Source organism: Furipterus horrens, unplaced genomic scaffold (genome assembly GCF_987537825.1).
Source record: "Furipterus horrens unplaced genomic scaffold, mFurHor1.1.pri manual_scaffold_3, whole genome shotgun sequence".
Lineage (NCBI taxonomy): Eukaryota > Metazoa > Chordata > Mammalia > Chiroptera > Furipteridae > Furipterus > Furipterus horrens.
In genome coordinates, this window is record NW_028327173.1 from 151,050,521 (window position 1) to 151,156,807 (window position 106,287).

General features: G+C 50.6%; 5 protein-coding genes, 1 long non-coding RNA gene and 3 other non-coding genes across 21 annotated transcripts; 4 read left to right on the plus strand and 5 right to left on the minus strand.

Annotated features, from left to right (window-relative positions):
• Positions 1 to 2,434: 2,434 nt before the first annotated feature.
• Positions 2,435 to 21,940, minus strand: DUOX2 (dual oxidase 2). The gene is made up of 34 exons (XM_090270548.1): positions 21,891 to 21,940; positions 21,180 to 21,262; positions 20,802 to 20,891; positions 20,421 to 20,585; positions 19,724 to 19,911; positions 19,339 to 19,540; positions 19,037 to 19,203; positions 18,606 to 18,666; positions 18,406 to 18,502; positions 17,893 to 17,983; positions 17,508 to 17,610; positions 16,799 to 16,962; positions 16,013 to 16,188; positions 15,679 to 15,797; positions 15,190 to 15,327; positions 14,868 to 14,981; positions 14,484 to 14,686; positions 14,015 to 14,200; positions 12,747 to 12,972; positions 12,574 to 12,667; positions 10,738 to 10,925; positions 10,113 to 10,182; positions 9,603 to 9,686; positions 8,899 to 9,077; positions 8,577 to 8,807; positions 8,293 to 8,392; positions 7,568 to 7,617; positions 7,157 to 7,284; positions 6,751 to 6,904; positions 5,413 to 5,642; positions 5,022 to 5,180; positions 4,520 to 4,675; positions 4,299 to 4,427; positions 2,435 to 4,003 (listed from the first exon to the last, which is right to left on the minus strand). Exons 1-34 carry the CDS (start codon positions 21,917 to 21,919, stop codon positions 3,881 to 3,883), a joined length of 4,677 nt encoding a protein of 1,558 aa, XP_090126674.1. The 5' UTR covers positions 21,920 to 21,940; the 3' UTR covers positions 2,435 to 3,880.
• A 403-nt stretch (positions 21,941 to 22,343) lies between these two features.
• Positions 22,344 to 25,832, plus strand: DUOXA2 (dual oxidase maturation factor 2). Its single transcript, XM_090270546.1, has 6 exons — positions 22,344 to 22,560; positions 23,595 to 23,652; positions 23,939 to 24,073; positions 24,314 to 24,527; positions 24,872 to 25,086; positions 25,440 to 25,832. Exons 1-6 carry the CDS (start codon positions 22,414 to 22,416, stop codon positions 25,631 to 25,633), a joined length of 963 nt encoding a protein of 320 aa, XP_090126672.1. The 5' UTR covers positions 22,344 to 22,413; the 3' UTR covers positions 25,634 to 25,832.
• A 794-nt stretch (positions 25,833 to 26,626) lies between these two features.
• DUOXA1 (dual oxidase maturation factor 1) lies at positions 26,627 to 42,945 on the minus strand. 11 transcript variants are annotated; one of them, XM_090270538.1, is made up of 10 exons: positions 42,887 to 42,945; positions 37,685 to 37,736; positions 35,902 to 36,086; positions 35,489 to 35,795; positions 29,854 to 30,031; positions 29,509 to 29,566; positions 28,706 to 28,840; positions 28,252 to 28,465; positions 27,792 to 28,009; positions 26,627 to 27,116 (listed from the first exon to the last, which is right to left on the minus strand). In XM_090270538.1, the coding sequence occupies exons 5-10, from the start codon at positions 29,998 to 30,000 to the stop codon at positions 26,860 to 26,862; spliced, it is 1,029 nt and encodes a 342-aa protein (XP_090126664.1). In that variant the 5' UTR covers positions 30,001 to 30,031; positions 35,489 to 35,795; positions 35,902 to 36,086; positions 37,685 to 37,736; positions 42,887 to 42,945; the 3' UTR covers positions 26,627 to 26,859. The 11 variants fall into 11 exon arrangements, with proteins under 11 accessions (XP_090126664.1, XP_090126667.1, XP_090126665.1 ...); XM_090270541.1 differs by lacking the exons at positions 37,685 to 37,736; positions 42,887 to 42,945 and adding an exon at positions 36,297 to 36,362 and having other exon boundaries at positions 35,489 to 35,565; positions 35,743 to 35,795; XM_090270539.1 differs by lacking the exons at positions 37,685 to 37,736; positions 42,887 to 42,945 and adding an exon at positions 36,297 to 36,362 and having other exon boundaries at positions 35,489 to 35,604; positions 35,743 to 35,795.
• DUOX1 (dual oxidase 1) lies at positions 36,427 to 68,942 on the plus strand. Its single transcript, XM_090270547.1, has 34 exons — positions 36,427 to 36,545; positions 38,375 to 38,465; positions 41,350 to 41,433; positions 41,629 to 41,793; positions 42,535 to 42,722; positions 42,906 to 43,107; positions 43,243 to 43,409; positions 43,780 to 43,840; positions 43,944 to 44,040; positions 44,965 to 45,055; positions 46,101 to 46,203; positions 46,439 to 46,611; positions 47,728 to 47,903; positions 48,112 to 48,230; positions 48,823 to 48,960; positions 49,851 to 49,964; positions 50,721 to 50,920; positions 51,547 to 51,732; positions 53,818 to 54,043; positions 54,315 to 54,408; positions 54,686 to 54,861; positions 56,666 to 56,735; positions 57,130 to 57,255; positions 57,784 to 57,962; positions 58,213 to 58,443; positions 58,978 to 59,077; positions 59,322 to 59,371; positions 60,719 to 60,846; positions 64,763 to 64,916; positions 65,313 to 65,542; positions 65,793 to 65,951; positions 67,121 to 67,276; positions 67,383 to 67,511; positions 68,170 to 68,942. The coding sequence occupies exons 2-34, from the start codon at positions 38,408 to 38,410 to the stop codon at positions 68,290 to 68,292; spliced, it is 4,653 nt and encodes a 1,550-aa protein (XP_090126673.1). The 5' UTR covers positions 36,427 to 36,545; positions 38,375 to 38,407; the 3' UTR covers positions 68,293 to 68,942.
• A 1,404-nt stretch (positions 68,943 to 70,346) lies between these two features.
• Positions 70,347 to 88,835, minus strand: SHF (Src homology 2 domain containing F). 2 transcript variants are annotated; one of them, XM_090270549.1, is made up of 7 exons: positions 88,300 to 88,835; positions 80,275 to 80,416; positions 77,902 to 78,108; positions 76,297 to 76,437; positions 74,935 to 75,106; positions 74,670 to 74,789; positions 70,347 to 71,233 (listed from the first exon to the last, which is right to left on the minus strand). In XM_090270549.1, the coding sequence occupies exons 1-7, from the start codon at positions 88,795 to 88,797 to the stop codon at positions 71,047 to 71,049; spliced, it is 1,467 nt and encodes a 488-aa protein (XP_090126675.1). In that variant the 5' UTR covers positions 88,798 to 88,835; the 3' UTR covers positions 70,347 to 71,046. The 2 variants fall into 2 exon arrangements, with proteins under 2 accessions (XP_090126675.1, XP_090126677.1); XM_090270551.1 differs by lacking the exon at positions 76,297 to 76,437.
• On the plus strand, positions 75,667 to 77,840 carry LOC150016411 (uncharacterized). 2 transcript variants are annotated; one of them, XR_016509795.1, is made up of 4 exons: positions 75,667 to 76,072; positions 76,210 to 76,410; positions 76,745 to 76,823; positions 77,265 to 77,840. It is a non-coding gene; the product is annotated as an uncharacterized LOC150016411 (long non-coding RNA). The 2 variants fall into 2 exon arrangements; XR_016509794.1 differs by having other exon boundaries at positions 75,668 to 76,410.
• A 5,221-nt stretch (positions 88,836 to 94,056) lies between the features above and the next one.
• TRNAH-GUG (transfer RNA histidin (anticodon GUG)) lies at positions 94,057 to 94,128 on the minus strand. The gene has a single exon. It is a non-coding gene; the product is annotated as a tRNA-His (tRNA).
• Positions 94,129 to 95,565: 1,437 nt separating this feature from the next.
• TRNAH-GUG (transfer RNA histidin (anticodon GUG)) lies at positions 95,566 to 95,637 on the minus strand. The gene has a single exon. It is a non-coding gene; the product is annotated as a tRNA-His (tRNA).
• Positions 95,638 to 96,308: 671 nt separating this feature from the next.
• TRNAH-GUG (transfer RNA histidin (anticodon GUG)) lies at positions 96,309 to 96,380 on the plus strand. Its single transcript has one exon. It is a non-coding gene; the product is annotated as a tRNA-His (tRNA).
• The last annotated feature ends 9,907 nt before the right edge of the window (positions 96,381 to 106,287 follow it).

Here is a 106,287-nt window from a genome sequence, read left to right on the forward strand (position 1 = left end):
TGTCTATTCAAGGTCACTCAGCTGGGACTCAAATCAAATTTGAGGCAATAGCCCTTACTTTTAACTACTATGCTAGACTGGCTCGTTCCACTCAAAAATTCTTAGCAAGTGGGTGGGAAGATTGCGACACCCTGTCAACTTTCTCCTCATGTGGGGCAGAAGCTGGATCTGAAAAGTTGGAAAAAGGGGGAAAAATCTAACTGTCATTTCACTCTTATTGGCCCTGGCTGGTTTAGCTCAGTGGATTGAGCGTCGGCCTGCGAGCTAAGTGTCGCTGGTTCGATCTTCCAGTCAGGGTACATCAGAGAAGGAAAACTCTGACTCCAAAAAACCTCCGCTGCCTTGCGGCATACCTCTTCAGGGGAAAGGCTAAGGGAGTAAACCCTGACAGAAAATCCGGAGCCGGAGTCCCTAAGGCGGTTTGACGTTGTAGTCAACACCGGCAACTCCTGCGGCGCACCTGAAGCCAAGCTGTATTGACTCCGTCTTTCCCTTGGACCCTTCAGCTGCGAAGAGAGGGGGGGTCTGCTGCATGGGCAACAGCAGACCCTCCATATCACCCTGCCCAGGCTCTGTAGCTTCAGCGTCATCGCAAGATGTCGATTCAACACGGGAGGAGACAGATACGATGTCACTCCCGAGTCGGACTGCACAGCCATTCTCGGCGGTGCAGATAGACTCTTAAGAAGCTACACCATCGTCTCTCGAGACGGACGGCTGCCGACAACATTTCAGTCTTATAGAGCTCAGCCTCAGCACCTCCCTGTCCTTGTCCATATCCTTCCCACCCACCCACTGAAGAAATCCTTCTATCCAATCTCATTCTCATCTTCTCCATCCCCAATCCCCTCACCATCCAATCCCATCTAGTTCTTTTTCCATCTCTGATCCATTTGCATCCTCTTCCCTATCCTTGTGAGGCAGGGCTTGGGTTGGGCTTTGTCCCTGGGCTTGTGACCTGAGATAGTTTGCTTTCTTTTACACGGTCAATATTAAAAATTTCCATGAATTTCCTGAGCCATTCTTCTTCAGTCCTCTTTTGCTGAGATATTTTGTTGTCTCCCTTGCTTATATATTTTCCAGAGTCGAACTAACCTTTCCTCTACACCCACCTGTGCAGTCAGTGACCTCATTTTCTCTACCCAAAAGTACATCAGCTGATGGCTGCCTGATCCTGTCTTCCAATCCACTTCCCAGGAAGAGTTTTTCACAAAGGCCCGAGAAGAGTGGGGCCAGTTGAGGGTCCTGGCAAATGCTCAGGCTAAAGACACTTTTACTTTCTCTGTATGTCCTTGACTTTTATCCAGGCAATGTGTGGGAATCTGGGCAAGGTTAGACAGACCAGCCTGATAGCATGAATAAATGTCTCCATCTTGAACCTTGTTAGGGTGTGGAGTCAGGACTGAGGCCAAGTAGGCCAAGTGCCACCTCAGGCTACCCAAGATCACAATGGCATCTCCCTCTATCAAACTGGACATGCACTTGGCATTGTCTAGCATCTGGGCAAGAGTGATCATGGAGTCTTCAAGAAACTCACTCAAACCCTAGCAGGACAGGGAAGGTAAGATTGAGTAGAGAGTGTTATAGATAATCATGAAAGCCATGTTAATAATATACTCTAGCCTAGCAAGGAGAGATGACTTAGGATGGGACAGAAAAATATTTTGAGTGGTCTTTAGAAAGAATAAGGAAGGCATTAATAGGCTAGATTTTGACCTTTTGCTTTTTTCTCTTCTGATGCTTTTAATTCCCACTCTTATGTTTTAAGTTCACCAAACATGAGTCTGTGAAACCATGGGCCCTCACTCAACCCAATAAAAACAACCCCAGGCTCTTCTCTCTCTACCCATGACCTCACTGTGTGGCCCCATGTGTCATGTAACTTCTAGGACCTGCTAAGTACTGAACACTGTCTCTTTCAAAGTTTCCTGATGGTTATTGTTGAGGGCATCTTACAATCACAACTGGAACCCCAAGGCCTGGTCCAGCCACTATACTGGTTATCATTAGGCTGTGATCAACACACAATACCTACATTTTCCCATCTGTATAATTTCCTGGGCAAGTCTCATTATCTGACTTCCTAACACCCACACAGACAATTTAATAGATGAGAAAACAGGCTCAGAGAAGGGAAGGGGTTTCTCTTTGTAGCTACGTAAGGGTAAAATTGGCAATAGAATCCAGGTCTCTTAGCTCCTGATCCAGCACCCTTCCAGTTCTGTCAGAGATTCCTTCAATATAAAGGGCTGGGAGCCATAGGCATGTGGCCTGTCAGAAGAGGTAGGGTAGGACCAATGAGGGGAGGGTCCTGGGACAGATATGTAGAGGTAGACTGAAATTCCCTGCCACAAAGTCCTATTGGCTGGAGAACTCCATGACTCAGCAATTCACTCCTAGATATAGTCTGTCCAGAAGGTATCCAGCCATATAATATGAAAAATAGAGTCATTTATTGAAAGAGATACAAGATACAAGAAACATTGTACATAGAACAATGACGCCTCAGTCCCCTTCAAAGTAGGAACCTTGGGACTTCACATTGTTTTCACAATCACCATCAGCTGCCCCATCATATTTTCCTGAATCTCATCAATGGTCTGAAATTTCCCCCCTTTCAAAGGTGATTTTAGTTTTGGGAAAAGCCAGAAGTTACAGGGTGCCAAATCTGGGCTTTAGTGGGACTGAGTCACCTGAGTGATTTGATGTTTTGCAAAAAAACTGCACGAGATGTGATGCATGAATGGGCATGTTGTCGTGATGAAGCTGCCAATCACCAGTTGCCCGTAGCGGTGGCCTTCTGAATCATCCAAATAGTTTTCGCAGAGAAATGTTCAAGGTTAATGCAAAATTTGATAAAGATTTGTTGGTCTACTTGCTCAGTCATTTTGAATGTGACAGCCACACAGTACACTCAACTGTGTCTACCACCCTGACTGACTAGTACAGTGAAGTCATCATTCTTCATGCATGCGCATTCCAGTCCACTCCCCTTTGCTGCAGCTTACATCAATGTCACGCAAACCATTCTTGTTATGTTAACAATGGTTAGACTTTTTCCAGACACACCTCATAGACCCAAGAGAAATGAGTGCATCATTTCTACCAAAAGAGAGGTACAAGAATGTACATAGCAGATTTATTCCTAATTTTAAAAAAACTAAAACAATCCAAATGCCCATCAGCAGAAGAATGGGTAAACAAACTGTGATACATCTCTAGAACGGAATACAACTCAGTAATAAAAATGAACAAGCTACTGATACACACAACAGCATGGATGAATCACAAAGGCATTATGTTGTGTGAAAGAAGCCAGACTCAAAAGAGTACATTCAGTATAAGCAAAACTAATCTGGAGAAATCACAGCAGTGGTTGCTCCCTAGGGGTTGGGGGTGACTGACTGGAAGGGGTACAAGGGAGGCTTCTGGGATGATGTAAATGTAGTGGTAACACATATACATGGTAACTTGAAGATTTATACATTTTGCTGTATGCAAATTATAGCTAAATAAAAAAAAAAAATTAACATTCAGGTTTTTAGGAAAGACCCAGTTGAAGAAGGAAAAGGAAGGGTCCTAAAAAGCCAGAACTGGAGGCGACATCCCAGGTTGACTCCTGTGTAAGCTGGCCAACTGATTTTGTAAGGTGACTCTCTGATTTGCCTGGGAGTGAGGAGTTTCCTAGGGTAAAGACTTTTGGTGCTAAAACTGGGAGAGTCCTGAGTAAACCAAGACAGCTGGTCACCCAACTGCTGTGGACATATAGAGTAATGAGAAAAATGCTCTTCCAGCTCTCCAGTTGAGGCGTGGATTCTGACAAAGAAACTGCCGGCAGGGCTGGTCCACAGAGGGGAAGCAGGCACCAGGGAGGGCAGGCTCAGAAGTTCTCGTAGTGGTGCATGAAGTGGGCTTGGTCCTGTCTGTTGATGAACTGACAGGCCTTCTCTACATTCTTTGTCATTCCTGGAGGGCCACAGCTGAATACCCCTATCTTTCGTACCTGTCAAGTGTGTGGGGAGAGAGAGTGGTTGCAGACAGCACAGGCCTGCCAGCTTGAGAGGCTCCTTTCCCAGGAGGAAGTTGCTTCTCAAGCCTGGCTGGTATGACCAGAGCATCAACCCCAGGCCCCGAGGGGGAGACTTGAGCTGGGGGCGGGAAGGTGGGTAGGGGTTGAAGCCTTTCTTCAATATTTGACTTTATCCTGGGGCCAGGATGAGGGGTTCTCCACTCTATAGAGAGAGAGCCACAAGGTGCTTGAAGGCCAGAGTCCTAGGATGGGTGTAGGTGGGACTAACCTTTGGATGAACCTCCTGCAGGGAGTTGAAAAAGAGCTCAAAAGGGGGGCGACCAAAGTGGGTGACAGAGCGTAGGCCCGTGAACAGACTCCGGTTCAGCACCTTCTGGAAGTGCCGCTCACAGATGTACTGGTGGAGGAACGAATGGAGGAGGAAGTCAGAGCCAGGCAGAGCCAGGGTCGGCTCTTAGCCCAGATGGAGACCCACCCATGCTGACGTACCAGCATGGTGGTCCTGAGGTCGAACTTCTCAGCCAGCTGGGTGATGTAGATATGCACGGACACCAGGTCCTGGCAGTCATTCTCCTCCACCTCCCGGATGATGTCAGCCAGCCACTCGAACTGCCGCTGGGTCCGCGTCACCCAGATGAAATAGATCTGGGACACATGGCTGGAGCTTAGGACTCAGCTCAAAGTTCCTCCACTCCAGATGCCTTCGCCTGAGAGTCTTGGAAGTCCCAGATCACCCACAGACACTGAACCTCTGTCAGGACCCACTAGCTTGATCCAAGGCTTCTAACCAACAGATCCAGGCAGAGACTCTTCTGGCTATACTTCCTGCCCTCCCTCAAAACCTTTGGCATCTGGAAAACTGGGTACACATGGCCCTGGCAGACCTAGGGCTTATAAGCCAGGAGCTTTTTCTAATGCTACTCTGTCGTGATGCATGGACAATTAGTCCATCTATTCCCATTCCTTTGAAGAATGGGAGAGAGACACTCACCTTTTTACAGAGCATTTGACTGCCCAAGGATGACTTGAAGACCAGGTCTTTGAGGATAGAGGCAAAGGGTGTGACCCCAATGCCTCCTCCCACCAGCACTGACACTTCAAACTTATGCCACTCCTGGTGGCCTTCTCCAAATGGTCCATCAAGGTACAGCTGCCAACAGAACAGGGGATGAGATGAGCCTGGCCCTGCCCCAGTTCTGAGGCTAGAAATGGTGCAGGGGGAAAGGAGAAGCAGGATACATGTATATCCTCGCCTCTTCTGAGGCACCCAGCTCTCTCCCTGCCTGGCCTGGGTTGTCTGGTACTTCTGATCTCAGGATGGGGGAAGGTGGGGAAATGTCTGCCAATGCCAGAGCCCAGAAGTGTTTCCCAGTGATGGGCACCTTGGGGTATACGGCACAGCCGTCTGGCGAGGGTGAGTAGATCTCCCTGAGGCGAGTGGTCCAGGGCCCCACTGCCCGGATGTGCAGGCTGAGCGTGTCCTCATGGGGAGCCGAAGTCAGAGTGAAGGGGTGGTACTCGGTGGTCCCCAGAGCCAAGCAGGCGATCCGCACCCACTGTCCTGACTTGTACTCAAAGCCTTGGGGCCGCTGGAACTGCAGGTGGGTCACTCCTGGGGGTACATCATGGGCAGAGAAGGCCAGGGCTCAGAAGGCTTGCTTCTGGTACCTGAGGACTGAGGCACAGGGAACAGTTCCATCACCTGAACAAGTGGGGCTCCTGGGGCTGGGAATTGCAGAACCCCCTCTGTTATTTCCTGGGTAACCTGAGAGCTGGGTTTCCCTGCTCCTCTGTTCCAGTCCCTCTTCTCCTCTCCACTCTCTCTTCCCACAAAGGGTCCAGGTCTAATACCACTGTCCTGAATACAAGCCTACTGGGTCAGGGACCTACAGTTCCCCATGGACCATTCATTTTACCAAGCCTCCAATGTTATACCCATATTGGCACACCTCCTGCACTATCATTTATGTTTTTCTTTAAATTGACTTACTTTTTCATTTTGATTTACCTTGACAAAAAAGTTTAGGTCCCTACGGTAAGTGGAAAACCAGTATCATATACTCTAAATAGAAGGCACTGTGTTTTATTAAATTTTTGCTGGATATTCTTTGTGGCCTGACCACAGCTGAGCCTCAGCAAACTTGTTCTCTCTTTGCTGAAAAAGGAGATCCATAAGTATTAGAGACCGCAAAAGGCATAATAACACCATACTGACACTTTGTTCTCGAGTAATCTTGATTGAAGTAAAATAGAAATGAGATTAATTTTCTTTATGTGAGTCCTAAAGGTTGGATGGTCCCTGGACCCCTAAAGTCATCTCCACCACCCTCTACAGTGATGGGAATCACCACTTTAGCCAACACCGACTCTCAATAACAGACTCTTGCTGTGAGGCCATTTGCCTGTCTCTGAAAGGGCGCTGTTCTGCAAAAAGGGGTGGAAGAGGGTATATGGTTCCTGCCCTGAACCCAGGGCACACATGTGGGAGTCCTTCTGGTCCTTAAACCCCTCAGTCTGCACTTTCAGCTGCCTCTTCTCATAGTCACTTCTCATTGTTTGCAAGTCCCCCTGGGGCTGCATTCGCATCACAAAAGCTGTAGGGGGGCCAGAGAGGCTATCAGGAGCCAAGATGGGGGCCAGGAGGCCTGGGAAGCTGTCTCCCCACATCCCCTAAGTCTACTTCCAATGCTCCCCACCCAGGGTCAGTCCAGGCCTAATACCTGAAGGCAGCAGCTCCGCCTTCACCACGCTGATATCCACTTTCTTCCGGCTCAGGCTCACCAGCTTGTCCCCCCCATAGATTAGTGCCGGGACCAGGAAGTAGATGTGGAAACGGGGAAGCTGAATTAGGCCGAAGCTGCCGTGAATGATGAGCTAGAGACATGGCCAGTTAGTATAGCTCAGGCCCAGCCAGGCCTCCTTCCTGCCCGCCCCTTGCCCAGACACTTTCTGCTTGGGCTCTGGGACTGGGCTAGATGGACAGGGATGGCATCGGCTTCAGAGACTGGAGTCTCAGAGCTCAAGGTCTCAGTCTGAGAACTTGGATCCAATTCAGCCTTTTGTCCCTGCCATCATGAGTGCTCTTCCCTTCCCTATGGCTGGGCCCTGCCCAAAGAAGTCTCTCACCAGAATGTAGAGCAGGATGTAGAGATGGTGGGTCAGCCAGAAGCCCCGGAAGCTGTGGCGCCGGAAGTGGTGGGAGGCGAAGACATACATGATGGCCAGGACCAGGAGCAGAAGCACCCCTGTTACCCCTGAGGGTATGGAACGCAGGGACAGAGAAGAGTCTCAGGACCTCATCCTGGGCTGAGAAGACAATAGACATTCCCCCCATTCTGCCCTCCTTTCCTGACCTCCCTCATCCCTCTCTGGCCTCCAGGACAGCTTGCCTGAAGGGGCTGCAGCTGGCGCTTGTCCTAGAGGCTAGAAAGGGAACCTGTGACCATTATACACAAGTGTATGTTCATGGAAAGATGAAGACAAAAGCAGAAGTCTTCAGAGAGAACCCCCAACTCCTCACACAGCCCCACTTCCTACCTGGGACTGTCTGGAAGAACCACCAGTAGAATTGCTTGGGAAAGTGGGACCTGTGGGGGAAAGGCACATGGAGCCTCTGGATGGGGCAGAAGCTCCTCCATCACTGTCACAACGTGATGCTGTTCCTGCTGGCCCTGACAGCTGAGATCACTGGGCCTCCACCCAGATGGCCACCCATCCTTCCAAGGAACAGGGACCTAGTCTCCCACAGTTACAGCCTCTGCTCTATCAGCAATTTCTCCTACTGTGTTGTTCTGATCTTTGTGGCTGATCTTTGCCTCCTTCAGTGCTTGATTCATGTTCTATAAACTTCGTGAGGGCAGGGGTATGTGTTTTGCTCAGTTGCCTATCTCTAGGCTCAAACAATGACAGGCACATAGTAAAAACCCAGTAAGTGTTTGCTGAGTGATTCCATGTATCTTGGTATCCCTAGACTCTGGCTCCTGGGTAGACACATAAAAGATTTGCCCAGTGAGTGGATGATAGACTGAGATGTTTGTCTATGTGGGAAAGAGTCTCCAACTTCATCTCCCAAACTCCCTTCCTGGCCAACCACAGCCAGCTTCCTTCCTGAGGGCAAGAAATTCATGTCTCAGCTTCCCCAAGGAGGTTGGCATCTTACCCTTGCTTAGTGAAGGAGTGAGGTGTCCAGGACCATCTATTTCTTTTCTAGTATACCCTTAGGGCTGCCCAGGTGTCCCTAGGGGACCCTCCCCAGAACTCACCCCTCATTCACAAAGACATTGGGGAAGATGCAGGTCAGCAGGCTGAGGGGGCTGAGTGAGAAGATGTAGATATTGACTGCATGGCCAGCACTGTGCAGAACTGAAAGAGACAGACCGTTAGACATCCCATCCAGGGCTGACTCTACATGCAACCCCAAGGGAGGGAGAGAGGAGGAACAGGGCGGAGGGTTGGAAGTAAAAATAGCTCCAGTTGCCTCACTATTTCCCCCATAGTTAGTCCCAGGGGGCTGCAGCAAAGAGAAGATTGCCTGGGAGCCACATACTGGCCAGGACAACAGCAGCCATGGCAATCCAGCGATGGAAGTCCACGGCGGCGTCGAAGGGCACGTAGCGATTGAGGAACGTCTCTCGCAGGAAGGTGATGAGGTTGCGGCACATGGTGAGCAGGATGTAAGAGAACATGAAGGAGATGCTGGCGGCTGTGCCCCTCGACAGGATGACGCCAACAAAGGTGGTCTCTGCAATGCCCGAGGGTGGCGAGGCGAAGGCGTAGTCTGGGGACAGAGTGAGACTCCTAAGGAGTGGGAACAGCAACCAGAGGGCTTCCCTTCACCCTTCTCACTGCCCGAAACCGGGAACTCATACAGTAGGCACGCTCTGCAAACAGGCCGACACAGATGGCTGAGAAGACTGTAATGCACATGATGTGCCGCAGGTAATTCTCCACGAAGCGCTTGTACTGCTGCAGCTTCTGGGCCAGGAGGCCCCGCTGCATCTTCTCCTGCAACGCCTCCGTGTACAGCCTTGGCGGGGGCACCGACACCCTGCAGCAGTGGGAGGCAGGGTGGCCGTACAGTCAATGCACCCTGGCTTCCCCTAAACACCACCCTGTGAAGGAGACCTGGTGACTTTGTGGGGGTCAGGATGGGCCACAACAGAGAGACAGAAAAGCATTTGGGGGGCAGACTTCAATCCCCCAAACCTTTACCTCTCATCTTTATTTGTTCCATCCACCCTCTCTCCTGTCTCCCCACTACTCTACTTTCTCTTCCTCCTGTCTGTTCTGTCCTTCCCTCTTTCTGCTCCCTGCACAGGCCTCACTGCTGTGCCCAAAGCAGGCAGGAGCCAGGAGACCCCTTCCTGCCATCTTGGTGTTGCATTTGAGTGCCAGACTCTAGCCCAAAGATTAGGATGTTGATCATTTGACTGTATAGCCTGCTGATCAGGTTATATACAAATGGTATGAGACTCAGAATGGTCCCTTGTGTGTCAAGGTGGTGTGGGCAGGGCCCAGAGACCCTGAGATCACTCTCTGTGTCTCCTGGGCCCAGGGTCTAGGAAACACTCACTTTTTGCCAAACCTCTTCTTTAGCTCAGGGCCTCCCAGCTCTGGGGCTTCTAAGGCAGGAAACCCCACTTTCTGGGGGCAAGAGCTGAGAAAAAGTAAACAAGTCTCATTCTCCCTGTCTTTGTAGCCAGGAGAAGAACTGCCAGTTCAGAGCTTTGGGTAGGGTGGGATAGGGTAGGGGTGAATCCTTGGACCCATTCCTGCTCCCACAACCAGCCCATAAAACTGGTCAGAGAGTAGCAGACAGGAGGCAAGGTGGAATAAATAAATATGATCTAGTCATCTGTTTTATAGGATGGCTCTGTCTTGCAGTAGCAGGGAGAGAGCCAGGCTCCTGAGCAGCATGAGGTGTGGGAGGCAGCAGGAATTTGTGCTAGGACTGGCCGTGCACTAGGAGATACTTTCAGAGGTTAGTGTCTGACCCCAGGGTCAGATTCAGCCAGCCTTACTTCTTCATTTCTCTGCAGGGGGCTTGGCCAAAGGGACTTCCCGGTGCCCCATTCCTTCTCACCATTCCCCACGAGTCCGAGTGATGAATGAAACTCGAGAGCTGATGTTTGATTTAAGGATGTCTCCTACACCTGGAGAGGAGAATAAGAGGCTGGGCAGGCTTTCCCATGAGGGGTGGAGCTGGATGGGAGACTGTCCCTTCACCACCACCCACTACCCTCTGGGAAGGCTACCATGGCACTTGCCAGCGACTTGGCCATGTTCTCATCTCCTGCTCCAGCTTCGTGCCCCTCACTCCCCACACTGAGTACCCACTGCACACAGGGCAGCCACTGCTAGACAATGTGACAGTTCTGTGCAATTAGATAAAGGAATCCCCTCCAGGTACATGCCTGGGCCCTGTAGGTCCTTTGTGTAAAGAAAGTAATGCCTTTTCCTTTGGCCAGATACACCCGGACCAATGCACGTGACTTGGTCAGCAGCATGAGGACTAGATTTCATCTCACCCTTGAACCCACAGTGGGCATCACTGTGCAGGGCACAAATTGCACAGCTCACACATGCCAGGCTCTGGCTAAGCACCAAACGCTAAGAGAGAAATGAGACCTGGGTCTTATACACCAGGAACTCTCATTCTGAGGACACATCTTTCCTTGATTCTGACCATTCCTTACATACTCACACACCTCCACCTGCACCTCTGACACAGAGTTGCGTGCGGCGGAGCTCACTGTCATGGTCCCGCAGCATGAAGTGGAAGTCCTCCCACGTCAGTTCCTCCTTGTTCTGGAAGCCCGATTCCTGGAACATGGACTCCACCACCTCAGCCAGCTGGGCCTTGGACAGGCAGTTGTTGGAGATCTCGATGAAGGACCTGGGCCACAACCAGAGACAGAGCAACTTGTCACCTGGCCAGGTCAGGCTCAGGCAGGTGCAGGGTGAGGTGGGCCCTAGATGATCTAATTTTGTTACCAGTGACACAGAAAACAGCATTTAGAAGGTGTTCATCTAGCCTGAATCTAACACTAAGCTGGGTGGGGTGGCCACAGACTCAACAGGCAGAGAAAACTGAAAGTGACCTTGATCAAATAAAGACAGCAGTCTTCAAATGGGGGAGGGAGGCATCTATACCTGGGATAAATGTCCACTTAGTGTGGGGACGGGTCAAAGTATGTCATGACCTTCTTGCACGGCAGGCTCTCTGCCCACTCTCCTGTGTTGAAGCCTCCCACCCCATCACTGAGCTCCCCTTTTCTCACTCCAGTGAGGGCACAGACAGCTGGGGGAGGGAGTGTAGCTGCAATGGCTGCTGCTCCCTTGTGCCAAAGCCCCAGGGCACAGGCAGAAGTGTTTCTACACTCAATCCGACAGTGCCCATAGTGGCAGCAGTGGGGCCATCATCTTTTCTGAGGCTGTGCTTTGGGAGGACAAAGTAACCATGGAAGTTTGTGTGAGTCCAGAAGGAAAAGACCTTATCCCACATGACACAGCAAGTACTGCCATCACATTAAACACACACATCATCATCATCATCCCACTGAGACTGAGCAAGAGCCACAAACTGAGTAGAGGATGAGAAGATGGAAGCTCACCCCTTGAGGCCAGGGACCCCCTTGTACATTTCCTAGGCCTGCCCCAGCCTGGGCCTGCAATGGCACACCCAGGGAGGCACGGTCTGCAACCAGCTAGCTTCACCCTAGCCGTCCAAAAAGCCCATGTCCAGTTGTGGCATCTGGACTGTAAGAGGAATGTGGCAGTTAAGGGGACTGCAGAAGTAGTGGAAAGGCTGAAGGCTGAAAGGAGCAGAGAAGTTAAAAGGATCTGGGTTGTTGCATGTATCCTGTTCATTCACTTGTTCATTTATTCCATCTTATTCAGTTAACTATATTGAATGCCTGTTATGTGCCAGTAACAGCACAGATGAGGTGCATCAGCAGGGAACAATGAGAGATGTGAACCCTGTCCTTACGGAGCTGAAGCATTATCTTCAAGAATAAGGAGTCTCAAAACTGATTTTTATCAAGACACTATGACCTGCAATGGCTTAAGAAGCAGTAAGAGAGAAGGGTTGGAAAACAGAGGCACTTTCTGTGTTTCTCCTCTTGCCTGTCATGGTGATTAATATTGGAAGAGAGACCAAGGTCATCTGTCCCCCATCCATCCATTATTTCACCATGTAAAGCAGTGTTAGGCATGCTGTGGACCTCACAAAGATCCAAAGGCATCCAAAAGGGGTGGGTGGACTTTTCCTAGTGGTCATACTGGTGTTGGTTGTGGTTTTGTTGTTGCTGTTTCCACCAGGGAGGGCGAACTTCCTCGCTGGTGTTGAGAGTGCAGGTATAGGCCCTCCTGAAGGCAGGGGTCTAGCCAGGTAAACTTTGGACACTGGCTGCTCTGAGAGTCTAGGACACACTGAGGGCCAGCTCTCAGTGCAGACTGCCTCCTTGCCTGCCCTCCTCTAACCTGACTTGTTTTCCTGTTTTATATTAGGAAGTGTCAGCACTGAAAGGGTCAGCCCATACCGCATCATGGTGAAGAACTCCTCCTTGGAGAGAAAGCCATTTCCATCAAGGTCATACATGGTGAACATCAACCGGGACTTGTCCTCTGGGGAGCCTGGGAAGAGAAAGGGGGATGAAGGTCACCTCTCTGCTGAAAGAACCCTGGCTCCTGGGGTGGCCCAACATCCTCCTACCTTTCATGAAGACCACCAGGATGTCCAGGAACTCCCGAAAGGACAGGTAGCCATTGCCATCTTTATCGGCCAAAGAGAACATGGACTCCACAAACATGTCCTGGGGCTTGAGGCCCAGGGACTCGGCAAACTCATTCCTGCTCAGCTCACATGTGAGAGCCTCCCGCACCTTCTGTGACGAGTCCAGGGGCAGGGCCCCTGCGTCTGCCTGGTCGATGTCCAGCACCTGTACTCAAGAAGCAGCCGAGGGAAGGAGAGAAAGAAATGAGGCCTGGCAGTGACCCTCACATCCCTCCAAAGTCCATCTCAGAAAAGGTAAACCCTGGTGTCTACCACTAGTCCTCAGATATACTTCTAACTTGGGCCTCTGCTCTCCTGTAGAGGGGATGAATCCAATTTCTAGCATTTGGCTCATTTTTCTCTTTGGACCCAAGATCCAGGAACTCTATACTGTAGAAATAGTGCTGGGTCTGTAGGGAGCAGAGGTTGGGAGCAGGGAGGGGCAAAGTTTGGGAATGCAAAGTGAGAGAGCCTATACTGGAGACAGAAGATGGGTGGACAGGCAGGAAGAAGCTAGGGATTTGTTCTCTTGCCAATTGAGACAGGCTGCCATCTGACTGATTTGGTCTCTGCACATTGTACAAAGACCTGAAGTCATAAACATGTAACAACCATTTGTTAAATGCCTACAATTTATAGTTGACCAATTTTACCATAGGCTCATTGATACAAACTCGAGTTCAGTTCCTATTTTATCTCATTGCTGTTATAGCACAATGACATTCTTAGAGGACCTGCTGTACCAATCATTTGGGCTAAACACGACATAGAAGAGTGTTTTTCCAACTTTGGAGTGTATCAGAAGCCCCTGGTGGGCTTATGGACCCCAATCCCAGAGTTCTTGAATTACTAGGTCTAGAGTGGGGCACAGATGGGGCAGGACTGCTGAGGACTTGCATTTTTTTAGGGGGGTTGCATTTTTAACAAATTCCCAGGTGAGACTAATGCTGTTGGTCTAGGCGCCACACTTTGAGACTCACTGATGCAGACTGTCTCACTGAATCCTCACAACAACTCAAGGAATGGATCCTATTTCAATACACTGGTTTGTAGATGAGGAAACTAACACACAGAGCAGAGAAAATGTGATTTGCCTAAGGTCACACAGATAGTGAGTGGCAAAGCTAGGGATTCAACCAAGGCTATCAGGACAAGGTTCCCTCCAACAACAGGGTTGGTCCCATCTCCAAAAGGCACAGCCTTAGCACCTGGGCAAAAAGGTGTCTGAAGAAGACCTCCAGGATACGGCCCCGCTGCTGCTTGGTCACAGCCTTCCTGAACAGCTCATTCTCACCCATCTCAGCCATGTTGAGGCCCAGAGCCCAGCGAACGCAAAAGTCTTGCAGATGCTGCACAAACGTGCTTCGTTCCTCCTCGGAGTTAAACAGCAGCACCTGGGTGGAAGGAAGGCTAAACCAACGCCCAGAGCTCCAGCTGCTGGTTCAGTCTATCCTCAAAGGACCTTAGGCTGGGGGAAGAAGAAAAAAGCTCCCCCCATCTGTCCAGGCTGGGGACAGATGATTGGCGCAAGAGGGTCAGGAGGAGTGTCAGGATGAGTCTGGGGACCTCTGAAAGGAGTGCCTCTCCCAGCATCAGCCTTCACAGGTGAGCTCTGTAGCTAAGAAGAGGGTAACCTGAGAGGACTCGCTGTGAGGGTAAAGGCAGGATGGGCTGTACCAGGTCATACTCCTTGGGGATCTTGAGCAGCAGGGTGCGGCGTCCGCGGTTGCTGGACAGAATGAGGTTGACCTGCTGTGGGGGCCGCAGCTGAACAGTGCGCAGCACAGAGAGACGCCTATCCAGAACCTGCAGACGCCTGTCTGGGAGCAGCTGAATGGTGATGGGGTAGCTCCTCTCCTTAGGGCCTGGCCACTCCATTGCTGTGAAGGAGACGGTTGGGCAGAACAGTTCAGCACAGGTCCCCAGGCCCCTGCCTTCAGGCCAATTCCACTCTCCCAGTCCAAGCAGCCATCCCAAAACCTGGCTTTCTCCCCACATCTGTAACCTGGTTCTTTCTCCCTGATCTGTCCCCACCTCCTCAACTCCTCAGCTCCATCTCACCTGCTACTCCATCTTTGGCTGCCTCCTTCTTCACACTCTCTTTGCCTTTCTTTTGTAACTTCTTGAGTTCTTGACTCCGGGAATGGGCCACCACACCAGAGATAAGCAGACTCACTGCAGGGGATCAGAAAGAGCCAGTGGGTAGAAGAGACCCTAGCCTGAAGCTTCACTGAGGCTTGGCTCTTACTCCTCCCTTCCCAAGGCTGGCTGTGCCTGGCTTCAACTGCACTAAGGAACAACCCTGCAAGCCAGCAGGTAATGAAGGGCAGGGATAGTCTGTGGAAAGGGCGGAGGCAGTAGATGAGAGATGGGGGGAGCCCACCTAGTGGAAGACAGCAGAGAGCCACAATGGTGATACCAAAACCAGGACCACTGCCCTTGAAGTAGTCAGTCATGGTCATGGGCACACAGGGTGGCAAGCCGTCAGTTGTGAGCTGCTGGGGCTGAGGGCAGGGTGCACCTGAGAGAGAGGGCACAAAAATAATCTCAAAGCCTGAGTATCCCAGTCCTTGTGCAGGCAACCTTCCCTCTCTCCTATAAAGAACCAGGTACCCTTCTTTCTCCCTGGAACTTGTTCCCCTCAAAAGGTCCCCTTCCATATCCCATTTCTCAGCACCCACCACAGCTTGATCACAGGGTGCAGTCTGCAAACCAGTCCAGTTCCTACAGGGGGAGACCGCCTAATGTAGACCTCCCGGGCTGGCACAGAGGGAGCTGCCTGGTGCCTGGTTCACTGGACAGCCCCTTGTGACCCCCCAAGCCTTGGTCCTTCCTCTGGCAGCCATCTCTTTTTTTCTCCCAGGCCACCCACCTTCATGCCAGAAAAAGACATTGGGCTGCAGGGCACTGGGTTTCACACTGGTGACAGCCACCAGCACATCTCGCAGAGTGGTGTTTCTGATGTCTGCAATTTCCTCCTTGGAGAACAACCTAAGTTGGAGGAAGCCAAGAATTGTTGGGTTGGGAAAGAGTTGCAGGTGTCCAGCAACCTCAGTCTCAGGGACCCAGATGAGGAAGGAGACCCAGAGGGGCTGAGGTGGGGGTGGGGCCAGCTTGGAATCAAGAGCCCATTAGGGCTGTTTATAGGTGGAGGGTCTGAGCCCAGGCAGAGGTGGAGTCTGAAGGGAAGCCCAAGCACAGCTTACCCATTCCTGGTGTTCTCAAACCAGTAACGGTCACCATCCCGCAGCCGCACAAACTGGTCAAGGACAATGGTGCTAAAGAGGGGTCCAGGGTCCCCATAGCTCTCCAGAAGCCCTCCAGGGAGCAGCTCCAGCAGGGACAGGTCCTGGTTGTACAGGGCAGCCGTGGCTTCCAGCACCTGGGGCACCCAGCAGGTGAGGAGTATGTGTACATGTGTGTGTACATGTGTGTGAGCATGTGGCTGTATGTTAGGAACGGCAGCTACTGATGCCCCAACCCACAAACACATGACCCCATCAGCTACTTGGCTAGCTACTCAGGCCTGTGGAAGTCTCTTCTTCCTAGACAGCCCCCTCAATGTGTGACAAATATTGTGGGAAGACCAGTGTGTTCCTATTCATGGTGAAACCACTGTCAGAGGCCTAAGGACCACATCTTGTAACCATTGCTACTCAGACTGCCTGGCCCCAATAATTAGCAGCTTCAGAGTCACCCAACTCATGGGGAGAAACCCTTCAGGAATAAGGCAATGGCACCCACCCCTGTGCCACCCTGCAGGAATAGTACAATGTAATGGTGAGGAACATGCTCTGGAATCAGGTGGCTGAATTTAAATCCTGCCTCTATAGCTGACTTAACAATTATGTCATTGGTAAAATGGGGATAATGTTAGTATCTATCCTGCAACATTTTTGATGTAGATTAAATGAGCTACATGTATAAAGGACTTGGGACAGTAGGGCCACAGGAAAGCTTTAACTGCTATTATTATCATTACTTTTCCTGACCTGAGGGTCCACGTTGGGGTTGAGATAACTCCAATTCTTTGGGGTCTCTAACCCCAAGGCCAGCAGAGCTTGGCTATAACTGGGCAACCCCATATCCCGGCCATGTTGGATGCTGCTGGCCACGTAGTCTGTGCGGGAGAACTTGCCAGGGCCAGGCCAGTAATCTAAGGAAGGAAGAAGACCAGACTATAGGCTGTTGCTTCTTTGCCCAATAGCCTTGAATTGGGCTGTTGGCACTAACTATTCCTCCTCCCCAAACCCCAGTACTTTTCTACATGTGACCTATATCCATATCAACTTTGCCTTGGTGTGGGGTCAATGTCACCATGTGTGATCATGGGCAATTTTTCTGGCAAGACTCTTCCCCTAAGGCTCAAGACTGTTTTAGTTACCTAGCAGAAAATTCTCTGGCCTTTCCCTCCTTAACTGCAAGACAGGGCTAGATGAAAACCTTTAGAGACCCCAGCGCCAAAGAGATTGTGGGTCCACCCCTCCCCTCCATACTCATAGGTAATTTAGAATGAAAACAACACTAGACTGTAAGTTGAAGGAACTTTTTCAAAGCGTATTTTCTTCTAATGGCTATTTGCAGTGTATGTATCTGTGTTCCTGCATTGTAGGTACCCTAGGTCTGCCTTTTGATTAACTCAGAAGAATCTCCAGGCTTCCCAGCCTCTGGGCCCCCATCCCTTCTGGCTCCAGAGCTCACCCCTCAGGTCTTCAACCACTATACTGTCCTCCAGCTCTGAAATCTGGGAGGCCATTCCCAGCAGCAACTGATTCACTGCCTGGACACTGTTCAGGTTGGGATTCTGGAAGTAAACAACACACTCAATCAAGGCAAGCTTTCAGGTCTCTTCCCAAAGCCCAGTACCTCTCACCTGGGACCAGTGCAGTACCTCAGGACAAAAGTCCCTTGGCCAGTCTCAGACTCTCTTGAGCTGTTGTCCCCAGATAATGTTCTGTTAACTCTACCCTTCATCTCCCACCACCTGCTAGCAGCAACAATCAAGAACTGGAATTGTTGCTTTTCTCAGTCTGTGCAATAAGACTGACTTTGACCCACCTTCTCCTGACCCTGAACCCAAACTGACCTGACGAATCCAGTAGCTGTTGCAGAGTCTGACAGCTGGGGAGCTGCCAAAACTCTTGTTCAGGATCCTCTGGAAATGACAGCTGGTATTTCTGAAATGAAGGATCAAGAATGTGGTCAGGGATGAGTGACATGAGAGACTCAGAGGGGGTTGGCCAGGACTGAGAAACAGCCCTTAAACTTCCTTGAACAAAGCAGGGATTTGACAATGTGTGTGGATTAAAGGTAGAGGCTGTTCTTTATCCACGCAAGGTGGAAAGGGAACGAAGGAAAAGGGTGACCTAGCTGCTGGAAAAATCCTGCCCTCAGCAACTGAAGTTGAGCCATTAGGAAGAGCTGGGGAGATTCTCCATTAAGACTGACCCTCCCGTCTCAAGGTCCTGTTTCAGGATCCCAAATTCTGCTTCCCCATGACACTGTGGAGGTGTATAAAAGTCTCCAGGACCCCAGGGCCTCTGACTTGCCACCTCTGCCAGTGCTGTGCTTTGTCTCCCACCATGAGCCCCTCCCTCACCTCATGTAGACGCCAGGGGGCACCATGGTGGAGAAGAACTGTTCCGAGGCCACCAGGAACTCGGGAGAGATGCTGGGGTCCAGGAAAGGGCGGTACCCTGCTCCAGCGAGTAATTGGAGAAATAAGCTCCTTACCAACCTGTCTTGTTTCCTAACCACGACCTCCCCTCAGCCCAGGCGAACCACCCTCCATGCCCTCACCTGTGTATTCTGGGGGTGTTTTCTGCAGGAAGCTGGGCAGCCACTCATACAGAGCAATGTTCTGAGGGTCAGGAAAGAGGACAGGGAAGGCGAGTACTGAGCCCAAGGAAGGCTTAGGTGGGAAAGGGTGACCAGGCAGGGGCAGTCTTGAGAAAGGCAACTCAAATAGGAGAGAGGCTGAGGCCCTCCCCTCAAGTAACAGGGGCTTGGGGTGGGGGTGGGGTGCACAGCTCATTTTCTTGTAGAAGTGCCACTTTGCCTCCTTGTCATTTCAGGGTCTGTTCCTGGACATTAGCTCTCTGGGAAGGGGTGGACTCCCAGCAAAGGGTGTTTCTGGGTGGGGATGTCCAAGGGTGGAGGGCCCTGCAGGGGAGCAGAGTGTCCCGTAGACCAGGATATGGGGTTGGGGTGGGGAGGGCAGGGCCACTGACCTGGTAAGTGGCGATGACCCTCTTGCGCGCGTGCTGGAACAGCTCCTCGTCGTCCCAGTGCGGGTGCTCGCCGGCCAGCCTCTGTGCCATCAGATTGTGGTAGCGGAACCAGAGCAGGCCCAGCGCCTGCAGGAAGGGCTCACGGTTCCCTCGCTCCGCCCCGAAGGCTGCATCCGAGGTGGGGACGCAGGGGTGGCGATGAGGGCAGGTGTGAGCCAGGGGAGCGCCACCTCGCAGACCCCCAGCCCGTCCTCCGACCAGCCCCGGCCGCGCCCGTGCCCCTACCGGGCCCGTGGCCTCACCGTACAGCCCCTGGGGCCCGCGCTGTCCGGTGGCGGGGTCGGGCGCCGTCCACATGAGCAGGGGCTCCTGCGCTTCCCGGGGGAAGGCGGGGTCGGGGCCCGACGCCAGCTGTCCGCCGGAGAAGCTCCGCAGGGCGTCGCTCCAGGAGTGCGAGGAGCCATAGATGGCGCTGCCGTCCAGCCAGCCCGTCACCTCGTTGACCTGCGAAGGCACCGAGCAGGTGAGCGGGGTTGGGTAGTCGAGGCAGGTAAGGAAGGGCCAGGGCCAGGCGGGTGTCCGTGGGTGGAGAATGCGAGCCTCTCCCCACCGGACGCTGCCAGACCGGAGCCCAGAGCCCCACCTGCCTCGGATCCAGCTCCTGCCCTGCCGCCTGCCTAGACTCACCAGGTCCCGAGGGTTGCTGGGGCTCTGTCCGGTGTTGGGGTCCCAGCGGCTCCTCTGGAACGGCAGCACCACGTCCCCGCGCCGGTCCGGGTCGAACACGGGGTCACCGGGCGGGATGTGGATGTTGAGGAACTCGGCGGGGCAGCCTGGTCTCTCCACACTCACCAGATCCGAGAGCACGTGGTAGCCTGGGGACGAGGGGTGCAAACTGGCGAGAATGGCCATTTCACAGGCCAAGTTTCTCAGGAGCAGAAAGACAGGTGTTCGAGTGCTGGCTCCCAGGCCAGCTCTGAGGCTTTTTTTCTAATTTGCAAAATTGTTATGATAATCAATATAATTAATATAAGGGCTCCTCCAAGTTCGTCCCCATCTCGTAACAGATCCTTGCACTTCCCATTCCTTTTCAGGGAGGGTAGAAGATGATCACATTGGGAGCAGAGCGGGGACAGGGGACTCAGTTCCTAAGAGCTGTAATAGCGTCTATTGGCACTCCTGGGTTTGGAGTAAGGGGGTAAAGAGGAAAATTAATGGGAGAACTATCCCTAAATCGACATGCCAGGTCACTCTGAGATGAAGCAATGCTCGGCATGCTGCTTGGTGGGTGGAGGAATTGGTTAGGAGTCTCAGGTGGGTTTCCTGTAGACTTGCAGAAGGGCTTCAGAGGGTATACCCCAGCGTTTTTCCACTTTTCCCTCACCAAAGAAGACCCCCAGCACGGTGCGGTTGCGGCGGGATGCCAGCCCAGCTGTGCCCCGCGTGGCGGCGTCGCTGAGTCGGCGCGGGTTGGGCAGCAGAGGCTCTCCCAGAGCTTGATACACGCCATCCGCGTAATTGGCGGGTACGAGGCGTTGCAGTCGACAGCCTGCAGGAAGTAGGCAGGGAGATGAGCTATGTTAGAGCACTCGATCCCTGAAAAGCCCACGAACCTTGCTCTACTCCCCCCTCGCTCCTCCACCCCCCAGTGACGATACCCCCCTTTCCCCAGAGTCTCCTGGACCCAAGAATGCATAGGAGTTCACTGCGCAGGCAGCCAAGAGGCTGGCGGTGCGCTCTCTCCTGTTTCTGTCCCTGGACGCACCTGCGGCGCCGCGATCGTGGTGCCTCAAGTTGTTGAACCAGCCGTCATAGCGCTGCACTTCCCAGGGCAGTGAGAGTGCGCCCTGGCCACCTGTGAGTCAGAAAGTGGTCCCCTCAGTGCTTGCTTCCCTGAGACGCCCAGGGTACCCGATGGCCTCAGCCTATGCTTCTCCCGCTCGTCGAGTGTCCCCAAACCGATCCAAGTGGCTATACCTAAGAGGCATGGAGGCTGCGCTGTGAAGTTTCCCATCCCGCTGAGCCACGCAGCGATCTGACCTGATCTTCCAGCCTTAGGGAGCCGCTTAACTGCAATTCTCCCTTCCCTCATCCCCATCCGGTACCCAGTGACTTCCGGAAGCTAGAAATGCCAGATACTTACCCGCTGGATCCAGGAAACCAATTATTAGAGCCCCCAGGAGCACCAGTGCCTCTGATCCTGCACGGAGCATGCTGAGACTGCAGCTTGGGGGATAAAAGGTGGTATGTGAGGGACAAAAAGCTGGCGTCCCCAAAACCTACAGCTGGCACAGAGGGAGGAGGCATCAGCTGTTTTTACTTCTGTTTTGTTTTCTGTTTTTAGAAGCATTACCAAAAACCCTACGCCCTCATGCTACTCTTCTCCAGGCATGCGGCAGCCCTATAGGCACTGACCACAGTCCCCACTCTCCACCCTGTCAAGGACCTAACCCCGAATACAGAAACGTACAGGGCACAAGTCTTTTGGGACATGTCGGTCATGGGCAGGACTTTACCTCCAGCCTCCTGGGCCCGCCCAAAGCCTTGAATCCCCCTCCCAACTCCCCAGGAACTGCTTCTAGAAAAAGCAGAAATGGAAAAGTGGCTAGTAAACTGAGGGCTGAGACATGCAGCCCCTCATACTCCGCAATGAATGTCTATTCATGGACATGAGGAATAGGAAGACCAAGCCCCCAACCCCTGGTACAACCTCTGGTGTAGGGTCCCAATCGGGATCATAAGTCTTATTTCCTCTTGGAATCTTTGCTTTTTTGCTCTGCTTTCTGCCTCCACCACCCGGTTCCCACCCCTACCCACCAGCACCTAGACCCTGAGCCCCTGGCTGTACTCTTACCCTACTGTCTGGTTCCTGTGAGGCCCCATTGCATGGGTGTCCACTCTGGCCAGACAGGGCTAGGTGTGAGCATCTGGACTTTGGGCTCTCCCTCCAGCTGAATAGGCAGTGCTCTTCTCATTTGCATATCGACCGCCGCCTCTCATTTGCATGATCTCTTTCCACACTGACCAGGCTGCCAGGCAGTGACATCGCTGGGTACTCTGCCCACGCTGCTATAAAAGGGGTCTGGGTCCCGCTCGACTTCCAAAAGCAGAGCGAACCTGCAGAGCCGAAAAGGTACCTGCCCACAGTGAGAAATAATTTCACCTCCCCGCCTGACTCCTCCTAGACGAACCCAGAGAGCTTGAGGGTAGCCAGCGGCTGCTTTTCTTTAGGGGTGAGCTGAGGGGCTCAGACTTGGCCAGCCCTTTGGGTCGTGCCCTAGCTCTCTGCCGGTGGGGTGGCGGTAAAGAGAAGTGGGACCTGGGCTCCGAAGCCACTTGCCTGCCAGTCGAAGGGCATCGCTCTGCTGTGCTACAGCATGACTCTCTGGAATGGCGAGCTGAATTTCTATCCCCAGTCGCGACATGCCGCCGGCTTCAGCGCCCCTCTGCTCATTGTCATTGTGGTGTTTTTGGCCTTGGCTGCCAGCTTCTTGCTCATCTTTCCCGGGATTCGTGGCCACTCGGTAAGGGGGAGCTAGAACCTCGAGTCTGGGGATGGAGGGCACCATGGATGGACAGCGTGTCCCTGAAGGATCCAGAACAGTCAGATGAGCGTAGGTGGAGCAGACCCAGAAGTCTAGCACAGCAAGCATCCTCCTAAGGACAAGGAGAGGTCTGATTCAAGACACCTTAGAGACTGACCCAGCTAGAATCATTAGGAGGCTGCCTCAGAGAATAGATAACTGGTCCAGTAATCCTGGGGCTGATTCTAGTTTTCATGTCCAGCTGGGACTCCTGCCTCTCCCCAGGATGGCAGCACCACTCCCATCCAGTTCTCTAGGTAATGATCTTTGGGCAAAAAGGACAGAAACTAGCAGCTCAGACTGCTGTGTTTCTCCTGTGTGCTGGGTTGAGATGCATGTATATGGGTGCCCCCATACTAAAACCTCAGATGCTTCAGCATAGGATTCAAAGTTGTAGCAAACTGAGTATTTTCCCTTAGATTCTGCCATCTCTCAGAACCTAAGTTGCCTGTTTTCAAGTCTAGAAGGACCGCTCCTCCCAGAATCTTGGATTCCTGGGAAGCTGAAGCACCTAGAGAGGCTTTCTTCCCTCCTCCTCTACTTGGCCACCAAACCAGGGCCTCTATCTCTTGGGGGAGGTGACCCCCTGCCTGCTTAGCACTTCTGTACTCACTGAGCCTTACCAGAGCAGTGACCTGAGCAGAAGGTGGAACATAGCTGGGGGGAGTGAAGGTTGTGGGAGAGCACCAGGCAGAGAGAGATAGCCCAGTTGCAGGGGGCACTGGAAAATGGGGTTGGAGAGGTACAAGCTCATGGCCAGAAAACATCAGAAATGCCAGCAGCTCCGAGGGACTTGCACAAAAAGCAAGCCCGACTTCAGCCTTAAAATGCCAGGAATGTAACTGGGAAAAGGGTGTGGGTCAAGAGAGGGCAGTTGCAGGAGCACTAAATATCCAGGTGGTGTGGGGTGAAGGGAGATCTTGGGGACTCTGGTTGAGCTGTACCCAGGCCTGACCTGGTGTCTGTTCCTGCAGCGCTGGTTCTGGTTGGTGAGAGTTCTCCTCAGTCTGTTCATAGGCGCAGAAATCGTGGGTGAGTGTATGGTGCATCAGATGGGGAGGATTCCTGGGTTGAGGAAGGAGGCTGGCAGAGGGCACCTGGGAAAGTGGAGAACTGGGGTTGGTTTCCATCTCCCCCTCTCCATTCTCCAGCTGTTTCTAGTGCCCTCTCTCCTGTCCTTACCATATACATACCACATTGGACCCCTAAGCCTCCGCCTCCATTTCTCTTCAGTGTCCCACCTTCCATCAGCACTCTCACAATTCTCTCTCTCCAATCCTTTCCCTACCTCCCCCCACCATGTGCCTCTTCCCCACAGCTGTGCACTTCAGTGCAGAATGGTCAGTCAGCAGAGTGAGCACCAACACATCCTACAAGGCCTTCAGTGCAGCTCGCGTCCGAGCCCACATCGGTCTGCACGTGGGCCTAGAGGGAATTAATATTACACTCACAGGTAAGGGGACTGAGCAAAGTGAAGTTCTGGGATAGGCAGGTTCTAGGGTGGGGGGCGTGTGGCAGGGGCAGCTGCAGGAACTCAGATTTCACAGGTTCAAACAACTTGTGGTTTTAGTGAATTTGTATTTTCCCCAACCATTGCCAAACCCATTTCTCTCGAGTCTTCACTACTACCTGATCTACTTAGTAACCTGGTCGCGGGCTCTACGCAGCCTGATGACTCGCCGCCCCTCCGCAGGGATCCCCGTGCAGCAGCTGAACGAGACCATCGATTACAATGAGCGATTCAGTTGGCGCCTGGGTGAGAACTATGCGGAAGAGTACACGGCGGCGCTGGAGAAGGGACTGCCGGATCCAGTTCTCTACTTGGCAGAGAAGTTCGCTCCGAGCAGTCCTTGCGGGCTCTACCGCCAGTACCGCCTAGCCGGACACTACGCTTCAGCCACTCTATGGTGAGTGCTGCAGGGAAAGCACTGTGTGTGTGTGTGTGTGTGTGTGTGTCTGTGTCTGTGTGTGTGTACTGAAAAGATGTAAGCTGCTGTTACAGCCCAATACACTCGGGAGAGTGTGACCACCCGCCCTGGGGGTCAGAAGGTCATGAGGTCCACACAGACCCTCGTTATCAGAGAGACTCGACAATGGCTGGAAACCGGCTACACCCTTTGGCGGTTGCTTCTGCACTCCGCTACCCTAACCCGGGCGCTTGTTCTGGGGTGGGGACTTTGAGGAGGCGAGGCTGTGGGAGCCTGGGTGGGCCGGGAGAAGCTGGCTCACAGTGGGGCTGGTCTCCCTGCAGGGTGGCGTTCTGCCTCTGGCTCCTCTCCAACGCGCTGCTCTCCATGCCAGTCCCGCTTTATGGAGGTCTGGCACTCCTGGCCACCGGCGCATTCTCGCTCTTCTCGGTCTTGGCCTTCGCCTCCATCTCCAGTGCACCGCTCTGCCCGCTCCGCTTCGGCTCCTCCGCGCTCACCAGTCACTATGGTGCCGCCTTTTGGGTCACGCTGGCTATAGGTGAGGACCCAGTGGTGGGCCCGGGAGGCTAGGGATAGGGATGGGACCTATACGGGTGCGGCTTTCCAGTTTACAAAGTGAGTTCACCGATAGTACTAATTTGCCCCTCTGGATAATTTGTGGCAGCAGGCACTGTTATGCCTTTCTTACAGAAGGGTTGGTATCTTGACCAGTTAGCACGTGAACCCTTGTATCTTGTAATCCATATACTAAAGGTCTTTCTTCTGCCTGTGTGTGTGTGTGTGGGGGGTGTAACATGAGGGGGAAGGGGGACTCCAATATCTGCAGGGGGCAGGCTGTTTTCTGTTCGGGAGCCCTGACTGCCCCCTTTCCTTGTGTCCCCGCTGCCACAGGTGTCCTGTGCCTCCTCCTCGGAGCTGCGGTGGTTAGTCTCCACTATACTCGTCCCAGCGCTCTTCGAACCTTCTTGGACCAAAGCGTCAAGAACTGCGGTAACCAGACGAGAAGGGGCTTGCCTCTCAACTTCAGCAACCCAGTACACAAGCATTTCGGGGCCTCGGACTTAACGATGAGTACTAACCTGTAAAGGGATCTCAACCTTGGACTCCTCCTCCGCCTCGGTTCCCTGCAGTCCGGGAGCAGTGCCCGCCCGACCTGAACCAGGAGAGCTCAGGGAGGGGCGCTGCGCTGTGGGAGCCCAGGGAAAGGTGGGCGGCCTCAGACGTGTGCCGTTCACCCTGGAGTCTCCCACAGTGAGCTGTAAATAAATTTTTTTCCTTTTTTTTAAAAAACTTTTTCTTCCGTTAATTTCCGTGGCTTCCCCAGGATCTTGGGGGATACGTGCTCTTTGGAGACTTTGCTGGTCTGGAGGTAGCCATACAACATTCTCTTTCTCTGCCATGGCATGAAACCGGATTCCCTGGAGAATCCAAAATAACCCTGGAAAAGTTCTGGGAGAGGTGCGCCCTCTAGTGATCCCAGAGGGGAACTGAGCGGAGCCAGCAGCTTCCTGAGCCGCCCCAGGTGGATTGGACGGTAGGGCACAGTGACCAGGCAGCTGACCCCTCCCTCTGACCCACCCACTGGGATCCCCCTCTGCTGGCCCGTCTCAGTGAGTTAGGATGCAATGGCATTTTGGAGTTTATTCACTATGGAATGGTGTCTGAGGCCCACAGTAGATGTCAGCAGTCATAAAAATGTAAATCCTGGGATTTTTTTTTTTAAGGTCCTTTGGCAAGTCCTGCAATTTTATTTGGCAAATTTGAGAACTGAAGCTCAAAGAGAATGGGCACAGTTCATTCATATTAGACCTTGGGTAAGAAGTTTGGTTTCTTCTTCCTTGGAGTGCTGTCTTTCATTGTACCAAGAGGTCACACAAGCTGAGAAAGTAAAGGAAGAACAAAAGGGTCCCAGGGAAAAAGGAAAACAAGAGGTGTACAGGATAAGGGGGATCACAGAATTACACTGTAACTCCCCCACCCACCCACCCACCCACACGTCATTATGTGGGTGAAGCTGGGTTTCAATGAATGGCAATCAAAGAGGCAAAGCATCAAAGAAAGGCAAGGTTACTTGTGGAAACATTTGGTCTTGCCATGTGACAAGGTTTATGGGCAGCCCCAGCATCTGTACAGCACCTTAGGTCTTGTTTTGTTTAACATGGATAGGGAGTCTCCTTTTTCTACTGCACCTACAGACCAGGGCTGGAGGGCTGAAACAACCCATCCTGTGGGCAGTTCTGGTGGTTTTATGGGACTCAAAGGAGATCTGGAGCCAGACCGGAAATCTGGGTAGCCACCAGGGAGAGGAACATCATAGGGCACGATCAGGCACTCTGGGGTGCTCCTCCTTACAGCATGCCTTGGAGGAAGCCTCTGACAGAGGAATGTCCTGGGGCTCAGGACTCTCAGCTGTGGACCGATAACGAGTGCTCAGGAGTCCCCCTTCCTCAGGTTTCCAGTCCAGCCCAGGGTTCTCCCCCACACTCTGATTGAAGAAAGCCTTCAGTCTGTGGGGCCGCATCCTGTGGGCTACCACCATGGCCAGGCCCAGCAGCACACAAAGCAGTCCTGGAAATTAGGCAGTAGGTGTCTTGCTTAGTGATGGTGACACCCTCCTAAGGACATTTGCTCCCAAGAGCATCAGAACAGATTTGGTGTCCCTGCTTCAAGGCAATGGACTCAGAGAGGTGGTTGTGTGTTTTGGGCTCTAAGCCCAATGCTCTTTCAATTTTATCTCAGGGGAAAGAGAGAGAGGGAGAATCTAAAAACAGTAAAACCCTTGGGGAAGAGCAGGGCACAAAGGAGGAGGCACGGGAAAGGGCATGAGGGACAGACGCAGTGGGCCAGGAGAGGACATTAAAACTACAGGACACTTTAATGCTAGGAAAGGCAGGGACAGAGAAGGGTTCTAGCAATGAAGGACACAAAGAAGAGTGTTCAGGGGAAGTGGGAGGGGAACATGAGTTGGAAGATTTGGGATAGAGTTGGGTGAAGAGAGAGTTAGCAGATGAGGAGCATGACAAAGAAAGAGAGAAGACACAGGGGAGGAGGCATATACCTGGAGAGAGGGGAGGTGGAACTGTGGAGAGAAAACCCAGAGATGAGGAATATAAGAGACATGGGACTTTAAAGAGGGGAAAGGCATCTTGGCCCCGAGACCCTCAAGCCCACCAACATGATGGTCCCTGACCCTCCCTCCCTGGCCCTGAGCTCTCCAGTGCTGTCTTCAGGACTGGGCCTCACCTGTGGTCAGTGTGATCCAGAAGGCAGGCCCATGGTAAATATGCAGCATAGCAGTGCCCAGGCGCAGAGGACAGGGTGGGGTGAGTGACGTGGCCGTGGAGAAGAAGAGGAGTCCCAACAGCTGGAAGATGCCTGTAGCCAGCAGCATGTGCCCCCCGTAGACCAGCACAGGCATGGACAGCATCACGTTGGCCAGCAGCCAGCAGAGGAATGCCACCCTAGAGAGCCAGGACCCAGTGAAGGCTGGCCCAGGCACCTCTACCTGGAGGGCCCCAGGTGTAGGTTCAGGGACCCAAGGACATCCCAAAGATGTGAGGTAGGGATTTCTGCCTCTTCCCAACCAAGTATTGTGGTGACTGGTGCCAGTCTGTTCCACCGGGATCCCCACATGAGTGGAGGAGAGATGGCTAGAACTCCAGTTCCAGGGTCTGGGCTAACAGGGCCTCCATCCCATCCTCACCATAGAATGGCTGAGGTGTAGTGTCCTGCCAGGCGGTACTGGCCATGCAGGCCACATGGGCTGGTCGGGGTGAACTTCTCAGCCAGGTAGAGCACAGGGTCTGGCAGCCCCTTCTGCAGCGCTCTTGCATACTCCTCAGCATAGTTCTTGCCTAGGTGCCAGGTAAACTCCTCATTGTAATTGATGGTCTCATTCAGCTGCTGCACTGGGGTCCCTGGGAAATGGGGCAGCTGTGCTCAGTAGGGACCCAAAGGCATTTACCTGGGTAAGAGGCTCACCACAATGGGTAGAGGGACAGGAGCTGGTCTCAGTGGAGAGAAGGCAGCTTCCAAGGCCTGGAAATTCCCCCTCCTACCATCCCTCTATCCCATTACTCTTTAGATCATACCAAACTAGATCCCAAAGTCACAGAGCAGAGTTTTCCTCCTTGTCATCAGTAAGAGCACTTCCTCACCTGTGAGCGTGATATTGACTCCTCTCAGCCCAACCTGGAGCCCAACATCAGCGCTGATCCACTGGGAACTGAAAGCCTTGTATGACGAGCTGGTGCTGACCTGGCCCATAGACCACTCAGTACTGAAATTCACAGCTGGGTTGGGGAGTTGGACACACGGGAACTCAGGGAGTTCTGGGCATTGCTGGGTTAGTCAGAGGGAAAGCTAAAAGGGGACCATGTCTGTTTTCTCATAATTGTATATCCATTAACTAGCCTAGGCTCTGGATTATGGTTGGTTTGCCAAAAATGTGTGGAATGAATCAATGATTTCCCTCTGTCATACTCCTCTTACTCCTCCCCTTCCTTCCTCTTCCCATTTAGGGAGAGCTACTCATGAAGCCGGGGGAGGAAATCATTGAAGTAATAACGTGCTGGGCAAGCACAGTGTCAACTTAGAGACTTTCCATCTCTCCTATTTGCCTAATTCTCAAAGCAAAGCAAGCAGCCCCACCCCTTTCCTCCCTCCAGTCTCCAAAGGCCCTCTCCCCACAAACATTCATTTTGATCCACTTGCCTCTGAATAAAAATGTGAGGAAAGTTGGAGAGATGCATCCAGGAGGGTTTCCCAGGGCCCACACCCCTCTGGGCAAGGGTAAAAGTGAAGGGATAGGCTACAATGAAGGAGGTATGTGGGCAGCGTCTGAAAGCCCACGCTGAAGCAGAGGCTACTGTGGTGAAACAAGGAAAGGCCAGATGGGATGCTGAGAGGGCCAGATGGGATTGGAGGCACTGCCCAAGACTATACTGTGCTTCACACTCACCCAGGATCACAGCCCCGATGAATAAGCTGGTCACCACCCGCAGCAGCCAGAACAGCCTCTGAGCCATAACAGGGTGGGTGGGTTTAGGAAGGAGCACCTTCCTTCCAAGTCCACCCTTCCTATTTCCAGACTTGGGGTCATTCGGTCAATTGAGATCAGAGTGCTTGGCACATAATAGGTGCTCAGTAATCATCCGCTGAACCAATAAGTGGGGGAGATCTCTGCTAGGGGTTGAGTGTTGCTTTCTCAGGACAGCAGTCTCTTTACTGAGTCTGGCTGTAGTGAGAGAATCTGGCCCCCTCACTTCAAGGGGCTGGGGTCTCCAGGGCTAGGTTTGTTTCTTACCATTTTGCCCCGAATGCCGGGCAGGATGATGATGAAAGTGACAAGTGCAGTCAGAAAGATGGTGATGATGATGGCCAAGGTGGTGTCCATTGGGAAGGTTGGCTTGTGGCCAGCATAGAATGGGAATGTATATCCAAAAGCAGCCATGTTGGTGGGGTTGTACAGGGGAGGTGAGTGCTGTACAATAACAACAGACATTTATTGAGTGCCCTCCATTCCAGGCACTGTTCTTGGTGCTGAGAATAAACCCGATCAGGTCCTTCTTCTCTGGAGCTCACCAGATTCCACGTTCCTGCCAATACACTGCACCTCAACCATCCATCTTCCTGAGCTTTGGCTATGAGAGAATGAGGGTCTTGGCAATCAGTCTCTGTTGCCCCATGTTCCCTTCCTAACCTCCAGGACCCCTAAATCAGTGCCACCGCTACTCTTGAGGCTTGTCTGCTTCCTTTGGGACTGTCTTAAGAAATATAATTCTTTTTTTTTTTTTTAATCTCCCTCAGGCCTCCAGTACAAGCAGACAGAACATAAAAAGAGCTATATTTAACATCAAGTGAAAGCATAAGGATAAAAGATAGTACGGATTACAGGAAGATTGACTTTCCTCCTCAGTCCCCAAAGGAACAAAGGCCAGACAGCTCTGCTAAGTATATAGCAACATATTTCCAGACCTTGCACTGCCCGCACTGGTGTGTCCAACCTTCTCAAGCACCTGGCTCCTGCTCTGGCAACTCCAGAACAACTGAGCTGAATTAAGTTCACCTCAATAAGCACTGAAGGAGCACCTGCCCTCCACCAGGCACAGCTCTGGGGCCAGAAGTACTTTTACCGCACGCACACATCATCGACCCACCTTGACTTAAATTCCCAGGCCTTATTCCAGCACAAACACTGGCTCAGCGATTCTCTGCCTGTCCCCTGATCTCAGAGCTAGATTGATTCTAGTTTGTCCATTTGCAGATGGGATACTGGGAAATGGTACCAAAACTTGTGCTTTGTTAAATCCAGACAGAATGGATTAAAAAACATGCTATTATTTTATGTACAAGAGAGAGGAAGGAAGGAAGGAAGGAAGGAAGGAAGGAAGGAAGGAAGGAAGGAGAAAGAAAGAAAACTACACATTTAACCATGACAGCCATTCTTGGTAAGATACATCTCAATTTCAGAGACATCAAAATGTGACCAAAAAATGCATCTTACAATCAATGATCCCAGCTCTGCTCATTTCCCTGAGTGTGATCTATACCGGGCCTGGGTTTGCCTAGGAGGTTCCATAATTTATAGTCTGACCAGGTAGTGTCTTGTTCAGTGATATAGTGAAAGAATAATCTTCAGAGTTAAGTAGCTCTGTGTTTGATTTCTGCCTCTGCTTCTTGTAGAGAGTTTTGTTTAAAAATGGGGATGATAATAATGTTTATCTCATAGGGTCATTGTGAGTATAAAGTGAGACTGTGACTGTAAACTGCTAAGAATAGTGCCTGGAACAGAATAATATCAATAAATGGAAGCTACCAGGTTGGGAAGGAAGGGGCATTTTATTACTCCATTGATCTCCAATCCTTCTTGAAGAGAACTGGGCTGAAATCAGTTCTGGGTCTGGTTCCAGTTCTTCATCAACTAATTTAACATTGGGAAGGCAAATGACATGAAACTTGGTTCTTGGTTTCCTTATCTGCAATTGGATATGATGATCTTCAGGTGTCTTCTGGTTCTAAATACTGTGATTCTCCTAACAAAACATTTAGCCCCCAGCTGTTCCCCCTTCGAGGCTGATCATCTCCTTGTGCTCTCCCTGAGGTATCACGATATCAGGCAGAGAGACAGAGAGGCAGTTTTAACTTTTAATCCTGTCTTTTGGGGAAGTCACATAGCCTCTACATCATGGTTTTAACATAAACTTTTGCTTTTTGCTTAACCTGTCAACTCTCCCATCCCAGAGAAATGAGCATCTCTTTTCCATCCGAGCTCTGTCACCAGTCCTGCCTGCCTTCCCCACCACCTTTCTCACCAGTTATCCCCCTTGCTCCCTGCGACTTTGCAGCTTCTCTTCCTCTGCTGGCTCCTTCTCTCAAGGATGTGCTTCAATGCCTCCCATCTGAAGAACACAAAGAAAAAGGACTCTCGTCCTTGACCTTCTGGGTCCCCTCTAGCTACCATCTTATCCCATTCTCGCCCTTTTACAGCCAGGTATTTTGGAAGCATAGTCTCTGTTGGTTCATTTCCACTGCCTTCTCTCCTGCACTCATCACAGTCTGGCTTCTCCCCAGCCCAAATTTCTCCTTTAGGTCCTCAAGTACTAAATCTAAAGAGGAGTTTCTACTTTCATCTTTGTTGACCTCTCCATAGTATTTGACTCTGTGGGCCATTCCTTCTTTCTTCAAACATTTCCTCCTTGGACCTTTATGACATCCTTTGCTAGTTCTTTCTCCCTCTTAAATGTTTATGCTCTCCAGGATTCTGTCTTCACGCTCTTATTTTAGCACTCTTCCTGATTCTCTGGGCAAGCTCATTCATTCCCATAGCATATGTTGCTCAAATTTATGTCTCTAGGTTGATCTCCTGTCTGGGCTCCAAACACAAAAGGGTCGATTACCACCCCTTGGGCTTTTCACTTGGATGTTCCATGGATGCTTCAAGTTTAACAGGTCCCAAACTGAATTCATAGTCTCTTTTCTGCTTTTAATTTTTTTTTTTTTGTTTGTTTCTTTGGTGGCATCACCATCCTATCAATCAAATATGCCAGGGACTTGGAACATCTTCTGAAATATTTCTTAAAACCATCCATGCATTTCATTTCCTTCCCTACTGCCTCTGCCCTAATTCAGTCTTATTCTGATTTGCTTGGTGTCAGGACAATTTTTCTAACAAGGAAATATAATTTATTATTATTTTTTTTTGCTCTGGGTAAAATCTAATCTTTTCACAATCACATAGAAAGTCCTTTGTGATCTGGCCCCACTTACCCTTCCATCTCCACCTTTCAGTCAGCCTAATCTCTAGCCACATTGAACTACTGGCCTCTCCGTGAATCTGATGTGCTCTTTCAAGCCTTCAAGCTATACGGCATTTCCTCTGCCTAGAATGCTTTTACCTTCTTGGCATAGTCTCAGTTTGTGTTAACTCCTCTGTGAGATTTCCTCTGATGTCATCCGTCTACGTGGATGTTCCCACTTCTAATGTTCTGATTGCATTTTGAACATATCTCCATGATCCCAATAATAACATTATAGTCTAATTGTTTGAACACCTCTCTCCTCATTAGCTTCGAATCTCCTTAAGGGCAGGGACTTTGTCTTTCCATCTTTGCATCTCCATCACGTAGGTATACTAATCAGCCTGGGGATCCGAATGAGTATGTGAATGGGTTCCTCTCTCTGCAGGTAGCATCTTCTATTTGGAACACAAGAGGGAGCTATGCTCCCTCATTGCCTTATACTATCCTCTCATTCAACATTAACTTGAGTTATCACCAATACAAGGCTAAGGACTGGGAAGAAAGGGATAAGGCTACAATGAGGGAGGCATGTGGGCATGGTTAATTTTTAATGTTTTCACAAAATTTTCAGAAAGTCTCTTCAAATAGTTGGATTCTCCAAAGCATGAATGCTCATGTTTAATTGAATTTGAAACATACATTTTAACTCCAGCTGAAAATGAGTAAGAATTTGTGGGTTCGATTATTTTGTAAAATATGTGATAGTGATATTTATTTTAAACCATATGTTTATTTGTCTAAGAATTTTCAATTTATGACACCTAGACTGAAGCCATTACAATTTTGATAGAATGCTATATATATTTTAAAAGGATATGAAATGTAGACTATCTTGGTTAGTAAGATAGAAAGATAAAGCAAGTTTGCTAATAGTAAGAATAGTTGTTACATTCTGGACCTTTAAAAAACAAATTTTGCAATATAAACAAATAATAATGATGAAATATATTTTGATCAGGGTCACATAGTAGCATTATTCCTGCATATATTTGAAAGGGAGTTTATAACATATTTTACAAGAATGGCTCATTTCTATTAGCACAGTGCTTCAAAGAAACACTAACAAAAGGCTTTCTGTATCTTAAGTTCAGAAGAACAATACTAACTTATTTCCAATTCTCCAAAATATTTATTAAAGATAACTAAAACAAAAGGACAGTTGGTGAATAAAATTTGCCTTGATTAATTTCTTCTTGTTCAATTTAATGAATTGGGTCTTCCTTAATCTACATTGCCTGGTTTAAAATTAATTTTTCATGACCCTGATCTTAATTTGATTTTAATTATTAAGCCAACAGGCCTCCTGTATGAAGAGATGGGACTAAAATGAAAAGTTCCCACATCCAGCAATCCTCCTTTTCCTATGAAGCTTAGTTTCCCAAAGGAACATCTTCCTCCCTAGTTTGCCAAGGAGAGTCTGACAGTAGAATTTCTTCTTATCTGATAAAAATCTCATGCCAGTCTTCACTTGACCCACTTCTCCCTGAGCTCACCACCGTGACTGGTGTATATACACAATGTATATTTATATTAATAAGCACAAGATACTATCAGACATACACCTGCAAGTTCTTAGAAACAGAAATACAGGCACCAGAAAGGAGTTCTTAGTAACATAGACATCTAGATACAGAAACCCTGCATCAGAGGCCCCTGTGACAAAACTGGGGGAGGCCAATCCTCACTCATACTTTGCGGTCCTCCTTTATCACCTGACCTGCAGAGATGAGGAACACCTTTTCCCTTTCTGAAGTCCCTTAAAATACTGAAGCTTTTCTCATACTCAGTTGTATTCCAGACACAGTTATCCAATCCCACCTACCAGAGGATGAAGTGGGTTCCTGTGTATGTATGAGGGGTGGGCAAGAAATAGCTCCAATCGTTAAGAAAATTTATCCTAGTACAAGCTACAGTCTTTAGCATCTAAAGTTCTTATGCTCTTTCTTACTGCTCTGTGGCCTCTCTTATAGCTTGACAGGAATTTCTTCCTGAAGTCTCCTGCCCACCTCTCCTATCTCTGGAACCTACAGAGTAAGGACTATTAATCCTCTCTACAAAGGGAAGGCGGGTCACGTGCCTGGAGTTGCCAAGAGCTCTGATTGGTGATATACAGTTACTAGAATGTGATTGGTTTATTTCTCTGGTTGGAGTTGATTCCATTAAAAGTTTACAGACCTGGCTGTCTAAGGAGACTGCCAGAAACTGCTGTCCCAACCTCTCCTCCTCAAGAACATGTGTGGGCATGCGTATGTGTATTGTTGCACTAAAGGAAAAATTAAGTGGAGAATCAGAACAAGATCTGAAAAGTAAGCTGAGGCAAAAATCCCCAGTAAGGTCTAATGTAGGTAAGGATCCCAGGGGTGTTGAATCATGCAAACCAAAGGATGAGACTCCAGATAAGGATTCGATGTCCGTAAGCCTTGTGGCATTTATGACATTATGAGGTTTTTCTGGCCTCCTCTTAGTTTCTTACCAAACTTTCTCTCTGAAGATTTGTTTTGATCAGGGTGGACAGAAGTGCGCTCCTAGGCGCCTGGACGAGGGCGGCACTTCAAGGTCCCCTCCAAACCCACCCGGACTCCATCGACCCCTACAGCCACATTCCCACCACTCACAGGGGACCAGGGTTCCCTACCTTTGTTTGCTTCTTCTTAACAATCCGTGAGTGGCAACTCGAGCAGCTGGCCTCCTCTTTGTGGAACCTCACACGCGACGCTCTCGGGGGTGGAATCAGAGAAGCACACGGTCAGGACGTTCTGTCTGTCACCAGAGCGCGCACCCTTTCAATCGGCGGGGCCCCCTTCCATCCCCCACTCTTCTTATCCACTTAAGGACCAGGCTATGACCAGAGAAACAGGGTCGGGGATGCTTCCCCACTTCCCACTCTAAGTTACCCTCAACCTTCTCAGACCGCACTCCAGGCTCCCCGGCGCTGTCCCACACCAGCCTGGCACAGAAAAGGGATGGGTGCCAGCGCTCTCTGCAGCCATTCCTCCGACTCCTCCTTCTCCCCCACCCCCATGCCCAGCACCCCAGGCGGCTCCAGCGCAAACCTAGCGATGCAGTCCAGGGTCGGGGCGGGGCACGGTCGCGGTGAGACCTTCGAGATCTCACTGTGAGCGCTACTGGGCGCGGGGCAGCGGGAGATGCGGTTAGCACAGACTCCAGCAGGGTCTGAAGATGGGTGCCTTCCTTGGACGCCTGGCCAGGTCTTCGGGCGTTGATGGATCCTGTTGGTCTTAGAGCCCAGAACCAACGGTGTGGAGAGAATTTGGGGAACGCCTCTCTGTCCCTCTGAACCCTCTCTGTCTTCCTCCCTCTCCCAGCCCCAGCAGACCCGTAGAAGTGGACTTGTCCTGTTCGCCATCCACATGGCAGAACTAGCCGAGCCCTAGTCACGGACAGGACATTCCCTCTATCTGAGTCCTGGGAGCACGTGGTGTCTCACCTTTCGAGTCCCGGTCCCCTTTGGAGCACTTCACCCGGTCCCCGGAGTTCCGGTTTCTATCCCGCCCCACTCTGCCCCGCCCTGCCGAAGAACTGGGGCGCGCCATCTCTTCTTCACCCCCCAGCCCCGCCCGACTCGACTCGGCACAGAGCTGGAGAGGGAACCGGACTAGAGCGGGCGTCGGGGCCCAACTTGGAGCCACGCGAGAGTCAAGCTGCAGTCCCTGCTCAGGGGACACCGCAGGCGCAGGTCAGATCCCAGAGGGCTTCTCCTGGCCGGCGGATCTGGGCGCTCGGGCGGGGGTCAGGGTCCGGGGAGCTCCAGCGGCAAGACTGCGGCAGAGCGCGCCCCAGCTCCACCACATTTCTGAAGGAAGGGGACTTCAACCTGACCCTCCTGCACCTCTGTTCTTTGCCTGAGGCTACAGTGGGCCCTGTTAGGGCCTATCCTCCACCCTACCAAGGTTTCAGGAGACTGGATAGTTTGGTTTGGGGGGTTGGGTGGCCTGGTGGGCTTGAGCTTAGGCGAATCTCTCTGGAGCCTGGCACCAGCGCATGATGCCAGGGAGGGAATTTGGGGCTTTCCTCTTCAGTTCTCCCTTGGAACTTCCAGGGCTTTGACTCATCTTTTCCCCACCACTCTAGGACCACATGGCTGGCAAAGTTGCCATGTGGATCAAGAATGAGGCAGGCCTGTATTCTCTCTTTGGTTCTGCCACTGCTTGGGGCTTTACTGCCCTTTCCTGAGGTTTACTGCCTTCCTTTCAAGGTTGTTGAGAAGTTACTGAGCCAATGTCGCAGTGTAAGTCATGTGGCTGCCCACTCACAAGGAGTGGTTATTAAGCATGTCCATCTTATCCTTCAGGTTGTCCCCACAGCCTGACCTGAAGGCTCACTGCATGCTTTTATGGGTTGAATGGTACATTGGTGTCTGGCACCAAAAATCCAGAAGTCAGAGTAGTAGGGGGGAAGGGGCAGGACATCCTAGATCAGGCAAGGACCACTGTGCCCATGTAAGCATGCCCAGCCTTATGGCTTCAACCATCCAGAGCCCTACTCTCCACAAACTATCAAAGGCTGGCATCTGAACAGTCTCTGGGATGGAGTGGGTAGAACAGTAAGCTTTTGAGTTATGACAGGGCCTATGTTTTTTCATTTGTTTAACAGGAGATGGAAAGTGGGAATGAGGTCACCCTCTGGATTCCCTCCTGTGAGATTAGACAACCTGTCCAGGAGCCTTGAGGATTTGGCTAAAGATGAGGTTTTGCATGAGTTCTCCCTTCCTTCACTATATAGTTCCCCAGGCCCAATCCACCTCCAATCTCCACTTTGCCTTTAGGAGGTCTTCACTGGCCTTGAGCACTACCTATGCCACTCAAAAGTTCCTACCTGAGTCCCCTGCTGCCTCTGTTTCCCTGTTGTCCCTCGGTGACTTATTGGCCTAGGAAATGAGAGCAGGAAGTTGGTATTACACACAGGAAACCTTCTGAGTGGACTCAAAGGAGTCAAGCTCTAGCCCACCCTCTCTATATCACTCTTACATAACACCTGCCATTTTTCAATCTCACATTTGACTCTGGCAACCATGCTAAGAGGTAGAGAGTTCAGACATGTTTACTCCCATAGCTGGAAAAGGAAACCAAGGTCCAGACCCACTAAGTGCCTCAAATCTACACAGTGAACTGGCAGCAACATCATATCCTGGACTCAGCCAGGGTCCTAGCCTCCAAGCAAGGTTCTGTCCAAGGAACACACACTGCAGTATGCTGGGTCAAAACAAGGTTTTGCAATTAATCTGAGGCAGTAAAATCCAGCCTGAAAGGTTGGGATTTCTGTTTGCTTTGTTCATCACTTAATCTCCAGTGCGAAGGTCTGTGCCCACTACATAGCGAATGCTCATCAAGTATTTGTTGCATAAATGGAAGAGTCTTGGGAGGGAGGGAGTCTCCTTCTCTTTGCTACCCACTGTGCCTTGGCCCAGCCCTATGCCTTGGTTAACAAGGACCTTGATTCAGAGGCTCTGACATGACTTTCCTCAACGGCTGGGGCTCATTCTCTCTGTGCTCTGTCTTTTTCTAGGGTCTCCATTTTATAGTATTCTCTATTTTCATCATGGGCTTCTGCTTGGCTCTGGCATGGACTCTCCTGGTTGGGCCGTGGACGGTTACAGGTGAGTACAGATTGGGGGAGAACCATGGCTAGGAGCAGAGAAACCCAGCATCTTCTGGGCTTTCCCAAGGACAGAAGCTGTATCACATTCATCTCTATCCCTAATCTCTAGCTAACACAATAACCTGCCCAAAGTAGGTGCTTACTTCTGGCTTACTGACTAGATGAATGGATAATGGAATAAAATGTTTCCCCAATACACAGAATTAGGGAGACTTTGACTGCTGTGTCAGCACTTCCTGTTTCATTACTTACAGTCTGGGGGCCCTTTTTCTCTCCCCTGTTTTCTTTCTTTTTTTAAATAAAGGTTTTTAAAAAAATATTTTATTTATTTATTTTAGAGAGATGGGAAGGGAGGGAGAGAGGGAGAGAAACATCAATGTGCAAGAAATACACTGATTGGTTGCCTCTTGCAACCCCCAACTGGAGATCTGGACAGCAACCCAGGCAATATACCCTGACCAGGAATAGAACCAGCAATCTTCTGGAGCAGGCTGGTGCTCAATCCACTGAAGCACACCTCCCTATCTTCTTTCTTTCTTCATGAAGTAAGAAGCCCTGACTCCAAATAGGAAAAGATTGATTAGACATACAAGAAATTAAAAGGGTCTTGGGATTAGATTGGACTGAAAGCTGACTTCCCCCAAGGAAAGTCGCCAATGTTTTAAAACAATATGATTTAAAAAAATACAACCCACAAAGTTTCATGTTGTTACCTTCGGCTCTGAACAGTCTCTTACTAGTATCTGAGGCCATTCCCTGCAGTCTGGGTCTCTGAGAAGGGAAGTGGACTTAAGGTGCCACAGTTAGGTTAAAAAGAACAAGTCCCTGATCATCAGGGGATGCAAGAACAGGGAACAAGGAAAATTTGTGGAATAATTTGTCCTAGCTGGAAGCATAGGATGGTAAGAAGGCCCCTGCAGCTTCTCCCTTGCCAAAGCTGCTCCCATTTGCATTCCTTGCAGCCTTCTCTATAAACCTTATTTATCCATTTTTAGAAAGAGAAGAAGGGAGGGAAAAAGAGAGGGAGAGAAATGTTGATGTGAAAGAGAAACAGGATTTGTTGCTTCTCGTGCATGCCCCAACCTGGATGGTTCCACAACCCAGGCCCTGACTGGGAATTGAACCAGTGACCTTTCACTTTGTGAGACTATGCCCAACCAACTAAGCCATATCGGTCAGGGCCAGTTTATCTTATTTTAGAGATCACATGTATATGGCCACCCTACTTCTGCCCCAAGTCTGGATTCTTAGTTGGATTTTGTAGGGGTGGAAAATTTCCCCCTTCTTCCCTTCTAGGTTCTTTGGCTGATCTAATAATTAAATTGACATAAAACAGATTAGATTAACAGGAGAAAAACAAATTTAAATTCATGCATATGAGAGCACCATAAAAACAGGAGATCCAAGGGCAAATTGGGTAGTTGAGGCTTCTTTGCGATTTTAAGCTGAGGACTGGGATAGGGACCTAGGGCTTCAAAGGGAAGGAGGGAAATTCACAGCACAATGAAAAGAGCAGACGTTTAGTTAGATGTTTGCCTTGCCATACTGATAAAAAGTTATCTTTGGTATTAGCCTTTTTTATGGGCCAGACACCCAATCTAATTTTTTTTAGGTGGTTAAGGGAAAGGTAGTTTTTTTTTTCTTGAGTCTACTGTGTCTTGACTGCCTTCAGCTCAAAATAATCCACATGCCAAAATGGCATATTTTGGGGTCACTCATTCTGCTGCCCTCAATTCTTTGCTCAAATATCAGAGCCTGAGTCATTTTCATCTCTGACCTCCTTCTCTCTGTGTGTGTGTGTGTGTGTGTGTGTGTGTGAGTGTGTCGGGTATGAGTCAGGAGGGTAGTTCTGAGATCTTGTCCTTCATCTAAGTGGGGAGACAATCAGAGGAATGGGTCTCTCGCTGGCCGGTGAAAGTCCTTTTCTTTGCTCTGTTCTCTGAGGTGAGGAGGGAGGGATAATCAGCCCTGTAGCCTCCTAGTTTGGGGAAAGGAATCTGGCTAGTCATATGATCTACTGACCAGAAGGACTCCTGCTATATTTCTGATTCTGGATCCTTCCCTCTTTCCCCATTACCTGAGTTCTTCCCTCAGTAGGGAAGTTCTCCCTTCCAAGCCCTCATTTTTTTTTGAGGTACCATAGGGTCAAGAGGAAGAATTATATGGGGGACATGATGCCACCACAGAGGGGGAGGGGTGAGGTTATCCACATGACCGTCAGTCCCTGATCCCACCCAAGAAACTGGGAAAAAGATCAAAACCACAGCTCTGTGGCCTACATCCTTTCCCTGGGCTCCGCTCAGCAGAAGGCCAAACCCCTTTCCATACTGTCCCTCTCCATACTGCCCCTGCCTGGAGATGAATCACAGAATGACATGTCCTTCCCCAGTGAAAGAGTGGATGACTTTTGGGGGGTGGCTGGCTCTTGCTCTGTATGATGTTTTAAGGCTTGGAATGGCTTCTGTCCTGCTGTGTCCCCCAGGGAGCTGAGTTGTGAGGGCAGTGGAAGTCTCCTGCATCCCCTCCAGCATTGCCACCATTCTCCTTCTGCTTCCTCTTTCTCTCTGGGGCCATTTGTCAGGACACTGCACCTGGCTACCTGGCTACAATCCTTTAGTGCTCCCTGCCATAGCCCCCCAGCCCCCCCTGCCTCCCCCCTTCCACCAAGAGCTTAAAGATTAGGCTTGGATATGGATATCATTTTGCTCTGATTATCTCCCTCTGTACCTTACCTCCCACATCTGTGCTGGGTATCCACTCTCTGCTGACCCAAGTACCAGGCTCACAGGATGCATATCCTGCAGACCTACCCTTCCTCTCATGTACTGACTTGCCCGGCTGCCCCTTCCCTCCAACCTCACCTTCCCTCCAACCTCATACAGGAGCTCAGAACCCTATTTCGTGGGAGGTACAACGATTTGATGGATGGTACAACAACCTCATGGAGCACAGATGGGGCAGCAAAGGTAGGTAAGAACCAAGTGGATACAGAGCCCCAGGGTCAGGGTGGTACCTACCACCAAGGGGCAAGGGCTGGCAGGCACCAGCAAAGGCTCGTTCATTCCTAAGGTTTTACAGTTTGTGGTGTGGAGGAAGCCTGAGGGAGAGGAGGTCAAGGAGCCCCTCTGAGGATGGTCCTTGTCCCCACCCTCCAACCCCAGGCTATCGGCTGCAGCGCCTGGTCCCAGCCACCTATGCAGATGGTGTGTACCAGCCCTTGGGAGAACCCTACCTGCCCAACACCCGAGACCTCAGCAACACTGCCATGAGGGGCCCTGCAGGGCAGGCTTCCCTGCAAAACCGCACGGTGCTGGGGGTCTTCTTTGGTAAGGGCCTCAACCTGTAGTAAAGGGAGGCCCATGGGGTCAGCTAGGGGGGACTCAGGGAGTGAGGGAGTTAAGTGCTGGAGGGTCAAAGAGACAGAGGGGCAGGCTATGGGGTGGGGTAGGAGTGGGAGCAGAGGGAGAAAGTCTGATTGGCAGAGGTATAAATCTGCCCTGGGCTGTTGATGGGGCTGTGGGTAGATGCAGGAGCATGAAAATAACCTGGTAAAGACTCTTGGTGGGATGCTGTTCTCACTCTGCTTCTGGCTTCTAGGACAGGCTCAGGGCAGGGTTCTTATTTTGGTAGGAGGTCTGAAAGGGTGTGGAAATGGGGTGGTAGGACCCTTTGAGTCCCGTGCTTGTTTGTTGGCTCCCAGCAGGAATGCCAGGCTCCTGCTGGCAATTCAGGTGCCCGCACTTGCTCCCAGTGTCCACTGTGCCACTGAAGCAGGCAGGGCCTCTGAGCAGGCTGCTCCCGGCCCATGCTGCCAGCCTGAGAGCCTAGGCACACTCACTGGGCACCTCCCAGTTACCAAGGAGGAGGCCAAACTGGCAATGAAAACAGTTTGGACCAGGGTGTAACAAAGTATTGGGACGGGATGGGTGAGGTCAAGGCTGGAACTTGCCCATAAAGGCTGTTTAATCTTTTGAATCTTGGGGCTGGAGGTGGGGAGACTAAATACTTGGGGAAGAAAGGAGAGTGGCCTTAGCTGACCTTAGCACGCTCTCCCCCATTGCCGGAAGGCTACCACGTGCTCTCGGATCTGGTGAGTGTGGAGAGACCAGGCTGCCCCGCCGAGTTCCTCAACATCCACATCCCGCCCGGTGACCCCGTGTTCGACCCGGACCGGCGCGGGGACGTGGTGCTGCCGTTCCAGAGGAGCCGCTGGGACCCCAACACCGGACAGAGCCCCAGCAACCCTCGGGACCTGGTGAGTCTAGGCAGGCGGCAGGGCAGGAGCTGGATCCGAGGCAGGTGGGGCTCTGGGCTCCGGTCTGGCAGCGTCCGGTGGGGAGAGGCTCGCATTCTCCACCCACGGACACCCGCCTGGCCCTGGCCCTTCCTTACCTGCCTCGACTACCCAACCCCGCTCACCTGCTCGGTGCCTTCGCAGGTCAACGAGGTGACGGGCTGGCTGGACGGCAGCGCCATCTATGGCTCCTCGCACTCCTGGAGCGACGCCCTGCGGAGCTTCTCCGGCGGACAGCTGGCGTCGGGCCCCGACCCCGCCTTCCCCCGGGAAGCGCAGGAGCCCCTGCTCATGTGGACGGCGCCCGACCCCGCCACCGGACAGCGCGGGCCCCAGGGGCTGTACGGTGAGGCCACGGGCCCGGTAGGGGCACGGGCGCGGCCGGGGCTGGTCGGAGGACGGGCTGGGGGTCTGCGAGGTGGCGCTCCCCTGGCTCACACCTGCCCTCATCGCCACCCCTGCGTCCCCACCTCGGATGCAGCCTTCGGGGCGGAGCGAGGGAACCGTGAGCCCTTCCTGCAGGCGCTGGGCCTGCTCTGGTTCCGCTACCACAATCTGATGGCACAGAGGCTGGCCGGCGAGCACCCGCACTGGGACGACGAGGAGCTGTTCCAGCACGCGCGCAAGAGGGTCATCGCCACTTACCAGGTCAGTGGCCCTGCCCTCCCCACCCCAACCCCATATCCTGGTCTACGGGACACTCTGCTCCCCTGCAGGGCCCTCCACCCTTGGACATCCCCACCCAGAAACACCCTTTGCTGGGAGTCCACCCCTTCCCAGAGAGCTAATGTCCAGGAACAGACCCTGAAATGACAAGGAGGCAAAGTGGCACTTCTATAAGAAAATGAGCTGTGCACCCCACCCCCACCCCAAGCCCCTGTTACTTGAGGGGAGGGCCTCAGCCTCTCTCCTATTTGAGTTGCCTTTCTCAAGACTGCCCCTGCCTGGTCACCCTTTCCCACCTAAGCCTTCCTTGGGCTCAGTACTCGCCTTCCCTGTCCTCTTTCCTGACCCTCAGAACATTGCTCTGTATGAGTGGCTGCCCAGCTTCCTGCAGAAAACACCCCCAGAATACACAGGTGAGGGCATGGAGGGTGATTCGCCTGGGCTGAGGGGTGGTCGTGGTTAGGAAACAAGACAGGTTGGTAAGGAGCTTATTTCTCCAATTACTCGCTGGAGCAGGGTACCGCCCTTTCCTGGACCCCAGCATCTCTCCCGAGTTCCTGGTGGCCTCGGAACAGTTCTTCTCCACCATGGTGCCCCCTGGCGTCTACATGAGGTGAGGGAGGGCTCAAGTGTGTGTTGGGAGATGCGGGGGCAGGTCAGGGTGGGGGTGGGGGTTGTCAGTTGAGAAAAATTGCCCACAGGGTCTTCAGGACAGGATTATCAAACTAAAGTCCTGCCCATTCCACCAGGGAACAGTAAATATGGAGAAGAAGAATAAAAACAATTGTTTATAAAGATATATCACTGTAGTTTTAAGCACTTTTATGTCTGTTTTCCTGCAACGGGTGTAGGTATTAATCCTCTAGTTTAAGACAGGCTAATTGAGGCTCAGAGCATGAGTCACAAAGCCTGTTGTTCTGTACTTCAGGTCTTGACACTACCCTGAGGGCATTTTTTAAGCTGTAAACACGGGACCTGGGGTTTATAAACCTTTTGGAGAAATTATAATAGAAATCTGTGAGAGCTGAAGAAAATGCTGGCTCCAAAATAATAAAAAGAGAACTTTAAACTAAAAATATACATTTAATTAAATGTATACAAAACAAAGCATGTCGGTATACATTTTACAATTGCATTATAACTTAAAACAATTCATAGATTAGATTTTCTTACTCTGGAACAATTTCTGGATATGCCTGATGATGGCCAAGGAATCATAACAATTGAATTATCCATAGACAAGTATTTTCAAAAGAACAACTAAAAGTTCTTTCAAAATGTATGTGTATATCTAGAGAGAGAGAGAGAACACACAAGAAAGAATGCGCAAGCTCTGTGAGTGCATTTTGAGATGTTTGGTCTGATGTGGGATGAGGGATCACCCCAAAATCAGATTGTTGAGAACCCACCCTGACCACATACTACCTCAGAGAAGTAAGGCCTGGCCTCTAGCTATACAGCCTAGAAGACCAGAGCTGATGCCTGACATTAGGACCCCAGGATCTCTGTCACCACTTCCATGCTCCTTGCATTTCAGAAATGCCAGCTGCCACTTTCAGAAGGTCATCGATCAGAACTCAAATGTCTCCAGAGCTCTCCGAGTCTGCAACAGCTACTGGAGCCGAAAGGTCAGGACTGGGGACATATATGTGGGTGGGTATATGTGTGTTGTATGTGCTTGTGTGCATATGTATTAGGGTGTGTAGTGAAGGTGGGCAGTAGGGCTGAGGCAGCCAGCTGGGATGGGCTGGGGTGCAGGAGGCAGCCTGGGGGCCAAAGCCATCTCCCCTACCAGTGTCTGAGATGATGGTACATGGTAAAAAAATCAACCCTCTACTCTCATCTCAGGACTGTGTGAGAGACAGTGGGACCTGTGTAAGTGTGGATCTACATTCATTGCTTTCTCCTAGGTTTTTCTTCTCCCTTCACAGCCCTGTAGGCCTTAGAGTACCCCAGCCATCCCAGGCCCCAAGAAAACTTCCTAATTAGACACACTCAGGCAGCATGTGAATGTATTTTCATGGGTTGGGGGCAAGAAGGAAGGAGTGATTCTGAGAGATTTTACCAGAGATAGCCTGTCCATCCAAACCAGGTCAGTGTGGGTCAAGAGCATTGATCATTAATTTAAAGCAAACTCAGATTTTTTGTGTAGAGTGTTTGTAAGCGAGGAAGAGTAGAGGGAGGAAAAGAGAGACGAGGAAGGCATAGGATCAGAGTCACAGAGACCTCAGTGTCCTCCTAATCCCTTTTTCTTATTTCATTAATTTTATTTTATTATTTTATTAAGCTCTAGTGCCCTCTTTAGTAAGAAGAGGCCACTGGGTTCAGAGAGGTCCTATGACTTTCCCACAATCACACAGCTGGCTAGTAAACAGAACAAGGACCAAGACCTAGATATTCTAGTGTCTTTGTCAACCACACTCTCAAGTTTCCTAAAATAGAAGAAATAAAGTTTTTGGTTCCTTATGCTTAAGGAGACCTATATCCCAGTAGCATGAGCTTTGAATGGGGACATCACTCACCCTGAGTGGGGAACCAACTTGTGGGAGAGGAATGATCCACCACTCTGGAGTGAACAACAAGACTGGGTTAAGGACTATGGGGTGGAGGGAGCCTGACTGCCCAAGTTCTGGCCGCATTAGCCACACCCCTCTCCTCTCCTCACTCCCATAGCACCCAAACTTACAAAGAGCTGAAGATGTAGATGCACTGCTACTGGGCATGGCCTCCCAGATTGCTGAGCGAGAGGATCATGTGGTGGTTGAGGATGTGCGAGGTGAGGCCAAGACTGACCCTATAGGCTATATAGCCCTGGTCCTTGGGAGAAGGTTCAGCTAGAGCTCCAGAGCCAGACAGGGAGGGCTACCAGGGCTGGGACCATGCACTGTCTCATTGCTGAGAGAGCTACTGTATGGTTCAAGTGCCCCTGGGCTGGTTGGAGCCTGGGGCATGGGTTGGAGGAGTCATGGTATACCTCAGCTTCCTCAGACTTTCTGCTATTACATCCACAGATTTTTGGCCTGGGCCACTGAAGTTTTCCCGCACAGACCACTTGGCCAGCTGCCTGCAGCGGGGACGAGATCTGGGCCTTCCCTCTTACACCAAGGCCAGGGCAGCACTGGGCCTGCCTTCCATTACCAGATGGCAGGACATCAAACCTGTGCTCTCCCAGAGTGATGACACTGTGAGGAGGGGTCGGGACCCAGAGGACAGGGTGAAAGGATCAGGGCACACTGGGTCAAGACACAGAAGATGAGCAGGGAGACCCAGACACCAGAGACAAGCACCTGGTGAAAGAGGCAGGGTTCACCAGGTTCCTAGTACCACACACCAGGATGGAGGTTACCAGACCAGCAGGATTTGGCTTTAGACTCTGTGACTGTGCAGATCCAGCAAATGTTTACTGAGCATCTATTGCGTGCCAAGCACTTAATAGGCATTATCTCATTTACTCTTCCCAACCATTTCCTGAGTTGATATAGAAGGTTCTTGATTCAGGAAAGCCGTACTGTCATGCACTGATATTCAAGCTGCCTTTGTAGAGTCAGCCTTCCACCCTGAGTGAGTGGCATTGTCTGTCAGTCAACAGACCAGTTTTAGCTGGTTCTGTGTTTCTACAATTGTATGACAATTGTATTGCCTTTACCCTTATATTTTATAAAATTGGTGGAAAGTGAAGAATTGAAAGGCCGATAAAGAAGGGATATGTGCTTGGGGCTCATAAACCTTATGAAATCAGTATAAATATAGGAAGCACCAGGCATACCCATAGTGGCAAGTCTTTAATTTCAATTGTGCCTTGTTGAGCTTAAGCTGGTCAACTGCTTATTTACATTGTGAAAAAAAGAACTAAAGTAAAGATCAAGCAGAATATGCTACTCATATATTGTTGAAGGCTGTCTTTAAAAAGCAATGTGTATGTAGGGATTTGATTTTTTTTGAACATTTTTTTAAGATCCGAAGAATAGAAACCTCTTCTAACACATCATTCTACCATTCAACATCTGCACTGATTTTGGTCCTTCAGCTTTTATACTTTTTCAAGAATAAGTTCCGTAGGAGACTGGCTGCCTGTTTTATTCCAACTTTATAAAATAGGCAGCTGATTGAGAGAATTCCCGTAATGAGTGAACTTATGTAAAGCACTCAGAGAAGTGCCTGGGGCATAATAAGTGAATTATTGTTACTGTCATTTATTATTATTATCATCCCTGAGGCTGATCCCTAGGAGGGCTGATCCTCTTTGACTGAAGGTGGGTGCCAGGTCCTTATACTCATTCCTATCGCTTCTTGGCCCCAGGTGCTGGAAGCCACGGCTGCCCTGTACAACCAAGACCTGTCTCTGCTGGAGCTGCTTCCTGGGGGGCTCCTGGAGAGCTACGGGGACCCTGGGCCCCTCTTTAGCACCATTGTCCTTGACCAGTTTGTGCGGCTGCGGGACGGTGACCGTTACTGGTTTGAGAACACCAGGAATGGGTAAGCCGTACCTGGGCTCCCCCTCAGACTCCACCTCGGCCAGGGCACAGACACTCTGCCTGTAAACAGCCCCCATGGGCCCATGATTCCCAGCTGGCCCTTCCCCCTTTCCAGCTCCTCTGGGTTTCCTTCCTCATCTTGGTCTCTGGGCCTGGGGCCTGCATCTCTCTCCCACTTTCAGAGCTAGACCCCCTTCTCCCACCCCCAGGCTGTTCTCTGAGGAAGAAGTTGCAGAGATCAGAAACACTTCCCTATGGGATGTGCTGGTGGCTGTCACCAATGTGGACCCCAGTGCCCTACAGCACAATGTCTTTTTCTGGCGTGCGGGTGAGTGGCCAGGGGGTACTTGCAGGCGTTTGGAGCCTGACATCTCCTTCCTTTCCAGCCAAGGGTTTGGTTCAGTGAAGCTGGACAGTAGACTCCAAGAGGGGATTGGGCTATGGTTCTGCCCTTGGGAACTTTGGGTCTAGGCACCACGGTTGCCACACACAGCTCTGTAGGTTTCCCTCTGTATGACTCCAGCAGGTGCCCAAGTGAGGGCAAGGCTGAGACTCAGGGAGACCTGGTGTGGACACTCACACTCAGCTGGGATGGGGCTGGGGGACAGGTGGAACATTAGGAGAGCTGAGTGTAGTGAGGAAATCCCAGTGCCGCAGCAGTGACAAGGAAAGGGTTGTGTGTGTTTGTGTGTGTGGCTGAGGTTCATTTTAGACCCCATGTGTTACCCAAGTAGGCAAATGCCACATTCTTGGTACAATGGCAGGGACAATGGCAGGGGTAAGCAGTCCCCCGCTCTGGTACCCAGAGCCACCCCCCAACACCCGGCTTTCTTCCACCCTAATCTCCTCTGTGATCCTGTGCCTGAGCTTGTGACCCAGCACCCAGCCCCTCACGACTTTAGCTTCCTCTGTTTTCCCAGGAGACCCCTGCCCACAGCCAGGACAACTCAGCACCGAGGGCCTGCCAGCCTGTGTTCCCCACCTCATGCGGGACTATTTCAAGGGCAGTGAATTTGGCTTCGGGGTCACCATTGGAGCCCTTTGCTGCTTCCCCCTGGGTAAAAGGGATGGGCAGGGTGGGGTTGGGTGAGAGATGCAAGCTGAGGGGTGAGGTTGGTTCTATCTGTGGTGACCAGCCATACAGAGTACTATTCCTCTGGGCAGATGAAGAAAACATAGAGCAGGAGGGGGCACGAGAAGTACAGTATTCTCTCACTTATCACAGGTATTATGTTCCAGACCCTCCTGCGAAGTAAGAACCTTAATTTATTCTACACTCTTAGACCTACATAAGTTTAACAACATACATATACAGTACCGCAAAATCCCATGATATAGCGAAAAATCCACGATAAATAATTACATATAATATTTTTAAAAACCCTGCAATACAGTGAGGCTGCTATAAGTGAACTGTGATATAGAGAGGGACCACTGTATCTGATCTGCACATAAGTTGGCACCAGGGAGAATTTGCCCCCCTGTCCTCCTAGGATCCCCTCAGGACCCAGATTGGTCAGGCACCACAGGGAATTCACATTCCGCAGCTATCTGCAGGGGCCTGGACCTGGCAAAAACCCCTGCTGGAGAACCAGGGCTGGGATGTAGCTGCTGGGCCAAAGACTTACTCAGACTTAGTCTTCGGCATGGCTGTGTGTGTGGTTTGACCAGCAGCCTGCCAGAGTGGGTCCAGTCTCTGGCTGGGAAGAGACTGAGTGCTCGAAGCAGGAGAGGAGGCGACATGGGCATCTTACATGCCACTCAAAGCTCCGCATGGGATGCAGAGCAGCTCATTACTCCCTGAAGGGAGCCTCACAGTTTGAGGATGGACAGAACTAGGACTTGGGGAAAGCAGGGTCTTGCTAAGGAAAGGAGTCTGGCAGAGGAGCCACTGATCTCCCCAGGCCCCTGCCTTCCTCTGAGCATCCTACTGCCTCTGCCCTTCCAGTGAGCCTGCTTGTTGCCTGGATTGTTGCCCAGCTCCGGAGGAGAAATTTCAAGAGACTCCAGGGCCAGCACCGCCAGAGCATCATGTCTGAGAAGTTTGTGGAGGGTGTGGAAGGTAAGCCTGGAGCTGGCCAGGATGGCTGTAGAGAGGACATGACTCAGGGTGGCCCCCCCCTAACTCTGCCTCAGCAACCTAAGGAAAAGGCCTCCTTTTCCTAGGCCTCCAGGCAGCCAGGGCAGGTGGGAAGAGCCATGGGGGCATTGGGTGGAAGTTGGACCCGAAGTCCTCCCACCTCCATAGCTCCTCCCAATGGTCCCAAATATAGGGAATGTGACAGACTCATGGGGAAGAGTCACAGGACTGGGACTACATTTCACAGAGTTGCTGTGACTCACAAATTCCTCCAGACTGCTGCTTTGTGCATTTTGCACTGGAATTTCAGGCAACAGAGAAGTAATTAATGAAGGTCTAGAGTCAGACACTGAGGATGGAATCTTGGTTCCACTAGTTGGGCCTCAGGCAGAGTTTAAAATTTCTCTAAGTCTATTTTCCCTTATCTGTAAAAGGGGAATAATAATAGCACTTACATCATAGATGTATAAAGATTAAATGAACTCATTCATGCAAAGCACTTGGTACAGTGTTGGGCACATCATAACCACTCAGGAAATGGTAGTTATTCTTCTCATGGGCTAGAGGCGCAGCAGGACTCTGGGGGACAGGATGACCCTCAACAGCCAAGAAGAGGCAAGGAGGTGGTGAGGAGGCCTCGCTCTAACTCCAGTTCTGAGCTGTCCTTCTTCCTTTGGATGCGCTTTGGGCAGGGCAGGTCCAGAGGGCCCCAGCTGACTGAGCTCTGTCTCTCCCTAGCGTTGGAATGGCAGGGCCGCAAGGAGCCCTGCCGGCCTGTGCTGGTGCACCTGCAGCCCGGGCAGATCCGTGTCATGGACGGCAGGCTCTCTCTACTCCGTATCATCCAGCTGAGGCCTCTGCAGCAGGTTAACCTCATCCTGTCCAGCAACCGTGGACGCCGCACCCTGCTGCTCAAGATCCCCAAGGAGTATGACGTGGTATGACCCAGCTGACCACTGGCTCCTTTTCCACGGCTACTGCCAGCCAAGTGGAGGGAAAGGAGCACTGGGCCAGACGGGGTTTCCGGCTTCTGGTTACTGGCTGTAGTACTTTATAGAGAGACAAACTGGAGTACATTTGTCCTGCTCTGAGCCTGCTGGATGACATGATTTCCACAGTCCCCTATTGCTCTTGCAGACACACTCTGCCCCCACCCCCCTTCTGTAGTAGGTCCTAGTTTGGATTTCTTGGAACAAGCTGGGCACTCCTCCCTGTCCCCTGATTTCAGGCTGTAGTGATTTGTTAAAGATTTTGGGAAGGGAGCTCAATCAGAGGCTAATTTTCAGCTTTGACTCTCTGGCTCACGGTCCCTTCAATCCTCTGGCCTCCCTGCCTTCCCCTTCTTCATTGGGAATTAGAGAAGGAAATGGCTTTATACATGTATGTGACTTTGAATGCTACCTCTGCACTTACAAGAAAACCGCTTAATGCCACTGAGCCCAGGCAATAGCAGTATCTCTTTTTCAAGGGCTCTTTCCAGTGACCCCCCAACAAAATTCATGTACAGTTCCTGGACCCAAGAAGCCTTGACAAATGGTTGCTCTCCCTTCTGCTGCCTCCATAGGTGCTGCTGTTTAATCTGGAGGAAGAGCGGCAAGCACTGGTGGAAAACCTTCGTGTGGCTCTGAAGGAGAGTGGGTTGAGCTTCCAGGAGTGGGAGCTGCGGGAACAGGAGCTGATGAGGGCAGCAGTGACACGGGAGCAGCGGAGCCACCTCCTGGAAACCTTTTTCAGGCACCTTTTCTCCCAGGTGTGTACGTGGGCTCAGACCTGTCCTTGTGTGTCTGCCCGTGGTGGTATCTTTACCTGGGCAAGGCATGCGGTGACCCCCAGGAAAGTCAGAAACACTGAGATCACAGAGAAGGATCCACTCTACTGTGATTTTGCCCAAGTCACTGGATCTTCCTGTCAGGAGATGCTTCTGCCCCCACTCCCACCCCAGCCCCACCTGGGAGGCTCCAGAGATGCATACCCTACGAAGGGGCTTATGTGCACATGTCAGTCTCTCATCTCAGGGCTGCCCTGGCTCTCTGCTCTCCCTTAGAGGCTGCAGAAACCTAGGGTGAGACAAACAGTGTGGGGCAGTGAGAGCCCTTAATCACCCCTCCTTAGGGCAGTGCAGCTGCCAGAGGCCTCCAGGGGGTGTTAGTGTTCACCTTGCAGACTTCTGAGAGCCACTGAGAGAGGGAAATAAGACAGGAAGAGAACTGCAAGGATTCGAGCCTCGGAGCAGGCCACTGGAGAGGAGACGCTCGGGAGATATAACATAATACAGCATGGGCACCCGCTGAAGGAGTTCATCGTCCCACTGGGAGATGGGATGCACACAGAAAAGAAAATAATTGGCAAAGAATGCCATCTACAAATGTGACCAAGGAAATAATAGTCTGGGAGTTCAGAAAGGCTAGTGAGATTTCAGGTGAGTGTGAAGTCATGGTGGAGGTGAGATTTGGCAAGGACTCAAAGTTGAAAAGTTTTGGCTCAGAAGAAGGCGCAGAAAGGACTAAGCAGAGGTGCCTGGTAGAAGGGCAAAACATCAGTGTTTGAGGGGAAGGAGCAGGGCTGGCTAGCTGGGGTGAGGATTCATGAGGGAAACTACCATTTTATGGTCATTTACTATATGCGTATGACTATGACATTTACTCCTCAAACAAGTTGAACTTGAGTATGTAATAGAATAGAGTGTCCCCCCACTGGGGTGACTCATTGCCAAGGCCTGGGCAGCACCTGGGCACCTCTACTCAGTTCAGGATCCACCAGGGCTATGAAAGAAATCGCTATGTCGGGAGGTGAGGGTGTTCTACCAGTTCCTGGGGGTAGCTGCCAACCCTGTCTATCTGCACAGTGCTTTCAGCTTTCAGATAGTTTTCATACAGCCTCTCTTGTTGATTCTCACCATAACCCTGTGAGATCATTAGGGCAGGTGAGGAAATGAATGCCAGACAACTGAAGAGACTTGCCTAAGGCCACACAGTGAAACAGAGGCACAGTTGGGACATGAAACTGGGTCTCTTGCCTCCAGCTCCAGGCTCGTTCCACTAAAACACCTTGTTTCAATCAACAAGGTTTATCTCATGAAACCATAGCCAGGCTTGAAGTAGGGGCTTCCGGTTGACAGGTGGGAAGGACAGGGGTTCTGGTTTGCAGCCTGCTTGCTTCCCTCACCGTTTGTGCTCCTTATGCTGCGACAGTCCCTTGGGTGGGCTGAAGATGGTCCACAATGAGAATTTCCCCTTCCTGAGCCCAACTTTTTCTCAACCCAGCTGAGGCTTTTTCTCGGTCAAAACTCTGGATGGAAGAGCAAGCAGCTCAAACTAGCATTGATGAAGAAGGGTCTGTTGACTCTGAGACTATAGTGGTGACTGAGGAATTCCAAAGGGAGGAAGGACTGTGTCCTGGCCTGGGAAGGACCAGGAAAGGGAACACTATCTGCAGACAAGGCCACATCTCTCTCAGGATGCCTCCTTTTTCTCTGCTTTGCTCTGTCTCTGTGTCTCTGTGTCTCTGTGTCTCTGAGCAGTTGGAGGAATAGGGTGGTCCATAGCTCCTGAGTTTTCTTGTGCTCAGGTCAAGACAGACCCAAGACCTCCCAGTTCCAATTCCAGGTCCCCTGCTTGGCTCAATTGTGCATCCCTGGTCCAGTCAGCTAATGCACAGGGCCAGGGTCTGTAGAATAAATGGCCACAGGACCACCTGTAAGGCTTATGGGGTAGTGCTTAGGGGAGGGGATGCTGGGCATCCCCTTAAAAGGTGGCTCTTGCAAGCCTCAGCTGGCCTTTAAGTCAGTGAATCCCTGTCTCCTTCTCTCCCTCCCTCTGCTGCTGCCCAAGTGCAGGTGCTGGACATCGACCAGGCGGATGCAGGGGCCCTGCCCCTGGACTCATCACAGAAGGTGCGAGAGGCTCTTACATGTGAGCTGAGCAGGGCTGAGTTTGCCGAGTCCCTGGGCCTCAAGCCCCAGGACATGTTTGTGGAGTCCATGTTCTCTTTGGCCGATAAAGATGGCAATGGCTACCTGTCCTTTCGGGAGTTCCTGGACATCCTGGTTGTCTTCATGAAAGGTAGTGGAGGAGGGAGAGATTGTCCAGATGGGAGAAGATGGAAGGGACTGGAGACTGAGGCTGGCGTGTAGCTGACCTGTCGGAGATGGGGATGGACTGGGGCTGGGTCTCTAGCCATGGCAGACATCTGGGAGCACCCAGGTAGGGTCAGGAAGCAGAACAACCCCTTGCTGTGTCCAGCAGTGATTCACCCTAGTGTAAGGCCCCTTCTGGCCAGCCTGCAGTTTAGGCAGGTGGTCTGGGTCTCTCATATGGTCCTCCTTCCCCCCAGGCTCCCCTGAGGAGAAGTCTCGCCTTATGTTCCGCATGTATGACTTTGATGGGAATGGTCTCATTTCCAAGGACGAGTTCATCAGGATGCTGAGGTTGGTCCAATGGGACAGCCAGGAGAGTGGGCCAGAGCAGGAACTGATGGGGAAAGAGGTGGAACGTGAAGGAGGAAGCAGGAGGGTAAAGAGCAGGGGCCTCCTCCTTCTCACCCATATAGCCAGAGACTGTTACAGTTAAGAAGGAAACTAGGATCTGGTCAGTCGGGGTCCCTCCATGAGGGTTTTGAAGGGCTGGTGGGATGGCCAGTGGGCCCTGTGTCTAGGCCCTAGGCCCTTTGTCAGGGCCTGATAACTCCCCTCCCCCAACCCCCAGGTCCTTCATCGAGATCTCCAACAACTGCCTGTCCAAGGCCCAGCTGGCTGAGGTGGTGGAGTCCATGTTCCGGGAGTCGGGCTTCCAGGACAAGGAGGAGCTGACATGGGAGGACTTCCACTTCATGCTGCGGGACCACGACAGCGAGCTCCGCTTCACACAGCTCTGCGTCAAAGGTGAGTGAGCCCGGAGGCAGGGCCCCATTCATTAAGCACAGCAGGCCCAGTACATAGGGCCCACATACTTTGGGAGTCCACAGAAATGTTTTCATTTCCTTTAAGATTAGAAGAAAAGAACAAATAGAATTATAATAAATATGCAATAATGTATCCAGCCTGGATTATGTACACCAACATAAGTATAATATATACTTCTTCATTTGTTTTTAATGGAGGAAGCGTCCCAGGGAGGCAACAGTGCCTAGGGCCCACAAAAGTCATAATGCCGCACAGCTGGCGGGGTGGGCTGGGTCAGCATAGGGTGGGCGTTGGCAACTGGAATTCCTTTTTCTTGACAAAGACTCCTGTTCTTGGAGCCTAGGGCTGGAGGGGAAACAGTGTCTCCTCATTACAGCCCTACCCCAGCCATACCTACCTCAGCTGGGGTGTCAGTGGTGGTGAGTGTTTTGGTTTTGTTTGCCACTTTATCCCCTGAAGGAGTGCTCAGTAAATGTTTGCTGAATGCATGAAGACCCACTTCTGTTGTCCCTCCTGCTACTTCCTGCCCCACCTGTGTCTGACTCAGGTGGATGGGCAGAGAGCAGGCAGAGAGCAGGCAGAGGGACTGCCTGTGGCCTGCTCTGAGCTGTTACAGTGTCTTCACAGCCTGGGATTCTCACTGGGGCATGTTGAAACCAAACCTAGCCCATCCCAGGATTATGAGAACCTGGGGGAGCTGAGCAGTCCAGATGGGGAAGAGGGGAGGGTTAGACAAGGCACAGCTGGCCCCCTGGTCAGGGCTTCCCCTGCCCAGGGTGGGAGGAGAGTTGGTAGAGTACAGACCCATCCCTCCTGATTCTGCCACTTTTCACCTTTCCCAGGCACCCAGGCACAGCAGGCACCCAGGCCTGAGGGCAGAGCAGGTGCAGGGCCCCAAGTGAGCCCAGGCCAAGGTCCCAGAGACATTCAGCCCCTGGGGTGGAGGAAGGCGCAGGCTTGGAAAAGGATTAAGTAGAGGGTTAGAAATGAGTACTATTTTGTTTGGCTTTTAATTGCTGTGCTGTGTTGTTTCCTCCAAAGGTTACTTGGAAACATTTCAAACTTATAGAAAAGGCACAAGAATAGTAAAAGGAGCATCCTTTTCCCCCTCACCTAGATTTGTCATTTGTTACTGTTTTTGCCACATTTGCTGTTTGCTAAAGCATTTTATTAAATTCAGCCTGTGGACTAGGGTAATCTTCAGGAAGTGATCTGCAGATTCCCACCTCTGCGAGAACTTGGATTTGCTGCTCAGTCCTGCCCTGCCCCTATGTGCTCAGCCCAGATAGGAGACAATGGGCAGCTTCTGAAAGGCGTCCCCTCACCCCCCGCAACATTTTCTTATGAACATTTTCAAACACAGAAAAGTAGGAAAAAAAAATTATAGTGATCTCCCATATATGCACCGCCTAGAATCTACATTTTTAACTCCTGGGAGTTTTTAAGCTGGAGGGTCATTAGCAGGGTTTTGTGGCAGAATGATCTTAGCAGGCAGGTTGCATATAGTTCCCAAACTCTACCTCAGAAGCCTGATTCTAGTCCCAGGAGTGAGGCTGAAGGTGGACACACACTCAGGGGAGCCTGCCTGACCAACATTGTTTCAGGCCTTCTCACTGCCCACTAGTGGCTGGGTCTAGCTCCCACTGGGGGTACAGGCTTAGTTGGGGGCACCCAGAGGCAGCGTACTGGCCTGGGACCTTCCATAGTGTCCAGACATTTGAGCCAGGTCCTCCTGAGGCTCTGTGCCCTGAGCTGCTTCCTAGCCCAGCTCTGCATTTTGCAGGGGTAGAGGTGCCTGAAGTTATCAAGGACGTCTGCCGGCGAGCCTCCTACATCAGCCAAGAGAAGCTCTGGTGAGCCCTCATCTGGGAATGTTGGAGGGAGGGCTGGGGTCAGGTAGTTGCCTTTTCTCTCCCTGGAATGACTGGAATCACTGCCCCCACTAGCCCACATCAAGCCTCCACACAAATTAGAAAAAGGCACTTCTTACTCTGCAGACATAGCCCTGCACTCATCCACAGCCTGGGTTAGACACCCTTAGAAAGGACATAGCTATATGTGACAGCCTTGGCTGGGACCCCCAGGGTTTGACTCATTCTCTATCTAGGTCTCTGTGGGCATCCTGCTGTCCCCTGGCTGAGAGCTTTGGCCCTTCCTCAAGAGAGTGGGTCTGGAGGCAGACCTAGGGCAACAGAACACCAAGTGACTTAGGTAACCAAGGTCCTATCTCCTGCATTCCTGTCCTAGTCCCTCTCCCAGGGTGAATGCTCGCTGTCCCCGAAGTGATGTCCAGGAGGAGCTGACACCACAGAGACTGCAGTGCCCCATGGACACAGATCCTCCCCAGGAGATTCGACGGAGGTTTGGCAAGAAGTACGCCTGCTCCTCCCCTTAAGCCCAGAAGTTCCTCCATCCTTTCAGCATGCATATGTTGGTTACTTGGTGCCAGGCACTGTGCTAAGCACAGCCTCGGAACATAGCAGTCTGATGAGATAGCCTGTGTGCTGATAGTTACACTGTCCCACTGATGAATGGTATAATAGTGGTAAGGATAAGGAGCTTTAGAGCTCAAGGAAATGCTCATCTCTGCCTTTAAGCCTCCAGTAAAGGGTGAAAACAAAGCTGTGGGAGTTGGGAATTACATACTGGGAGGGCAGAGGTGTGTCTGAGTGTGAGTGAGAACTGGGGTAGCTGAAGTGCATCCCCTGGGATGAACTGACTCGGTGACCACTTGCGATGGAGTGTCTCTACATTGACAGCTTACCTTAGGGGTGTCCTATAGCCTTTTGGGCTCTGAGCCGAGCTTGGCTTGAGTAACTGACGCCCCTTTCTGCCCCCTGGGGAGCGGGGCTTCACTAGAGGTGGGTCCTTACCAGAGAGCCAAGGCTTCCTGTCTCCCAGGGTAACGCTGTTTCAGCCCCTGCTGTTCACGGAGGCTCACCGAGAGAAGTTTCAGCGAAGCCGTCTTCACCAGACCGTGCAGCAGTTCAAGCGCTTCATCGAGAACTATAGGCGCCACATCGGCTGCGTGGCAGTGTTCTACACCATCGCTGCAGGCTTGTTCCTGGAGAGGGCCTACTGTGAGTGACTGCCAGGGGGCGGGCGCAGGACTTGGGAAAACTGGTACCCCCCTGAGGGCGGGGTCTACCCGAGTGACAGCTGCAGGAAGGACAGTGGGGGCAGGCTGTGAGTGACAGCTCCAGAGCAAGGGCTCTCTGGGTGCTTGGGCCCCTTCGAATGAAGATGTCAGGAGGCCTGCAGCTGGCCTCCCTCAGTGGCACTCTGTCCTCTGCACTGCGCCCCCCCTTACCTGCCTGGGCCCCTCCGCAGACTACGCCTTCGCCTCGCCACCCTCGGGCATTGCAGAGACCACCTTTGTGGGCATCATCCTGTCGAGGGGCACGGCCGCCAGCATCTCCTTCATGTTCTCCTACATCCTGCTCACCATGTGCCGCAACCTCATCACCTTCCTGCGAGAGACCTTCCTCAATCGCTACGTGCCCTTTGATGCCGCCGTGGACTTCCATCGCCTCATTGCCTCCACTGCCATCGTCCTCACAGGCAGGCCCTGGGGGCCCCTGGGATCCTTCACTTCCTCCCGCCCCCCACCGGCTTCCCCTCCTCTGAGCATCCCCTGCCCACCACCTGCACTTAAATGGAGTGTAAGTCTTGGCTGTCCTTCTCGTAAGGCTGGAGGTGGCCCCAGCAATGGTGTGAGTAAGCCCAAGGGCCCCTCATGGCCCCACCAATGCCTCTTGCCACGTTTTCAAGGCCACCTCACCACCCCTCAAGTTACTAACACCCCAGAATGAGCGCACATGCTCTGCAGTCTCACAATTGTTATGTTTTAAAACATGATTCTGTAAGAGAGGCCAAAAGACTGAATTTCTAATATAATTTGGACTCATGTGGTTGCGTTCATGGATGGTGTGTGTATGGGACATGGGGAGAAGTGGAAAGTTGATCAGAGATCAGTAATCCAAACCCTTAGGGTCCTTCTTCAGGCCTTCTCCAGGCTGGAGCTTGGGCTGAATGGGTTGAGCACCTCTACCCAGCTGCCCCCAGGCTCACCCCACCCCGTCTGGTCTTCCTTAGTTTTACACAGTGCAGGCCATGTGGTGAATGTGTACCTGTTCTCCATCAGCCCACTCAGCATCCTCTCCTGCCTCTTCCCCGGCCTCTTCTATGATGATGGGTGAGTACTGAGTGAGGGGAGGAGGAGTGTTATTTATGGGTGGAAAGAATCAAATTATCTTGGCTCAGAGGAGAGTGTCACCTTCCAAGTTATAGGACAGACAATGACCGGCCTGAGCTCCCAACCCCAAGTCAGCAGAAAGGGAGACTAGTGACTGGGTTGGGGTGCCTCGTCTAGGGGGGTCCTTACTGGAAGACCTAGACCTCTCCTCTCAGGATCCCTCCTTGTGTTCCCTTCCCTACAGGTCTGAGTTGCCCCAGAAGTATCACTGGTGGTTCTTCCAGACTGTGCCAGGTGAGAGCCTTTTCTGCTCTGTGAATTTCTGGGCCTGGCTCCCAGCTCCAGGTTCTGGGCTCTCGTGGTGAGTCAGGCTGTGCCCTCTGGCCCCGAGGACTCTCCTGTGCAGCAGGAGACTGCCTTCCCAGTGCTTCTTTCAGGAGCTTGACTGGGGTCCCATCCCAACTCTGAACTAGCTCCTCCTCTGTGGAATGGGAGTGGTCTCCCTCCACTCTCCCAACACACACACCTATCATGCAGTGGCTCTGAGAAATACTGTGCCCCACCTGCAGAGGGGTGGAACCAGGCTCTCTGTCAAGCCAGGTAGACTGTCTTAACCCCACCCCTTTTAGTCTGTCTTGACAAGGGCTGTTTAGAGGTATTTTCCTAGCTTTCTGTAATCAACCATTTTAAGGCTATTAGCTATGAATCTATCAAAACACTTTTTGGATGTATCTGTATTTTTAGTTTGTTCCCTCCTTGGGGTAACGTGTTTTATACACTCACTCCTCTGTGAAACAGCACAGTGTTTTAAATTTTTTATTTTTTAGCCCTAAAACAATCTGCTTTGAACTTTGGAGACTGCTTGCTAATTCCTGCACACTGGGATTTAGAGGATAAGGCTGTGTTTATGCTCTTCTCTCCATTCTGTACTTTACAGGCTTTGGTTAGATCCCTTCTTAACCTCTGCTTTTCCATACTTCAGCGTTCTAATCTTTCTAATTTCTGGCTCTCTCCTCCTTGATCATTTGAGGGGCCATTCTCTGGCCCCTGCACTCCCACCCTGACTCCGTATTGCCCTCCTGTGTAGACCAGGCCTGAGATTCCCTGTGAAGAGGCGCCTCCCACCAACTCAGGGCTGAGCCCAAGGGGACCCTGCACTGTGGCAGCTAGGTGGAGTGCTGCAGGTACATGGACCAAGCCTTGACCCTGCGAGGGAAGGGCCTGCAAGGTCCAGAGCCTGACCCAGAGGGCCAGAGTAGACACACTGTGCATTCATTCATTAAGCGTGCATTTATGTAAGGCCCATAGTGTACCAGTCCCTACACTTGGCAGTAGGATTCAGTGGTGAACTAGCCTAGCCTGGTCCCCATTCTTGTGAACCTGAGAGTCAGAAAGGTGATAGACATAAAACAAATAATGACACTGGTGCTTAAAAATATCATGACAAGGTCTGTGAAGAATGAGTAGGGTCTGTTGAAGTGAAGGTACCTATGATCAATGATGTGAGGGAAGAGAACAGAAGGAGATGCTGGGGCTTTCCCCACCCCCTCCTGGGACGGTGGAGCAGAAGAGGGATCCAGACCTTTGGCAGGCTCAGAAGAGCCCTACTCCTTTGACCTTCACCCTTTGTTCATTTTGCAGGCCTCACGGGGGTCATAATGCTCCTGGTCCTGGCCATCATGTATGTCTTTGCCTCCCACCACTTCCGGCGCCACAGCTTCCGGGGCTTCTGGCTGACCCACCACCTCTACATCCTGCTCTATGTCCTGGTGAGCCAGGCTAGTGGGGTCTGGGCAATGTGTGCTGGGGAGGCAGTGAGGGCTGAGACATCTGTTCTCCATCCTCTTAGTTATTTCAAGTATCCTCTTCATTTGTCACTTAAAAGATGGAGATGATAGTATGGGACTCTTGACTAGACTGACCCCAATACACAGCACTTGGAAGATGGCCTCGCTGGCGGGGGTTTTGCAGTAGCAGCTCTGCCAGGCCGATCTGCATTCCTTACAGACACCCCCACATCATTTCTGCCCAGCCAATCTTTCTCCACTTTGCGTGGCTGGTTTGGGCTCCTGGGTGGACTGCCTGCACTCAAGGGAGCATCACCCCTTTTAAGAGAAACTTAATTGAGTGTTGTCACTTTTGTTCTGATCCTGTTTTCTGGGACGTTAGCCACCCCAACCAGCTAAGTGCCACCTACAAAGTTAGTAACCTTGCTCAAAATATCTTCACTTGAACTGTTGATAAAATGGATTTTTAAGACTCCACCTGTCCCCTTTTCTTCTCCTTAATCGGGGCCCCTGCCTCCCTTCCTTCACATTCCCTTCCTTCTCCTGTCCTCTTCCCTTCACCCTTCCCTGGGTGTGCCATCCATCAGCTGCTTCAGCTTGCTGGTTTCAGACCTGACTGTGATCTGTGTCCCTATGTCGTGGTTCTGCTTGGCCTGCCTTCTCCACAGACACAGGCAGTTCCCCAAAGGGCACTCTGAGGGCCCCTGGGTCCCCGCCGATGAGCGTTGGCTGCCAGCATTCAAGAAGTGCAGAGCCCGTGTAACTGCCCTCTCTACCGCCTGCGTGCAGGCAGACCTGCACAGAGGGGCCTCCCATTGCCTGGGTCAGGTCAGCACCTGCGGCCGGCCCTGCCTCCTCCCCGCTATAGTTCTCTACTCACCAATAGGTAGTAGGGTGTGTTTCCATCTTGCCTGAGGCTCAGCACGTCACAGTTGTGAAGATGACTACCCAGCCTTGGCTTAGGTTGTTTCCGAGAATTGATGATGTTTACCTCCAAAGAAATCTGTCTGGCTAATTTATTCCTTCCACTCTACCTTCTCAGTAATGGGTGGAGCCCTAACATTCTGGGTTATTGTTTGTGTTAGGGGTGGAGGTGATGTTCTTGTTCCTGGTGAAAAGCAGCTTCCTTTAACTAATGGGAGACCCAGATGAGAGTAGTCAGATGGACTCCCTGAGACCAAGACCCCTTTCTGATTTATCTCTGGTTTGGGGGTATCACTGGAGTTCAGAGCTACCCTTCCTGCCAGCAGGGAAGTCAACAGCTCAGAAGGATGCTGGCCCCTCTGCTGAGCAGTCCCAGCCCTGACAGCTTGGGAGCATCTCCTGTGGGGGTAGATCAGGGCCAAAACACCTGCTTCCTTCCCATTTATCACAGGTGCAGCCACTTGACTTCAGGCAGAAAGAAAAGTTACAAGTAAAGGACCCAGGGTGGAGCAGACCCTGGAAAGGCTGTCCAGGCTCCTTATCCAGGCTGGAGAGAGCCGGGCTAGTATAGCCAAAGCTGATCTGGCAGGCTGCTTCCCCATCTCCTCAGCCAACCATGAGTCTGCAGCAGCTTTGTGGTTTAAAAATAGAGCCAGCACCAAACAGGGCATATAAACATGAGCTCACCCTGGCATTGTTCTCAGCCTGGTTGGATGCTCAGAAGGACTTGGGGGTGGGGGTGGGCTCCACAATGAAAGAGGAATTTGGGGAACCAGAGCCAGTTCAGAGGAGAACCCAGAGAGGTTTGAATAAGTCCTGTGGGGAAAGCCTCAAGAATTCAGAAACAGCCTTGGCTGGTGTGGCTCATTGGATTGAGTGCCGGCCTGTGAACTAAAGGGTCACTGGTTCAATTCCCAGTCACCGCACATACGTGAGTTGTGGGCCAGATCCCCAGTTGGGGGCAGATGAGAGGCAACCACACATTGATGTTTCTCTCCCTCTTTCTCCCTCCCTTCCCTCTCTGAACATAAATAAAATCTTTTAAAAAGTACTTTATTAAAAAAATAATTCAGAAACACTTGCCTGGGGGAAGGGAGAGCTGAACGAGGAACCAGAGTTTGGTTTAACAGTTCTGTGTTGAGAGTCTATGTCCTAGCTCTGTGCTAAGCCTTGCAGAAGAAGGGGAGACTCTTAAGCTCTGCCCTCAGGAATTTAGGATTTGCCACAGAGATTAAAGCCATGCATGTGAAATGATTGAAATGAGCAGACAATACAGGATTAATTGCTGAGCTAAGTGTTTCAACAAGTAAGTTGCAGGAGCTCATTGAAGGGAGTTTCATTTGGGCCAAACTGGTTAGAGAAGACTTTGGGGAGAAGATGGGACTTGGGCCAAGCCTTACAGAGAGGGAGGCTAAGGTTTGGCTGTGCAGAGTGGAAGCTGAAGAGCATTCCAGGTAGAAAGAAGGGCATGAGCACAGGTGCAGAGATGTGAATGATGATAGAATACTCAGGGCACAGAAGAGGTGCAGAGGTGTGAATGATGATAGAATACTCAGGGCACAGAAGAGGTGCAGAGGTGTGAATGATGATAGAATACTCAGGGCACAGAAGAGACAGGCCTGGCTGTGGATGGCCACAGGGCATCAGGGGGTGGCAGGATGTGGTGGAGCTGCATGAGTTGCACTGAAGCTGAGGGGTTGTGGCTCAGCTGAGAGGCCATACCATGTGGGAGAGCTTAGAAAGATAAGAGCAGAAGGTGAGGAAATCAGGCTTGAGCAACACACAGGGTTGGAGGTGGAGAAGGAACAGAATCAGTACAGGAGATGGGAAGTGAGTGTCCTGGGAGGAGGGAGACCCAGTAGAGCATCGTTGCAGAAGAGTCAAAGAGGGGTGGTTACTATGCCACAGGTTGCCAGGTGTGGGAGCAGAAGTGGTGTGAAAGGAGATCTCAGGGTTTGGCCATTGATGAGCCCTCAGTGAGCAGATCCTGAGAACAGATGGAGGGGGGAGCCAGACAGACCAGACCCAGGAGCAAGCAAGTGGGAAGAATGGAGCAAGTAGTGTCTGAACAGCTTGCTGGGGAAGGGGCTAGAGCTGGACAATACCTGACAGTTATTTCATGGAAAAAGGAGCCTGGTTGGGTGTTTTTAGACCCCAAAGGGAGAGGATAAATTGGGGAAATTCCTTTCATTGACTCAACAGTTATTGAGTGCCTACCATGTGCCAAGCAGGAACTGCTAGGAGCTGAGATTAGTGGCAAACAAAATGGATATAGTACCTACTCCAACAGTCCCCTGGGGAAAACAACAGTAAAGATGGCAATGAATGAAGAAACAAAATTATCATGGATGTCAAGTGCTTTGAAGGGAGTTAACAGGGAGCTGTGACAGGACTAGCAGAAGGCCTGAGGAGGTGGTGTTTCTGCTGAGACCTGAAAAATGAAGTGGAGATAATCATGGGAAGAAGCAGGGGAAGGGCATTCCCAGCGGAGCAACAGCAGGTGTAGAGGTCCTGAAGCAGAAAGGACTTGCCATCTTTGAAGAACAGGGAGAAGGAAATGCTGGCAGGCAAGAATCAGAGAATCACGAGGACCTGTGGTGCAATGGAAAAGCCACTAAAGCTTTTTAAGTGGGGATGATGCGATGAGTGGGCTTTGAAAGGTCACACTGGCTGCCTTGACGAGCATTGATCACAGTGGGGCAACCCAGTGGGAAACCAGTTAGGAGGCTACTGCATGAGTGCAGGGCAGAGTCCATGTGGCTTGGTCTAGGATGGTGTCAGAGAGATGAAAATAGTCTCATTCACCATGGATGCTTTGGAGAAGGGGACTGGGAATGGTTGGGTCCTGGAACCTGGAAGGAGCATGGCACATGGTGAGGTGGGGGGAAAGGCTACAGGGGTCTAAGCCCTGAGCTGGCCTCAGATACTATTGTGGGTGTGGCTGGGTCTGAGCTGTATTCTTCACTCTGTTCAGCTTATCATCCACGGCAGCTTCGCTCTGATCCAGATGCCTCGTTTCCACATCTTCTTCCTGGTGCCAGCATTAATCTATGGGGGGGACAAGCTGGTGAGCCTGAGCCGGAAGAAGGTGGAGATCAGCGTGGTGAAGGCGGAGCTGCTACCCTCAGGTATAAGCCTAGAGGCTGCCAGGGAGCAGCTTGGTGGTCCTGAGAGAGCAGAGCAGAGCTGGGCCCTGGGAGCCTCCTAGCCTGGCCCAGTGGAGTTGGCAGGGGCCTTGGGTGGAAGGGATGAGGGAGATGGTAAGAGAAGCCCTTTGCCATGGGCCCTGTGCCTCTCTCACAACAGGGAGAAGGAGCTCAGGTTAGGCTGTCTCTGGCCCCGTTGACCACCATCCCCTCCTTAGGGCAGACATGGCCTGAGAGGCAGTAATGACTTCTGATGGGCGGAGGTCTGCCCTGGCATATTCCAGAAGCAGAGCTGAGACTGCAGGCTGGGGAACTCTTTGGAGACCACATTGTTGCTGGGTTCAGGACAGCAGCCTCCCGCCCATCTCCCCTCCTTAGGGGTGACCCACCTGCAGTTCCAGCGGCCCCAAGGCTTTGAGTACAAGTCGGGACAGTGGGTGCGGATCGCCTGCTTGGCTCTGGGGACCACCGAGTACCACCCCTTCACACTGACTTCAGCTCCCCATGAGGACACGCTCAGCCTGCACATCCGGGCAGCGGGGCCCTGGACCACTCGCCTCAGGGAGATCTACTCACCCTCCCCGGACGGCTGTGCCGTATACCCCAAGGTGCCCAGGCCCAGGCCAGATGTGCCACATACTCCCATATCCCCTTAGCAGGCCTTGACCCTGCAGCACCAGACGGCCCATTGTGTTCCTTCCCTCCCCCATCCAGAGGCTGGCTGTTCCAGATAGAGCCACAGTCTCCCTCTTTCCCCTCACTCCATAAACCTGCCTGCCCTATCTTGCTTCTCATTTCTGGCTTCAGAGCTATGGTGGTAGCTGAGAGCTTAACTCAAACCCACTCCCCTCCCTGCAGTTGTACCTTGATGGACCATTTGGAGAAGGCCACCAAGAGTGGCATAAGTTTGAGGTGTCAGTGCTGATAGGAGGGGGCATTGGGGTTACCCCCTTTGCTTCCATTCTCAAAGACCTGGTCTTCAAGTCATCAGTCAGCTACCAAGTGTTCTGTAAAAAGGTAAGTGCCCCCTCCTCTGGCCAGCCCATGTCCCCTGCTTGCTATCACCGTGTCCATCTGTGCCTGTCTCTCCTGCCTCTGTTCATGGTCTCCCTGGTTTGGGCAAAGCCAAGCTGGCCTGACCCCTGGGTGGGGGTGCAGGTGGTGATCAAGATATACCCAGATCCTAAAGTACAGAGTTAGTTTGCTAATGTCCCCAGGTTCCTCCCCTCAGTTATGAAGCACCTCATGTAGGGTTTCCGAATCCCTCACGGCAGGGTTGCAGAGGGGTAGAGAAACCCATTCCCTCTTACAGAGGAGGCTAGCATGTGAGGCATTGTTGGGCTGGGAGAAGGAAGGGCACATTTGGGGTGGGGCTCGGGGTGGGACACAAGTGAAACTGGCTTTGTTCTCAAGAGAAAGAGCAGAAGTAGTGGTAGGCAGGGCTGATGGGCGTGGCTGGCTCCTGCACAGCCCAGGCCATCAAGCGTCAGGCCCCCTCAGAGCTCCTTCACCCCAGCCTGAACCTGGTGGTAGGCCCCTGCTTGTCTCTCTAGGCCTGGCGGGTGAGTCAGGAGTGCAGGAACAGAACAGGCAAGGCCCAGCCCATATGCTGTCAGCATTCAGAGGGTGATAGACAGTTCCTCTTCCTCTGTCCAAGCCAGCTCTGCCTCTACTTCTTAACCCAGAAAGCCCTACTTCCCATCAGAAACTGGAGATGGGTCCTCCAAGGGAAGCTTCCGTCCCCCTGGTGTATCTTTGAGTCTATTCCCATGTCCTCCAGGCACCTAGCTGGGTCTTCCTGAGGATGTTCTATGACAAGCCCCTTAGTGAGACCCTCTCCCTCTGGACTAGGGTTGGTTGGGAGCCCAGAAGCCTAAGGAGGGCCCATTGGAGAGAGTGGCAGGACAGGCTCAGCATGAAAAAGCTGCTTCCACTCCATCAGACCTTGAGGCACCCCAAGCTGTCACTCACTCTACCTCTCCATGCCCTGGGAAACTGCATCTCCTGTCCCAGAGCCTGGCCCTGTGGCCCCATACACTCCACCTCCCCCCGCCCCCCCCCCCCCCCGCCACCCGAGAATGTCTGGAGAGAGGCACAAGCTGGCCAGAAGAGTTTTACTGGTGTGTAGACCTGGGATATAGGGAGCCTGAGCTGAGCTGGGTCCTAAGATCCAACCCTGTCCCCAGATCTATTTCATCTGGGTGACGCGGACCCAGCGGCAGTTCGAGTGGCTGGCTGACATCATCCGGGAGGTGGAGGAGAATGACTGCCAGGACCTGGTGTCCGTGCATATCTACATCACCCAGCTGGCTGAGAAGTTCGACCTCAGGACCACCATGCTGGTATGTCAGTGTCAGCCTGGCAGGATGGGTGGGTCTCCATCTGGGTTAGGAGCCAACCCTGACTCTGCCTTGCTCTGACTTCCTCCTCCATTCATTTCTCTACCAGTACATCTGTGAGCGGCACTTCCAGAAGGTGCTGAACCGGAGTCTGTTCACGGGCCTACGCTCTGTCACCCACTTTGGTCGCCCCCCCTTTGAGCCCTTCTTCAACTCCCTGCAGGAGGTTCACCCACAGGTCAGTCCCCATGCCATATCCAGGGTCTGTTCAGTTTATCATCCAGGGTTTGAGCAAAGCTCCCAAACCTGCTCCATCTGGGGAGAAGCTGACTGCCGATGAGAACCCATCATTCCCTGGGAGGCTGGCAGGGTAGTGAATTGGGAAAGAAGTGGGGGTCACCTGAGGCGCTAAGGGGGGAGGCAGGTGCATGGAACTTGCCACTTCTGCAGCCATGATGCCCTGTCAAAAGGAAGAGCTCAATGATTGAGCCAGTCCTCACCATAAACTCAGAGCTACCCTTATACTAAGCCAGACCCCATGCTGGACTCTGAGCTAATCTTCATCATGAACAATGGGCAATCCATTGCTCTCATAAACACTGGATTAGTCCTTCATGAAACACTAAGCTATATCTCAACTTGAACATTGATTAACTCAGCCCCTATCAGAAACACTGATCTTGCACTTGACAAATACCTTGGAAGGGGTAGAGGCTGGACCTGCAGAGAGCAGGTCTACTAAAACAGCTAGCCCTCACCATGCATGGTATAAGCAACCCTTCATCAGGAACATGGAATGAGCCCTCATCAAAGACTCTTCATGGTTTTAACATGGACATTGAGCTAGCCCTCCCTCTGAATACTGAGCTAGCCTTCACTTCTTCCTCCTCCAACAGGTCCGGAAGATTGGGGTGTTTAGCTGTGGCCCCCCTGGCATGACCAAGAATGTGGAAAAGGCCTGTCAGCTCATCAACAGGCAGGACCGAACTCATTTCTCCCACCATTATGAGAACTTCTAGGACTCCTGCCCAGGGGCTGCACCCACTGCTCAACTGAGCAGAGGTTTGGGCCACACCTCACCTCAACTCTGTACTTCCTGTTTCTGACTCCCTCAGCCTTCTACCCATTCCCACCTCCCGACCTTGGTCCAGGTTGCCATGGTCAGTCACCCCATATGGGTCCAGGGACCCCCATGCTCATAATGTCTCAGCCTGGAGAAGTGGGAGGCACTGTCTCGGGACTGACTAGAGGTTGGGAACTATCATTGTTTTGGGGCAAAGTGATGCCTCTTCTTCCAAACTAAGAAAAAATTCAAAAGACTGGAGCTGACAAGTATGCGTGTGTGTTTGTACGGAGCTGTGAGCCTAAGGATGAAGGTGGGAGCACAGATGCTGGCATCTTAGAACCCCTTCCCCAAATTCTCCCCCACTTCCGGGCTCCACACTGTCAAAAGGGCTTGCAAATGACTTGAAGGGGATAGAGGCTGGACCCATAGAGAAATTTATAAGAACCCCCACAGCACCCCCTTTTAACAGCACAATTGCTCTTCTCTCCAAGTTCTTAAACAGGTACTGTAGTCAGAATCTGGCTCAATAGCTCTATGTAGTGCTCTTCAGCCCCTCTCTTCTTCTTGTTCCAGTCTCCTTTACAAATAAACCACTTTTCTGCCCTCTGGGTTTCTTTATTCTGCCCCAGGATGGGGTAGGTACTGACAGAAGAAGCCACTCAACCAGCAGGTTAACTTAGGGTGATGCAGACATTCTCTGAACTTGATAGTACCCACTGAATAAAGGAACCCACCCAGCTAGAGACTCCTTTCCTGGCTCAGGGGCACTCTTCCTGAAAGAGGGCCTGAGTGGCTAGTGTGAAAGAGGGCCACTAGTGGCTAGTGGCTTCTGAAGCCTGACCAGGAGATGAGGAGAGAAGGTGTGAAGGTTCTGGAGAAGGTGGGCTGGGCATAAGGGGGGAGGGGTGGCAAGGGACAGCAGGTGCCTACAGGGAGGCACAGGAGGCCTCGCCTGCTCCAGGACCTGTTACTCCCAGCCTTTCTCTGAGCACTAGGTAGTGAGATGACAGCAAGGAGACAGATGAGCACATCCCTAACCTTTTTGGAACTGTTTTTGCATCTGCACAATGACCAAATGCCCCCAAGTCTACTTAAAGATAGGCCAACCCTCTATGAGGGAATTTCTGCAGCAGTGCCCAGTTTCAGGTGGTTCTTTCAACTGTCCCCCCAGAATTCTTAAATTTGTCGGATCACATATCTTCGACTTTGATAAATTAACCACTGGATTACAAAATCCAAAATCCTATGATTCACATCACACTTGCGAGTTGCAGATTTAGGTTCTGGAGAAGGTCCTCAGATGCCCTCCCAAGGCAGCTGTGGGAGGGAGGGTGTGTGTGTAATCAGCCCGTTGGACTTGACAGCAGCTCCGCCCAGCGGCCCAGTTGGTATTCCCGGGGTCTGGGCACATTGGCCTCCGCGGGTTGCAGCTCTCAGTGCGGGCAGGGGCGCCATTGGGGCCGCGGGCGCTGTGGCCCCACGTCCGGGACCGAGGTTAGGGACACAGCCAGCAGAGGGCGCGCGCGGATGGCCCCGCCAGCTTCGGCCGTGAGCTGAAGCCATAGCTGGGAGGTGGATTGTGGCCCAGGAGCCAGGCTGCGGGTCCCCAGAGCCGAACCCATCTTTCAGGGAATGAGGGAGGCGCGGCAGGCCCCCACTTCCTCTGGAAAGGGAACGCAGTAGGCTGTGCCAGCTTCCCCGGCTCCGCGGGCGTGCGGCTTCTGCGTGGCAGGGCCACCCCGCTCCCCCCACCTCCCCGCCACCCCCGCCTGGCGTGGTGCCTCTTTGTCTCTCCGCGGCTCCCCTCCTCCCAGACAAATGACTGTAGGCAGGAAATTGGACCCGCTCCTGGGTAGCCGCGCTCGGCGTGGCTCGGCGGGGAGGGGGCCCGCAAGGCCGGCTAGCTCTGCCCCCGTCCTCCCAGCCGGGGCGGAGGCGTTGGAGGGATGTTTTGACATCTTGTCAAAGGAAGGAACTTGATGCTTCGAACGCGCTTTTCACAGCCGGTCTGTGTCTGCTCCAGAGCTGACTTATAAACACATCTGTGCTCGCTTTGCCGCTCCTCATCCCGTCAGCCCGGGGTGCAGAGCTGGAGGCGTTGGAGATGTGGACGCGGCCCTGCCTGGCAGCACTGGGTTTATTTATTGCCTCTGGCCGGGTGCCGGGGCGGCCGCGGACCGCACAAGTTCCCTCTGGCCCGAGCGCTTCCCCGCCTCTCCCCACCCCAACGCCATTTCCATCCCAGGGGTCTGCCACCAGACTCTGGACGGAGCCCCGCCGGTGGATTGAGGATGGAGGGGAAGAGATGGTCGGGGCGCCCCGCGGGCCCGCGTCCTGTCCCACAGCGCAGTGGAGTAGAGGGTGGTGGGGCAGGCGGTCGCCACCTCTGCCCCAGAGGCGGAAAGGCTCTGGAGCTGCCGATCTTAAACTCTAATGGAGACCCGCGGCTCTGAAGCCCCCTTCCTCCAGGGACTATCCTTTCTGCCCAGGGGTTCCTCTCTCCTCAGCTCCGGGCCACCTCTTACTCCAAGGCCCCAGTACGCCTCTCCCCTTTAGAATAAATTAAGGAATCTCTAGCTTCCACTAGATCCCAGGGAGAGAGGAAGAAAGACTTGGGAAATCATGTCCCGGGGAAGGGCCACAGCCCATAGCCAGGGCACAGGCACAGGGCTGGGTCCAGATCTGTCACAGTGCCCAGGCCTCACATCTACAGAGTCCGGATGGCCACGGGGTAGAGCAGGGACATGTGCTCAGCCCCCTTAATGGGCAGCTTGCGGCTGGCGTAGTGGTGCACGATTTCAGGGACGCTGCTGAATGGTGGGCTGTTCTGGCCCAGCACGTACTTGTCTTCCTTCGTCCTAGACAGTTTCATATGCATGAAGCCCTGACTGCTCCTGGGAAGAGAAGAGGAGACCCTGGTGAGTGGGGGCCCTCTCCATCCCCCTGCCTGACCCCACCCTGCCAGAACTATCTTGTTCCAAACCAGAAGGGAGTGGAAGTGACTAGGGAAGATGGAAGTCAGTCCAGAAAGCAGGGAGGGGAGTGGAGGGGGTTTTGTGGGTAGGTATTGGCTTTGTGGTAAGGGCACTGGGTGTGCCAAGAATGTGTGTCTAGTGAGTGTACAGGGTGTGTGCAGGTAGAAACTGGAGGGACCAACACCTCCCACCCCCACCCCAAACCCTGGTATCCAGGCACTCCTGCCTTCCAGCCTATGTGGTCAGGACCAGTTTACCCTCTCCCTCTCTAAGCTGTTGGGGAGGACACCAGTGAGGGGCTCCTGGACACCCCTGGCAAGACAGTGATAGACAGATGTGACAACCAAGAGAATATTGGTTGGGGCACTCTCTTGCAGATGCTAGGGGAGGGGGCAAGCTGTTTCCACCTTGTCCTGGGGATATCCCTTCACCCTGCTGCTACCTGGGCCTTGGGCCAAGCCCCCAGCTCCTCCATCCAGCCCTTCAGCCCATTCCCTTTCTCAGCGAGGACATGCTCCACTGCCTCTCCCATCTCCCGGCCATAATCCAGGAAATCAGCATTAGTGCCTGGCCCTGCCCACAAGACAAGGACCCTTCTACTCAGAGCTCTGGCTGTCTCCCAAATGTCTGGGCACCCTCAGCCTTAGAGAGAGTGTGGAGGTGGGACCTGAGCAAGAACAACTTTTGTCCAAACTACCACAGGCACGGGTGGGCCAGGCCCCAGGTCTGAAACTCACCCACAGGCAAATGGTCAGAACTGCTTGGGGGAGCCCTGCTGACCAGAGCCTACCTGGGGACAAGGACAGGGCTCAGAAACAAGTGTAGGAGGTAGGACCGGTGAGGGGGCCAACTCATGGTGACGCCCCAACTCTTGAGAGGTAAAACTGGCAAACCTCCTCACTTGCGTCTCCTGCCTGGGTACAAAGAGGGCTCTGTCTGAACCCACTTTACTAGGCCCACCAGTGAGAAAATGGGGAAAGTGGAGTGGCTGAAGAGAGGAAAGGGATGGGAGGAAAACAAAGGCCCTTAACTCCATCTTTCCCTCCCCTCCACTCCCTAGAGTACACTGCCCTAAAGCTTGCTGGGGGCCCCAGTTCTGGGTGTCAGCGTCAGGGTGTGGGGCCATCCCTCATCTGTAGGTCTGAGATAACCGCTGAGGCTGACGGTGACCTGACAGGCCCTGCAGAAAGGAGCCATGGGCCTCAGGAAAATGTACAACCCCTGGGGACTGCAGAGAGGGGAGGGAGTAAGTGGTCCCCTCCCCTGTCTGCCCTATGCCAAGACCCAGGCCCAAGGCTGTTGGCAGCAGCATGGGCCCTGCCTTCTCTCGCTCTCCTACAGTTTGGGGACAGCCCCCTCCCCACAGTCCACTTGGGAAAATCATCTCTCCTAAAAACTGTCCTTCTATGAGGGACAGATCTGGCCCAAAAAGGGCAACAAGTAACCAGAGACCAAAGTTGGAAGCTGAGAGCTCAGCGTCCATCTGTATAACTGACCTCCTGGGACAAAGTCCCGAGGGTCCATTAGGATGCAGAAGAACCCTTGCCAGACCCTCAGGGAGACTGGGTGGGACTGGCTGGGCTGAAAGGCCTGGGCTGGCTTGACTTTTGGAGGAAGCTGTTTAATTACCAGTGAAAGCCCTTCCATTACAGAGAGAAGAGAAACCATAATTGTATTTCCCAGAAGCCATTTACATGCAAACGAGGCTCTGGCAGACTGATGCTGGCAGGGCCAGATCATCCTGGGCTGGAGCCCTTCGTCCAGGCCTGCCTCTTCCTTTAGGCTAAGGCAGGGCTGTGTTCTGCTTGCTCTGCTCAGGGAGCCAGACCCCTGCAGACCACCCTTGCCTTGGACTGTTCCAGACTTGATGAAGGGTGGAGCTGTGTAATGGAACAGTGTGGTTATTAGGGTAAGATTGAGATGAGTTCAAATCCTAGTTTTGGAACTTTATTAGCTAGTAGCCTTGAGCAAGTCATATACCTCTTTGAACTTATTTTTTGTTTATAAAAAGATTGACCTTCATTGAAGGATGGTAGTTGTTTAAAGATGTTATATATACTATGCGGCACATAGTAGGTGCTCTATGAATCTAAAAAACTATAATTTTTAAAGCAATACACATTCCTGAAGTTATGTAAACCATATTTTTGACAAATGGATTTTCCCCTAATGCTCCTTCGATTTAATAATTCAGACTCCCAGAGTATGAGAGCTGGAAGAAACCTAAGAGGTAACCATTAACACATTTTGCAACAGGGAAAAAAGGCCCAGAGAGGTTAAGGGATTTGCCTAGGGTTACAAAGCTAGTTTTATTAAACCCAAGAATAAAACCCAGGTTGTGACTATGGTCTGGGTTTTTTTTTTTTTTTTTTTCATCTTTTAGTGAAGCTGAATAATTATCTTCAAATATGTCTGTTTAGCAGTCCCAAATTTCCATATATCAGTTTTGTTTGAAGTGGGGGCACATGTAGACTCCACTGCCTGCAGAAGATGCAGTAGGAAGTGGCACAGATGCCTCAGGAATGGTGCAGGGATGTGAATGGACACACTGCTCTGACAGGCTGCCATGTGGGGAGCAGGCTCTACCAGGTGGAGCTTCTGGTGCCAAGGAGAGGACTTGCCATCCTGCCAGGAGAGCCTGGGAGGCCGATGCTGGCCTGTGCATTTGCTCCCGGGGAGGAAGGCTGATGGGTAGGGAGGGTCCTGCCTCCCCCACCTCTTCCAGGATCCTTTAAAGCTCAGTTGTCAGCTGCTAGCAGCCAGACCTATTGCCCACTTCTTCAGAGTGAAGAACAGCTTTGTGCTCACTGCCCTGCCCTCCTCCCAGGACCCAGCCTCCATCTCACCCTACAGATCCTTTCAGGCAAAGTTCCTATCTCCCTGCCTGTGCTTCTAGAACATTTCAGACTTCCCTTAATAATGATGATGATGATAATTTATTGAGCCCTTGGCACCACGCTAAGTGCTTCCCATATATTATTTCATTTAATTCTTCCTTAGAAGGTAGATATTATTATTCCCCCACTTTGTCAGTAAGGAAACTTGTAAGTAAGGGACCTCAGGCCCAGCTAGTAAGTAACAGAACCCTTCTGAGCTGGACACTAGCTCAACTATTACCCCCAAGAAACTCTGAGCTCCTTGAGTGCAGGGGCTGAGCTCAGACCACTCCGGGTCCTCAGGGCCTGGCCTCAAGTCAGCAAATGTTCTTGGGGGATGGGGTTCTCCCCAGCTTGGTTGGGCATGGGGTGGGAATATCAGAGTCTCCTCCTGCCCTGGTGGTTTTCCTCCCACTGATTATCCTTGTGCCATCTTGACAGGCTAATCCTGCCTAAAGCTGCCAACCCGTCCCACTCACTTGAGGGACAGGGAGAAGTCATTCTTGCTGGTCTCACTGTTGCGCACCAGGTAGCTGGCTTCTTTGCACAGCCGGAGCAGGTTCTCGGCATCTGTTCGACTGATGGCCCCATGGTACCAGCTGAGGATGAGAGAGAGGAAGAGGGGTATTTCTGCTGGGTCCCTAGCTGACCAGGCCCACCCATTCTGGGTGTCCCTTGCAGGCAAGCCAGTGCTGGGGTGGAGGTGCAGGGGGAGAGAGTCCCCAGCTGGACACAGACACTCACACCTGGTTTTCCAGAGGCAGTGCTGGGTCTGTCCACTCCCCCAGGGGGCTGCTAGGCTCCATGCTTAGGGACTTGGGTGACTTGGGGTTCCCTGCAGAGAGTCGGGGAGGTAGACGACCCTTCTCCTCCCGGCTGGGTGACAGGCAGCTCTTCTCAGATCCTTCAAACTGGGCTGTGGGGAATATACCGGTCACAGACTATGAGGATCCTAGCGGTAGAGCCCTATAGAATAACCAGTGCCTCATTCCCCATTTCCTGAATTCTGGGTCCATTCCCCAGGCAGGGACAGGGGTGGAGGTGGGTGTGGGGCTCAGCCCTCCTGTCCCACACAGGGCCTCCCAGTCCCCACACTGTGGGAGGGGAGGGGGGAGGGGCAACAAGAGAAACCACTCAGGTTTCTCCCTCTGGAGCAGCTGACTGCCTTCCCCTATTCCATCCTCCTCAGGGTGGCTTCAGCACTGATAATATTGTTTCTTTCTCCTCCTCAGAGTTCATTACCGTTCTCCAAATCACCCTGCCAGGCCATTCTGTAGAAATGACTTATTGATCTGAGAACAATTATCCGATTCCTCTTGGTGCCATCCTGACAGGCTAATCCTGCCCACAGCCGCCAGCTGGTCCACCCCTCCCCCGACCCCAAGGTTGCTGCCCACAGGCTAACCCCCCCCACCCCCCCACCCCCCGCTAGAAGCCCAGTGGAGGTGGCTCTGCCTTCCCAGACCTCCCATTGCTAAGCCTGCATGAGGGAGGGACGGACAAAGCCAGCTGGCCAGGTGGGCACAGGCACATATGTGCAGGTGACAGAGACCCTCCTTCATTCTGTATTTACACAACACCCACTCACACTTGGGCACAAATGTACAAACAGGCGCTCAGGCCTGTGTGCACATGTACAGACACACACGCACACATACCCTTGGGCTGCTCATTCTGGGTAAAACTGAACATAGATGAAGTGTTTGGTGCCTTCTTTCTCCCATTTGGACTATTTTTTCCTCCTTGCAGCACTTCCAAGCTCTTATTGTCTTGCAGACATTAGATGCAAGGATCAGACCCTTCACTCTCAGGAGTTAGATGCTTCCTGTGCTAGCCAGCATCACCCCAACCTCAGGAGTTATTTGCATTGCTGAAGACTCTGGTCAGTGAATTTAGAATATTGGGGTTTTTTTAATGGTGGGAAAAATATTGGAAGGGATCTCCCTTAGGAGATACCTTCCCCATACCTTTGGGATTGGGGGGAGGACTGTGTACTTTGTCTATTCTTTCTTCCTCTAGGAAGAGAGGGATTCATCCTGGGTTCTCCAAATCCTATCCCACCTCAGCTCCTCCAACCCAAGCCCAGAGGGCCCCCACAGAACCCACCGCTGCCGTCCTCCAGGCTGGGCTCAGGGAGGGGTGAGGCTGGACCGGAGATGTCCCTGTCCCCATCAGGCAGGGAGGGGCTGCTGTCCAGCTGTCCCACTGGTGGAGGCCAAGGTAGGTCTTTGATGACCTTAATGTCAACTGGAGCCAGTAGCAGCAAGGAGAAGAGAGACAGACAGGAACAGGGACAGAGACAGAGACAGAGACAGAGAGAGGCAGAAGTTGAGACACCAAAACCTGGATTCAGAACACAGGACAGCCTAGAAAGGAGGGTCAGAGTAGAGGCAGGGGTGGCTTCTGAATGGGGAACAGGACCCTCAGTGGGCTGGGCAGAGCCACTGACCACAATGGGCTGGTGACAGTGGGCGGGAGGCCCAGCTGGCAAACTGCAGGATGCAGGGTCTTGCTCTGTCAGCTCTGTGGGTCCCCTTCACTTGATCTCTCACAGGCCTCCAGGGACCAGAGGGACCAGAAAAGGAGGAAAAGAGGGACAAGGAGCTGCCTACGCCTCCCGGCACCACACCCAGGTTGCCTCAGCCTCCCAGCACCCCCAACCTTGCCTCCCTTCGTCCTTTTCCCACACCCTAAATCCTGCGCCCCAGCAATTAGGAGTTGATGCCACTGGCGGCTCCAGGACTGCTAACGAGGTTTCCTAATGACGGGCATAGATTTTCCCATTAAGCAATCCAAACAGTATTGATTCTCCAAGGAGACTTCTGGAGATAAACAGCCCATCCTCAGTGGTGCCTGCTTTATAGGGAACAAATTAGAAACCTGTGGTTTCTCAGTCTGGCTGCCAGGGTGGGGAAGATAGAGCACAGAGCTGGGTCCACCTCCAAGAGGAGCCTCTTGCCCAAGGAGGAGTGATGGGGGACATGGGAATGGGAATTAAATCCAATGGCATTTAACTTCTTTATGTTCTCACTGAACCAAGGATCCAGGAGCTAAAGCTGTATTTTGTACTCCAGGCTCTCCTGCCCCTGCCCTCAAACCACCAACACACAGCTGGCCATGTCGGACTCCAGGCCTGGGATGGCCACCAAGGTGCTCAGTGCAGAAGAAACCTATCCTTATTTAGTCAAGGGGATTTCTCACAGCATCCCTTCCTCCCAGTCCCTGCTTCTCAGAAGTCCCTCTGGGGGTAGGCACCGCTGGTCTGGCCTACCACTGGAAGACACAGCCCTCGAACTCAGGGTTGGTATCTAAAGGTTACACAGGCAGCTGTTCTCATGGTCTACAGTGTTAAATGCCTTATTCTGTGAAGTGCAAGTATTTAACATATGCCACAAGTTTTACAATTTTGTTTAGAACGTCTTTATTTTGAAATATACCCAACCCCCCAAAGATGGAAGTGGCCCAAGTCTCTTGGCCTCCGAGAGGTGGGGATGCAAGGAGACGTCTTCGTGCTTCTCTTGTGCCCTCTCCTGACCCTGCGCACAGTGCTGCGTCCGCTGCCAACTTGCAGCTCTCCGTGGTGCAGACTCAATCAACTACGCTTCCCTCCTGGGCCTCCCCTGGTCCCAGCACTCCACTCCTTCCATTCTCCTGAGCCCTGAAAGCTGCTCAGAAGCCCCAGCAGGCCTGCCTTCTTCCCCCAGGACTCACCAGCAAAGGCTTTTGAAATCCGCTCCTTCTTCCACTCCCAGGGTTGATCATACTCCTCGGGGGGCCTCTCATCATCCTCAGGCAGGCGGGACTCCCGGGGCCAGGGGGCCCCCTCACCCTCCGGGGTGGCCCCCTCCTCCTCTGGCTCATAGGGTGTGTCATAGAGAGGCAGGGGCTGAGCTGCAGTCTCCTTGGAGCCCCGGATCTCTACCAGGGCAAGGCAGGAGGGGAAGTGTGAGAGTGGCTCTGGCTGCCTGGCTCAGATCCTCCAGATGTGCTCCTCAGCAATGACTTGGGCCTCCTTCAGAGGAGGTGCTGCTGGCTCTGGGGCACACATCCCAAGTCCCTCAAAACACCTCCGGGGTTTCAAAATCAGGGACCCAACAGAGAGGCAGGGGCAGAGAGGCACCAGAGTGAAAGACTGCGATGTCCACAAGGGTTGGGGAGCTGAAGCTTATGCATTTAGGAAACCAAGACAGGGTCCTCTCCTAGTTCATCTCTTCCTTGCTACCCAACTCCATTTTATTTCCTTATGTCCCAAAGGATACTGTTTCCCAATCTAAAAATCCTTCCTTGTTGCTCAGATACTGCTGACTGCCCACCCGGTCCTTGAAACTGTCCCCTTTGACAAGTCATTATCATGGACTGTCCTCTCTGATCATCCCGTTTGGTCTCTTTCCCTGGATCCTCTCTTGGTCTCTGTTTCCCAAGGCCAAGTCTTACTCATTTCCCCAGGCCCTCACTCCTTGAACTACTTGCCCAGTCTCATGGAACCCTTTGCATCCATACGTTTCCAACTGCCATAAGGATGTTTCACTTTGATGTTTCAAACTCTGTTCTGTGATTCTCTTTTTAGAATTTCTGAACCCAGTGAGACTATGATAAAAGCTATGGAGCTCCCCAGAAAAATGGACAAATATTCTCATCAATTCCAAGGCACTCATGGACCCCCTAGGAGGCACACCCCCAGCTAAATATGGTAGTCACCCACTCACTTTCTCCATTTCTGTCCACTACACTGCTCTCCTTGGTCCTGGTCCTCCTTCATTCTCGCAGTCCCACCTGTTCATTGCCAATGCCTGATGAGCCTCATCCTCATCTTTCCATATCTGGATTATTGCAGGGCAAACCTCCATTCCTCAGGCTCCTGTTTCATGGGCTCCATGTAATGACACCCCTGACTGCTCTCTGTCCCTCACCTACCTCTCCCAAGGAGGGAGAGCAGCTTACCCGATCTATCTTCTTGCAGGGAGAGAACCTTCTGGTTCTTTCTCCTTCTGCTCCTGTGCAGGGGCCTACAGCTGTCCTATGTTGGCCAAGTCTGAGTGGGCAAGTTTAATTCTGTGATGAAGTATTAAGAAGCTCACTGTGGTGACATAGCTAAGTAATGTTCTCCAATCACCTTTATCAGTAATAAAGCTGACATTGTAATCTTCATCTTTCTGTTTCCTTGATCGTATTTCTCAATTATTTCCAAGCTCCAGAGGGGAAAAAAGGGGTGTTAATTATTGGTTCCTTAAAGCCTCAGTAATTTCCACAGTAGCCTGCTAACCATCTTTCTAATGCCCAGTTCTTCTAGTCTGTTCTGTACACCAAAGCCTCTGTAATCCTCTTAAAATGCCATATTTGTCCTATTCCTTTCTTGCTCAAGAATCTATAATGGCTCCCCTCCCCCTTTTGGAGCAAGTCCAAACACCTCAGTCTTGCCCTCAAGGCCTTTCACTGCCCCGCTTGGCCTCTCTCATCTTGCCTCTCTTGTATGCCCAGCACTAAGATTACTTGCCCTTGAACAAATCTTCCTTTCATCCTGCCCAGCGGCTTTGGCTTAGACTGACTAACGTGTGTCCTCCTCTCTGATCACCCCCATGTGGTCTTTCCCTGGATCTTTTCTCAGTCTCTGTCCCCAGGGCCAGATCTTACTCATTTCTTTCTGCCCCCAGTCCTTGAATTATTTGACCCGTATCAAGGAACTCTTTGCATCTGCATATATAGTCATGTGTTTGCAATTGCTGTAAAGAGGTTTCACTTTGATATCATATCATTTCAAACTCACCACCTTCCCTAAAGCTAGTGATTCTCTTGGGGGCCAATGATCCCCCAGCCCACACCACTATCTTCCTCTTCCTGACTATCCCAAATGCTTCTAACTGTCTGATCTACTACCTCAGGTCTTAGGCACCACAAATCAAAGCTCCAAAGTGACTACCTTGAAAGCAGTGGTCACCTTCCCCGAAGACACAGCAAGGGCATCCTCCATATTTTCTAAAGACCTAGGAATCAGTTCTTGTACATGTGGGTGCCAGAGTTTGTTTTGAAGATACTTAAGCCTCAGGGCACAATCCCCACAACCCTCTCCCCGATGCTATTACTTACCCGCCATCATCTTTTGGGCCTCATAGGGCTCCATATAGCCATCATTTTCTGGGACCTTCTCTGGGGCTCCTGAAGCTCCTACTGGGCCATCACCAGTCTCCTGGACATCAAACGGATCCGCATAGTCTTCTAGGATTGCCAGCTATGGGAAGAGAGCAGGCTTCAGACATCTGAGAGAGCTCTGCTTCTCCCCAGACGCTCTATCCATGGGAGCAGGAATCCTGGACAGCCTACCTTAGACCCAAAGCCCCAGGTACCCAAGGGAAGAATCTGAGCTTAGATGGGAACACACTCTGGCTCTTCCTTTGCAGGGCTCTTCCACTAGGTTGCCAAAGAATGGTACTTTATTTTCTGTTAGTTTGTGCCTCTGGGCAATCTCCTAGACTAAATGGCCAGGATGAGGCTCCAGGCCTTAAGGCCTGCCTCAGTCAAGGTCCAGGCAGGGCAAGAGCTTACACCAGATGGTTTCACAGAGGGGATTAATTCAGAGAACTGGTTATAGAGGTGTTGGAAGAGTTCAAAGACTGCACAGGGCACAGTGGGCAACTTGGAGATTACCTTGGTCCATGCCTACCAGTGTGTTACCAGATGCTGAACAAATATATATCTGCTGACCATCAAGAACAGAAAGATTAAGTACTCACTTTATGGCACAGTTCTGTTGGTTTATCTGCACAACACCCATCATGTCATCATGTGGGTATTATCTCCCTTTTAAGGAAATGGAGACCCAGAGCAGTAGGGAACAACATGCCCAAGACCCTTCTGCATAAGCAGAGGAACCAAGATTGGAACCTGTGCCCTTTGTACAAAACCATCTGCCAGCTTGCCACCAGTGGGCATCTTGGCTGTCCCAGGAGAAAGATAACCTTACGACAGCCATGAGGAAAGCCAGAATTTGGGCTCTGCTGAAATCCCCTGGGCTCCGGGAGGACAGAAACAGGAAAGACCTGGCCTGGGCCCTCCACAGTCCACTTTCTCCCATACAAGTGGCTCATGACCACTCCTCTGTCCCTGCTCTCAGTTAAGGCGGAGGGAACCGCAAGCTGCACACCCTGCAGAGGAGTTCAAGGTGCTTGTGCAGCTGAGGACAATAGAGCCTTTCTCCAAGCTGGGCACAGAGTCCTGGGGGGCAGGGAGGGGAAGACTGGCTGAGGCAGAGACGGAGCCCAGCCCACCAAGGGCTGTCAGATCCTCAGGGGAGCACTGCAAGTGGGGTGACAGCCATTGACAAGAGGTAGCTCTACTCAACAGTAAGTGAGTGAACGCACATGCTATCCTTAAACCTTGCAATGGCTCTCCGGTGGCTACACGAAAAAGTCCACAGTTAAAGAGATGTAAAGATACTACTTTCCTCTTTGGTTTCTCTTTACTTATCTCAAATCACTTTGTTACCTGAAAACTCTATGCTCTTTTTCTCACCTCAAAAGCTTTCCTTCTGTCTGGATCAGATTCTTTTCTTTCTTCAGAAAAAAAACTTTCTGTTGTCTCCCAGGTCTGGTTAGGTACCTCTGAGCTAGGTTATCATCACATGTGTAGTAAATACTTATTTTATTATCTGTCTTCCTGCAGATTGTGAGCTTTCTGAGGGCAGGAACCATGTTTACTGCTAAATTCCCAGTGCCTGAAAGTGCTCAGTAAATCAGTTCACATAAAACAGGAAGAATGGACAAATGAGCACTTTTTCCTGTTCATTCGGAAGAAGGAGGAAGCACAAATCTGGGTGGGGGGTCAGACAAGGGGATTGAGACCCTGGAAGCTGCTCAGTGAACTGAAGCACCTGGCCCAAGTGCTATCCCCCAACTCCACAGACCCCGTCAGCCCCTCCCTCACCAAGCCTAGCCAGAGCTGCCTGAAGCACCCTTCCCACTGGAGTCCTGGGCCAGTGCCTAGAGCTACAACTCCTCCCAGTCCAGCGTGGGCCTCCCTTGTGCCAGCCCTTGGTGCCTGTGGGCGCCCAGGTGGCAGCTCTGTGGGCAGCTCAATGGCTCCTCTGTTCCTCTCCTGGCTCCACACCCTGCTCCAGGAAGCCCAGTCTGTCCCTTCCCTGACAGGGTTGGGGTGCCCAAAGGAGCCACCCATGGGGCTGGGGGTCTGAAGCAGCAGCAGAGATGCTTACTGGGAAGCCAGGTAGGACAGGCACCTGCCCAGGACACAGAGGACCCCTGTCATAGGCCAGGACTGCCTTCCCAGGGGCTTCTAGGTCATGCTAGGAGGCAAAACTGCTCAGTGGGGGAAGCTGCTTCTGACATCTTTGCCCTACCACAGTTCATTTTGTGTATGGGCCCTTTACCGGACTCTAATGTGCTCACCGTTGTACACCTTGTCCATCACAGAGCCTGGCACACAGTGGGTGCTCAGTGTACATCTCCTGGAGGCTCGATAGGCCTTCTTCTCTTCCCTGACTCACAGACTCTCAAATCCCCTTGCATCTGAACTCTGACCAGCCAGTAGCAGCTGTAGGAGCAGAACCGACATTGGAATGGGGATCAAAGCCTCCTGCTCAAGGGCAGAAGGGAGAAACTAGCAGGGAAGGCACTAAGACCAGGGCTGATATTTAGGCAAGCCCTCTAGTAGAGTCACGATGCCGTTAAAATGCTGTACTAGTTCCAAACTAGTATATAAGTAGCTGCTGCCCAGAGGACCCCCTTGTTCCCATACCTCCTTGCCAGTCAGGTCCCCCTCCCTTCTATCACCCATCAGGGTACCTACAGGATCCGGCTCTTGGGCTTGTTCCAGCTGGGCAGTGCCCCTCACAAAGCAGCTGTCAGGTTTTGACTTTCCTTCCTGCCCAAGCCTCGCCTGAGGTCGAGGCAGGCCCGCCACCTGGTTCAACCTTCCACTCTGCAGCTGGGGCCTGCTTGGAGTTCCTGACCTCTGCCCGCCATGGGGCTTGTGAGTCCAGGGGGAGCAAGGGGACAGACATCACAGGATTTGGCTCTGCAAGGTCCCCCAAATCTACTACTGCCCCCCTTTTCCCATTTCTGTAGTTTACATTTAATGTCTGGAAGCCTCTGGTTTTTTATCTGTAAAATGGGGATAGTATTAATACCTACCTCATAGGATTAGGAAGAGGGTGATGAATATAAAAGTCCTTGGCCTAGAGGCTGGCCCAGAGTCAGTGATTGATAAATGTTAGCCCTGATGATAATCTCTTATATTCAGGCATTAAGGCCCTGCAGTCTGGATACTTGTCTAGAGTGCACAACTTGTAGCAGCAGAGGTAAGACAGGGACCCAGGTCACCTGACTCTCAGGGCCTTGCTACAGGTTTTCCAGAAAAATTAGGAAATGTAGCAATAAACACACATTAGCATGTTAAAGTCTCTGAGAAGTTCTGTAGCAAAGAGAGCAGTCTAATTTTGTTTAAGTCAGCATTTGTCCAAAATATTTAACCATGAAATCCTTTTCAACTGAAAGTTTGTCAGTTTGGGTAACAGTATACTATCTACGTTCCCTGAGATCAAACTTTTTGCATCCTTTGTTCCCACTTATTGGAATGCCTGTCCCAATTTTATCTATCAGTGAAATACCTTCACGTGAAACAGATTTGTTATTATCCTTTCTAATTACAAAGCAATGCCATGCTTGTAAAGCATTCAAACATCACAGACATGCAATCGATGCCACCAACCCTTTTAAGACCCTTATGAGGTGGCTCCCTCAAGACTGGGTGGCAAGTGCTGGCCTTCTTCATTCAGAAATTGGTGGACTCAGCCCAGAATGCACTCCCCACTCCTTCTCTGAATCTTCTTCTCCTTCTTCATTGGCAAATGCTTAGTGAACACCTCTGCTCTGCAGGGCTCCTCTCCATAAGTGCAAGGGTTCCCTGGCATGGTGCTGGCAGCCAGGCTGGAGGCAGGCTGCCTGGCTGTCAGCCTCGGCTCTCTTACTTACTGCCTGTGAAATCATGCAAGTGTGACCCCAACATTCCTGTGCTTCAGTCTCCCTGTATATAACCTGGGGATAACAACGGAATTTTCCTCATAACGTTGTTGTAAGGATCAACTGGCCTCATACACGTTAGCCACTTCAAAATGGTACTGGACACATGGTAAGTGCTCAGTAAATGTCCACCATTATATTATTCAAAATGAAAACAGCAAATTCATGGGTCCTCCAGGAGCTCACAGTGATAGACACAGAATAAACTCCAAAAGACTGAAGCCCCACATCTAGGACCCAGGCTCTGGAGGCATTGCAGGCTCACTGCACATAGGGATTGAGCCTCGTCTCTGCTGTCACATAATATCACACTGGGTCTGTGATGAGGGCAACTGGAATGGGCAGCGGGCATCCATTCAAGCCCAGGCCATGGCTGGCTGCTCCTATTCCCATTCATGGTCCACAGGGTGCCAGCTGTTCCCAACTCCCAATGAGAAGAATGCCAGAGCTGAGGTATCACTGAGTCACTGGCCAAGCCAGCAAGCCAAAGGTGTCTTCTAGAGGGAGGGAGTGCCACTGTGTGAGGAGGTGGCACTGGGTAGAATAGAGGTCTGCCATACAATCCCATAGGCCTCAGCCCTCCATGAAGCACCAACAGTAGCACAGCTGGCCAGCTCAGGCCACAAAGGGTTAAGAGGTCTAACCAGTCCACAAAGGTTCCTGATCTAGACCCTTCTCTTCTCCTCCCTCTACTTCCACTGGAGGCCCTGTGCAAGATAAACAGATCAGACCTCCAGACTCTGTGGAAGTCATAACGAGGAAAATTAAAGCAAACAAACAAACTCAAAGAAGGCAAGGACAGGGTCTTCTGAATGGTGAGTCCCTTTCAGGGCCTAGGTGTCACTTAATGTGTCACTTAATGATACATAAACACTCAACGAACACTGGGTAAAGAAGGACCCTACCCCTCCTTCTAACCCCAGGGTAGGCATGTCTTATTTGATTTCAGACACCTGAATATCTCTCTCTTTACTATACTGTTCCTCCTGTCTGTTCACTTCTTCTGATTTTGGGCCTGCAGGATCTAAGTCCATGTGGATGCCATCTATGAGATACATCTATTTTTCTAAATTCTGTGAGAATCTGAGAGCTGTGAGCCTTTTCCCAGAAAAATGCTCATGTACTCAAATATCTGCACAATTTCTGGAGGCTGGTGAGTCCCAGAAATGCCTCCATGAGCTAAGAACAAGAGCCCTAGTTTCACTTCATACAGTGTGTCTTTCTTATTGTTCCCATCGCATCTCTCTCTCTCTGCTTACACACACACACACACACACACACACACACACATATCTTGGCATGATGGAGGCAAAGGACACACTGCACAGATGGCCAAAGACAGCTCAAAGCTTCATCCAATCAGGGCTCCTTTCCCATACTCATCACCCTTTCCTAGACCAGGTTTTTCCTATCGAAGGTCTGAGAAAAGGGAGCAAAGCAAAGCCTAGCTCTCTAACTCTTCTGTCAGAGCACAGCCTGGAGGCCAGAAAGAGCCCAGCACCATGAGGGAGCTCTTCCTGTGGCCAGATGGCAAGTCCCTGCCTTCCCATCCCATGCAGGGTGCGGTTCCTGCTGCTCCCACACCTGCCCTGCCAGGCCTGCCCAGATGGCCACCTTTGTACCCCTGCCAACTGTAGCAGTGGGTCTCAGGGTAGGCCAACCGCCAGAGCCCTGCACGGGGAGAAGACTAATTGTCCTGAGCCCCCTGGGCTTCTCAGGGTCCTGTCGAAGTCCCCATTCTTTCCTATTCCATAGTCACTGAGCTCATTTCCCCTCATCTCTCTGGCTCACCACAGAAGCATTTCCAACCATTTTATCAGACCTCACAACCCAGCCCCTCTCAGAGGGTTCTGGGCCACCCAGCCCCAGTCACTGGGTTCCAGGAGAAGGAGAGAAATTGACCAACCCAAGGCATATCCTGGTCCTCCGTTCACACCTCACCTTAGGAAGTGACCCAAAGGTAACAAGCCAAGAGGACCTGCAGTGCTGAGAGGAGGGAGAACAGAGAATAGGGAGAAAGCAGCCACAGAGAACAGAAAAACTGGCTCAGCACCACCTCAGGGGCCAGAGCCAGGCCAGCTCCTGTCCAGGGGCAGCAACTCTGTGTGAGCTCTGTAGACATGTGCTGACACTTGGATTTAGAGTAAGGGGCTCTTCCTAAGGAACTCTCTGGGGTCCCCCAAACTCTGCTGTGGAAGGGGTGGAGCTGCTCTCTCTGAATGGTGGGAGGCCCCACGGATGGCATCCCAGGTCCTTCTCATCACACACAGTAAAGAAACCACAGATTGTGTGGCTCCCAGGAGATCCTGCTGGATTTCATTCCTTTCCCTGCAGCTTACAAAGGAGTCAGACACCTCTTCGCCCCCAAGGTCTGAACAGCCCACAGATCACAGAGCTGACCCAGGGTGAGGTATGGACACCATCTGTGGGAGGATACACAGGTCTCTGCATGATTGTGTGGGCACAGCACCTTCATTGTGGGGTCTTTGTGGGGAAATGTACTAGGGGAGTGTCTGACCCTCAAGTCACCCTGGCAATGGACAGTCGCCATTCAGGATGTATTTATGCACCCTTCTTTATGCCAAGCATTGTGTCAATCACTTGGAAGACACAGACATGAGGAAAACATGGTCCTTGTCCTGGAGGAGCCCACAGCTTGATGGATAGCCCAAGAGGAAAACAGCCAGGAACAGCTCAGACCCACATTCCAATGGGTCTAACGCCCCCTCTGCCTTACTGCCACCACCACCATCACATCACCCAAGAGCGGGGAACGATTAGGAAAAAGAGAAGACTAAGGACATGTAAAGAAAGCACAGCCTCCTTCTGCGGGCGAAGGGTCCTAACCCAGGGTGGGCAGCCATGCCTCATGGCAGGAACTGGGGGGAAAAATAATTCATATCCCTAAGGCTTCTGCTCTGACCCTGACACACCTCTCTTATCCGGGAAATCAGGCAGAACAGTACTCTCTTGGCTGAAAGCCTCAACCCTGGAGCCAGTAGATTCAAACAGCAACTTTGCTTTCCAGTCCAATAAAACTGAAGAAAGGGGAATATGCCCCAGAGTTGAGTTCCCAGGGGTGAATGAAGAAGGACAAAAGAGACAGAGCAGCTCAGGGCATGATAGAACTTAAGCCTAGAGGGACCTGGGGATGGCTTTCTGCTGTCAAGGAGAGACAGGCCAAACTGAGGATGAGCAGGTGGTGGCTTCTCTACCCAGCCGCTGAGGCACAGCGGGTGTTCTCAGAAACAGTAAATGTCTGGCTATCCCGGGCCTGCAGATCCATGAAAGGCTCTAGCCACCCTCAGAATAAAGCAAGGGAGGGGGAGGCCAAGAGGAGGAGTGTTTTCAGCTGCTTAGCCCCTTCTGGGCAACAGGTTCTGAGCACTGACTGTCCCCACACTGGGGAGAAAGGGAAGGAGTGCAGCAGTGGGCCTGCCCAAACCTCAGTGGTCAGCATCCTTAGCACAGAGCTGCATACTCCCTGTTCTGGCTTCCTGAGAACAACAGTCCACCGGCTCCAGTCCGACTGGGCGAGGCAAAGGCCAGCTCTTGCTGTGCCCATAGGCAGAAACCCCAGCCTTCATCTCCTTCTCGTGGTTTCAGCACCTGCAAGGATGCTTGGGCTCTCAGAGAAGTGGAGCTTTGTGCTGGCGCTGCCCTGGGGGAAGGGGTCAGAGATCAAAGGGCAGTGAGCTACTGCTCCCAGTGGGCAGAAAGGCTGTAAAGATCGGGGTGGGGTGGGGAATTCAAGTCCCGTTAGAAAAAGGCTGGCTGATTAGGCTCCAGGGGGGCTGCAATGAGGAGAGCAGAGCCCCAGAGGGTGACGGTCACCAAGTCCTGGGACGATAATAGGGGACAGAAGCAGAGTTTGGGGCACACGTCCCAGATTAGTAGGTCGAGAATCTGAACAAAGGTAGATGAAGACTCCGAGCCCCGGGGTCAGGGACTAAGATTGTGTCCGCCAAAAACCGTGACACCGAGTGGCCCGGCCCTGGCCAGGCCACCTTTGTCCCTCTCGAAAGCCCTAGGCCACCAATCACCTCTCTCCCCGGTCATCCCCGCCCGTCGCGGCACTCACCCTGTCGCTGCTGGCTGGGGGTCCAGAGATTCGCTCCTCGGGCGGGGGCGCTGGGGGACCAGGGGTCTCGACCCGAATAAGGCGGTGGGGGGGCGAGCCGTGCCGCGGGGGCGGCGTGGGGCCGGGGACCGCGGGGGTGGCTAGGGCAGCGGAGCCGGACGGCCCCCCGGAGTAGGGGTCTTCGAAGTCACGCTCCCTCTGCAGTCGGTAGGCGGCCAGAATGTCCGGGGGTGGCGCAGGGGGTGCGGCCGGGGAGGGGGCGGGGGGGCGATAGTCCGGCTCCGGGGGCGCCGGCTTGCCCCCACCTCCGCCGCCGCCCCCCCCACGGAAGCCCAGGTGCTCCCGGAGCCACTTGGCTACTCCGCCACTGCCGCCCCCTCCTGGGCCGGCTCCGGTACCCGCAGCGCCCCGGCGCGAGCCCCCCGGGCCGCTCCCGGCGCTCCCCTGAGCCCGCGGTCCCGGGCCGGAGCCCGCTGGAGGGGTTCCGCTCAGTAACATGGGGCCAGCCAGACTGAGCTGGGGGAGCGCTGTGGTCGCGCGGGGGGCGGGGGCGGGGGCGGAGCTCCGCTGGGCAGCGGGAGGGGGCGGGGCTCGTCGGTAACAAGGAAGGGGCGGGGTTCCGCTCCCTAATAAGGTTGACCTCCCCGGGCTCCGCGGAGGAGAGGAGCTTGGGCTTCCAGCGGTGTGGACTCTCGAGAAGTGAAACGGGCGACCCTGGGACTGGCGATGCGATTCCTGCACTGAGGATGAATCCTCCACGTGTCGCCACGCGTGCTCCTGTGGGGGCGCACCTGTCCCCATGAGTTCTCCCTCCCCAGCTTCCAGTTTATGCGCGACGCCAAGAGGGGAGCCTTTGGGCACCTTCCACCCCTCCCTTATCCTCTCCCAAGGCCCCCTCCCTGGGAAGTAATATCCTACGAGGAAAAGCTAGGGAGGGCGAGAAAGGAAGCTGTTCGTAAGATGCGTCTGTAACTACCTCCTCCCTCGTGGTAGTCCCACCTACCACCTTCCAACCTACTGTTCACACCGCACATACTTGAACCCATGTTGCTTTTCAAGACAGACAGACACACATCCCATCACAATCAACTTCCTGGAGGCACGTCCTCTCCATCCGAGAATAGCCCGTGCATAAATGTCTTTCATTCACGGGAGTACCCGCTACTAGCAGGCCCACCGGGCCCCGACCACAGCGCGTGCACACGCAGAAATCACTTTAAGTCACATCCCGGGTTTCATTGTCAATCAGGTTAGTGACAGAATAGAAAGAGACAAGTCAATAAATCAAGTCTAGAAACAGTTTCAATGTTGTCCATCACAAACCTCTTATCCTGAGGCCGGGATGCTGTAAGGATGCTAGGCATTGTTGTCTTAGAAGTAAAGCCAATTTCTCCCCAGAAACGTCGTAGCCCTAAAACAGACACCAACATCTGGTTCCGGCTCTGCTAGGAAAGTAACAGCTTCACCTCATCATCATCCCCCTGGGTACCACCTCAGTGTCTCCCTCACTCTTAGGCTCATATCGATCTTCTGAGGGAGCAAAGAACCACGTGTGGCCCCAAAGGGAAGGGGGCTAAAAGCTGGGAGAGTAGAGAATGATGGGATGGCAAAACTGAGAATCCCCTAGGATTCCTGGTGCCCCAGGTCTCAAAATATTTGAGTTTCTGCTTTATGCATATTCTAATTGGTGTTATAGGACAGTGCTTCTCAACTTTAATGTGAATATGAATCTCCCATGGAACTTATTCAATTGCAGTTTCTGATTCTGGAGGTCTAGCTGGGTAGGGTCCCAGACTGTAGTTCTAGTAGACTCCCAGATGATACAGATGCAGCTGATTGCCCCATCACACTTTGATTAGCAGGGCTGTAGGATATACTGAAATATCTGATATTCTGCCTGACTTCAAAAGGGAAAATAACACGTGCACATTGTAAAAATTGACTTACGCTGGGTAAGATTTGGACAAGTGAAGCAAAGGAGTGAAAGGTCATTCCAAGCTAGGAGGTCAGCATGAGCTGAGCAAAGGCATTGTGATGGGAACCAGAATGCCATAAAGAAGGGGAGGACTCATAGTAGGGAAAAGCAAAAAATAAAGTTAGATGAAGAGAGAGGAGGATATCATAAAGGTAGAGTTTAAATGATAATTAAAATTTTATAATACCTGTGTGCACCATATACCTCATCTTGTTTTAAATGATCTGTTAATGCAGTTTCCTCCCCCACCAGAGTGTGGACCCCTGGAAGTGGGCATTGTTGAGTGCACCATGGGGCCAGGCAGCTGCCAGGAACCAAGGATACAGAGGGGAAGCTGTCACAGCAAGCATCCTCTGAGGCTTGGGTGGAACTGGCCAGATTCAAAGTCTTGCATGTTAAAAGCATTACTGGGAAATAATAAGCTAGGAAGGGGAGAAAGGGAATTTCTGAAAAGGAACAAGGTGTTCCCATCACTTAGTGCAGAGTCTGTCACATGGCAAGAGCTTAACAAACGTTGAAATGAATAGATTATTTATCTTGTTCTTATTTTATAGAGCTGTAATTGTGGTATACACATTTTTGTTTTTATTTTTTAATTTAATATTGCATAATTTTCCCATGTTGTTATGTTATTTTCTTTCAGCTCCTTTTTCAAAAAAAATTCAAACCTACAAAAAAGCTCAAAAAAAGTACAGTGGAAATTTGTATACCCTTCACCTAGATAAACTGGTTTTTAACATTTTGCCATATTGGCTCTACCCCTTTTTCTTTTTTTCTTAACCACTTGATTGCAAGTTGCAAATATCATAACATTTCAGCTCTAAATACTTCAGCAGCCATTTCCTAAGAATAAGAAATTCTTCCATTGGGCTGTAAAAGCATTATTACAATAGTATTGTCTATTATACAGTCTATGCTGGATATTTTCTATTTTCCCTCCAAAATGTCATATGTATTCTTAATTCAGGATTTAATCAAGATTCCCCCATTGTATTTATTTAAGTTTCTTTATCTTTTTATCTTAAACAGTTCCCCATTTATTGTTGTTGCTAGTTTGCTTTTTATGGTATTGATTGTTCTGAAGCATCCAAGGCAGTGTCATGTAGAATGTCCCACATTCTCGATTTTTCCAGTTTCCTCATGATTAGAGTCAGGTTAAACATTTCTAAAAAGACTTTCCAGCTGGAGTGAGGGGGTATAAAGGTACTAAATGGTAATGGAAAAAAATACAATAAAGATTAAATTAAAAAAAAAAAAGATTTTCCAGTTTTGAAAAGACACTACACAGGGGATGTCATGGAACTCTCACTGTGTCACACTGGGAGGCCAATAGTACACATTTTTCTCTTTATTAGTGATGCTAGGCTTGATAATTTGGTTAAGTTGGTGTTCAACAAGTCTCTTTTCTTTACAACTTAAAGTAAGCTCTGGTGTGATTTCCTAAGACTTTTTAACTATTTGCTTCCAACAATGGTTTACCCATGATGATCTATTCTTGCATTTGTTATTATACTGGGGATTGCAAAATGGTGACTGTCTAATTCTGTCATTTCTTCTGAATTTATTATTTGGAATTCTTCTATCAAGGGTTCCTCCTTTTCCTCCTCTTCTTCTTTCTCCTCCTCCTCTTTTCTTTCTCTCTCTCCCCCCATGGTCTCAAAAATTCTCGTTTTAAAAATTCAATATGATATAACCCATTACTATCAATATTGTTTTTCATGCTCAAATTGCCCCAAATTTGTCTGATAGGGGCCCTTTCAGAAGGCTCCTGTGTCCTTTTGACTTGGTCCCATCGATCTGTAAACATTTACTTGCTTTCTTACACAAGATATTTCAGACTCAACTTGTACTTAACCTGCTGCAGACTTGTTACCAGTCATTTCTTTAAGGAAATCTTACTGTTTTTAGTTGGAAGTGATATTTAAAAGTTGGCTTTATACTTTTAAAATGACTATTTAATAAATCACCAAATGAACATAAATTAGTTCATGGACACTTTTATTTGTTGAGCATTTAGGCTATTTCCACTCTCCTCTCTTCTAAATAAGTCTGTAATAGACATTTTTATGCAGATAACTTTTCCAAGTTTAAGATTATTTTCTTCGGCAAGATTCCCAAGAGTGGAATTATTGGGGCAAAGAGTATAATTTTTATTCTGATTCTTGATACACATTGTCCACTTGTTCTCATGGAAGGTTTTTAAAGTTTACAATGAAACTTCTAAGTATCAAACCTAACGATCTTGACTCATTCCTCTTTCTCCTTTGCAGCACCTGAGTTTGCTGACCTCCTTGGTACTTGAAATATTCTCCCAAACTTCCCTTAAAATGACAGTGTTTTGGTTCTCCTCCTTTTTCTCAGGCCTCGTGCTAGCTTCATTAACCTCCTAAATTTGTGCATGTCCCAAGACCTAGCCTTTAGCTCTCACTTTTCTTACTGAGTACTGACAGAATGGGGTGTCCTCACTTCTGTTTGTGCCTAATTTTGGATGTTCAGTACTGTTTTGAGTTCTGATCCCTTCTGGGTTTTGCCTTCCTCTAAGTCTAGTCTTTGGGTTGCCTTGGGTCCATCTCTGTCCACAACCTTGAGAGGATTAACATATTCACATGTGCATGCACTGTTCTTTGAGATTCTGGATGTCGATGGAGCTTCATTTGGGCCAAGTTTTCTATTTGTTTGATATGAAAATAACATGGTTCTGTGTCAAAAGAATACAACTTAAGATGCAACCGAAAAGCAAAACTGGGCCACTTCTCTCATTTATGGACTGCATAAGAAACTTCTATTCAAATACTTATGGAGAAGATGTATGCTTGGAACACAAACATAGTAAGATTTGGTTCTGCCTTCAATGAACTTGAATTTTCTAACTTCAGTGGTTTGTGTCTTAAGTTGGATCCTGACAATAAGATTGGGGAGATATGAAAGTAGAGGGTCTACAAATGGATCAGCAAGTCAAGTCCCTCTTCAGTTCTAAACCCAGGATGCTTTCCTGCCCTTCCAATCTGAAATCAAAATAGGGCTGCTTCCCAACAGAGCCCAGGTTCCCATTCAAAGGTTTTTATGGGCACAGTAATGAATCATTTCCCCTCTTCTTACCAACCCAGATATCTCCCACCCTCCCTAGCCAGGAGCCAGGGTGTGGAGAAAAAAAGGACAAGATCAGGGTGGGTGGAGATTCCTTCCTGGTATGTGTACTATTTTTCCTTGTAAAGGGAGATTGCCTACCAGTTCAAATCTGTCACCTCAAATTCTGACCTCTGAGGGTGAGAGGGAGGAAGGGAAGAGAGTATTTGCATTTTGCAAGAAGGGGGGATATATTCGCACGCAGGTATACACATATGTGTTTATACAAGGACTGTCCTGGAAAGACATATTGGAAATTGGCAATAATTTGGTGGATGAAGTGAAGAATGAGGAGACTTACTTTTCACTGGATTTGCACACATGCACTCTCTATTTAAAAATAAACTCAATTTCTAAAAAATGCATGAAAAGGAAAGAAAGAGCAGGGTCACGGGGTGGGGGGCGCTGTTGGTGTAGGGGAATGATTTAGACACGGATTTTCGACTGTTAGATCTGAAGTTGAAGCGTTAAACGAGATTTACTGGAGGTGTCGATCTTAGAAGTGGTTCAGCGTTGAAGGTAGAGAGATACAGTGGTTTATTTCAAGAAAAGTGAGTTATGATATATATAAAATATTATTGAATTGACGAGGGAAAATAAGAAAGGAAAAAAAAAGTAAAAAGCACAGGCTCCTTGCCGTGTCATTGTTCCCACAATGCCGTGACTCGGATTCGAACCGAGGTTGCTGCGGCCACAACGCAGAGTACTAACCACTATACGATCACGGCGAGCTACCGGAGCCTTGGGGCCAGCCTGTTTTTACTGTCCCTTTCAGTAGTTATAGGCCTTCCCAGTTTGCGCGTCATTAAACCGTCTGCTTATGGGGCGGGGTTCCAGCCTAAGGCTGAGCCTGAGAATGCGCAGGCGCATTGCGCTCCTGTCAGTTGCCGAGGTTCTTTCCGGTTTTGGTCGTTTAACCACTTAACAATTTGATAATGCTGTGGGGAAGGGTGGGTTCCGTGTGAGTGAAGTGGGAGTTTAGAGAGGACCATTTGTGCATCAGGTACGGGACTGGCCGGAAATCAGTGTTCACAGGCTTTGTTAACTCCCATTCCTTGAAGGAAGCCTATCTTCTGTGCCTGGGAGACACTTCAAGCGACCCTGGGCCTGCAGGGGCGCTTCTCAGGGGTCTCTTCCCAGCTGATTCCCCTAGGTGTGACCCAACTCCGACTCTGCGGAGGATGCGGACGCGCCCACAATCCGTTTGACTACGTAGAAGGGACTCAAAGCATCTCACCCTGACGTTCCCCTCCCCCTAACACCCACTTCCTTGCAGCTTCTACTTCCCGGATGGCCCTGATTGTTCCCTCTGCAGTGCTCCCCCCGCCCTCGGTGCCCACCTCTGTTGTGTTCCTGGGCGGCAGCAGGGCCAAGGCTGCGTTTTTCTTGTCTATCAGTGCTCCCGCCCCCATGGTGCCTAGAACCAGGCCGAGTCCACAGTAGGCAGTGGCTTTTTTCTACATTGAGAAAGAGCCACTGGTTCTAAAAAGTGAACCCACAGCGGCTACCCGTCTCTCCAGTGTCATTTGGTCTAATCACCTCCCCACACCCTACAGAATCGCCAGAGGGATCTTGGTAAACATGAATTGAAATATTTGACCGCTCCACCTCTCACTCCTACCTTCCAGACTACAAGAAATTCGTCCAGTTCATCTCTTGGCTCTTCCTGAGTCTCTTCCCATTTCCCTAATTACTCGCATTCATTCACTCAACAGGTCCTTGAGAAGCACCTGTTAGGCCAGAGCCTTTGGGCGTTGTGGGGGCGCAGAGAAAACTTACAAAGAGGAATTACGATACGTAGTTACTTAAGTCTTTGACTTCAAGAGCTGCTTCAAAGGTCACTTGCTCTGCGAAGCCTTCTCTTCCTATTATTGGGAGTCCGTTTCCAGCGCTGCCATTGAAATTCCTACAGATCTGGAACAAAACATTTTTGTGAGTGCTTTGTGCTTTGTCCCCAAGAATGATAACGTGCGTAGATCCGGAGTAACTGGAAGCTTATATCTGTCGTGAGCCCAGTTTAGCCAGAGCGGGCGAAAACGTCGTTTCCCAGTGTCATAAGGGGACTGGAATCTATTTTCCGAACGTCGTAAAACACTCCCGAGTAAAACGGAGAGTTCAAAATAAACTAAAAAGCCAAATCCCTTGCCGTGCCATTGCTTTCGCAATGCCGTGACTCGGATTCGAACCGAGGTTGCTGCGGCCACAACGCAGAGTACTAACCACTATACGATCACGGCGAGCTACTGGGGACTTGGAAAACGAGGTCCTCTCCTGAGATCTTCTGTGTTAAAAGCCCCGCCCCTCAACATGTCATTGATTTGTCATTGCCTGTTTCCGCCCATCCCCCGCCTTGCTATTTTCCGAGCGTATGCAGGAGCATTAGTCTCCTCACTGCCCTGATTTCAATCCCGACTGGTTTGAGGGCCGGATTCTACCGCTTCACCTCTAGGGAGGCTGCGTTTGGGCTTCCCTTTCTCCGCGTCACAAAGGAAGTGGTGCGGATGGGTCGGAACTGATTTTCTTTCTTTTAGAACTTAAGAGACACCCTCATTCCGAACCAGAATCTGTTCAGATAGTGTGAGCGCCGGGGCACGGTGGGTGAGAGAGGGACCTAGGGCCACCATTTGGTCGACTCCGGTGTCTCACATCCCTACAGGCTACGTAGGCCTGGCGGGCCTCACTGGAGTCCTTCAGTTTGCAAATCTCTTTCACGTCCTTTCTTTTATGGTCCGTGGGGGGCGACCAGCGGAGACTTTGGCTGGCTCTGGACCACGACGTTGGGACTCTGCTTCAGGGTCAGTGCGAGGGTTCAGAGGGGCCTGGTTGAGTGTTCAATTTGAAAATAACGGTGGCTCCATAGAAGAGGACAGTACTTGGGGACAGAAAAGGTGTAGCGCTCCGGTAGCTTGCCGTGATCGTATAGTGGTTAGTACTCTGCGTTGTGGCCGCAGCAACCTCGGTTCGAATCCGAGTCACGGCATTGCGGGAACAATGGTACGGCAAGGACGCTCCTTTTAGATTTAGGAAGCCACATTCTTTGTGATCGTTCCCAATCTGCTGCCTGACTTTAGTCCAGAGCCAAAATGTTACAATGGCAAAAGATAAACACTATGGCTTTACTCCTCTTTCTACTTGTTCATCAGCTAGTGAATCAGCTGACATTTATGTGATTGTTTTAGCTTAGGATTTTATTCCGTTACTTTTCTCTTTCCTGCTTTGGCCCCTATCAAGGGTCAAATCATATATTGCGTTCTTTAAAAAGCCACACGCTAGGTATAAGTTCAATACTTTGGAGTGTAGGTATTTTAGGAACAATGTGTAAACATTTATTAAGGGTTAGAAGAGTGTAGAGTAGACCGTGACAAGTTGAAAATATGACAGCACTAGAGGGGCTAGTTTCCATAATCAAGAGCCAATGAGAAGTTTGTGGTCTTCATCTCCACAACATCCTAGGTGAGCGGGTGTTTTCTCCTTCAGGATTTTTTCCTAATCTAGCTCAGGTTTAAAGCAAATTTTGTTAGCTTTATGAGCACTTGAAAAAATAAAAAACACAACCAATTTAAGTCTGTCATTTGGCATCAGGCAAAATGGATGTAAGTTTTATTTAAAAAAAAATTTGTTTAGTTATTTTTATCGTATTTTTCTCTATTACCATTTATCCCCTCTATACCCTCTTTCACCTCCACCCACCCCCTACTCTACCCCCAAAGTGAGTTTTGGATTTGGCTTTCAGATAGCTGACAGCAGCTATATCACTGTCAAGGAGGGGATAAGGTAGGACTTAGTGAGGAATGAGCCTCTCCAGCTGCTCCCAGGGGACTTGGGGGTAGCAAAGCAAGTCAGGAAGCATTCCTGGGAGAGATGGACATCACAGTGGGGTTGTGCCCATTTTACCTACAATCTATCAGCAGAAACTTACTGAATATCATGTTAAAAGCAAGACACTATTGAGAGCTGTAATTCCCAGGTCTACCCACTGCCAGTTTCCTAAATTTGTTGAGGTTAAAGCCATAGAACAGGACAGTTCAGACCATGAGAGAACAGAACGGGGGAAGGTGAGCCTGAGAAAATGCCAGATTTAAGGGACACACACACACACACACACACACACACACACACACACACATGAATATGGACTCAACATCACATGCAAAAATAAAACTGGCCAACAGAAATGTGACAACTTTCATTCTCTGACCACTTACCAACTAACTATACTGAAGGCTTTTAAATCCACAGGCTGGAATAGGGTGTCAGGGTGGAAAGCAAGGAAAGGCTTTGGTTCTTACCCTGACGGCCCTGCCACTGTCCATCCTCCCACTCCTTTCCTGTAGCTACCTCAATATTGGGCAATGAGCTGTTCCCAGAATCTGTTAGTCTCCCTCTAATAGTATTAGGAGTAAAAACAGTCAACCAAGAAAATAAAAACCACCCACATACACTATCTGATGTAACCCACTCTAGCCATTCACATTCATTCAAGGTGACCGAAGTATATCCCGAGGACAGAAATGCTCTAAAGAAAGCTACACAGACAGTTCTTGGTTGTAGGAAGAGTAACAGAAGGGGAAGGTGTTCTCCTGCACTTCTGACTGCTGGCCTTCTTGGCAGGTATAGTTATTCTGGAGATGGGTGTATACAGCTATTAAAATTGTATAACATCTTTTTCTGAGGTCACTCACTTGATTCCCCTTGCTGTGACTTTTGATAATGATTTGACTGCCCATGTAGATGTTCCTAAAGCGGAGAGCGTTGTTCTGAACAAGCTCAGTTGTTCTTATTACTGAGTTTTGATTTAGAGTCTTAGGAATTTGGTTGTTATGATTCATTTCCCTTGAATCTCCTTATCTCTGGGTGCACTGACAAAACGGAGTTTCTGGGCTGGCAAAGCTGAGAGGTAGAGACCCTGACCTTGGATGACCTCACCTGCTGCTCTGGGACGCCTTCTCTGAGCAGTTAGACAACACCCTCTCCCCTTGATCTCTTGCTTTAAACCCACATTTTGTAGTTTCCGAATCTGGGATTGTGTCCTTTCCCTCAATCCTTCCAACTAGAAGTCTAAGCTCCTCTGTAGGTCTCAGCACTACGAGAGAGGCAGGCAAACCTTCAAGGACAAACCCATCTAGGGAGAAGGCATCCTCCCTGAACTTCCACTAGGAGGCGATGAATTCCAGGAAGTGGACGTCGAATAAGGAGGCTGGACGCCTTGTCCGGCACCTGATGCTCCCAGGTCCACAGCCCAGGGCCAAAAGGTGTGCTATTTTAGGGCCCAACAAGGACTTCCTGGCCTCTAAGGCTACTTATTCAACAAAGCGTAAGGAGCCAGACACTGATCTAGGCATTGGGAAATTAATCCTGAACAAGACAAAGCCTACCTCCCTGACTTGCTCACTGCTTCTTAAAAGCCCTTAACAAGGCACAGAAACCACATGAACTTCCTGACTTTGTTCCCAGTGAGGCAGCCGATCTGGGATCCTTTCCTCAGGACAGGTTTTGATCAGGCCAGAGAAAAGAAGACAGAGGATGGAGAAAAGGGAAAAGAAAGAGGGGAGCTTTAGCGCCAAAGACTCTTTGCTGGCTTCCCATATACCTGTGCTGTCCTGCTTCGGTACATGTCTCAGGCATGACCGCTTCTCTCCATGTCCCCATCTGACCTAGGTTGGACCCCATTTCCCTCTCCTACTCTCAAAAAGATGATGTGGGCACAGATATCCTTGGAAAGGATTGGAGCTGCCTACGGAGGTAGAAGGGAGAAGAGCGAAGCCAGGAGATGGCAGCCATCACTTCCCTCCATCTTTTTCACAGGCCACAGAGTCAGTGGATCTGCCACCTGGAAAAGTTCTTGAGAACCCAGCCTGTGGACCGAATTGCAGGCGGAGTTCGTAGGCTTCAAAGCTGGCACCAGCCTAGCAGCCCCTCCCTATTATTAGAGTTATCTTAATTCATTTTAGTGTTATGCAGAATTACACTTATCTTCATTGCAACACTGCTTGCAAAAAGCTTTTTCAGGAACTGAAAACACCTTCCTGAGAAGATATGAACTGAGGGGCTGAATCAGTCCCCCATCAACTGTGCAATGCCCCATTAGCACCCTCTGGGGATTTAGGGAAGCCAGGGGCAAGTGTGATACCTACCACTGGGGGGTTTGTGACTCCACTTGACAAAATACCCAAGTGTCTGGGTTCATAGCTAAGCTTTCCACTTAACAGCAGTTAGGCAAGTTGATTAACTTCTCGAAGCCCCAGCTTTTGTAAAATATGGGCTTAACAAAGTAGTAACTACCTCATGGGGGTTTGGGGGGTGGTTTCAGTGAAATAATGCATGAAAAGCCATTGGCTCAGAGTTTTGCACCAAGTAAGCTCTCCATAAAGGTTCATTAATATTATTATTATTATTATTGAGTTTGTTGATGATCACAGAACCATGCTAGGACATGGTTTCTGTGAGCATTTTCTCCTTTTCCCTGTAGGCCTTTGTCAAATTTTAATGAGGTTTTTCAGTACTCTGACAGAGAGAGCTTGACAAAACCTCATCAGTGTCTAGGCTGGGCCCATGGTGCTTGGGAATCAAGCTCAAGCGGTGCCTCCTAGGCAGGTGGCACTCACTTGCCATGACATGGAGTGTTTTTCTTTTACCAAAATATGACTCCTCAGAGGGCATTTCTTTGTCTAGCATTTCTTGCTCATATTCTGCAGTGTTCCTTAAAAAAATATCTAACACTTTTAAAGGGCTACTATGTGTTGTGGCACTTTTTAAAGGTCAGGGATATTTGGAAGATTAATCTTTTAAAAGCCTAGTTACCTTAAATGGGAAAATGAGGCATTTAATTCAGCTATAGAATTATTAAGGCTGAATAGATATAGTTTTTGGTCTGAATGTTATAGTCATGTGACAAAAGGATTATTTTCCTGTTTATGGTCAATCAATTTGCCTCTACTCCCCCAATAATTTATTATGTAATAAGTAACTTATTGTATGCAATCTGTATAATTTATTATATGCAATAGATCTGAACACTTATTTTCCCAAGAAAATGCATCTTATCATCCTGTGCATTTTGTTAATCACAAAGAGATCTTCTTTTGACCAAGAATGTAAACCTAGGGCATGTAACAAGGATCAGGCGCTCCCTCTAATTTTTCTTTATAAGAAAGTCAATGTAGCAGACAAAGTATTCACTTCCCTTAAGGGAACAATGGCCCTTGACAAGAAGAAATATAATTTTGGCAAAGAAATTGCTGCTCCAAATTTATTAAAAAGTAGACTTAATAGCAGAATTTAACTCCTGCATCGAATATATGGGAAGATATTTATAGTGATATTTATAAGGAAATCTGTAAACCGATGAGTGGAGTATCTTTGAGCCTTGTGTCAGTAAATAAGAAGTGAACATTGTGCTTTCAAAAGTATACATTTTGCTTTGTTAGAAACAAAGTCAAGTTTCTGAAAGATCTCTCTTTAATGGGCAAAATTGTACAAACTAAAGTAAAATAAAATCTGTACTGAGGTAGTTGCCTATTGCTATGGGCTGCATATGTGTGCCTCTCCCCACTCATTCCCCCACCCCACACCCAAATGTTGAAGCCCTAAGCCCCACTGTGTTGGTATTTGGAGATGAGGCCTTTGGGAGGTAAGTAGGTTAGATGAGGTCATGAGAGTGGGGCCCTCCTGGTGGGATTAAAGCCCTTATAAGAAGAAAAACCAAAGAGCTCCCTTTCTCTCTCCACCATGTGAGGACACAACAAGAAGGAGGTCATCTGCAAGCCAGGAAGAGAGATCTCACCAGAACCCTGCCATGCTGCATCCTGATCTTGGACACCCAGTCTACAGAACTGTGAGCAATAAATTTAAATTCCTGTTGTTTAAGCCCTCACTCTCTGGCATTTTGTTATGACAGCCTGCACAAACTAATACACCAATAACCTTTTCAGACCATGTTGCTCTTTCATTGACAAATGTTTTCACATTGATTAGTATTTGCATTGAAACCATCCAATGACCTGGCTACTCTTTGTTCTAGTTTTGAGGTCACCTCTTGAACCTGAGAACAGATTTGGCTCCACCAGTTTGGATCTCTGTCCTTGTACCTTAAATATGGCCTGCAGCTTTCTATCTGGCTCTCTTATCTTAAACCCAAGCCCAGCCCAGCACGTGATCCCCCTCTGCAGAGTTGCCCGCAGGTAAAGGGTCAAATGATCAGTCATGTGTCAGAAACCATTAAAGTACAATAAAACATAAGGAACATGGCATAGTAGACCAAACAAAAACTTAAGTTTAAAGACAGAGAAAGAAGGGAGAGCCACAGAAGGAAAGAGAGAAAAGAAAACATTCACAGAACAACTCTATGCGCCAGGCACTGACACTTCATTTATACAAGTATATTTTATTGATTATGCTGGTATAGTTGTCCCAATTTCTTTCCCTTTGCTCCCCTCCATCCCATACCCCCCTTACTTACAGCAATCCTCCCCACCCCCCTTATTTCATGTCCATGGGTCATGCATGTAAGTTATTTGGCCTCACCCTTTCCTATACTATGCTTAACATCCCCCTGTCTTTTTTGTTCCTACCAATTATGCTTCTTGATCCCTGCACCATTTCCCCCATTCTCCCCACTTCCCTCCCAGCTGATAACCCTCCAAATGATCCCCATACCTATGATTCTGCTCCTATTTTGGTTTGCTTAGTTTAATTTTGTTTTTATTTTTTAGATTCAGCTGTTGATAGTTGTGAGTTTCTTGTCATTTTAATGTACACAGTTTTGATCTTCTTTTTCTTAAATAAGTCCCTTTAACATTTCATATAATAAAGACTTGGTGATGATGAACTCCTTTAGCTTTACCTTGTCTGGGAAGCACTTTCTCTGCCCTTCCATGCTAAATGCTACCTTTGCTGGATAGAGTAATCTTGGTTGTAGGTCCTTGCTTTTCATTACTTTGAATACTTGCCAGCCCCTACTTGCCTGCAAAGTTTCTTCTGAGAAATCAGCTGGTAGTCTTATGGGAACTCCTTTGTAGGTAACTCTTTTTTTTCTCTTGCTGCTTTTAAGATTCTCTCTTTATCTTTAGCCTCTGGCATTTTAATTATGATATGTCTCATTGTGGTCCTCTTTGTGTCCATCTTGTTTGGGACTCTCTGTGGTTCCTGGACTTGTATGACTATTTCCTTCACCAAATTAGGGAAGTTTTCTTTCATTATTTTTTCAACTAAGTTTTCAATTTCTTGCTCTTTCTCTTCTCCTGGCACCCCTATGATTTGGATGTTGGTATGTTTAAAGTTGTCCCAGAGGTTCCTAAGCCTCTCCTCATTTTTTTCAATTCTTTTTTCTTCTTTCTGTTCCAGGTGAATATTTATTTCTTCCTTTTGTTTCAAATCATTGATTTGAATCCTGGCTTCCTTCCCATCACTGTTGGTTTCCTTTATATTTTTATTTATTTCACTTTCTATAACTTTCACTTCTTCCTTCATTTTGTGGCTGTACTCAATCATATCTCTGAGCATCCTGATCACCAGTGTTTTGAACTCTGCATCTGATAGGTTGGCTATCTCCGTTTCATTTAGTTCTTTTTCTGGGGTTTTGTTCTCTTCTTTCATTTGGGCCATATTTCTTTGTTTCCTCAATTTGGCAGCCTCCCTGTGTTTGTTTCTGTGTATTGGGTAGATCAATGGAAGGGATTTATCCAGGCCATTCAGCTGCAAGGACTGGCTGTGATCACTTACCATCAACCTCCACCCTCAGTGGAAGATCAGCTGTGCAAAGGCATGGTGGTGGAGCTCCAATGTGGTCTATAGCTGTCTACTGGGTGCGCTGGCCCTGGGGTTTCCCGGGTGGTGCCAGGCCAAGGTCAGCCCCCACCTACGTTTTACCTGGGACACACTGCCTGAGCTATAAAGCAATCTGAGATAGTTGCTACTTGTGCTGGGCTTGGGGATTCCCAGGCTAAGCCAAGCTGTGAATATAAGCTGGCCGTGGGTAGTGGGGGGCCAGGAGTTCACTGAGGCCAGCTATTGCTTGTCTGATAGGATTTTGGAAGTTGTGAAGCATGAACCAAGATCAGCCATTCATATGAAAAAGCAGCTTGGGTGGGCCCATAAATCAGGTGGGGTAGAGTCTCTGGGGATTTCCAAGGTGCTTCAAATAATGTTAGCCAGGTTGATGGGGTCTCAAATATGGCACCAGCTTTACAGGTTCTGTGGGGAGGGTTCAGGAAAGGGACAAAGGCCTCTGCTGGCCTTGATGCCAGGCACTTCAGTTTCTTCCTATATACCACAGGTGCATTTCATGGTGCTACTCCAGTGCTGGAGCTCAGAGGGAATAAATCGGAGTAGGTGAGTCTGTGTGTGAGTTCTTTAAGGTGAACTGCTTGGGGCTCCAGCACTTTCTTCCACTGATTCAATCTCTGCTGGTTTTTGTAGTCAGAAGTTGTGGGGACTTATCTTCCCGGCACTGGAACCCTGGACTGGGGAGCCTGGTATGGGGCTGGGACTCTTCACTCCTGAGATATCCCTCCTAATTTTTATTCACCACACATGGGTGAGAGACCAGCACCTTCCACGTCAGCGCCCCTCTTACCCGTCTCGATGGATGTGGTTTCTTTAATTTGTCTGAAGACTTGAGGGAAAGAGGATGAAGTTAGAGTCCAGTGCAGAAAACGTTAAATGTTCTTTTCCTTACTTACCTCTTGGCCATTGCCACCTCTGAAAAGACCTCACTGGCCTGCTCTTTACAGTGACTACCATATTGCTCCATTTCTTTCTCTCACTCTTCTTCCCTTTTCCACTTGCTCCTTCTGAGCTGCTCAAATAATTCCTGCTCTATGACTTATGTAGGACAAGATATCCACCACCTATTGGATGCTAACTTTGTACCAGGCACTATGCCAAGTGCTGCACACTTCTCAAATAACTGACATTCTTGCTTTCCTTTGCTCCAGATATCTGGGCACATACATAGGAGTTTTAATTGTTTTTTCAACAAATAATTTTTTTCACAATATCTGAGTGCTAGCAGCTGGGGTCTCTGTTCTAATGGAACATCATAGCCAGAAAGCCAATAAAGATAATTTGCTAAAAACAAAACAAAACCCACAATTCTCAATGAGGAATTATACTGCCACTTTTATACAAATCTTTTTTCCCCCTCCAGACTACAATATGATATTATGACAAACATCAATATCAGAGAAAAATATAAAAGATGCCACATGATTGACACACAGGTAGCTCAGGCAAGAAAAGAGGACAGTGAGTTTGTTGGAGGCTGAAATGGAGTCCAAAGGCTTTCAGAAAAAGAGGAAGTCATCTGAATTGAATCTTAAAGGATGGGTATTATGAGAACAGTAAGAGGGAAGGGAGGCAGAGGAGGCTGGGCCAGGATGAACAGGAGAGAGTTGGGGTTAAGAGCAAGGACTCTAGGCTCAGACATAGTTCTGTCATTTGCTCACTCTGGTATTTGGCAATTGCTTCATCTCTCTAAGTCTGAGTGTGCTCATCTAGAAAACTGGGAGAGCAACAGTATCATCCTCAAAGGTGTGTGGTCAAGATTAAATGAGAAAATGTGTGAAATGTATTACAGTGACTGAAATATGCTAAGTGAACAATATAGGTTTAAAAAAGCAAAGGGTCTGTATTAGGAACTTTACATTTTAGCTATCAAATTTTTTGGAGCACCTTACCATTTATACAATTTTTTTTTCTTTCACTTTTGTTGTAATTTAATCATTTGGGAATGAGGTCACTGCCCATGGAGTCTCTGGCTTTAAATCTTTCCAATCCTGCCTTGAAAGTAAAAAACCCAGGAGAGATAAACTTTGAAGTGATCAATAACAAACAGAATTACTTCCTATCACTTCTTTCCCATACAAAGGTAGACTTTCACTAATGGGATCAGGGAGGGGGAGGACTGAGACACAAACACTGACTTTCTTAGACTTTGTTCCCTTAGCAATTTAGCCATGGAAAATAATTAGCCAACTATAAATCAATAAGCAATACTAGAGGTCAGGCTTTTCTAATTTTAGAATCCAAGTCAAAAGTTTCCCAAGAAGTTCAGCGAATAGAGAATAAAGATTCTAATCCACGGTGCGACTAATTGTGGGAGGTGGTTGTCCATGCAAAGTCTCTAGAACATAGACATGCTCGCAGGGCCTCACTGCGTTCTCCACAAGCCTCATCCATTCCCATCACAAGGCTGAGACAGCTCACTCACCTGCTCCCTGATGTGCAGACCCTTAGTGCTGTCAGTCTCCATCACCAGCTCTGCTCTGCAAGGACTGAAGTGGTCCCCACAGGCATTCTGAAGCCTATTTCCCAGAGCTCCATCACAACTTTCTCAGGTGGACCACTGTAAAGTTAAGTAGAAGGAGCTGTGGGAAATAGAGAGGAAGGTGCTTGAAGGAGAGACGGAGAAAAGAGAGGGAGGGAGGTAGAGTCAGAGAGACAGAGAGATTACAAGCAGATGTAAAAGCAGAGGGCATGAAAGAAGATAGAAATCCCTAATGCAGAGAAGACAGATTATAAATCCTTAGGACTCACCATATCTCACTCTGCTTTCTGTGGTCAGATAACATTTGCTTGATCTTTCAGTTAGAGATTTTTAGAAACTCTTTGCTGAAAAAGCACATTGTCTAGCACATAGTCACTGAAATGGCCAAGTGCAGTGCTGCAGTGTGGAGGGGTACTTATCATCTTCTTTCTCTGTTTCCACACCCTTCACACATTCAGTATCTCATTACTCTAAAAGGAATCTAAGTGTGGGAACAAAGCTAGAGAGAAAAAGACCTTAAAGTTCTCGAAAGCAAAATTCAAAAACATCAGGATTCCATGAGAATCAGCAAACATTTCTTAAAATAAACTATACGTGGATACCTAAGACATTATAAAAATAA

What these genes read in the sequence shown, in the direction of transcription:
- DUOXA2 (XM_090270546.1), top strand. Translation starts at nt 22,414, where the DNA reads ATGACTCTCTGGAATGGCGAGCTGAATTTCTATCCCCAGTCGCGACAT. An exon ending in TACGCTTCAGCCACTCTATG is followed by an intron (nt 24,528 to 24,871) that starts GTGAGTGCTGCA and finishes GTCTCCCTGCAG; the next exon opens with GGTGGCGTTCTGCCTCTGGC. An exon ending in TTGGGTCACGCTGGCTATAG is followed by an intron (nt 25,087 to 25,439) that starts GTGAGGACCCAG and finishes CCGCTGCCACAG; the next exon opens with GTGTCCTGTGCCTCCTCCTC.
- DUOXA1 (XM_090270534.1), bottom strand. Translation starts at nt 32,010, where the DNA reads ATGGTAGCTAGAGGGGACCCAGAAGGTCAAGGACGAGAGTCCTTTTTC. An exon ending in CATCGGGGCTGTGATCCTGG is followed by an intron (nt 28,828 to 29,508) that starts GTGAGTGTGAAG and finishes TGTGAATTTCAG; the next exon opens with TACTGAGTGGTCTATGGGCC. An exon ending in AGTCAATATCACGCTCACAG is followed by an intron (nt 28,466 to 28,705) that starts GTGAGGAAGTGC and finishes CCCATTTCCCAG; the next exon opens with GGACCCCAGTGCAGCAGCTG.
- DUOX1 (XM_090270547.1), top strand. Translation starts at nt 38,408, where the DNA reads ATGGGCTTCTGCTTGGCTCTGGCATGGACTCTCCTGGTTGGGCCGTGG. An exon ending in CCAGCAACCCTCGGGACCTG is followed by an intron (nt 42,723 to 42,905) that starts GTGAGTCTAGGC and finishes GTGCCTTCGCAG; the next exon opens with GTCAACGAGGTGACGGGCTG. An exon ending in CCCCCTGGCGTCTACATGAG is followed by an intron (nt 44,041 to 44,964) that starts GTGAGGGAGGGC and finishes CTTGCATTTCAG; the next exon opens with AAATGCCAGCTGCCACTTTC.
- DUOX2 (XM_090270548.1), bottom strand. Translation starts at nt 21,919, where the DNA reads ATGGGGCCTCACAGGAACCAGACAGTAGG. An exon ending in AGTGGTTGAAGACCTGAGGG is followed by an intron (nt 16,963 to 17,507) that starts GTGAGCTCTGGA and finishes TTCCTTCCTTAG; the next exon opens with ATTACTGGCCTGGCCCTGGC. An exon ending in TCAGACACCTTTTTGCCCAG is followed by an intron (nt 12,973 to 14,014) that starts GTGCTAAGGCTG and finishes TCTTGAGTACAG; the next exon opens with GTGCTGGACATCGACCAGGC.
- SHF (XM_090270549.1), bottom strand. Translation starts at nt 88,797, where the DNA reads ATGTTACTGAGCGGAACCCCTCCAGCGGGCTCCGGCCCGGGACCGCGG. An exon ending in GGCCCAAAAGATGATGGCGG is followed by an intron (nt 78,109 to 80,274) that starts GTAAGTAATAGC and finishes TTGCCCTGGTAG; the next exon opens with AGATCCGGGGCTCCAAGGAG. An exon ending in GACTTCTCCCTGTCCCTCAA is followed by an intron (nt 71,234 to 74,669) that starts GTGAGTGGGACG and finishes TTCTCTTCCCAG; the next exon opens with GAGCAGTCAGGGCTTCATGC.